A 144179-nucleotide genomic window follows, 5' to 3' on the forward strand; every position below is an offset into this window, starting at 1 on the left:
ATTAAGATTGCCTATCTATTCACCCACTGCTGAAAGAAACTCTCATCTTGTCACCTTTCGGCTTGAATAATCCGTTATCAATCTATTTCATCCTGTTCTTATCCATAATTATGCTGCCTCTACCTGAACTCTCTCCAGGCCTAATTCACCCACTACATCTGTGCTTGGCAACCCACAACCTCACAACTTGCTTCCTGGCTCCTGCATGTTCCTCCCATCACAATCCATCACGATTTCAGAGCCTTTTCATTCCTTCCACTCTGACTTCATGAGTTTCCCTGATTTTATCGGCCCATTCTTGAAGTCTTGCCATTACCCTGTCTGCCTGTTTGTTGCCCTTCAATTAACAATGGCTATTGCAAATTTCTAATCGGCATCTGACTGGTTGCTTCACCGCCTGGTATGAGGGCTCCAAATCATAGGATCAGCGGAGACTTCAGAAGGTCATAAACTCAGTCAGCTCCAAGGACACAACCCTCCCCACCATAAGGTCTCCTTCAACAGGCGATGTCTCAAGGTGGTGGCATCCATCCTTAAGGACCCTCACCACCCTGGACATGCCCCCTTCTCATCGCTACCATCGGAGAGGTGGTGCAGCAGCCGGAAGATCCACACCCAAGAAACAGATTCTTTCCCTCCGCCATCACATTTCTGAACGGTCCATGAACGCATGAACTCTGTTATTTGTCTTTTGCTCTATTTATTTATTTTTGTAACTTACAGTCATTTTTCTGCTCTGCATTGTACCGTTGCCACAAAAACAACAAATTTCATGCCATATGTCAGTGATAATAGACCTGATTCTCATCTTAAATCTGTTCCTTTAATTAGGCCCTTAGCCATTTGCCCTTATGTATGTTTTTTTGCAGATTGGTGTTAATTTTTTCCTTTAGTAGCTTGTGACCTTTTAGTGTGTTGGGGAACACCATTTAATAGCAGGCTGCTGCTATTGTTATGAATATGTAAGCTAACAACGTGAGGTGGGACAGAGCTCTGTAATGGACTGAGTTCAGAGCAAACACAGGATTAATAATGACAATGTTACTTATTGGTGCTGGATGATAACCTCTACTGACAAGCTCGGTATTTGGATCTCAGCCACTTTAAACAGTCCCTATCCGGTCACATGACCAGGCTACATTCCAAGGAAAAGCTCTAGGCAATGGAATGTTTCTGCGTTCATGTGTGGGGAAGCACGTGGAACATTTTCTGAGCAGGATCGTGTGAATGCTATCTGGGCTATGTGTGAATTAACTCTTTTAGAACCACGTCAGCAAGTTTAGCAGACCCTGCCAGGTCTCTGCACTTTTCCTGTGTGACAGATTATCAGGGAGAGGGCATCGTACTGTTTCAGTTCTTCACCTCAATTTAACTTACAGAGATACATTTTCCAGCAAGAGCATTAATGAAGTCACAGAGTCATAGAACACTAGAACACAGAAGCAGCCTTTCAGCCCATCTAGTCTCTGCAAAACTAGTACTCAGCTCAGTCCCATCGAAAAGTGCACCCGGACCGTAGCTCTTCACACCCCTCCATCCATGTACCTATCCAGGTTTCTCTTAAATATTGAAATCGAACCTTCATCCACAGGCAGCTCGTTCCACACTCCCACCGCCCTCTGAGCAAAAGTGGTTCTCTCTCATGTTCTCCTTGAGCTTTTCACCTTCCACCCTTAACCTATGACCTCTAGTTCTCGTCTCACCCAACCTCAGTGGAAAAAGCCTGCTTGCATTTACTCCATCTATGCCCCTCATAACTTTGTGTACCTCTATCAAATCTCCCCTCATTCTCCTACACTCCAGGGAATAAAGTCCAAACCAACTCAACCTCTCCCTCTAACTCAGGTCCTCAATTCCTGGCATGTTCCTCTGAAACGCTTCAGTTATCAAGGTCCATTACAATTTTATGTCTTATCTTCTAATGATGCAGAAAGAGACCATTAGTCCATTGGTTCCAGGCCAGCTCCCTGCAGAGCAGAATTCCATCAGTCCCGGTCTCCCCAGTCCTTTTCCTCTACAACTTATTCTCTCTCATTTGTCCATCAGCAGCCCCTTTGTTCTTCTTGCCATTAACCTACACGAAGGGGTAGTAAACCTACAAGCACACCTTTGGGATGTGGAAGGAACCTGGAAAATCCAGAGGAAACCCAAGGGGTCAAAGAGAGCATGTAGAACACCTGAAGTCAAGACTCAATGTGCATCCTTAAGACCAAAAGACATAGGAACAGCATTAGGCCATTTGGCCCATCAAGTCCGCTCCGCCATTTGACCATGGGTGAGGTATTCTATCGCCCAGCCCTATTCTCCTGCCTTCTACCCACAGCCTTTGACACCCTGACTAATCGAGAACTTACCAACCTCCAACTTAAGAATACCCAAAGACTTGACCTCCATAGCCATCTGTGGCAATGAATTCCAAAGGTTCAACAACCTCTGGCTATAGAAGATCTTCCTCATCTCTGCTCTAAGGAGATGTCCTTGTATTCTGAGGCTGTGCTTCTGGTCATAAACTCCCCCACTATAGGAAACATCCTCTCCACCTCCAGGAACTGTGAGGCACTCTCAGTGTTTCACCAGCTTGCTCTGAGTAACTTTTCCTCTAAAAATCTTTACTACATTGAGAAATGCAAGTTGTTAAGTCTTCGGACAGGTAAAAACCAGCAGTTATGTTTCCCACTTCCTTGATGCGGATATATTTTTCCCAGAGTGAATCATAACTGAACATAAACAATGTTTGAAGATTCTTGTGTGTTTTCTGTCTCACTGTTTCTGTGGAATCTGTCAGTGCAGGCACCCTCGGGCAGTTTTGCAGAATCTCTTCTTGAAATAAAGCTGCAACAGACAAAGGACAAGTAGAGGGAAACAAAAACAAAGAAACAGCAGTAGCCGAAAGAACTTGGAGCAATAGAAAAATGACAGAAGTCACATGGGTCCAAAAAATTAGCAAACAATTCGTGTGCAAGATTCATTTCTGCAGTTGTCTTCTGTGGGTATTTTAAGAACCAGGAAAAATTCATAGGAGAGTCAGTAAGCAGCATGTATTCTTCACTAGATGGTCTGGACAGTGTCCTGATATCACAGACATTCAGCTGAAGTGTTTACATGTGGTAGGTCATTTGAGAACTTTCCAGAGTTTATGTACCGGAGGACAGGGGCCTTTTTACATGCTCAGCTGCACATTTTCTGCTGGGAAGCAGATAAGACTGCCAGAAAGGACCACACTGGTTGTGCCCCTGATGCTACAGGCTTCGGTCGACAACTGAGTTTTTATTTAGCTCTCACCGGATAATTGACGTTTAATTTAATACACTGTAATGCTTTTAAACCAGCTGACCTCCCTGAGATAGCTTTGCTGATAGGGCATTTAAACGCTTCGACATGAAGGACTGTTGAAATGAGAAAGTCTGCTGAGCCCCAAGTTAAACACACGCAGCTTTAGCGCAGAAGGGGGCGATTAGAAATTGGCCAGTTGTGCCTACCAGCAAAGCTATTTCGGGGAGGCCAGCTAGTGTGCGCGACCAGTTTGGTCCTTTCTGGCAGTCATATCTGTAAACATTGGCACCTCTGTATGTGTCCTCTCATATTCATTAAACATAATCTTCTCTTTACTCAGCACGACACTCTGCTCCACTTCACTAACACTAAGTGCGGGCAACTTTAAACTGAGGGCCCTAACATGGCCTCCTCTGTAAACACACAGAGGATTGGTGGATGTTCAATATTGCACCTGTACGTAACAATAAATTCAGGCCCATCTTTACCTGTTATTTAACGCTTGTTCCTTTGTACTAAACATTAACCATCCATCTCTACGTGGTATTCAGACCATAAGAAAGGAAGAGGATTAAGCGATTTGGTCAATCAAGAGTGCTGCACATGGCTAATTCTTTTTTCAACCCTATTTTCCCAACTTTGTACCAATCAATCCTTCATCCATCTACTAGACAAGAACCTATCAATCTCTGCTTTAAACACACTTGGTTTGGACAGCCCTCCGTGGCATCGAATTCACCACCCACTGGCTGAGGAAGTACCTCACCTCAGTTTTAAAAGGACATTCCTTTATTCTGTGAACCCTCGACACTCCCACTAATGAAGAATTTTCTCCACAACCACCCTCTTCTTATGTTGCATTATTTATTTATTTTTGCAACTTGCACTGTACTCCTACCACAAAAGAATAAATTTCGTGGCATTTTTTTGTCGGTATAACAAATCTGATTCAGACTCTAAAGACCTCCAGACTTTCTAGTGCAAATGAACAACACTGTGACAGACGTGGGAAAGAGAACAACTCAGCCAGAGATTTACAAGGGCAATAGATAACCCTGTGTACAGGAAAAGCTACAGAATGGTTGGTACTTGTTGATTTAGGCTGAAATGAAACACCTTGTAATGCATTAGTCTTATTTTATTCCTATTTTTAACCTAATCAATACGCATTCATTAAAACACTAATGAAATCAGTTATTAGATGATAGGTTTGATCAATAAGCCAGAATGGTACTTTCTTCATTTAGAAACCACCTCTGTGATACGAGTCCCATAACCACTGCCGCATACTCCAACATTACTCTGCCTTTCTTCTACTAATCTAGTCAGGAATAGTTTGGGTGGATGGAGTAGTGTTCCTGATCGAAGCACAGCGACAACGCTCCCTGCTTTACCTGCGGTCCCCATTCAGGAAAGAAGATTAGTGACTTAGATAGGTGCGGTTAAGGGAACGGTATCAAGTTACTTCCAGGTTACCGCTTTCAAGCCACTGCATCACCGTTAGTTTTTAAGTGGTCGCCTCTACTTCCTGAGGAAACTGAGGCCCTTTGGAGTATGCAGGCCTCTCCTTCACATGTTCCGCCAGTCTGTGGTTGCCAATACCATCTTCGATGCGGTGGTGTGCTGGGGCAACGGCATCAACACGGGTGACGCCAACAGGCTCAATAAACTGACTAGAAAGGCTGGCTCTGTTATAGGAGTCAAACAGGACAAACTGGAGGCTGTGGGAGAACAAAGGACCCTACGGAAAATCCTTGCAATTCTGGACAATGTTCCTCACCTCCTGCATGCCACCTTGGCTGAACAGAGGAATTTGAATTGAATTGAATGATCTTTATTGTCATTATACATAGGTACAATGAAACTCTGTTTGGCAATTAAATAAAGCGGTAGATAAAAACAAGACAGTAATAGAAAAACAGTATTAAATAGATAAGTAGTAAAAAAATAAGTTGCAGCAGCACCAGAATATCACAGTAATGCACAAAGTGCCGTTAGTACAAGTATTTGAGTCCTTGTATGTTCACGTGTGTGCTCACAGTTTCAGTCATTGTTCTGTGGGAGTGGTGTGATGGAGGCCACTGCTCTAGGATAGAAGCTGTTCCTCAGTCTATTTGTTGTGGTTTTTAGTGTCCTGAACCTTTTGCTGGATGGCAGCAGGTCAAACAGGGAGTGGCCGGGGAGTGTGGTGTCTCTGGTTATGCTGATTGCTTTCCTCCTGAGTTTGCTGGAACAGATGGTGTCCAGTCCTGGGAGCTCCATCCTGACAAGTCGCTGGGCCGCCTTCACCACGCGATGCAGGTCTTGTCGCTCAGCGGCTGTGCAGCTGGCATACCCCACTGTGGCGCTGTTGGTCAGGATGGTTTCAATTGTGCTTCTCCAGAAGTTAAGCAACAGCTTTTGTGGGAGTTTGGCCTGTTTCAGCTTTCTGAGGAAGAAGAGTCTTTGTTGTGTCTTTTTTACAAGCAGCAAGGTGTTGGAGTACCTTTAGTAATAGATTAAGACAACTGCACTGCTCCAAAGAGCGCTATATGAGGTCATCCTTACCCTCGTCCATCAGGCTCTAGAATGAGTCAATCTATAGCCAGGAAGTGATGACCCCCTTCCTGTTTGAGGTAACTTATTTTTTATTCTTTCTTACTTCCCTCCTAATATTTGTATATACTTTATACTTTATTGTCGCCAAACAATTGATACTACAACGTACAATCATCACAGCGATATTTGATTCTGCGCTTCCCACTCCCTGAATTACAAATCGATAGTAAATATTAAAAATTTAAATTATAAATTATAAATACAAAATAGAAAAATGGAAAGTAAGGTAATGCAAAAAAACCGAGAGGCAGGTCCGGATATTTGGAGGGTGCGGCCCAGATCTGGGTCAGAATCCATTCAGCGGTCTTATCACAGTTGGAAAGAAGCTGTTCCAACTTCTGTAATGCTACTGCGTTACTGTAGTTTCCTTTGGGATCAATAAAGTACCTATCTATCAGGTTAGTTTGAGAGATTTTAGTTAATGGCCCTGCTGGCCATTTATTATTCTCATTTGTTCTGAATAGTTCTTATTGAAACTCAGTGAACTGTTCATTCCATGTCTGTGACACTCCCTCTGCTTCTGCGCCATCACAGAATTCTTGTCATAATCAACGGTGTTCAGAATATCCTACCTGCAGGAGTCAACGGGTTGCAGCAGTGAGCCGACGGATCGGGGGCTGAGGCAATCTAAAGATTAAACATAGTCAGAAGCTCGAAAGAGAAAATGGATGCTTGCATTTACCTTGTTTCCCTGATGACATCAAAACGCTCAAAGTGCTTTACAGGCAGCTGAACACCGGTAATAACTAGTCCCTGTCAGATGGCTTCAATAGGTGGTAGTTTGTGGTGTTGGAAATAGATGTGGTGGGTGAATGGGAGCGGGGGGAGTGTTGGCAAGTCAGCTCGGGGGCAGTGACAGTGCTCTGTATTGGGTGAGGAGGTATCAGATGGACAGCGGGCGCTCTCTCTTATGGGAGTTAGTTCAATTGATGGTAACGGGTGCCGAACCTGGTCAGTGAGAGTGATGATCTTAACTGAGTGAAGTTCGATAACATAAGCGGGAGTTGGTGGCAGCGGCCTGGAGGAAAGTTAGCACAATAGTAACTTAACAGAAACCCAAACGAGATGGTTTCCTGGAAGTGTCTCCTACTCATGCAACACTTTGGCCCAGTTTATCCATGACAACCAAGATGCCCATTGAAGACAAACGTATTTGTCTGTATTTGATCCATATCACTCAAAACTTTTCCTATCCATGTGTCTAAATGTCTCTTAAATGTTGTTACTGTACCTGCCTCAACTACTTCCTCGGGCAGCTTATTCCAGATATGGAAAACTCTCTGGGTGAAAATGTTCCTCCTGGGGTTCCTATTAAATCTGACCCCTCTCATCTTAAACTTGTGCCCTTATGCCCATCATGACTTTATGCAGCTCTATAAAACAGGGCCAGAACTGATCATAAAGACCTCCTGTAGGTCCCCTTCATGACTGTATACACCTCTACAGAATGAGGTTAGGAGTTCATCATAAAGACCTTCTGTAGGTCCCCTTCATGACTTTATACACCGCTATAGAATGAGGTTAGGAGCTGGTCCAAGAGACCCGCCTGTAGATCCCCTTCATGACTTGATACACCTCTATAGAATGAGGTTAGGAGCTGGTCATGAAGACCACCTGTAGGACTGCTTTATGACTTTATACACCTCTATAGAATGAGGTTAGGTACTGGTCACAGAGACACCAAGCCAAGCTAGAAAACCTGGTTGGCTAGTGAGTGATCAATAACGGATGTGCTTTCGATCAATATGACCTCATTTCTCCATGCTGTGCTCTAATCATGCGGTGCCCTCGCAGCGGTGCAATTATATGTACATCTGCTCTGGAAAATTTCTCATCCATGTGGCATGAATTACGACAAGAAGTGCATGGTATAAGTTCTGGAGTGGTGCGAGTTGACCTAGAAATTCATTTGATGTTGATTGTGGAGGGAAAGACACTGCTTTACCAGTGAATTCCCATCAGTTTGAAACGCTGCCTGAAGAATAAATATAACCCAGATCCTATAGAATCACACAGCACTGAACCAGGCCCTTCGACCCAACAGGGATACTAACCGATCCCCCCCACCCCCATTGCCAGTCCCGGCCTCTGACCGTCACCCTGGGTCCTGGACACTGCCTGGTCCCACCTAAGCTAGTCCCACTGGCCAGCACTTGGCCCAAATCCCTTGAATCCTTTGCTGTCCATGTATGTCTGTGACTCCCGCCCCCGCCCAGCTCATGCCCCTCATGGTTTTATACATCCCTATAAGATCACCCTCTCACTCTCCCACATTCAAAGGAATAAAGTCCTAGACTGCTCATACTCTCCCTATAGCTCAAGTCATTGAGTCCTGGCAACTTCCTCATAAATCTTCAGGAGAATTTAAAATCAAAATTAAAAATGACTCAACATCTTAAATCAGTGACTTTTCATCCATCCCTGCCTTCCTTCCAGTGAGCAGACTGGGCTTCAGTCTGATAACTCCTCCAACAGCACAACACTCCCTCAGTGCTGCACTCAAGTGCAGGGCCAGTCTGACAATTCATTGCTTTAGTGAAATGTATTGGGTCGGTAGGATGGAGGCGCACTCAGTGGCCTCTACGGGTCCAGAAAAGATGTGTAGGTGTTGGTCCTTTGCATCTTTTGTGCGATCGCGAGATGCTACTGGATATTGAGAACGTCAGGTGCTGCTGGTCCAAACAGCTCCAACTACAGCTTGTTGACTACAGCTCTGACTTTGATATTACAATTGAAAGCACACTCCTTACCAGACTCCACGAACAGTCGAGTCAACGTCTCCCCCTGCAACTGGTTCCTGCACTTGCTGACCAACAGATCACAATCACACTTTTGCCACAGTTTTTCTAAAGACGGGTGCTTCACAAAGTTGCATCCCCGGCCCCTACTCTACACCCTGGACACTCGTAGCTACCGGGAGGAAGCTGCAGCAACCCGATCACTGTCGCTGCGTGGCTCAGAAGGGGGGTGGGGGAGGGCGTGGAACAGGAGAAGAGCAGTAGTGATAGGAGATTGCATAATTAGAGGAGCGGACAGCAGATTCTGTGGCCACGAAAGAGACACCCAGATGGTATGTTGCCTCCCAGATGCCAGGGTCGGGGATGTCTTGGATCAGGTCAACAGCATTTTAAAACAGGAAAGGTGAGGAGGACCTGAAGAGAGATCTTAGGGAGCTAGAAATCTGAAAAGCAGAACACCCAGAGTAGTAATCTCTGGATTGCCACCTGTGCCATGCACCAGAGGGCAAGATAGGATGACTTGGCAAATGAATGAGTGGCTGAAGAGTTGGTGCAGAAGGCAGGGCTTCAGATGTCGGGATCATTGGGATCGCTTCTGGGGAAGGTACAACTTGTACAAAAGGGATGGAATACACCTGAACCCCAGGGGTACCTTGCAGGCAGATTTGCTAGAGCTATCAGGGAGGGTTTAAGCTGATTTGCCAGCGGGATGGGTACCCCAGTGATAGAGCTGAGGATGGGGCAGTTGGTATACAACTATATGCCGTGTGTCGTCAGACTGTGAGGAAGGACAGGCCAATAATAGGACAAAGTTGCAGTCAGTGGAATGAGTTAAAGTGTGACAGGGAGCCAAAATTGAAAAGGGTGATGAGTATAGGACTAAAGGTATTACATTTGGATGCAGACAGTACATAGAATAAGATGCAGTAGATGATCTTGTAGTAGGGTTAGAGATTGGCAGGTATGATGGTGTGGGCATTGCTGAGTCGTGGCTGAAAGAAGATCATAGTTGGGTGCTTAACATCCCGGTATAGACATTGCATTGAAAGGATAAGCAGGTAATCAGAGGGGGTGGGATGGCTCTGTTGGTAAAAAATGAAATCAAACCCTTAGAAAAAGGTGACATTGGATCGTAGATGTTGAATTCTTGTGTGTAGAGTTAAGAAACTCCAAGGGTAAAAAGACTCTGATAAGAGTTAGATACAGGCCTCCAAACAGTGGCTAGGGTGTAAGCTACAATGAGAGATAGAAAAATCATGTCAAAAAGGCCATGTTGTCATGGGAGATTTCAATTTGCAAGGAGATTGGGAAAATTAGGCTGGTGCTGGATCCCAAAGCAGGGAATTTGTAGAATTTTCAGAGCAGCTGGGTGGTTAAGTCTGGATCAGGTATTATGTAATGTCTTAGATTTGGGTAGGGAGCTTAATGTAAAGGAACCCTTAGGAGACAGTATTCATAATATGATAAAATTCATCCTGCATTTTGAGAAGGAGAAGCTAAAATCAGATGTATCAGTATTACAGTGGAGTGAAGGGAATTACGGAGCATTGAGAGAGGAGCTGGCCAAAGTTGCTTGGAATGGGACACTGGCAAGATTAATGGCAGGACAGCAATGGCTGGAGTTTCTGGGAGCAATTCCAAAGGTGCAAGAAAGATGCATCCCAAAAATGAATTCTAAAGGGAGGAAGAGGCATATAATTTGACAAAAATTAATGGGAAGGTAAAGGATTGGGAAGCTTTCAAAAACCAACAGAAGGCAACTAAAAAGTCATAAAGAGAGAAAAGATGAAATATGAATGTAAGCTAGCCAATAATTTAAAAGATACAAGAAGATTTTTCGGGTTTATAAAGAGTAAAGGAGATGCGAGAGTGGATATCCATTGGAAAACTATGTCGGAGAGGTAGTAATGGGTGACCAGGAAATGGCACACAAATTAGTAAGTGTTTTGTGTCAGTCTTCACTGTGAAAGACACTAGCAAAATGCCAGAAATGTGAGCGTGTCAGGGGGCAGAGGTGACTGCCATTGATATTATTAAGGAGAACGTGCCTGCAAAGCTGAAAAGTCTGAAGGTAGATAAATCACTTGGACCAGATGTTCTACACCCCAGGGCTCTGAAAGAGATAGCTGAAGAAATTGTGGAGGCATTAGTAATGATCTTTCAAGAGTCACCAAATTCTGGAATGGTTCCGGAGGACTGGAAAATTGCAAATGTCACTCCACTCCTTAAGAGGGGAGGGAAGCAGAAGAAAGGAAATTATAGGCCAGTTTGTCCGACCTTAGTGCTTAGAAAGATGTTGGAGTCTATTACCAAGGATGAGATCATTTGGAGGCACATGGCAAATTGGGCCAAAGTCAGCACTTTCCTTAAGTGGAAATCTTGCGTGACAAATCTGTTGGAATTCTTTGAGGAAATAACAGGCAGGACAAGCAAAGGAGAGTCAGTGGATGTTGTTATCTGGATTTTCAGAAGACCTTGACAAGGTGCTGCACATGAGGCTGCTTAACAAGTAATGAGCCCATGGTATTACAAAAAGATACCATCGTGGGTAGAAAGAAGATTGGCTGACCGGCAGGAGGGAAAGATTGGGAATAAGGGGGGGTCCTTTTCTGGTTGGCTGCTAGTGACTAGTGGTGTACCTCAGGGGTCTGTGTTGGGACTGCTTCTTTTTACATTATATGTCAACGATTTGGATAATAGAATTGAAAGCCTTGTTACAAAGTTCGTGGAGGATACAAAACTAGATGGACGGACAGGTAGTGTTGAGGTAGCAGGGTATCTACAGAAGGATTTAGGCAGATTGGGAGAATGTGCAAAGAAGTGCCAGATGGAATATAGTGTAGGGAAGCGTATAGTCATGCATTTTGGTAGAAGGAACAAAGGTTTGAAATATTTTATAAATGAGGTTGAAATTCACAAATCAGAGGTACAATGGGACTTGGGAGTCCATATGTAGGATTCCCTAAAGGTTAACTTGCAAGTTCAGTCATGTTAAGGAAGGCAGATGCAATCATTTCCAGAGGACTAGAATACAAGAGGCAGGGATGTAATGTTGAGGCTTTATAAGGCATTGGCAGACCACACTTTGAGTATTGTGAGCAGTTTTGGGCCCCTTGTCCTAGAAAAGATGTGCTGGCTGTGGAGAGGGTCCAGAAGACATTCACAAGAATGATCCCAGGAATGAAAGAGTTTGCTGGCTCTGGGCCCATACTTGCTAGAGTTTAGCAGAATGAGAGTGGATCTCATTGAATATTGAAAGACCTAGATATGGGGAGGATGTTTCATTTTGTTGGAGAGTCTAGGACTAGAGGGCACAGCTTCAGAAAAGAGTGACATCCATTCAGCCAAACAGTGGTGAATCTGTGGAATTCATTGCCACAGACATCGTGCAGCCCAAGTCAATAGGTATATTTAAGGTAGAGGCTGACTGGTTCTTGATTAGTCCAGGTGACAAAGGTGACAGGGAGAAGGCAGGAGAGTGGGATTGAGAGAGATGATAAATCAGCCATGATGGAATGGCAGTGAACACTCAATGGGTCATATGAGTAATTTTTACACCTATGTCCTTTGGTCTTATGGACCGTGTAGTCAGACTCTGCTCTGATTACATCCACAAGCTTGCAGATGATACTATTGAACCATCTTTGAAACTTCTTAATGTGGTGACATTTTATCCTGATAGTTCCTTTCATTTTCTTTCTTTCTTCCCCGTTTTGATTGCTACATTTTTATGGAGCACCTCTCCTCCATACAATGAAAGACATTGTACCTTCAAAATTTTTACCGGAAGGAGAAATTGACGTTCACTCAATTTTTTTCACCCCTCCTTCCCTCTTCTTCTATTCCCCACTCTGACCTCATCAAAGATCCTCACCACCCAGGCCATGCTCTTTTCTCTCTGTTGCCATCAGGTAGAAGGTACAGGAGCCTCGGGACTCGCTCCACCAGGTTCAAGAACAGTTACTAACCATAAGACCATAAGACAAAGGAGCAGAAGTCGGCCATTCGGCCCATCGAGTCTGCTCCGCCATTTTATCATGAGCTGATCCATTCTCCCATTTAGTCCCACTCCCCCGCCTTCTCACCATAACCTTTGATGCCCTGGCTACTCAGATACCTATCAATCTCTGCCTTAAATACACCCAATGACTTGGCCTCCACTGCTGCCCATGGCAACAAATTCCATAGATTCACCACCCTCTAACTAAAAAAAAATTCTTCGCATTTCTGTTCTGAATGGGCGCCCTTCAATCCTTAAATCATGCCTTCTCGTACTAGGCTCCCCCATCATGGGAAACAACTTTGCCACATCCACTCTGTCCATGCCTTTCAATATTTGAAGTGTTTCTGAGGTCTCCCCTCATTCCTCTAAACTCCAAAGAATACAGTCCAAGAGCAGACAAACGGTCCTCGTATGTTAACCCTCTCATTCCCGGAATCATTCTAGTGATTCTTCTCTGTACCCTCTCCAACATCAGCACATCCTTTCTTAAATAAGGAGACCAAAACTGCCCACAGTACTCCAAGTGAGGTCTCACCAGCGCCTTATAGAGCCTCAACATCACATCCCTGCTCCTATACTCTATTCCTCTAGAAATGAATGCCAACATTGCATTCACCTTCTTCACCACCGACTCAACCTGGAGGTTAACCTTAAGGGTATCCTGTATAAGGACTCCCAAGTCCCGTTGCATCTCAGAACTTTGAATTCTTTCCCCATTTAAATAATAGTCTGCCCATTTATTTCTTCTGCCAAAGTGCATAACCATACACTTTCAAACATTGTATCTCATTTGTCACTTCTTTGCCCATTCTTCCAATCTATCCAAGTCTCTCTGCAGACTCTCCATTTCCTCAGCACTACCGGCCCCTCCACCTATCTTCGTATCGTCAGCAAATTTAGCCACAAAGCCATCTATTCCATAATCCAAATCGTTGATGTACAATGTAAAAAGAAGCAGCCCCAAGACGAACCCCTCGACCATCAGGTTCATGAACTACACTCATTTAAGCACTCTGTCACATTGTTATTTCATGCTCGTTATTTATTGCTGTTTATTTATATATGCATTAGCACAGTTTGTTTACAGATCCTGTTCTATAGGTTTGCTAAATATGCTGGCAGAAAAATAATCTCAGGTTTGTATGTGGTGATATGTATGTACTCTGATAATAAATTTTATATTGAACTTTTAAACTTTTGGCCTCTTACTACTTCTCCACACTTGTCTATCACCTTGTGTTCCTCCTTCTTCTCTTTCTCCTGTGGCCCACTCTCTCCTCCTATCAGATTCCTTCTTCTCCAAGCCTTTACCTTTCACACCCACCTGGCTTCACCTATCACCTCCTAGCTAGTCCTCCTTCCCCTCTCCCCACCTTTATATTCTGCCCCCTCCACCCCTCCCTTTCCAGTCCTGATAAAGTAATCTCGGCCTAAAATGTCGATTGCTTATTCATTTTCATAGATATTGCCTGACCTGCTGAGTTCCCTCAGTAATCTTAAAGTTAGCTTCGTGATTAGAGCTATTGAAACTATAATTATTGATGCCTTTTTGTTTAAGATGTATAAAACATTATATCAGGAGAATGAGATTACTTTGGACTCTCTCTCCCAAAGGTTTGCTGTGTGAATAAAGAGTTTTGTATTATCCAGTTGTGGTGATCCACTTTCCAGCGCACTTGAACCAGCTCACAAAACGGTGCGCGCTGGCAGAGAGGGCCGGCCCCAAAAAGGGCGCCAGGCCATCTTCACCAGCAGGGGAAAAACCCGCATGCGAGAAGGGTCTGCGAATATGCGTTCCCCACAGCAGTCCCGCCCGGGGAGGGTGGGAACAGGAAGGCTTTAAAGGAGGCCGTGAAGTTTGAATAAACCTCTTTTTTGCAACTACAACTCACTGACTACGTGTCGTTATTCTAGCGCTGTGTGTAGCGCACCGCTACATTTGGTGACCCCGACGGCCCAAACGATATTTGGACCAGAGATGACCGACGCCACATCTGTTCATGCAGTTTCGTTAAAACTGCCAAGCTTCTGGACGCTGCGACCTCGCCTACGGTTCGAACAGGCAGAAGCACAATTCCACACTCGGCAGATAACCTCGGAGTCCACTCGCTACTACTACGTGGTGAGCTCCCTCGACCAGGAGACAGCTGCATAAGTTGAGGAGATTATACAGTCGCCCCCAGAGGACGGCAAATACACAGCATTCAAAGCCCTGCTCATAAGGACTTTTGGGCTCTCACGGCGCGAACGAGCACGCCGCTTAATGCACCTGGATGGTTTGGGAAACAGGCCGCCGTCAGCATTAATGAATGAGATGCTGGCCCTGGCTGAAGGACACAAACCCTGCCTCATGTTTGAGCAGGCGTTCCTAGAGCAACTGCCCGAGGACATATGCCTGCTGCTGTCCGACGCAGATTTCAGTGACCCCTGGAAGGTGGCGGCCCAGGCAGATGTGCTGTGGAATGCCAAGGAGAGGGGCATCCGTCGCACAGATCACCAAGCCGCGTGCCCAACGACAGACCAGACCAGGCCCGGCAGCAGAGCCTACAAAACCCGGCGATGGGAGTGAGGAGCCCAATGAACAATGGTGTTTCTACCACCAGCGGTGGGGCACAGAGGCCCGCCGCTGCAGACCACCCTGCAAATTCCCGGGAAACACCAGGGCCAGCCGCCGCTGATGGCTACGGCGGCTGGCCATCAGGACAGCCTCCTGTACGTCTGGGACAAGCAGTCGGGACGCCGCTTTTTGGTCGACACCGGAGCAGAGATCAGCGTTTTACCTCCAACGAGTTACGACACCTGCAGCAGAGAACTGGGACCCACCCTGAGGGCCGCTAATGGCAACACGATACGAACCTACGGCACCCGCACGGTGCGGCTACAGTTCAGCTCCAGCCGGTTCACGTGGGACTTCACACTGGCCGCCGTTGCCCAACCACTGCTGGGGGCAGATTTTCTATGAGCCCACAGTCTGCTGGTCGACTTGCAAGGGAAGTGACTAGTCCACGCCAAGACTTTTCAAACGTTCTCCCTGGGTGAAGCACAGTTGCCAGCCCCACACCTGGACTCCATCACGCTGTCCGACGACAAATTCACCAGGGTCCTGGCGGATTTCCCATCAGTTCTGACACTGCAGTTCACGGCAGCCATGCCCAGACACGGAGTACAGCACCACATCCTGACCCAGGGACCACCCCTCCACGCCCGTGCTCAAAGGCTTCCCCCGGACAAGCTCTGACTGGCGAAGGATGATTTCAAGAAGATGGAGGAATTGGGGATCATATGACAGTTCGACAGCCCATGGGCCTCCCCGCTGCACATGGTGCCCAAGGCAACGGGGGGCTGGAGACCATGCGGTGACTACTGCAGACTGAACGAGGCTACAACGCCAGACCGCTACCCTGTGCCGCACATTCAAGACTTTGCAGCAAACCTACACGGCGCAAGGATCTTTTCCAAGGTAGACCTCGTCCAGGGATACTATCAAATCCCGGTACGTCTGGACAACATCCCCAAAACAGCACTCATCATCCCGTTCGGCCTTTTCGAATTCTTCCGAATGCCGTTTGGTCTAAAGAATGCCGCACTGACGTTCCAGCGGCTAATGGACGCGGTGGGACGCGACCTGGACTTTGCATTCATCTATTTGGACGACATCCTCATAGCCAGCAGTAGTCGTCAGGAGCATCTGTCCCACCTCCGTCAACTCTACGCCCGACTGAGCGAATTCGGCCTTACAATCAACCTGACCAAATGCCAGTTTGGACTCGACACCATCGACTTCCTGGGCCACAGGATTACTAAAGACGGGGCAACCCCTCTGCCCGCCAAGGTAGACGCGGTCCGCCACTTCCCCCGACCCAACACAATCAAAGGCCTGCAGGAATTCGTGGGTATGGTGAATTTCTACCACTGTTTCCTCCCCTCAGCAGCCCGAATCATGCGCCCCCTGTTCACCCTGATGTCGGGTAAGGGCAAGAACATTAACTGGGACGAACACAGCTACACCACACAACTGCCTACACCCACAGTCGAACGGACTAGTGGAGTGTTTCCACCGTCACCTGAAGTCAGCTCTCATGGCCCGCCTGGAGGGGCCTAACTGGGTGGACGAGCTTCCCTGGGTCCTGCTCGGAATCCGCACAGCACCCAAGGGGGATCTGCACACCTCGTCGGCCGAGTTGGTGTACGGCACACCCCTGGTAGTCCCAGGAGAGTTCATACCAGCCCCAAGGGGGCAAGAGGAAGAACCCACAGCAGTCCTGGACAGATTACGTGAGAGGCTCGGTAACCTGGCCCCCATACCCACTTCACAGCACGGACAGAGCCCGACCTGCGTACCCAAAGACCTGCAGAACTGTAAGTTTCTTTTTGTACGACAGGAAGGACACCGGGCACCGCTACAGCGGCCCTAGGAGGGGCCGTTTAAGGTGATCAGGAACAACGGGTCCACGTTCGTGCTGGACACTGGGGGGGAGAGAGGAGGTATTCACGGTGGACCGACTCAAACCGGCCCATGTGGACTTGGCGCAACCGGTCCAGGCTCAGGCACCGCGGCGCAGGGGCAGACCTCCCAAACAGAGGCCGATCCAGACTGTGGACATTGGGGGAGGTATCGCCGGTTCTGGGGGGGGGGGTGGTTTATGTGGCCACCCACTTTCTAGCACACACAAACCGGCTCCCGAAACAGCGCGCACAGGCAGAGAGGCCAGCCCCAAGAAGGGCGCCAGGCCATCTTCACCAGCAGGGGGAAAATCCCGCACGCGGGAAGGGTCTGCGAATATGCATTCCCCACAGCAGTCCCACCCGGAGAGGGCGGGAACGGGAAGGCTCTAAAGGAGGCCGCGAAGCTTGAATAAACCTCTTTTTTCGCAACGACAACTCACCAACTACGTGTCGTTATTCTAGCGCTGTGTGTAGCACACCGCTGCACAGTTTGTATTATCAGCCACTGCAGATTACAAGGTATTTACAAGCGTAGTCTGAAGGGCTTGCTCCTGTGATGTATTTTTCTTTGTTCTGGGTTCTATTCAGTAGCTCCAGCTCTTAATAATTTTTACTTCAGTTTTCAAGCATCTATGTTTATTTTTCGCTGATCAATTCATGGATTACTAGGTCTCGTCAGGTACCTTCTGGGAATCTCTCTGTATTATGATGAGCCTGTGATTTAAAACTGAGTGGCTTTGCATACGATGACTTGTGAATCTCCTCTAATGTAATCAAGCAAACTGCATCGAGATTTCAGATACTGCCGTGCTCCAGTCTCATTGACTGTCATAGAAATCCTTCATTGATTACTATAAACCCTTCATAGAAATCAGATGGGTTCCTCAATTTGCCAGAGTACTTATAATAAAGCCCTTCAGATAAATAGTCGCATTCAGCAGCTGGTAAAACAAACCTGATGCTGTGTTTGCTGACAACTTGAAAGCAGCAGTCACATCACAGTGTAGCAATGAGAGGCTGATGATAGGGAAAAATTGCCGTCAGTGGGACGAGTTGCAATGTAAGAGGGAGACAGAATCGAAAAGGCTGGTGAATACAGGGCTGAATGTGTTATATTTGAATGCATATAGTATACAGAATAAGGTAGATGAACTTGTAGTGCAGTTACAGCTTGGCAAGTATGATGTGTGGGCATCAGTGAAAGAAGATTATAGCTGGGAGCTTAACATCCAGGAATACACATTATATCAAAAGGACAGGCAGGTAGAGGGTCTGCTGGTTCTGCTGATAAAAAATGAAATCGAATCATTGGAAAGAGGTGACATGGAATTAGAAGATGTAGAATCCTGGGGGGCAGAGCTAAGAAACTGCAAGGGTAAAAAGATCCTGATGGGAATTATATACAGACCTCCAAACAGTAGCAAAGATGTGGGCTTCAAATTACAGCAGGAGACGGAAAATGCACGTCAAAAGCGCAACGTTGTGATAGTGATGGAGGATTTCAACGTGCAGGTAGATCAGGAAAATAGGCTTGGTGCTGATTTTGGATCCCAAGAGGGAGAATTTGTAGAATGCCTATGATGTGGCTTCTCACAGCAGCTTGTAGCTGAACCCACTAGGGGATCGGCTATTCAGCACTGGGTGTTGTTCAATGAACCAGAATTGATTAGAGAGCTTATGGTAAAGGACAATTAGGGGCCAGTGATGATAATATGATAGGATTCACCCTGCGGTTTAAAAGGAGAAGCTAAAGTCAGATGTGTCAGTGTTACAGAGGCATGAGAGTGGAGCTGGCTGGAAATACATTGACAGGAATACTAACAGAGATGATGGCAGAGCGTCAATGACTGGAGTTTCTGGCAGCAATTCGGAAGGCACAGGATAGATACACCCCAGAGAAGGAGAACTATTCTAAAAGTAGGGTGACACAACAATAGCTGACAAGAGATGTCAAACCCAACATAAAGTGAAAGAGAGGGCATACAATAGAGCAAAAATTAGTGGAAATTTAGAGACTTGGGAAGCTTTTAAAAACCAACAGAAGACAAATGAAAAAAGTCATAAAGATAGATAGATACTTTATTGACCCCAAACAGTGTCACAGTAGCATTATAAGTAAACAGATAAACAAATAATAGAAAAGAAATAAGAAAGAATAAAAATAAGTTACCTTAAAAGTTAGATATACAAGATTTAAAAGTCAAAGATTGCAAGATCATTTCCCTGGCTATAGGGCCTGATGACCAAGGGTAAGAATGCCCTCATACAGCACTTTTTGGATCAGTGCAGTCGTCATTGTTTGTTACTAAAAGTACTCCTCTGTTCAGCCAAGGTGACATGCAGAGGGTGAGAAACATTGTCCAGAATTGCCGGGATTTTCCATAGGGTCTTTTGATCTACCACATCCTCCAGCGTGTCCAGTTTGACTCCTATAACAGAGCCCAGTCTTTCTAATCAGTTTATTGAGCCTGTTGGCGTTACCCATGTTGATGCCATTGCCACAGCACACCACTGCATCGAACATCGTACTAGCGACAACAGACTGGTAGAACATGGGAAGGAGAGGACTGCATACTCCAAAGGACATCAGTCTCCTCAGGAAGTAGAGGTAACTCTGGCCCTTCTTGTACACAGCCTCTGTGTTGGTGCTCCACTCAAGTCCGTCATCCAGGTGCACCTCCAGGTACTTTTAGGTCCTCGCCATATCCACAAAAATCTGAAAAAGAAGGAAAAGCTGGAATAGCCAATAATATTAAAGAAGAAACCAGAGGTTTCTTCAGTTATATAACTTATACTTTATACTTTATTGTCGCCAAACAAATGATACTGGAATGTACAATCATCACAGCGATATTTGATTCTGCGCTTCCCGCTCCCTGGAGTACAAATCAATAGTAAATATTAAAAATTTAAATTATAAATCATAAATAGAAAATGGAAAGTAAGGTAGTGCAAAAAAACCGAGAGGCAGGTCCGGATATTTGGGGGGTTACACTTTATATTTATAAAGTGTAAAAGAGAGGCATGAGTAGACATTGGACCGCTGGAAAATGATGCCGGAGAGGTAGTAATAGAGGACAAGGAAATAGCAGATGAACTGAATAAGTATTTTGCATCAGTCTTCGCTGTGGAAGAAACTAGCTGTGGCCAAAAGTTCGAGAGTGTCAGGGGGCAAAAGTGAATGAAGTTGCCATTGCAAGGGAGAAGATTCTTGGCAAACTGAAAGGTCTGAAGATAAATAAGTCACCTGGACACCCCTGGATTCTGAAAGAGATGGCTAAAGAGATTGTGGAGGCATTGGTATTGATTCTTCACGAATCAATAGATTCTGGCATGGTTTCAGTGGACTGGAAAATTGCAACTGACATTGCATTCTTCAAGAAGTGGGGGAGGTAGAAGAAAGGAAATTATAGGCCAGTTAGTCTAACCTCAGTAGTCGGGAAGATGTTGGAGTCAATTGCTAAGGATGTGGTTTCAGAGTACATGAAGTCAGCATGGTTTCCTTAAGAGAAACTCTTGTCCACAGATCTGTTGGAATTCCTTGAAGAAATAACAAGCAGGATAGACAAAGGAGAATCAGTGGATGCTGTGCACGTGGATTTTCAGAGGACTTTGACAAGGTGCCACACACAATGCTGTTAACAAGATAAGAGCCCAAGGTATTACAGGAAAGATACTAGCATGGATAAAGTCAGTGGCTGATTGGCAGGAGGCAGAGAGTGGGAATAAAGGGAGCCTTTTCTGGCTGGCTGCCGTTGAGTAGTGGTGTTTTACAGGGGTCTATGTTGGGACTGATGCTTTTTACGTCTGAAGCCCTTTGGTTTCCTTGGCTGCGTAAGACAACTTCCGGCCCCGTCAAACTCATGAGATTAAGGCGCTCTCCCACCTCAATCCTGTTTGTGTAGATGCTGCGTAATTTGCTGCCCTGTTACAAATTAGTGCTACGAAATAACGGGCAGTACACTACATATGATTAAAGATTATCTTTATGATTCTTAATTTGACTAACGGGTTAGTAAAGAAAAGAACAAAAAAAGAAAAAGGCCCATTTTAATGAAGTAGTCTAATGTGCACAAGTTGGAGCTCACGGTTTCTCCATAGTCTCCGATCCTCAGTCGATCTCACCCCTGGCTTCGTCGAATCACGGTCCCACTCTGGATCGAATCCTACGACCTCTTCTGTCCTGCGTCTTCCCTCTTCATCTCCACTTGAACCAAGGCCCCAAGCCCAACCTTAGTGTCCCTCACCAGAGAAACCTCCCCTTAATTCGACCATCCTACCCGGATGGCACACATTTCTCCTCATCTCTTACCTTCAACAATAACCCAAACAAGCTGAAAACAGAACAGATTGCTCTTACAGAACTGCCAAAAATGAAATACATACAGCATAACAGTAAAAATATGAACCAGGGCATTACATGTTATATGTCAAAGATTTGCATGGTGGAATTGATGGCTTTGTGGCCATGCTTGTGGGGGATATGATGATAGGTGGAGGGGCAGGTGGCATTGAGGAACCAAAGAGGCTACCAAAGGACTTACGAAATTGGGCAAAGAAGTAACACATAGAATACAATGTCAGGAAGTGTTTGGTCATGCACTTTGGTAGAAGAAAAGCACAGAAAATTTTCTAAATGGAGAGAAATTTTTTTTAAAACTGAGCCGCAAAGGGACTTGGGATTCCCTAAAGGTTAATTTTCAGGTTGAGTCGGTGGTGAGGAAGGCAAATGCAATGTTAGCATTCATCTCAAGAGGACTAGAATACAAAAACAAGGATGTAATGCTGAGGCTTTATAAAGCATTGTTGAGGCCTCATTGGAGTACTGTGAGCAGGTTTGGGCACTCTATTTAAGAAGGGATATGCTGACATTGGAGCGGGTTCAAAGGAGGTTCACGAAAATTATTCAGGGATTGAAAGTCTTATCATAAGAAGAGTGTTTGATAGCTCTGGGCCTCTACTCACTGGAATTCATTGTATATCTCATTGAAATCTATCTAATGATGAAAGGCCTTGATAGAGTGGATGTGGAGAGGATGCTCCATGTGGCAGGATTATCTAAGACCAGAGAGCAGAGCCTCAGAATAGAGGGCTGTCCATTTAGAATGGAGGTAAGGAGGAATTTCTTTAGCCAGAGAATGGTGAATCTGTGGAATTTGTTGCCACAGGCGGCCATGAAGGCTGAGTCTTCATGTATATTAAAGGCAGAGGCTGATAGATTCTTGATGAATCAAAGCATGAAGGGATACGGGAGAAAGCAGGAGAGTGGGATTGAGAGGGAAACGGATCAGTCATAACAAAATGGCAGATTAGATTTGAAGGGCCAAATGGCCTAGCTCTGCTCCTATATCTTACGGTTTTATATACAGACCAGATCCTGGGACCGCCTGTAAATACTGATCAACCCTCAGAGGTCTCAGTGGGGAGAGATGTAGAGATGACATTTTGTGTCTGAACTAATAAGCTGTGATGATAAGTACATTTTAAGTTGCAGAGTGGTGGAGAAACATCTGTGAATGCCTGTGAAAGATGTTAAATTAACAATTACTTCAAAAGCAGCAGTTTGTATATTCATAGAATCATACAACTGGGAAATAGGCCATTCAGCCCAATTCCTCCATGCTGACCAGGAAGCTTACATCTGTATTAATCCCAGCTCCTCACACATAGTCCATAGTCCTACATGCCTAAGAGGTTCAAGTGCTACCTAGACACTTCTTAAATCCAGTCAGAGACCTATATTCAACTATTCTCTCTAGCAACTCTTTCCAGATATTCACCAATCTCTTCTCCCTTACTCTAAATCTGTCTGCTTCACCTCTGATTCCGGGGAAACGTTTCCTGCAGTTTACATCCCTCCTACTTTAATACAGTCATGTCTTCCTGAACCTCCTCTCCTCCAAAAATGATAGAGGGAGCATGCCACTTTATGTTCCGATGTTTCAATGCGCATGCTACAAACAAGTGTGATGCCCTGATTCATTTTTTTTACTGTTATGCTGTATGTATTTCATTTCTGTGCTGTTCTGTGTGAGCTGCTTGTTGAAGGTAAGAGATGAAGAGGATTGTCTGCCATACAATTAGGATGGTTGAAGTTAAGGGGAGGTTTCTCTGGTGAGGGACACCAAGGCTGGGCATGGGGTTATTTTTTGTGGTTTGAGAGAGATGAAGGGAGAAGACGCCGGAGAGAAGAGGTCGGAGACTTCGACCCGGAGCAGGACCCTGATTCGGCGAAGCCTGGGGTGAGATCGATTGAGGATCAGTCACTTGGGGAAACCGTGAGCTCCAACTTGTGCACATTAGACTGTTTCATTAAACTAGGCCTTTTTCTTTTTTTGTTGTTCTTTTCTATGCTAACCCTCACTCAAATTAAGAATTATAAAGCTAAATTTTTTAATTGTATGTGTTGTACTGTCTGTTATTTTGTAGCACTCATTTGTAACAGGGTAATGAATTACATAGCATCCACACAAACGGGGTTTTGGGGTGGGCTCGCGGCTCAATTTCACACGTTTGGCGTAAGCCTTCCCCAGACTTACGCAGCCGAGGAAACCAGAGTGTTTCATAAAGCTAACCAGTTTTTTTAAACTTTGAAACAGACCTAGCCACTCCAGTTCCTCCTCATAACTGACCTTCTCCATCCCAGGCAGCGTCCTGGTGTATCTCCACTGCACCCTCTCCAGCGCTATCACCTCCTTCCTGTATCTCAGTAATCAGAACTGCACACAACACTCCTGTTGGGATCTGACCAAGGTTTTGTGGGGCTCTTGCGTTCAATGTCCCGACTAGCGAGGACCCAGTAGCCCACATGCCACCTAAGTCTTGTCACCTACCTGCATAACCAACTGCTTGGATCGATACACTTGTCCTTCTGGGCAACATTCCCACTATTTTTTTTACAGCTGCGCGGACCAACCATTGCTCTGAGCAGGAAATTTTTACACGGCCTGAAAACTGTGCAGCACTTTTATTGTGTTGGTGCGTGGCCAAGTGGTTAAGGCGTTCATCTAGCGATCTGAAGGTCGCTAGTTCGAGCCTTGGCTGAGGCAGCGTGTTGTGTCCTTGAGCAAGGCACTTAACCACACATTGCTCTGCGACAACACCGGTGCCAAGCTGTATGGGTCCTAATGCCCTTCCCTTGGACAACATCGGTGGCATGGAGAGGGGAGACTTGCAGCATGGGCAACTGCTGGTCTTCCATACAACCTTGCCCAGGCCTGCATCCTGGAAACCTTCCAAGGCGCAAATCCATGGTCTCAGGAGACTAACGGATGCCTATTATTACTTTAAATAGATTTTGTGTGATATTCATACTATAAATTCAGAATGAAAATTGAAAAATTGCATGCTTCTTATTTATTAATTGAAGTATTTAATGAAATGCAGTACAACAAAGAAATTCTTCCACCTTTCGTAAACATGTTCTTGTTTGCCCTTATTGCAAATCCATTGTCCATAAACACTATCCAGATTAATTTTGCATCTGGATGAAAGATACATCTAAAACCTCTTTAGATCTTCCAAATGTCCCAAATACGGGAGAGTGAACCCATGCAAGGCAGCAAGCCCTGATGGAGTACCCGGTAAGGCTCTGAAAGTTTGTGCCAACCAGCTGGAGGGAGTGCTCGAAGGCATTTTCAATCTCTCACTGTTACAGTCGGAAGTTCCCATCTGCTTCTAAAGGGTGACAATTATACCAGTGCCCAGGAAGAGCAGTGTGAGCTACCTCAGTAACTATTGCTTAGCAGCATTCAGATCTACGGTGATGAAGTGCTTTGAGAGGCTGGTCATGGCTAGAATCAACTCTTGCCTCAGCAAGAACCTGGACCCACTGCAATTGGCTTATCACAGCGGACACAATCTCATTGACTCTCCACGCAGCCTTGGATCACCTGGACAATACAAATACCTATGTCAGGATCATATTGGCTATAGCTCAGTGTTTAAAACAGTCATTCCTACAGTTCAAATTGTGAAGCTCCAGAACCTGGGCCTCTGGACTTCCCTCTGCAACTGGATGGTCGACTTCCCATCTGGAAAACCATAGTCTGTGCAGATTGGTACAGGACATAGGGCCGGGACTCATGACCCCCCGCGGGGCAACGGCAAGATGGCCAGACTTACCCCACGGAGGTGAGGACAAGACAGAACAAGACATGATCCCCCGCGGGGCAATGGCAAGATGGCCTGACTTACCCCATGGAGGCGAGGACAAGACAAGACAAGACAGGACCCCCCGCGGGGCAACGGCAAGACGACCTGACTTACCCCACGGAGGCGAGGACAAGACAGAACAAGACATGATCCCCCGCGGGGCAACGGCAAGATGGCCAGACTTACCCCACGGAGGCGAGGACAAGACAGAACAAGACATGACCCCCCGCGGGACAACGGCAAGATGGCCAGACTTACCCCACGGAGGCGAGGACAAGACAGAACAAGACATGATCCCCCGCGGGGCAATGGCAAGATGACCTGACTTACCCCACGGAGGTGAGGACAAGACAAGACAAGACAGGACCCCCTGCGGGGCAACGGCAAGATGGCCTGACTTACCCCACAGAGGCGAGGACAATACAAGACCAACACGAAAGAACACCAGACAGTACCTATCTAGCTCCGGCGATAGAACTAGACCGAGGTGCAGGCGAGGGCTGCAGACGAGGGCTAGAGGCAAGAGGGGCAGAGAAGGGATTCAGACAGGGGGGTAGGACAGGAATCACAGACCGCCAGGGCCGGGACTCGACTCGGAACTTGGATGCCGCCAGGGCCAGGTCTTGACTTGGAGCCTCCGGGTGGTGGTGAGCTCTCGACTCACCCCGGGAACAGTAGACAGCAGTTCTTGATTCCCTCTGGCAGGTTAACTGACGGACCCACCTTGGTGAGGACACTTTGCAGGCTCGCTTTGGCGAGGTAACTTGACAGGGTTGCTCCGGTGAGGAAGGGTGAATTACCGGCACTCGCTTCGGGCGGAGAGTAGGCTTGCTCCGGCCAGATGACATCGGCACACCATACCTTGGTGACTTTGCAAATGCTCTCGCGCCGAACAGCTGAAAGCCGGAGACTATAAACTACCGGTTCAGTCGAGAGTAAATTGCCTCTAATCACCAAAGCTGAGGGGCACAGGAAAACAGGGAACCAAAGGGAAACAGGGAGTCAACGGTCCAGATCGTAACATAAACAAAGTAAATTTAAAGCGACCCCAATCCGGACCATGACAGGTTCTGATTTGGAAATCATTTCTGATGATATTGTGGGATATTTCTAAAACCTAACAAAGCTTCCACTTAATCTTTTCAGCAACCTAACTTTGTTTTGTCAATGCGCTGAAACAAGAGAGGCCATTTTAGTTATACTGGAAGGAGTTGGCACCATTTTATACACCCTGCGTGATTCTCCTTCCCAGTGACTTCAATGAACTAAAACCAGATAAGATGTATGTGTGATCCAGTCCTGCCACTTTTCTGTCAGCCGTTTAGGCGAAAATTCTTCCGAAGTGTAAATACTGTCAAAGAACAGCAATAAGCTGCCATAGCAACAGTTGACTTTGATCATTGGCAGTGTGATTGGAAGGAGACAGCCACTCCTGGTGGTGTAGTGGCACAGCAGATACCCTGACCAGTCAATCACTTTCTTATTGTCATAGCAACTGCTCAAGCACTTTGGTCACTGGTGCCCTCCTGATGGTTTTATTCCAAGTGATCTAAGTCAGGCTATGTCCATAGAGATTCAGTCCTTGTACGAGGGGCTGAGAGGAAAATTGGAAACAGCGGACAGACACGACAGACCAAATGGCCTAATTCTGCTCCTATGTCTTAGGGTCTTTTGATGCTTTTTCTGTAGCAATATGAGTTACCTAACAATGATCTCTTGTGGACTATGTTTCCCTATCATGACTACAGGTAAACCTACTGTATGACTATGCTATGCACAGTATGGTACTAGAGGCAAGCCAACAGGAATTCACTGGACGAATTTCTGGAATGCGAGGGTTCTCTTGTCACAAGCTGCCGAAGAAATGAGATCTATACTCTCAGGAAGAAACATACAGTATTGTGCAAAATTCTGAGGCATATATAGATAGCCAGGGTGCAGAAGAATTTTGCACAGTACTGCGGTGATTTTATCTATCGCTCAGTACTGCGGTGATTTTATCTATCACACTGTACTGCGGTGATTTTACCTATCGCACTGTACTGCAGTGATTTCATCTATCACACTATCGCACTGTGCTGTGGTGATTTTATCTATCGCACTGTACTGCGGTGATTTCATCTATCGCACTATCACACTGTACTGTGGTGATTTTATCTATCGCTCAGTACTGCGGTGATTTTATCCATCGTACTGTACTGCGGTGATTTCATCTATCGCTCAGTACTGCGGTGATTTTATCTATCACACTGTACTGCGGTGATTTTACCTATCGCACTGTACTGCAGTGATTTCATCTATCACACTATCGCACTGTACTGTGGTGATTTTATCTATTATACAGTACTGCAGTGATTTTATCTATCGCACTGTACTGTGGTGATTTTATCTATCGCTCAGTACTGCGGTGATTTTATCCATCGTACTGTACTGCGGTGATTTCATCTATCGCTCAGTACTGCGGTGATTTTATCTATCACGCTGTGCTGTGGTGATTTTATCTATCGCGCTGTGCTGTGGTGATTTTATCTATCGCACTGTACTGCGGTGATTTCATCTATCGCACTATCACACTGTACTGTGGTGATTTTATCTATCGCTCAGTACTGCAGTGATTTTATCCATCGTACTGTACTGCGGTGATTTCATCTATCGCTCAGTACTGCGGTGATTTTATCTATCACGCTGTGCTGTGGTGATTTTATCTATCGCGCTGTGCTGTGGTGATTTTATCTATCGCACTGTACTGCGGTGATTTCATCTATCGCACTATCACACTGTACTGTGGTGATTTTATCTATCGCTCAGTACTGCGGTGATTTTATCCATCGTACTGTACTGCGGTGATTTCATCTATCGCTCAGTACTGCGGTGATTTTATCTATCACACTGTACTGCGGTGATTTTACCTATCGCACTGTACTGCAGTGATTTCATCTATCACACTATCGCACTGTACTGTGGTGATTTTATCTATTATACAGTACTGCAGTGATTTTATCTATCGCACTGTACTGTGGTGATTTTATCTATCGCTCAGTACTGCGGTGATTTTATCCATCGTACTGTACTGCGGTGATTTCATCTATCGCTCAGTACTGCGGTGATTTTATCTATCACGCTGTGCTGTGGTGATTTTATCTATCGCGCTGTGCTGTGGTGATTTTATCTATCGCACTGTACTGCGGTGATTTCATCTATCGCACTATCACACTGTACTGTGGTGATTTTATCTATCGTACGGTACTGTGGTGATTTTATCTATCGCGCTGTGCTGCGGTGATTTCATCTATCGCTCAGTACTGCGGTGATTTTATCTATCGCACTGTACTGCGGTGATTTCATCTATCATACTGTACTGTGGTGATTTTATCTATCACGCTGTGCTGCAGTGATTTCATCTATCGCACTATCACACTGTACTGTGGTGATTTTATCTATCGTACTGTACTGTGATGATTTTATCTATCGCGCTGTGCTGCAGTGATTTCATCTATCGCACTATCACACTGTACTGTGGTGATTTTATCTATCGTACTGTACTGTGGTGATTTTATCTATCGCGCTGTGCTGCAGTGATTTCATCTATCGCACTATCACACTGTATTGTGGTGATTTTATCTATCGCTCAGTACTGCGGTGATTTTATCCATTGTACTGTACTGCGGTGATTTTATCTATCACACTGTACTGCGGTGATTTTATCTATCACACTGTACTGCGGTGATTTTATCCATCGTACTGTACTGCAGTGATTTTATCTCTCGCACTGTCACACTGTACTGTGGTGATTTTATCTATCACTCAGTACTGCAGTGATTTTATCCATCGTACTGTACTGCGGTGATTTTACCTATCGCACTGTACTGTGGTGATTTTATCTATTGCTCAGTACTGCGGTGATTTTATCTATCGTACTGTACTGCTGCTGCAAAGGAAAACAAATTTCATCGCATATGTGATTGATGATAAAGCTGATTCTGATATGGGTCTTGATTGTGGACTGAGAGTGGGAACGGGGCAGGGAAGGAGACAGGGAAAGGAAGGGAGTGGGAAGCGGATAGGGAAGGGGAGGGAGTGGAAAAAGACAGGGAAGGAGAGGGAGTGGGAAGGGGCAGGGAAGGTGAGGGAGGGAAGCATTCTTTAATGACCAATAATCTAATTGTTTAGAATCAAATGACCTTGCCTTGTGTCTCAGGGCTGGGTGTGTCTGCAGCTGTACCACCCCCTGCCCTTGGTACTCGTTCTCTGCCACCTGCCCCACACCCCTCCTGTGGCGCTCCACCCTCACCATTCCCAACATCTTTCGCTCCCGCCAGATTTACAAACTCACTTACTGCTCCACATTAACAAATACAGCACTGTGCAAAAGGCTTTGACACCCTGGCCATATATCTGTGCCTGACTTTTGCATAGTACTGTAAAAGATCCTTGGATAGATATCAAAACATTCCCTCCAATGGCAGAATCCCAAATGAGGGGACATAGTTACAAGATCAGGGGATGGTCACCTACAACTGAGAAGTGTAGAAACAACTTCTTACGGAGGGAGGTTAATCTCCAGGATCCCTAGCCCAGAGGGTTGTGGAGGCTGGATCATTAAGGATATTTAATGAGATGGTAGAAATATTTCTGAAAGAGTTGAGGGTGGCAGGGAACTGTCACAGAAAAGGAGATGAGGCCTGCAGCAAGTCAGCCAGGATACTGAATGTCAAGAGAGGTTAAGTGCCTGAGCGGCCTACTCCTGTTCTTATTATGATGACTATGTATACGGGACCATCAGCATTTTGTTGTTTATTTCCGTAGTGTCCAGGACATCTTCCAGGAGCGAAGTCTCAGAAAGGACCTCCAGCACCCAGGGCATGCCCTTTTCTCACTGTTACCATCAGGAAGGAGGTACAGAAGCCTGAAGGCACCCACTCAGCGATTCAGGAACAGCTTCTTCCCCTCTGCCGTCCGATTTCTGAATAGACATTGAACCTGTGAATACTACCTGCTTTCCTTATTTCTGTTCTCGCACTATTTTTAATTTAACTATTTAATGTACATACATACATTTACTGTAATTGATTTACTTTATTTATTTTTCCTGAATCATAGTGGATTGCACTGTAATGCTGCTGCTGCTAAGTTAACAAATTTCACGACATACGCCGGTGATATTAAACCTGATTTGGAGTAGGCCCTTCGGCCCATTGAAGCACACTGCCCACAATCGCCACCAACCCCAATTGAACCCCAGCCTAATCGCGAGACACTTTACAATAACCAACCAACCTACCCAGTACACCTTTGGACTGTGGGAGCAATCTGGAGGATTTGGGCTAAAAGCCAACACATTCCACAGGGAGGACTCCTTACAGGGGAGGCTGGGATTGAACTCTGAACCCTGATGCCCCGAGCCCTAACCGGTACGCTACCGAGGCGCCCATGATATTACTAAGAAACTATGTGGAATCCGTGCCGATTTAACCTGCTGAGAGTGAGCATGGATCAATTCCGAATAAACATTTACAAATTTCGGATTTATAGGAAGAATTTTTTTAAGAAGTACTAAATCTACTTGGAATTGCATCATGCATTGTGCCTATCCCACAAGCCTGAGAGCACTGCTGGGGGAGAATCCCATCTCCCACGCACCAGTGCTTCTATCCCTTGACACAGGACAGGGTTAAACAGGCACCATAGGATGAAATGCAACAGCAAGAAACACTGAGTTCTGACTGGGAAAGTACGTGACAACAGCCTTTGCAGTAAACACTTGAGTTTACTAAAGCTCCCACAAGCTCCTCATTTCACTCACTAACTCTGCTGACCCCGTGAGAGCAACTGAGCTTGGGACTGGATAGTGAGCAGGGTAGGTTTTCCCTGCCAATTTATTATTAAAGATTGTTATTAAAGCCAAGAGTCTCTTTCCACCTCCTCACTCCTCACTCTGCCCGGTGATGAGAACCTTGCTAATTTGGGAAAGCAATGTTGTCCGAGTGGCTTGGAAATAATGTAGCAGATTATGTCCTTGACCCTTATCTTTCCAGGCTCCAACTTCATTTTTGTTCTGTCACAGTAGTTACTCGGCCCTGAGGATTGACATTGATTGTAAAACCATTCCGAGGAGCTCATTTGAACTATTTTTTTAAACTGGCCACAAACAAGCAAAGTCTTTTGTTTACTGACACTAAAGGAGAAGCCATCAGCTGCATCCACTTTTTCACTTTCCCCTCGGAAGGGGCCTTTTTTTTTTGTGCGTGTATCATCTACGACTGTACTCAGTGTGCAATAATCGCGTATGTTTTCAAAATATAAACCTCCTTCAGAGTGCAAGCAATCAACCCATCAATGCTGCTTCACTAATGAGCTGCTTCATGTTATCACCCGGTGGCAGCCTCTTCACGCTCCGAAGGAACTGAATCAGGAACAATGGATGACGACTTGAGTGGGCTGAGAACACATTACAACAATGTTGCTGATGTGCTCCCCTGTATCTTCCCCAGCGCTAGCACAGTTCCCAGGCTGGTCTGAAGCGGCGGCCTGGGGTGAACCAAGCTACATAACCCAGAAAATCGGCTTCGAAAATCGGTCTTTTAAAGACGCAAGCCGTCACCGTTAAAAGACCATAATGAGGAATAACTTTGAGGACCAGGGACACCCCTGGGGGTTTATCCTTCTGAAGAAACCCTGCGTCAACCAATGAAATATGCAAGCGAATCCACATCAATTTTTATTGAGAAGTTTAGAAAGAAATGCCTTCACAGAATTCAATCATTCAAGATGCCTCTGGAAACAAATTGCAAAGTCTGGCAGAATAGAATTCTTTGTCGTCCCTCTGATTGGCTTAATGCTGTCATATTCCCTGATTCTGTTGAAAGTTCCCAGTAACTGCAGTGTTACACATTTTGATTGAGTGTTTCAGGTATATTAATCCTTTTGGGTCTGGTCTAACATTCAGTGCCAACCAACCTGATCTTCTTTCGCATATTATTGTTCTGTCTTATTTTTACATCTATTTTTTGATGTCTTGTGATTCTAGAATGTACCTCTGCCTGTCGCCATCTGAAATATTGGGTCAAAGAGAAGTAATTGCTCTTCCTCTTCCCTGGTAGAGAATTCCCCTCAGGGTTTAGAAGAATAAAAGGAGAACTCATTGAAGACTCCAAAATTCTGATGGGGTTTGACAAGGAGGATATTACCCCTGGCTGGGGAGGTGTGGAACCAGGAGTCTCAGGATACAGGATTAAGCATTTAGGGCTGAGATGAGGAGGAATTATTTTTCTCTAACCCAATTTTATCCTCATACAACATTCCTTCCATCTCAGTCTGGTGAACTCTCATTGCTTTCCCTCTATGGGTAACCAAAGCTGAAACTACTCCACCTGTGGTCTCACCAAGGCACTGTATAAGCTTTCTTCTTGTACCAATGCAGATCTTGTGGTGAAGGTAGTGTCACCATGTCGATAAGAAGGGCCACCATGTGATGCAGAGAAACAGCATGGAAACAGGACTGTCAGTCCATTGACTGATAGTCAACCATCCATTTTGCCATCTCTACATTAATCCTGTTTTTATCCTCCCCACGTTCTCATCAGTTCTCACTATATTCTACACACTTTAAGCTAATAACTGTCTCACCAAGTTAAGCAGAAATGACCTCTTTCATGCAGAAATATTGAAGAGGCTGCAACACTGCCAGCCTGGCTGCTTGAGATATCTATTCCTCCTGCCTGTTTTCTGAATTCGCCTTACTACAATGAAGTGTGGCTCTGAGGTTTTTTTAATTTTTCATCTTCATCGTGCAGCCACTGCGCCCTGTTGCTGTCACTACGTACTAACTGAGGTATATTCGAAAGGATCAAGTGACCCGTCTCCATATCCATAACCACAGAGCTGAAATAAATAAGGAGCTGCAATCTCACTCAAAGTAATGCGTCAGCTTCCAGCTGCATGTTGTTAGAACGTGCAGAAAGCCTAGTCATTTGCAGTTAGTGGCCACTTTATTAGGTACACTTATACATCTGCTCAGTAATGCAGACATCCAATCAGCCAATCACGTGGCAGCAACTCCGTGCATAAAAGCATGCAGACATGGTCAAGAGGTTCGGTTGTTATGCAGACCAGACATCAAGATGGAGAAGAAATGTGATCGAAGTCAATTTGACCGTGGAATGACTGTTGGTGCTAGATGGGATGGTTTGAGTATCTCCTGGGATCTTCATTCAAGGTTCACAGAGAATGGTGTGAAAAACGAAATAAAAACATCCAGATCTATGGGAGAAAATGCCTTGTTAATGAGAGAAATCAGAGGAGAATAGCCAGACTGGTTCAAGCTGACAGGAAGGTGGCGGTAAATCAAATAACCACACTTTACAACAGTGGTGTGCAGAAGAGCACCTCTGAACACACAACATGTCGAACCCTGAAATGGATGGGCTACAGTAGCAGAAGACCACAATCGTACACTCAGTGTTATGTTCATGTACAGGAGATAACTGATAAACTGGCCACTGAGTGTATGCCCAGCACAATTAAATCGTTTCAAATGTATCATACCTTTCAGAAGTGTCTGCTTACTAACTTGGGAAAGTGACAATCAACAGAGCAGGGTAATGCTATATTTAGACCTGTTGGAACTGGTTACTGATAAACAGATGAATATTTTGTCAATCCATCTTCTGATTGGCAGTGTCTTTCTGGCAAGGCATGTAAAAAGTGATAAAGGTTTGATCTGAAATCTGTTCATTGCAGTATTAATTAGACACAAAAATCTTACTAAAGTAATGCATGCAACTGAAAGGAAACTGCTGGAGGAGCTCAGTAGGTCAGATAGCATCTGCGGAGGCGAAAGGGACTTTTTCCTGATGTTTCAGATTGCAACTCTGCGATGGGGAAGGGAGGGGAAAGGTAGCCAGTAAATGGAAGTGTAGGGGAGCGGGGGGGGGGGTTAAGATGAGAGCTGGGAGGTGATTGGTGGAACGAGATGAGGAGGAGAATGATGGGCAGGTGAAAGTGGGGTGGACAGGTGGAAACAAAGTGAGAAAGGACAGGGTTGGACAGGTTGGAGTCCTTTTCCTGCCCAGTCCTGATGAAGGGTGTCAGCCCAAACTGTTGACTCATCTCTTTTGCTTCCACAGAGGCCAGCTGAACCGTTGAGTTCTTCCAGCTCTTTGCTTTCATAATCCGGATTCCAGCATCTTGCTTTCCCATTACATGCATCTATTCATAAAAATAGCAATGTCATTTTGTATCAGTTATTAAGTGCAACTCTGGTTAAAATAAATTTACTATTTACAGCAGTCTGAGTCATTTAACCACGGACAGATAGAGCTGTGACAGAACCGTGAATGAAAACAAAAAATAACCATTATCAGTTCTATGCATCATTCACTTCATGTATCAGAATTAGAATCAGAATCAGAATCTGGTTGAATATCACTGGCAATATGTCGTGAAACTTGTGGTTTTGCAGCAGCAATACATTGCAATATATAATAATAAAAACTATAAATTTCAATAAGATACATGTAAAGAGTAATAGAGTAGAGTCATAGAAAAGTACAGCACAGAAACAGGCCCTTCAGCCCATCTAGTCCATGCCAAACTACTTAAACTGCCTACTCCCACTAACATGCACAGGGATCATACCCCCTACCATCCATGTACCAAAATCGAGCTCACATCCACCACTTGTGCTGGCAGCTCGTTCCACACTCTCACGGCCCTCTGAGTGAAGAAGCTTCCCCTCATGTTCCCCTTAAACTTTTCACCTTTCGCCCTTAACCTCCAGTTGTGGTCCCATCCAACCTCAGTGGAAAAAGCCCGTTGGCATTTATCCTATCTTTACCCCTCATAGTATTGTATACCTCTATCGAATCTCCCATATATAACTATAGATAAAGGTAAATAAGTAGCACAAAGAGAGGGAAGAAGAAAGAAGAAATAGTGAGGTAGTGTACATGGGTTCATTGTCCATTCAGAAATGTGGTAGCAGTGAAGAAGAAGTTGCTCCTGAAATGTTGAGTGTGTGCGATCATGTTGCATATTGGTTATTTGTCTGTCTGTGTTGCGTGCGGATTTTTATTGACTCTATTGTGTTTCCTTGTATTTACTGTGAATGCCCACAAGAAAACGAATCTCAGGTATATACGGTGACATGTATGTAACTTGATAATAAGTTTACTTCAAACTTTGACTCATACAGCCACATCCGTGAAGGAAGGAATAATAAAATAAACGCAGGGTTATCTGAAATTGTTCAGTTCCGATGGCTGTAAATTGCTCTGAAGGAAGAAGATGCCCTGTTCCTTGCGGTAAATTCCCGACACACTGAAGCTGGTTAGAGGCCAGAGACAGAGAGGTTTGGAGAATTAAACTGACATGAGTTTTAAAGCTCAAGGTCCCCCAAAGGATTTTGGTTCTCTCGTTGTGAGGGAGCACAAGTACCAAGTGGAATGGAGTTAAACCATAAAGGGGACAGGACACGGAAACTGGGTGGGGTAGATTGGCCGTGACTTTGAGGGGTTGGAAGAGCTACCCCTTTCCTTTACTTCCCACGTTCTTGTACTGCCCGTGTTGGGGAACCAGGAACTAGAGGGCCTAAGTTTAAGATGTGAAGGAAGAGATTTCGTTGTCGTCGTGGCTATCCCTTGAGGTCGAGGATGATGGTTTTCATTCTGAAGAAGCGGCCCACAGAGTGAAGATGCCTGTGCGTGTATTTGTTTAACGTGTACTTGATGTTGCACTACAAGAAGCACACGATACTTCACAAATCAACCAACTGATTCCAGTAGCATGGAAACCACGATGATTGGAGCTGATGGATTTGTTGCAGCCTTCATCTGCCTTCACAGCCGTTGAGTTCGAAGTAACTTCATCCAACTGTTCCAACGTTGAGGAGAGATTTAATAGGAACCTAAACAGGAATGTTTTTGCACACAGTTTATTCTGTATGCGGTGCTGTCAGGTGTAGTTTTATTCTCCCTCCCATTCATATGGTGAGTTTGTTTGTTTGTTTGTTTGTTTATTTATTTATTAAGCTACTCCGTGGAATAGGAATTTAGTTGTCTTACCTTTAGTAGTCATGTCACTGAGTTCCACGGTCAGGAAGTAATATTGCAGCTTTATAAAAGTCTAGGTCGGCCATACCTGGAAGTACTGCAATCATTTCTGGTCAACTCATTACAGGAAGGAAAGACTGGACAAACTTGCATTGGAGTGATGGACACTGAGGGAAGTCCTGATAGAAGTTTATAAGATTATGAGAGGCATAGATAGAGCAGAGACAGTGGTATCAATTTTGCAGGGTCAAAACTTCGGCTACTAGAGGGCACGCGCTTAAGGTGAGGGGTTAAATTCACAGGAGCTGTGTGTGGGGCAGGTTTTTTTTTTACAGAGAGAGTGGTGGGTGCCTGGTGGAGGCAGATTTGATGGAGGTATGCAGAAAACGGAGGATGTGGATATTTCATAACCAGAAAGGATAGCTTAGTTTGACATTTAATTACTTGTTTAATTAGTTCATGGCCAAAAGGCCTGATCCTGTGCTGTACTCTTCTATGCAAGCATGCAGGCTGCCTTGCTTTGCTGATATTAGTGCAATGTTAAATTGACTGCTAAATATCTTTTTCCACACTAGTTGGTCATTTCAAATCTACTGTGCAAATATATTTCCATCTTAAACAGCCTTAGAATGGGAGCAAAGACCCTGCATTGGCTACAAAAACATGAACAGACTCATTCTGATCCCAGAAAATACTATTGCCTGTAAAGCACTGCGTGTGTTTCTGGAGCGAAAAGAAAACTGCAGAAGGAACTGAGCAGCTTGAACGGCGTCTGCAGAGACAAGGGAGTGAATAATGCTTTGGGTCCCTTCACAAAACCCCAGCCGTCCCTTTGCCTCCACAGGTGCAGCCTGTCCCACTGAGAACCTCCAGAACTTTGCCTATTCTGCTCCAGATTCCAGCATCTGTCGTCTCTTGTGTCTCAGTGTTATAGAAAATGGGACCTGTTGTTGCGTGAATGAAGCCACCGGAGAAGAGTACTGGTAGATGCAAAGCAGCTTCTTTATTCGACAAGACAAAGCATCATATGGAGATGCTTTCAGTGGAAAGGTCTGCTGGCTCAATGTGGGGCTCGATAACTTACGGGCCAAACGTCAAAGGACAACTCCATATTTACAATGTATGGACAGTGCTTTCTTTGAAACTACACACAACCTTCACACCTCCCCATTCACACCCATACCACAGGCATCCAAATGAACTTTAATCAGCATTGTCTGGTCTGAGATTCACGGCTTTTAGCAATCCATTGTTCAGAGCAGAACTGCTCAAAAAATGATTTGTCCTGTTAAACATCAAATCTCAAAGAGCTAATAAACTGCATTTAAAGCATGGTATTATATTGAAGGAAAGACATAATCATATATGGATTTTTTTTTCTTTTCACAACCCAAGGGAATTCTTTGACATTCTCGTTTTTATTGAAGAAAGTAATTCTGTGGCTAATTCTGCAATAAAAATCTGTTTTGTCGCAGATGAGAACTACACTGCAGCAGAAGTGCCTAAATGAGATCCACTTCAGAAAATGACATGACCATTGATTCTTCCTTTGCTTGGATGTAAATATAATTTACTGAGAAAAATTATATTGCACTGGTTCTGAAGGTCTTAAACAGAACTGATGTGTGATTCTATCAGTCTGAATTCAACAGAAACCAGAACAGACATCGTTAGGAGAGAAATTCCCAGAAACTGGTTTAGTGTGAGAGATGAACTGATCTGGGAGTCTATTATTCTTGGGCCTATTGTGTCAAATGGATAAGACATAAATTTTATATTTTATTAAAGCTGGCTTTTTCACTGGCTCAGTGCGCAACGCTCGCTGTGTTTGCCTGCATCAGCCTGATTTGAGTGAAGGTTGGTGTCAGTATCCTTCAGGCCAAGAACTAAGAATTGTAATCCACAGGGTTCTTTGCGTAACTTGTGGGTTAGGTACCGAACAGGAATCAACAACAGCAAGACTGTTTATTTCAAAGATTGGCTTGGCAAGCTATACTTCATCTGGTTGTGTACTTAACAAAGTTGCAGCCTTAAAACTACAAACACCCTTTAACAGCTGGAACTATGTAAACTGCAGGGATAAACTAGGATTCTCTCATCTGACCTCCAAGAACCGTATGCATCGGAAACTATTCGGTATAATACTGGAGAACCACATCTTCTGGCTGGTTGTGGTTCACACCACAGAGGAATAGCCCTATAGAATTCATTAGATGCTAGAAGCAGAAGGGCAGTCAGGGAAAGAACTGATCTCAGGAAAAGAAGGGGTGTGGGGGGAGAGGATTTAAAAAAAAGGAAGGAAGGGAGAAAGAAAGGAAGAGAGGAAGGAGGAAAAGAGTAAAGGAAAGCAAGATTACAGATTGATAACTTACAGTAAGGTTGTACCAGATTCACAAAAAGAGTGAGAAATTTAATAAAAGGACTGTACTCTGTGAGCTTCGTGCGGACAAAAAATTTCATCGCACCCTGGTGTATACGACAATAAACTATACTGAAGTAATATTAATGATGATTTGCCTTAGCTGCTGGAACACTTTAGGCAGAGGTGTTAATAATTAACATCTCACCATGCACAGAGAAAAATCATGAATGCTTAACACAGGAGCTCTGGAAATGTAAAACGGATCTTACTTTTTCTGAATCCCGTAGACACTACCTTACTAATCCTTTTTACGCCATTTATTCCTTTTTGTAGTGTAGAGTAATTTCATGGCCTTGCACTGCGTTGCTGCCACAAAACAACAGATTTTATCTCGTGCAGGTCAGTGATAACAAATCTGTTTCAAATTCTGATATCTTTCATGGCACCTGAGTATCACCAGCACTGGGTAACGGAGATTGAATCCACTTGAACTGATGCAGTAAGGAGTGATGGCTTTGCCACAGGGTTGTTCATTCCGACCTACAAGAAAGGTATCAATAAGGTTGAAAGAGTACAGAGGAATTTTACAAGGATGTAGTCAGGACTTAAGGACCTGAGTTAGGTGAAAGGCTGAAGAGATTAGGACTTTGTTCTCGGGAGCGTAGGAAGATTTGATAGAGGTATACAAAAATTGCAAGGGGTATATGGAAAGGGTAAATCCGACTGAAGCTGGGTGAAACTAGACCTAGAAATCATGGGTTAAGGGTGAAATACTTAAGGAAAACGTGAGGGGGAACTTCACTTAGAGGGTGGTGAGAGCGTGGAACAAGCTGCCAGAGGAAGTTATAGATGTGTGTTCCATCTCAACATTCAAGAGAGAAGTTTAGATAGGTACATGGATGGGAAAGGTATAGAGGGCTATGATCCCGGTGTAGGTCGATGGGAATAGGCAGAATAATAGTTTGGCAGGGACTAGATGGACTGAGGGGCCCTGTAGTGCTCTATGGCTACAGAGAATTCCAGGATTGGATGAAGAGGAAATTAAAAATATATTTCCACGTCAGGATGGTGTTTGATTGAAGGGGAATTGCAGATGGGAGCTTTGCCATCTGGCTGCCTTCATTGTCTCTGGGCTGTAGAAGTGGTGGGTTTGGGAGGTGTTGCCAAAGAAGCATAGGCACATTACTGCACTGTATTTTAAAAATCCATAGGATGCATCCTTGGTGTAGATAGTGTACAGTATGCTTTGTGTTTCTGTATGGGCCACTTCAATCTGGATGGTTTTCCGTAGTGCCCTCATCTAGGCAAGTGACGAATATTCCATAGTCTTGCCACAAACAAGAGAAAACCTGCAGATGCTGGAAATCCAAGCAACACACACACAAAATGCTGGAGGAACTCAGCAGGCCAGGCAGCATCTATGGAAAAAAAGGACCCAAAGGGGTTTCGGCCCGAAACACCGACTGTACTTTTTTCCATAGATGCTGCCTGGCCTGCTGAGTTCCTCCAGCATCTTGTGTGTATTGATTCCCCTATTCTTGGCATGGCTTGTAAATGATTAATGACCAATGATTAGATTAGTTTAGTTTACTGTTCTGCACACGACTGGAAGAAACTACTGAGAGTTGTGGACACAGCCCAGACCATCATGGGAACCAGCCTCATCTCGCTGATCTCTGTACATCTCTTGCTGCCTCAGTAAGACAACCAGCATAATCAAAGACCCCAGGCAATCTCTCTTCTCCCTCTCCCATCAGGCACAAGATACACCAGGTTCAAGAACAGCTTCTATCCCATTCTTATCATGATCGGACCTCTTATATGATAAGGCCACTCTTGAGCTTACCATCTGCCCCATTATGATCTTGTACTTTATCGTTTAACTTATCTTACTGCCCATTATACCACTGCTGTATAGGGCAGCAATCTCCGACAGCGTTCAGGGTTTCCTTCGTCATTCCAATAGCTTCCTCTCACTTTTCACTACTGTCAGTCATGCAAGTCCCGGGTGCCATACTGTCACACTCAATGTAGATGGATCACTGCTTCCGTAACAATTTTAATTTACCAGTTAAGGTTGTTCGCCCTGAGCCGAACCCCCTGAACCTGGAGAACCGGTGGACCACCCTTAGTCTGGCCTCTACCCTTTGACCTGTCTGGTTTGGGTGACCCTACCAGGAGCCAAAGCATAAAGCCCTGACTCCAGCCAGCACAGCTCCCCAGGTCACTGAGGTTCGCAAGCCTCCAAACCCAGTGATAAGATTCTGGTCCACTTGGAGGGTCGTTTAGCCGCACTGCACTTTTTCAGTACTTTTTACACTTCATTCTGCATTGTTATTGTTTTACCCTGTTCTAGCTCAATGCACTGCATAATGAGCTTAGCTATATTAGCAAAATGCAATACAAGCTTTTTCCCCGTATCTTGGTACATATGACAATAATAAACCAATATCAATACCAATATACACCAGGGTGCACAAAGTAAACATGGTAAATAATACATACAAATACAATGAACACAGTGTGGAATGGTGCAAGGACTGTAATATGGTCTGAAGTCATACAAAAAGAAATGATAGGGCAGCAAGGTCAGGAAATGTGGCAGCACCACTGGGATGGGTGACAGAAGGGACTGGGGAGGAGCTGTTCCCGGGTCTGGCCATCTGGGCTTTCAAGCTCCTGTATCTTCTCCCAGAAGGCAGGGGATGGCCAGGGTGGTGGGCATCCTTGACGATGCAACCAGCCTTTCTGGAGAAGAACTGGATGAAAGCGTTGAAGCAGACGGACTGGCCAGTGCTTACCGCTCCCTGGAAGTTCAGTCGGTCAAGAACAGAGCAGATGTCAAAACCAGACTGAGAGACAACCCACCAAAGTCTTTCTAAAGTGTAAGACACGCACAAAATACTGGAGGAACTCAGAAGGTCAGGCAGTATCAACGGAAAAGAACAATTGGCGTTTTGGGCTGAGACCCTTCATCAGGACTGGCCGTGCGGCTGTGAGTATCCAAGGTGTAAAGGAGGGGACTGGGCACTCAACCCCGGATGATCGTGGGTTGTTATTAATCAAATAACCAGTGTCTGATCTGCCGTCTAGCACACCGGTGAGGAAGATACACTGTCACTCAGTTTTACTCTCACTCCCACTAACACCGGCTAATTGAGAGGACAGTATTGAGGTGGACGTGTGGTGAGACAATGGATGTGAGCTGCCTGCAGCCAGGCCAGGGGCACAGAAGCCGCAGGTGCCAGCTTGTTGGAGAGTGAATGTGTGCATGAGGTCTGGTGCTGGGTACTCTGAGGACTTTGATGGGGTAGTGCAATGAAGGACGGTGTGGCCAAAGTGAGATGGAAGACTCTCAGATAACCTGCTTTCATTGTTAAGGAGCATGAAGGTATCATAGACTCATACAGCACAGAAACAAGCCCTTTGGCCCATCTAGGCCACACTAGCCTGGTGCTCTGACTAGTCCCATCTACCCATCCCTGACAATAGCCCTGCATACCTTTTTTATCAATGTGCCTAAAGAACCTCACCAACTTAGCACATAGTATTGAGCAGAGATGAGAGCCTATTGTTTCTCCCGTGGAAGTGGGGGCAACTCCATTCACTTGGATCTGACCATGAGGCAGAGTCTAATTATCCATCTTCCATTCCAGTCAAGGAGCATCCACGCACTGCAGTGAAACCTCTGGCAGCTGTCGGTCGGTCTCACAGTCCTATCGTCACTACGACGTACAAAGGGACGGCAGTGCGACCCAGCACTCTTTCCACGGGGCAGATTTGCTGGAACTCCCGAGGTGGCACTTGGGGTCATTGCACGGAGCGCTGTTCTGTCGGATCCTGCTAGAAAGGCAGGATCCATTATCACAGCCCTCTATTCTCCCAGTGCTTGGACTTGCTGCTACCCATCATGAGAGCTAATAATGTTCAACCTCTCTCACTAACACCCTCAGCCTCCCACCAGCCAAACCACAGGCACAGGAGACCTACTACTGAGCAGCACTTCAAAGGCTATATAAAGCAGGCACCAAAGTGGTCGGGAAACCATTGCATGCATTGCACGATCATTCCGTTATTAAATATTTGGTTCAGAATGTTTATTTTTGTCCTGGTTGATGTTTTTCCCAGCTGGACGCCATGGCAGACATTGGTGGGGGAGTGCTAGTAGTCAGTGTGGAATTTAATAGTGGAGCCTGTCCCCCGAGTTCTCAGAGGGGGAGGCAGCCAGAATACTTTGCTGAAATCAGAAGTGAAGACTAAAAAGTTTATTTCACTATTATTCGCCCTGCACTGAAATCAGGAAGTTGAGTTTATTCACTCAGGTATCTACCAGCGTGCACTCTGTAATTGAAGATTGTAATCTTCGCCTTGGACTCAGTTTTGTCTCAGCTTCCTTCCCGTGCATGCATTTGAGGTCAGGTATCTGAGGAACAGCGAGTAATAGCCTTAACGAATAGTTGCACTCTTAGCAGAAGAATGTTTGCTTTATTATAATGACCTCAACACATGTCATTTCACAGTGCATTGGAGTCTCTGAGGAGATTTGATTTGTCACCTAAGACCTGGAAAATTTCTACAGGTCTACCATGGAGAGCATTCTAACTTGGCTGCATCACTGTCTGGTATGGAGTTGGGGGCGGGGGTCTACTGGTTGGAATCTTAAGAAGCTACAAAATTGTAAAATTAGTCAGCTCGATCCTGGGTACTAGCCTCCATAGTATCCAAAACATCTCCAAGGATGCTCCAGGAGGGTGGCATCCATCATTAAGGACCCTCATCACCCAACACATGCCCTCTTCTCATTGTTACCATCAGGAAGGAGGTACAGAAGCCTGAAGGCACACACTCAGTGATTCAGGAACAGCTTCTCCCCCTCTGCCATCCGATTCCTGAATGGACATTGAATCCATGAACACTACCTCAAGTTTTTATTATTACTGCTTCTGCGCTATTTCTAATTTAACTATTTAATACTTTTTTCCCCATATTATATTGCATTGTCCTGCTGCTGCTAAGTTAACAAATTTCACGACACATGCCGGTGATAATAAACTTGATTCTGATTCTGATTCTAGTTACTGCTGAAGAGTGTTGTTTGCAACTGAATATATCAGGAAATTACCGCACAGCAGTACCTTAGTCTTTCACACTCTACTCCAACCAGTTGCTCCATTCCTGCTGTCGATGACTCCTCATCACCTGACAGAGACACCCTGATGGCGAGTTGCCTCCCTGTTGCCAGGATCAGCAACATCTCAATCGCGTCCATGGTATCCTCAAGGGTGAGGGTGAGCAGCCAGAAGTCCTGGTACACATTGGCACCAATGACATGGGTAGACAAGGTGAGGAGGTCCTGAAGAGAGATTTTAGGGAGCTAGGTAGAAAGCTGAGAAACAGGGCCTCCGGGATAGTAATCTCTGGGTTGCTGCCTGTGCCGTGTGCAAGCGAGGATAAGAATAGGAATAATAATCAAAATCAGGTTTATTATCACCAGCATGTATTGTGAAATTTGTTAACTTAGCAGTAGCAGTTCAATGCAATACAAAATGTAGAAGAAGAAAATAAATAAATGAATTACAGTACATGTATAATGAATAGATTAAAAAATCATGCAAAATCAGAAATAATATATATTTAAAAAGTGAGGTAGTGTTCACAGATTCAATGTCCATTTGGGAATCAGAGGGGGAGAAGCTGTTCCTGAATCGCTGAGTGTGTGCCTTCAGGCTTCTGTACCTCCTACCTGATGGTAACAGTGAGAAAAGGGCATGTCCTGGGTGCTGGAGGTCCTTAATAATGGACGCTGCCTTTCTGAGACACAGCTCCTTGAAGATGTCCTGGGTACCTTGTAGGCTAGTACCCAAGATGGAGCTGACTAAATTTACAACCCTCTGCAGCTTCTTTTGGTCCTGTGCAGTAGCCCCTCCATACCAGACAGTGATGCAGCCTGTCAGAATGCTCCCCACAGTACAACTATAGGATGACACTGCCTCACTTTTTTAATATACAGTATTTCTGTTTTTGCACATTTTTAAAATCTATTCAATATACATACTTGTTTATTTATTATTATGTTTTATTTTATTTATTATTATTTTTTATCTCTGCTAGATTATGTATTGCATTGAACTGCTGCTAAGTTAACAAATTTCACATCACACGCCAGTGATAATAAGCCTGATTCTGATTCTGATTCTGAGCTGAATGCGTGGCTGAGGAACTGGGGCAGAGGGCAGGCGTTCAGATTTTTGGATCATTGGGATCTATTCTGAGGAAGGCATGACCTGTAGAAAATGGACGGTTACACCTGAACCTGCAGGGGTCCAATATAAGACCATGAGACCATAATATACAGGAGCAGAATTAGGCCATTTGGCCCATCAAGTCTGCTCTGCCATTTCATCGTGGCTAATCCAATTTTCTTCTCAGCCCCAATCTCCTGCCATCTTCCTATATCCCTTCATGCTGTGACCAATCAAGAATGTATCAACCTCTGCCTTAAATATACACACAGACTTGGCCTTCACAGCTGCCTGTGGCAAAGAATTCCACAGATTCACTACTTTCTGGCTAAAGAAACTCCTCCTCATTTCCATTCTAAAAGGAAACCTCTCTATTCTGAGGCTGTGTCCTCTGGTCTTAGACTCTCTCACCATAGGAAATATCCTCTCCACATCCACTCAATCAAGCCCTTTCACTATTCGATAGGTTTCAATGAGATCACTCCTCATTCTTCAGAATTCTAGTGAATACAGGCCCAGAGCCATCAGATGTTCTTCATATGACAAGCCATTCAATCCTGAAATCTTTTTCGTGAACCTCCTTTGAACCCTCTCCAGTTTCAGCACGTCCTTTCTAAGATAAGGGGCCCAAAACCTGCTTACAATACTCCAAGTGAGGCCTCACCAGGGCTTTATAAAATTTCAACATTATATATGCTTGCTTTTATTTTCTAGTCCTCTTGAAATGAATACTAACACTGCATTCACCTTCCTCACCACAGACTCAACCTACAAATTAACCTTTAGGGAGATGAGGAGGAATTTTTTTTTTAGCCAGAGAGTGGTGAATCTGTGGAATTCATTGCCACAGGCAGCTATGGAGGTCAAGTCTTTATGTATATTTAAGACAGAGGTTGATATATTCTTGATTGGTCAAGGCATGAAGTGATACAGTGGGATTGGGAGGCAGGAGATTGGGGCTGAGAGGGAAAACGGATCAGCCATGATGAAATGGCGGAGCAGACTCGATGGGCCAAATGGCCTAACTCTGCTCCTATATCTATGGTCTTATAAACATTGACATCTATAATTACCACTATCGCATGCTCCCAATCTTGGAGAAAGTCTTTAGGATGGAAGCGGGCATTCCATAGGAAAGCCCTGGATTGGATGTCCTGGGATCTGGTGCTGATTTTGAAATTAGCAATAAACCAAACCCCAAACATTGAGACACCTGGCATACAGGTTATCCTCTGATTATGGGCACTAACTTATATACAATTGAGCTTCCACAATATTATTAAATTCCAAAGTCTGATGTGCATTGATATGTTGGTTCTGACAAACATCAGAGCTGGTTCCTTCTCTCTCTCTCCACTTTTAGTAATTAACCTTTCGTATGGCTTACCTACTTCTGATGTCATTTATTGCGACTCTGGAGGTACGGTTGACATAATGAGTGATTTTTGTGTACTTTCCGACTTATAAACAAAGTTGGCTTTCACTAAAACAGAATCCTTTCATTACCTTTTGGCCTTTTTTCCTTGGAGTGACAGAGGATGAGAGAGGTGCATAAGATGATGGGAGGCATTGATCGTGTGGATAGCCAGAAGCTTTTTCCCAGGACTGAAATGGCTAACACGAGTGGGCATAGTTTTAAGGTGCTTGGAAGTAGGTACAAGGGGGATATTAGAGGTAAGTTTATCACACAGAGAGTGGTGGTGTGTGGAATGCACTGCCAGCGACGGTGGTGGAGGTGGATACAATAGGGTCTTTTAAGAGGCTCTTAGATAGGTACATGGAGCTCAGAAAAATAGAGGGCTATGCACTAGGGAAATGCTAGGCAGTTTCTAGAGTAGGTTACATGGTCAGCACAACATTGTGGGCCGAAGGGCCTGTAATGTGCTATAGATTTCTATGTTCACTGTTCTACCCAGGGATGGTCTGTATACTTTCAACTTGAGGGACGAAAAGGTATGTTTGAGGGATATTGTTTGTCATGTAAAACCTATAGCTATAAGGTATAAAGTAAAAGAGGTACATCTAATAAAAGTTGCTGGTGAACGCAGCAGGCCAGGCAGCATCTCTAGAAAGAGGTACAGTCGACGTTTCGGGCTGAGACCCTTCGTCAGGACTAACTGAAAGAAGAGCTAGTAAGAGATTTGAAAGTGGGAGGGGGAGGGGGAGATCCGAGATGATAGAAGAAGACAGGAGGGGGAGGGATGGAGCCAAGAGCTGGACAATTGATTGGCAAAGGGGATATGAGAGGATCCCGACGACGTGTAAGTGTCTGGGATAGGGACGCCAAGTACCTCCTCATGGTGGAGAGGGTCGCCTTCAGAGCTTGATGGGAGAAGCGACAAGAGACAGAGTCAATAAAATGTGAGTACCTGGTTTTATCCCTTATTTATTGATAATGTTGCCCCCATCTTTCTGGCGTGCAGTGAAGTCCAAGTTATAATCACTCTCTTTTCAAGAGGGTGATCTGACATTTGTGTAAATACAGTCTGTTTTTGCGAGCTGATCTTTTCATGATTGGAGAAGTATGGATAAAGTTAAAAAAGAGAAGTGTGGATAGAGATAAAAAAAAAGAGGAGTGGAGTGAAGAATAGTCAAGTGCAAAAGAGTAAAAGATTACAAGATTTTAAAACCACTGCGGAGACTTCTCTCCACCTTCTTTGCTCTAGTTTCTTCGTTCTTACAGATTTTATCTCATCTGATTTTTACAAGTACAAAGTAAATTTATTAGCAAAGAACATATATGTCACCTTATTCAACCCTGAGATTCATTTTCTTGTGGACATTGTCAGTAAATCTAAGAACCATTATAGAATTAACTCTAAATCTCTCTGTTCTACAGCAGCACAGCAGGACAGGCAAACAAGAAAAGCGCAAAAGACAACAAACTGTGTGAACACAGAAGAAAAAAAAATAATAATAAATTAATCAACAATAAATATCAAGAACATAAGATGAAGAGTCCTTGAAAGTGTGGGAACAGTTTGGGAATGGGGCAAGTGAAGTTGGGTGATGTTAACCCCTCTGGTTCAAGAGCCTGATGGTTGAGGGGTAATAACTGATCCTGAACCTGTACCTTCCTCCTGATGGTAGCAGTAAGAAGAGAGCATGGCCAGGCTGGTGTGTGTCCCTGATGATGGATGCTGCTTTCCTGAGACAGTGCTCCACGTAAATGTGCTCAGTGGTGGGCAGGCCTTTACTTTACTTTATTTTCGCCAAACAATTGATACTAGAGCGTACAATCATCACAGCGATATTTGATTCTGCGCTTCGCGCTCCCTGGAGTACAAATCGAGAGTAAATATAGTAAAAATGTAAATTATAAATCATAAATAGAAAATAGAAAAGGGAAAGTAAGGTAGTGCAAAAAGAAACAGATATTTGGAGGGTAAACTTCCCTCAGCTTTTGTTCTTTCACACTTTGCTTTAAGATTAATGAGAAGATTAATGTGCAGTATTCAAATTGCAGGCTGCCTTGATTCCTAATTGCACATTATCTGCTGTTATGTAGTAATCCCAAAATCTTACCTGCTTTACCATCTCAACGTGCTCTGTTCTTGCGGACTAATTAGAACACTGCATTTTATCTGCAATCTTAGTTTACTGTATTGCTGGAGAACAGAGAGATTGAGAGTGCCGGTCCGTGGTTCCCTGACAGTGGGGACACAGGTAGGCAGAGAAGTGAGGAAAGCATTCGACATGCTGGTCTTCATCGGTCAGGGCACCGAATCAGGAGTTGGGGCATCATGTTACAACAGTGCGAGATGTTGGTGAGACTACATCTCGGAGTACTGTGGGCAGTGCAGGTCACCCAACTGCAAGAAAGATATCATTAAGCTGGAAAGGATGCAACGGAAGAGTGACTTCCTCACGCAGCAAGTGGTGAGTATATGGAATATGGAGTATATGGAGAGGATTCAAAGGAGGTTCACAAAAATGATTCTAGGATTGAAAGGCTTGTCATTTGTAGAGCCTTTGATGGCTGTGGGCCTGTATTCACTGGAGTTCAGAAGAATGAGGGGTGACCTCATTGAAACCTACTGAACGGTGAAAGGCCTTGATAGAGTGGATGAGGAGAGGATGTTTCCTATGGTGGGAGATCCTAAGACCAGAGGACACAGCCTCAGAATAGAGGGGCGTCCTTTTAGAACAAAGATGAGGAGGAATTTCTGTAGCCAGAGAGTGGTGAATCTGTGGAATTCTTTGCCAGAGCCAAGTCTTTATGTATATATAAAGCAGAGGTTGATCGATTCTTGATTGGTCAGGGCATGAAGGGATACGAGGAGAAGGCAGGAGGTTGGGCTGAGAGGAAAATTGGAACAGCCATGATAAAATGGTGGAGCAGACTCAATGGGCTAAATATAGCTTATTGACTTATGGTCTTATGGAATGAGTTGCCAGAGGAAGTAGTTGAGGTAGGTACAACAGCATCATTTAAGTAGCACTCAGAATGATCTGCATCTGAATAAGTAGTAGGATCTTCTTCCATCAAGGGGATCACTCAACCTATTCGCAAAGGACATGCTCTCTAATCCAGACAGCACCCTTCTAAATCTCCTCTGCACCCTCTTTAAAGCTTCCACATCCTTCCTATAAAAAGGCAACCAGAGTTGAACATAATACAAGATACACCTTCTTATCTACCATATCAACTTGCACATCAACTTTGAAAGTTCTATGGACATAGATCCCAAAGTCTCTCTGTTCTTCCATACTGTTAAGTCGAGGTTGGATGTGTCGGGACTGTTCTCCCTGGAGCAGAGGAGGCAGAGGGGTAACTTTGTAGAAGTATATAAAATCATAAAGGGCACAGATAAGGTAGCTCGTAGCAGTCATTTTCACAGGGTAGGGGAGTCTAAAACTAGGGAACACAGGTTTAAAGTAAGAGGGGCAAGATTTAACGGGGACCTGTGACACAAGTTTTTCACAGAGGGTCAGAATCAAAACAGGATCAGGTTTAATATCACTGGAATATGTCATGAAATTTGTTGTTTTGTGGCAGCAGTGAAATGCAATACGTAATTTTAAAAACTATAAATTGCAATAAGAATATATATTTACAGTGGCTGTAAAAAAAATAATCACTCCCATTGGAAGTTTTCATGTTTTATTGTTTTACAACACAGAATTGCAGTGGAGCTAGTCTGGCTTTTTTTGACACTGATCAACAGAAAAAGACTTTTTCGTGTCTAAGTGAAAACAAATCTCTACAAAATGATCTAAATTAATTACGAATATAAAACACAAAATGATTGATTGCCTAAGTATTCACCCCCTTCAAGTCAGTATTTAGTAGATGCACCTTTGCCAGCAAATACAGCCTTGAGTCTGTGTGGATAGGTCTCTATAAGCTTTGCACCTCTGGACACTGCAATTTCCCCCATTCTTCTTTACAAAACTGCTCAAGCTCTGTCAGACGGCTGGGGATTGTGAGTGAACAGCACTTTTCAAGTCCAGCCACAAATTCTCAATTGGACTGAGATCTGGACTCTGACTTGGCCACTCCAGGACACTAACTTTGCTGTTTTTAAGCCATTCCTGTGTAGCTTTGACTTTATGCTTGGGGTCATTGTCTTGGTGGAAAACAAATCTTCTCCCAAGTCACAGTTCTCTTGCAGACTGCGTCATGTTTTCCTCCAGGATTTCCTTGTATTTTGCTGTATTCATTTTACCCTCTACCTTCAAAAGCCTTCCAGGGCCTGCTGCAGGGAAGCATCACCACAGCATGATGCAGCCACCACCATGCTTCACGGTGGGGATGGTGTGTCTTTGATGATGTGTGATATTTGGATTGAATCAAACATAGCGTTTAGTCTGATGGCCAAGGAGCTCAGTTTTGGTTTCATCTGACCATAGAATCTTCTTCTAGCTGACTTCAAAGTCTCCCATGTGCCTTCTGGCAAACTCTAGCCAAGATTTCATGTGAGTTTTTTTTCCCAGCAGTGGCTTTCTCTTCGCCGCTCTCCCATAAAGCTGTGACTGGTGAAGCACCCGGACAACAGTTGTTGTATGCGCAGTCTCTCCCATCTCAGCTACTGAAGCTTGTAACTCCTCCAGAGTTGTCATAGGTCTCTTGGTGGCCTCCCTCACTAGACCTTTCTTGCACAGTCACTCAGACGGCCTTCTCTAGGCAGATTTGCACCTGTGCCATATTCTTTCTATTTTTCAATGATTAACTTAACTGTGCTCTGAGGAATATTCAGTGACTTGGAAATGTTCTTGTATCCATCACCAGACTTGTGCTTTTCAATAACCCTTTTGCGGAGTTGCTTGGGGTGTTCTTTTGTCTTCATGAAGTAGTTTTTCCCAGGATACTGACTCGCCAGCATTTAGACCTTCCAGATACAGGTGTATTTTTACTACAATCAATTGAAACAACTTGACTGCACCCTGTGATCTTCATTTAACCAATTATGTGGCTTCTAAACCCAATTGACTGCACCAGTGATGATTTGATGTGCCATATTAAAGGGGGTTGAATGCTTATCACCCTTTGAAGATGTCCTCGATGCTAGGGAGACTAGTGTCAATGATGAAGCTGGTTGGGTTTCCAACTTTCTGCAGCTTTTTCCGATCATATGCATCAGTTCCTCCACATCAGATGGTGATGCAACCAGTTACAGTCCTGTGCAAAACTTATATATAGCTAGGGTTCCTAAGACTTTTGCATAGACCTGCATGATAGGAAGTTGGTTGGGAAATAAAAATAAGAGTACTTAGCTTTGTATTAGCTCAGAAATATTAAGTGTTATTGGGTAACTGGAAAGACATAATATACAGTACTGTGCAAAAGACTTAGACACCCTAGCAATGTATATGTGATTAAAACATTTGTACAGTACTGTAAAATGCTCTCCACAATACATCTGTAGAAATTTGCTAGGAGCCTCTGGTGACATGCCAAGTTGCTGAAACTCCAAATGAAATATAGTTGCTGTCATGTCTTCTTTGTAATGGCAGCAATATGTTGGAGCATGAATAGATCTTTGGAGATGTTGGCACCCAGGAGCTTGAAACTGCCCTCCCTTCCACTGCTGATTCCTCGATGAGGACTGGAGTGGGTTCCTCGGCTTCCCCTTCCTGAAGATCACAATCAGTTCCTTGTCTTACTGACACTGAGTGCAAGGCTGTTGCTGTGATACCACTCAACCAGCTGACCTCCAGTACGCCCCCTCATCACCATCTGGAATTCTGCCAACAATAGTTCTATCATCGGCAAACTCATAGGTGGTGTTTGAGCTAGATTTTGCCATGCAGTCATGGGTGTAGAGAGTGTAGAGCAGTGAGCTAAGCAGGCATCTTTGAGGTGTGCCAGTGTTGATAGTCACAAGGAGGAGATGTTATTTCTGATCCATATTGACTGTGATCTCCCAGTGAGGATATCGAGGATCCAGTTGCAGACAGAGGTAAAGAAGCCCAGATTTTGAAGCTTCTTGATTAGTACTGAGGGTATGATTGTACTTTACGCTGAGCTGTTAGGCCAACCGAGGCTGAGTGGAGAGCCAGTGAGATTGCTTCCACCGTAGACCTGCAGTGGTTTTAGACAAATTGCAGTGGGTCCTGGAGATGAGTCTGTCCATGACCAACCTGTCAAAGGACTTCATCACAATAGACAGTGTGATGATTGAAAATTGTTGAGGCAATTCAACCTGCTCTTCTTGGGCACTGGCATGATTGTCATCCTTTTGAAGCAGGTGGAGCAGTGAGAGAATGAACTCATCCATGAACACTCCCACCAGTTAGGTGGCGCAGGTTTTCAGGGCTCTACCAGGTACACAGTTGGGGCCTGACACCTTTGGCCTTTGAGACAGATATCACAGGATCAGCAGGTGCTGCAGGGATTGGTGCAGAGACTGGCACAGGGATAATTTTATTCTTCCTTTCAAAGCGTGCATAAAAGGTGTTGAGCTCATCAGGGAGTAAAGCATCACAGCCGTTCATGATGTTAGGTTTCACCTGGTAGGAAGTAATGGCCTGCAAACCCTATCAGAGCTGATATCTAATCTCAATCGGAATTGTTTTATCACTCTTAAAATAGCCGTCCATCGGTTTCTTGTATAGTTCTGGATCACTGGCCTTGAATGCCACAGATCTAGCCCTCAGCAGACTACAAATCTCCTGGTTCATCCATGGCTTTTGATCTGGGTTTGTCCAGTTTGTTCTTGAAGGCACACACTCATCCACATGGGTCTTGATGAAGTCTGTAACTGTGGTGTATTCATTCAGACTCAAAAATAAATCCCTGGATATTGTCCAGTCCACCAGCTCAAAGCAGTCCTGTAAGTGCTTCTCCACCTCCCCTGACCTTCATGGTCCTCACCACTGGGCTGTGGTCTTGAACCTCTGCCTGTGCGCTGGGAGTAGAAATACAGCCAGATGATAGGACTTACCAAAGTGTTCTTGATGGTGATGTAACAGTGGTCAAGTGTGCTGGCTCTTCTGGTTCCACAGGTGATATGTTGGTGGTAGATGTCAGAGACTTCTTCAAGCTGGCCTGGTTGAAGTCCCCCACAATGAAAGGGGAGGCATCAGGGAGCACTGTTTTGTGACTAGTGGTCACAGTGCCTGCCTGTTGTTGGCCAGAGGTGGAAGGTACATTGCTACCAGAAGGACAATGGAAAACTGCTTCAGCAGATGCAATAGATAACACTTGACCACAGGATGCTACAGGTCGGGTAAGCAGGATGAGACAACCACTGAGTCTCTGCACACGATAGATTAATCATAAAGCACACTACGCCTCCTCTACCTCTAACGTACTCAGCTATCCTGTCTTTGCAGTGGATGGTGAAGTCCTCGGACTGCAGTGCTGTGTCCAAAATGGTAGGATTGAGCCATATTTCTGTGGAGCAAAGTACACGGCAGTCCTTGATGTCCTTCTGGTACTGTAATCTTGCTCTGACTTTATTTTCCAGAGGCTGCACGTTCCCTAGTAGGATAGTTGGGAGTGGGATTCTAAGGGCTCTGTGTTTCTATCGTACTTACAGCCAGCACACCATCCTCGCTCCCTTTATCTTAAAGAAAAATTGCACTGGCGACCCAAGTCTGCAGTCTGGCGTCCACCAATTTTGAGGAGCGGTAGATTTTTTTAAACATCTTAGAACAATGTTGCTTACTTAAGTACTGCACCCATGGCTGCGACTGCAGATTTCAGCTGTAGTAGGAATATTGGACGATTCCCTTCGGAGCAGCAAGCAGAGTCACCACTTATCGGTGCCATCTTTAACTTTAACTTTAAGGGTGGTGGGTGTATGGAGTGAGCTGTCAAAGGGAATAATGGAATTGGATACAATTCCAACATTTAATTAGCATTTGGATAGATAAATAGGTAGGAAAGATTTAGTGGGATATGGGACAACTGCAGGTAAATGTGAAGTTATCATACGAGGAATGTTTGATAGCTCTGGGTCTGTACTCGCTGGAATTTAGAAGGATGAGGAGGGAACTCATTGAAACCCCTCGAATGTTGAAAGGTCTAAATAGAGTAGATGTGGAAAGGATGCTTCCCATGGTCGGGGAGTCCAGGGCAAGAGGGCACAGCCTCCGGATAGAGGGGCAGCCATTTAAAACAGAGATGTGGAGAAATTTCTTTAACCAGAGGGTGATGGATTTGTGGAATTTGTTACCATAGGCAGCTGTGGAGGCCAGGTCATTAGGTGTATTTAAGCCAGAGGTTGATAGGTTCTTGATTGGACACGGCATCAAAGGTTACGGGGAGAAGGCCGGGGAGTGAGGCTGAGAAGGGGAAAGAAAGGTCAGCCATGATTGAATGGCAGAGCAGACTCGATGGGCCAAATGGTCTAATTCTGCTCCCATGTCTTATGGTCTTATAGTCTAAATGGGTCTAGTTTGGGCAGACATGGTGGTTAGTATGGGCAAGCTGGGCTGAAGGGCCTGTTTCCATGCAGTAAAAAAATCTCTGACTCTCTGACCCTATTTTGAAGGGATATGAGCCAGATGCAGGTAAATGAACAACAGGCAACAACACGCTGGAGGAACTCAGCAGGTCGGGCAGCATCCGTGGAAACAATCAGTCAACGTTTCCGGCTGGAACCCTTCGTCAGGACTGAAGAGGGAAGGGGCAGGGGCCCTATAAAGAAGGTGGGGGGAGGGTGGGATGCAGAAGGCTAATAGATTCCAGGTGAAAAACCAGTAAGGGGAAAGGTAAAGGGGTGGGGAAGGGAGGCAGGGAGGTGATAGGTAGGAAAGGTGAAGAAGGAATAGGGGAAAGCACAATGGGTAGTAGAAGGAGGCAGAACCATGAGGGAGGTGATAGTCAGCTGGAGGAGGGGGCAGAGTGAAACTGGGATAGGGGAAGAGAGGGGGAGGGAATTACCGGAAGTTGGAGAATTCAATGTTAATGCCAAGGGGCTGGTGACTACCCAGACGGTATATGAGGTATTGCTCCTCCAACCTGAGTTTGGCCTCATCATGGCAGTAAAGGAGGCCACGTATGGACATATCCGAATGGGAATGTGAAGCAGAGTTGAAGTGGGTGGCAACCGGGAGATATCCGAATGGGAATGTGTAAATGAGACTAGTCCAGATAGACATCTTGGTCAGATGGATGAGTTGGGGCAAATGATGTTGTTCCATTCTGTATGGCTCTATGACTCTACGTCAACACAATGGCAAAGATTCAGAGAGAGAGAGAGGGTTGAGTTTGTGGATACTTTATGGTACCGCAAGGCTCAGTGCTGGGACCCCAGTTGTTTACAATATATATTAATGACTTGTATGAGGGAATTAAATGCAGCATCTCTAAGTTTGCGGATGACACGAAGCTGGGTGGCAGTGTTAGCAGTGAGGAGGATGCTAAGAGGATGCAGGGTGACTTGGATAGGTTGGGGGAGTGGGCAAACTCATGGCAGATGCAATTTAATGTGGATAAATGTGAAGTTATCCACTTTGGTGGCAAAAATAGGAAAACAGATTATTATCTGAATGGTGGCCGATTAGGAAAGGGGGAGGTGCAACGAGACCTGGGTGTCATTATACACCAGTCATTGAAAGTGGGCATGCAGGTACAGCAGGCGGTGAAAAAGGCGAATGGTATGCTGGCATTTATAGCGAGAGGATTCGAGTACAGGAGCAGGGAGGTACTACTGCAGTTGTACAAGGCCTTGGTGAGACCACACCTGGAGTATTGTGTGCAGTTTTGGTCCCCTAATCTGAGGAAAGACATCTTTGCCATAGAGGGAGTACAAAGAAGGTTCACCAGATTGATTCCTGGGATGGCAGGTCTTTCATATGAAGAAAGACTGGATGAACTGGGCTTGTACTCGTTGGAATTTAGAAGATTGAGGGGGGATCTGATTGAAACGTATAAGATCCTAAAGGGATTGGACAGGCTAGATGCGGGAAGATTGTTCCCGATGTTGGGGAGGTCCAGAACGAGGGGTCACAGTTTGAGGATAGAGGGGAAGCCTTTTAGGACCGAGATTAGGAAAAACTTCTTCACACAGAGAGTGGTGAATCTGTGGAATTCTCTGCCACAGCAAACTGTTGAGGCCAGTTCATTGGCTATATTTAAGAGGGAGTTAGATATGGCCCCTGTGGCTACAGGGGTCAGGGGGTATGGAGGGAAGGCTGGGTTCTGAGTTGGATGATCAGCCATGATCATAATAAATGGCGGTGCAGGCTCGAAGGGCCGAATGGCCTACTCCTGCACCTATTTTCTATGTTTCTATGTTTCTAAACTGATGGATTGGCTTCAGTCATCTCACCATTTAAATGGAGGAAATTTCAATTCACTTGATAATGTTAGGTAAGTAATTAACTTATTCTGAGATTCAGTTGAGCTTATCAGCAGTCCTTTATTAGTGGGTGCAAGGTAACATGATCTGACCAAGTTGTGGTTCTGTGTTGAAGAGTATGCTCAAAGTAGCTATCCGACCCTGAAGTGAAGAGTAGACACTATGTGAATCGCAGTGGCCACTGCACGCACAGTGCTGGAGCAACTCTACAAGCCGGGCAGTACCTATGGAGGGGAATAAGCAGTCAGTGTTTCAGGCCGAGACCCTTCGTCAGGACTGGAAAGGAAGGGGGCAGAAGTCAGAATGAGAAGGTGGGGGAAGCCCTTCAGACCTTATCCTTTTCCACTTATCACCTTCCAGCTTCTTACTTCATCCTGTCACCCAGCCCACCCACCCACCCTCATCCAAACTGGGTCTCACCTCTCACCAGCCAGCTTGTGCTCCTTCCCTTCCCCACCTTCTTATTCTGGCTTCTGCCCCCTTCTTTTCCAGTCCTGATGAAGGGTCTCGGCACAAAACGTCGGCTGTTCATTCCCCTCTACGGGTGCTGAGTTCCTCCAGCATTTTTGCATTTTCCCTGTTTAGTGTGGTTCACTTTAATGTGATGTTTAGAATAAAAAGCAAGACTTCCATGCTGCGAGATTATCAGAGGTTCAGCCCTTCCAGGTAAAGGACAAGAATGCCTTCAAAGGATTCCCCTCCCCATTCTCATATCATAGTCATCATAGTCTCAACTCAACAGTTGAGACGTTTCAGCTGTCTTCTCACCTGCTCAGCTGTGAAGCCCACCGTGGTGGTTTTGTGTGGGGAAGGGGTATAGTCATGAGAGCAGGGTGGGGGACTGTGAGGAGGGGTAGGAGGGGAGAGTGGAATATGTGTTGGCTGGGGGCTGACAACAGATGAATCGTGGGGGATGGGCAGGGGCCACAGTGTCAAATCTGTTAAAGAACTGGTTAAGTTCGTTGGCCCTGTCCACACTGCCTTCAGCTCCTCTGTTGCTAGTTTGCCGGAACCCAGTGATGGTCCTCATCCCACTCCAGACCTCTCTCATGTTGTTCTGCTGGAGTTTCCACTCAAGCTTCCTCCTGTACCTGTCTTTAGCCTCCCTGATCCTGGCTTTCAGGTCCCTCTGTATTGCCCTCAGCTCCTCCCTATTTCCAACTCTAAACACCCTCTTTTTAGCATTCAGGATGTCCTTTGTTACCCATGGCTTGTTATTTAAATAACAAAGGACAGTTCTTGCCGGAACATTGTAGTCCACACAGAAGTTGATGTAACCAGTGATGCACTTTGTGAGCCCATCAATATCCTCTCCATGTGGCTCCTATCGTGACAGTCCTAGCTGTAAGTCACTTCATTGTAGATCAGACCCATGCAGACTTGAGTGAAGATATCCAGACTGACAGTCCAATGCAATACTGAGGGTCTGCTGCATTGCTGGCAACCCTGACTTTGTTGCAATATTAAATCACCCGCTCTCCTAGCTGGCCTGCAAAGATGTCATTATGTTATTTTGAAGAGGGTTGGGGAGTTACTCCTGGCAGTGTGGCCAGTCTTAATAGCCTTTACTCAACATTAGCAGGACAAATAACCTGGTGCTATCACACTGCTCTTTGCGGGGAGATGCTGTGCAAGACTGGTCATTGTATCCTTACATATTCAGGAATGAAAAGTGTGTCATTAACTGTGAAGTGCTTTGCTACAATGGAAGTCTTCCCTTAAACCACCCCTGCTGAAGTGAGTACTTGTGGATGTCTGGGGTAGTCTACAGCTTGGCCACGGTGCCCATTCACCATCAGATGGCCCGGTGATACGCGCACATACAGTACCTAGCTTCTTTTGTGAGGAACTGAAGAATGGCCAATTAAATCATATAGAAACATAGAAACATAGAAACATAGAAAATAGGTGCAGGAGTAGGCCATTTGGCCCTTCGAGCCTGCACCGCCATTTATTATGATCATGGCTGATCATCCAACTCAGAACCCAGCCTTCCCTCCATACCCCCTGACCCCTGTAGCCACAAGGGCCATATCTAACTTCCTTTTAAACATAGCTAATGAACTGGCCTCAACAGTTTGCTGTGGCAGAGAATTCCACAGATTCACCACTCTCTGTGTGAAGAAGTTTTTCCTAACCTCGGTCCTAAAAGGCTTCCCCTCTATCCTCAAACTGTGACCCCTCGTTCTAGACCTCCCCAACATCGGGAACAATCTTCCTGCATCTAGCCTGTCCAATCCCTTTAGGATCTTATACGTTTCAATCAGATCCCCCCTCAATCTTCTAAATTCCAACGAGTACAAGCCCAGTTCATCCAGTCTTTCTTCATATGAAAGACCTGCCATCCCAGGAATCAATCTGGTGAACCTTCTTTGTACTCCCTCTATGGCAAAGATGTCTTTCCTCAGATTAGGGGACCAAAACTGCACACAATACTCCAGGTGTGGTCTCACCAAGGCCTTGTACAACTGCAGTAGTACCTCCCTGCTCCTGTACTCGAATCCTCTCGCTATAAATGCCAGCATACCGTTCGCCTTTTTCACCGCCTGCTGTACCTGCATGCCCACTTTCAATGACTGGTGTATAATGACACCCAGGTCTCGTTGCACCTCCCCTTTTCCTAATCGGCCACCATTCAGATAATAATCTGTTTTCCTATTTTTGCCACCAAAGTGGATAACTTCACATTTATCCACATTAAATTGCTCAGTGAATATCTCAGTGAAGAATGAACGTCTGCCGAAACAAGGAAATGACAAAGGGAACAAGGGGACAGAGGCATAAGATAGAAACAGATGAGCATTTGCTGGGGCTAGAGGCACAACGATTGGGTTATTTTCTCATTATATCCAACCAGGCTTTTAATGTGAACCTTCATGCTCAGTTAGCAATTTGTCAACTGTCACAATTTAACATAAATTACCCACGCATTCCACAAAGTATGTTCAGTTGTGTGTCTGCCAAATGTACTATGGTAATGTAGCAGAGAGCGAATAAGCACTGTGCAAAGTATTGCAGGAACAGGGCTGGCAATCCCTCCGGATGGTTGGAGTGGACTTCAGGCACGTTGTGGACACAGGAGATCTATAGATGCTGGAAATTGGGAGCGACACGCAGAAAATGCTGGAGGAACTTAGCAGGTCAGGCAGCATGCAAGGAGCTGAATAAACGGTCAGCTTTTGGGACTGGGAGGGAAGGCGTAAAAAGCCAGAATAAGAGGTTGGAATGAGGGAAAGGAGTACAAGCTAGAAGGAGATCGGTGAAGCCGGGGGAGCGGGGGAGGGCGGGGTGATGAAGTGAGAAGCTGGGAGGTGATAGGTGGAAGATGTAAAGGGCTGAATAAGAGGGAATTTGATAGGAGGGGAGAATGGGCCATGGGAGAAAAGGAAGGAGGAGGGGCACCATGGGAAGTGATGGGCAGGAGAGGAGAAGAGGTAAGAGGGGGTCCAAAGTGGGGAAATGAAGAAGGGGGGGAAAAAGAATGACTGGAAGTTGGAGAAATCAGAGTTCACGCCATCAGATAGGAGGCTACCCAGATGGGAATAATGTTGCTGCAGTGTAATCAAGTCTGCATCCCTTTCACTGAGATGGTTGCTCTGTGAAAATATAGGTCTATGAATCAACCATCGGGGAGAGTGATCTGATATATGTCAGGCAATCGTATGATCTGCTTGTTCCAAAATGGCTGAGTAACGGCAGAACACAGTACAGCCATGACCCCTATCTATCTTACCTGTCTTGGGGCTAACACCAGTACTACAGGATCATAGACTGTAGATGGACACATTGACACATCATCAGGAAAATATGAAATTAGCTTTTAATCAGATCGCAGTTATTTACAGAGTTCCATGAGCTTCTCATTTCTACACAGCCTGTTGTCAAATGCCTTTTGGAAATCTGAATATACCACATCTACAGGCTCCCCTCTATATAGGTTCCCTGTGACATCCTCAAAAAAAGTTTGAGAAAACTTGTCTCACATGATTTACATTTCATAAGGCAATGTTGCTAAGGATCACCTGCATGAATGATTATCTGTTTCTGTGGCAGGAGAGAGGGATTCATGAACCAGCGGAATCTCTCCTGAGGAACAGAAGACCTCTACAAGAATGAATACTTCTCAACTGCGGAGGAGGTCTTGGTAACGAAGGAACTCATGGCAAAGAACAGTGATGCCCTGAAAAGTATCCACGTTATAAAAGAGCAGGTGCTTGTCACCTTAAAGCACATCCTGGAACATTGTGGGAAGCAAGGGAAGAAGTAGCTGGGACCCAGGGAGAGACATTTCTTTATTTTTAGTCATGGGAAGGAACTGAAAGACTGAGGGGTGGAGGGTAGCAAATGTCATGCTTTATTTAAGAAAGCAGTAAGTACAAGCCAGGGAACAATAGGCCCATGAGCCTAACATCAGTGGTGGGAATATTGAGAGACAGGGTCCAACTGCATGTGAGAAGGCAAAAACTGATTATGAATACCCTGCATAGCTTTTTGCAGGGTAAATTATGCTTCACAAAGTTGACTGAGTCTTTTCAGGAAGTGATCAAGTGGATTGTTGAGGAGAGGGCCATAGACATTCTCTACATGGACTTTAGCAAGGTGCTTGACTACATCGCACATGACAGGCTGGCTTGGAAGGCTGGATCACACAAGACACCAGCACAGTTGTGTAGCAGTTGGCATAACAATATTACGGTGCCGAAGACCCAGGTTCAGTTCCACCGTTGTTTGTAAGCAGCTTTTTCTCCCCGTGACATTGTGGGTTTCCTGTAGATGCTCTGTTTTCTTCCCAAGTTCCAAATACATACAGGTTATTAAGTTAATTGATTACATGGTTGTAATTGGGCGCTGTAGGCTCAATGGGCCGAAAGGGCCTGTTACTGTACCTCTAAATATATATAAAAAGGATCCAGGGTGAGCTAGCCAGTTGGATCCAAAATTGGTTTGGTGGAAGGAGTCAGAAGGTGATAGTGGAGGGCGGCAGTCAACAGGTTAGAGGTATATAAGCAGAGGTGTGGCCAAGTGACAAGGTGATTGAAGGTGGTAGTCAGAGGGTGGCACACTGGAGGCCTGTGACCAGTGGCATGCCCAGGGTCTGGTTTCTCTGTGGTTTGTCATGTGTCTCAGGTGACTTGGATGAGAATGCAATTGGCATGGTTTGTAACTTTGCAGATGAGACCAAAGTTGTGCGGTACAGTTAACTGTGAAAAGATATCTAATATTATAACAGGATCTAAATCAGCATGCAGAATGAACAAAGAAATGGCAGCTGGAACTTAACTTGAACAAAAGTGAGGCCTTACATTTTGGGAAGTTAAAATCTGACACAGTACTGTGCGAGGACTAAACGCAGTCAACGGCAGAGCCTCCAGGAGGGTTGTACAACAGAAAGACCTAGCGGTACAAGTACAATGTTCCCTTTAAGACAACAAGCATCTGCTCTTTTATAATGTAGATACATTTCAGTACATCACTGTTCTTTGCCCTGAGGTCCTTAGCAACCAAGACCTTCTCCGCAGGTGGAAAGACGGTGGTGGAGAAAGCATTGGGTACACTTGCTTCCGTTAGTATTCGATGCAAGAGTTGAAATGTCATGTTACAGCTGTACAAGACTGCACTTGGTGTATTTAGTGCGGTTCTGGCCACCCAGCTAGAGAAAAGATGTCCGTGTGTTGGTTAAAATGCAGAAAAGATTCACAAGGTTGTTAGCAGGATGGGAGCACTCGCGTAATAAGGAAAGACAATTGTCTCTGGCTTTTTTCCCTGGAGCACAGGAGGCACAGGAGTAATTTTGTAGAGGATTATAAATTCATGAAGGGCATAGAAAAGGTGAATGGTTACAGTCATTTTCCTTCCAAGGTAGGGGAATGTAGATGCCATGGGTGTACGGTGAGAGGGGAAGAGTTAAAAGGAGCCTGAGGGGACAACATTTTCACACAGCAGGTGGTTGGTATCTGGAACAAGCTTCCAGAGAAAGGAATAGAGGCAGATTCACTGACAATATTTGAGATAGTTAGAAAGATACATGAATAGGAAAGGTTTAGAGCGGGGGTGCCAGCCATTTTTATGCTGGACCACTGGTTGGGAACCCATGGTTTAGAGGGATGTGGGGTAATTGCAGGGTGATGAGGCTAGCTGAGGTATCATTCTTGGCCAACATGGACAAGTTTGGCCAAACGGCATAATTCCATGCTTTATGACTCCATGACTCTGTCTCCAACTTCTCTTTGATTATTGACTGCAGCATTTGCCAGCAATGGCTAATAAACTAAATGGCCTGTAGTTTCCTGCCTTCTGACTTCCTTCGTTTTGAACAAGAGAGTCGCATTGGCTGTTTCACAATCTCACGCTCTCTTCCCAGAGTTTAATGAGATATGAAAACTTTCAGCCAATGGGTCCATTATCTCAGAAACTATTTTCTTTAAACACTCAGTTCCTGGTGACTTCAGCCCCTGACTTCACTCCCTGCAATTGGGATGTTTTGTAAACTCTGCCATGTAACTTGAAATTCACCCACCTAGTATCCTAGGATATTAGCAATGTCTTCCATGGTGCAAAGTATTTATTTAACATATCTGCCATTTGTTTGCTTGCTGTTATTAATTCACTAGCCTCATTCACTAGTGGACTGACCCTTACCTTAGCTGCCCTCGTCCACAGGAATCTTCTCTCTTTACTTTTATACCACAGGCCAGTTTGCTCTCAAAATTCACTTTATCCTTTGTGAGATTTTTGTCTTCTGTTGCTGGATCCCAAAAACTTCCCATTCCTCTGGTTCACCACCAGCCTTGGCTAGTTTGTAGAAACTAGTTTTCAATTTAGTATTACCGTTTACATCCTTTATTAAGCACTGATTGTGTCTTTCTCATGGAATTCATCTTTTTGATTGGAATAAACTCTTGCTTCATACTTGAAAACAGCTGTCTTCTATCCATCATTCTTCTACTAACTAGTATCTGAGATTTTTCATTCAGTCTACAGTAGACATTTCCACTCCCAGACCATTATAATTGTGCCTATATAACCCACTGATTATGGACCTATGGTATCATTCCTGAAACTACATTTGGAATTCTATCATACTGCGATCACTACTCCCAAGAGGATCTTTAACCACAAGATCACTTATCAATCCTTCCTCATTCTGGACTAGTTCCTGAGGATTGGAGGGTGGCTAATGTAACCCCACTTTTTAAAAAAAGGAGGGAGAGAGAAACCGGGGAATTATAGACCGGTTAGCCTAACGTCGGTGGTGGGGAAACTGCTGGAGTCAGTTATCAAGGATGTGATAACAGCACATTTGGAAAGCGGTGAAATGATTGGACAAAGTCAGCATGGATTTGTGAAAGGAAAATCATGTCTGACGAATCTCATAGAATTTTTTGAGGATGTAACTAGTAGAGTGGATAGGGGAGAACCAGTGGATGTGGTATATTTGGATTTTCAAAAGGCTTTCGACAAGGTCCCACACAGGAGATTAGTGTGCAAACTTAAAGCACACGGTATTGGGGGTAAGGTATTGGTGTGGGTGGAGAATTGGTTAGCAGACAGGAAGTAAAGAGTGGGAATAAACGGGACCTTTTCAGAATGGCAGGCGGTGACTAGTGGGGTACCGCAAGGCTCCGTGCTGGGACCCCAGTTGTTTACAATATATATTAATGACTTGGATGAGGGAATTAAATGCAGCATCTCCAAGTTTGCGGATGACACGAAGCTGGGTGGCAGTGTTAGCAGTGAGGAGGATGCTAAGAGGATGCAGGGTGACTTGGATAGGTTGGGTGAGTGGGCAAATTCATGGCAGATGCAATTTAATGTGGATAAATGTGAAGTTATCCACTTTGGTGGCAAAAATAGGAAAACAGATTATTATCTGAATGGTGGCCGATTAGGAAAAGGGAAGGTGCAACGAGACCTGGGTGTCATTATACACCAGTCATTGAAAGTGGGCATGCAGGTACAGCAGGCGGTGAAAAAGGCGAATGGTATGCTGGCATTTATAGCGAGAGGATTTGAGTACAGGAGCAGGGAGGTACTACTGCAGTTGTACAAGGCCTTGGTGAGACCACACCTGGAGTATTGTGTGCAGTTTTGGTCCCCTAATCTGAGGAAAGACATCTTTGCCATAGAGGGAGTACAAAGAAGGTTCACCAGATTGATTCCTGGGATGGCGGGACTTTCATATGAAGAAAGACTGGATGAATTGGGCTTGTACTCATTGGAATTTAGAAGATTGAGGGGAGATCTGATTGAAACGTATAAGATCCTAAAGGGATTGGACAGGCTAGATGCAGGAAGATTGTTCCCGATGTTGGGGAAGTCCAGAACGAGGGGTCACAGTTTGAGGATAGAGGGGAAGCCTTTTAGGACCGAGATTAGGAAAAACTTCTTCACACAGAGAGTGGTGAATCTGTGGAATTCTCTGCCACAGGAAACAGTTGAGGCCAGTTCATTGGCTATGTTTAAGAGGGAGTTAGATATGGCCCTTGTGGCTACGGGGATCAGGGGGTATGGAGGGAAGGCTGGGGCAGGGTTCTGAGTTGGATGATCAGCCATGATCATAATAAATGGCGGTGCAGGCTCAAAGGGCCGAATGGCCTACTCCTGCACCTATTTTCTATGTTTCTATGTTTCTATTACGCAAGACCAGATCTAAAATAGCCTGATCTTGGGTAGATTCCACAATGTGCTGCTCCAAACATGAATGCCTGATGCGCTCCACAAATTCTTTCTCTACAATACCCATTGTCAGTTTGGTTGCTCCAATCAACATGAGAGTCAAACTCTTCTGAGATCATTACAGTTGCCTTTAAACATGCTCTTGACATTCCCCCAAGTACGCTCTGACCTCCTGGAATCTTGGCAGCAAAGTTTCAGATGAAAGTAAACATCATTCAGGAGAACTTTGTGACACAGAAAATGTCTTAAGGGGATTATTTCTTATTCTAAAAGTAACTCTGGGATCTTCCTTTGACCAGGATAACTTTCCGGTGTAACCCTCACTTGGTAACCCATAGAGTGATACAGCACTGGGCCTTCCAGACCTTCAAATCTACACTGACCCATTTTCACTAATCTCACTTTAACCCATTTTTTTCTCTCCACATTCCTAACTCCCTGGCACCCTCCTCTCTCCCCCACCCCACCAGATCCTACCCCTCACTTGCAGATTAGGGACAAGTCATGGTGGCCTACTAACCAGCACCTCTTTGTGATATGGTTGTAAACCAGAGCTGGAAGAGGAAACCTGCAGCCAAAGGGAGAATGGATAAACCCCACACAGATTACACCCGGTCGGGATGAATCCTAGGTCACTGGTGCAGCTCATCCCAGCTACACCTCCCCAAGTCTCAGATTTGCTTTGTGGAGAAAGTGACCAAGTTTGTTCCTTCTGTCAGCTTGAGAATAAACCATACCACATTCTCACCATGGTACCTTATCGAACTTACCTAATGATGACAGTAGACAGCAAAAATTATTTCCTTAGCTCTGCGGGACAGTTTATATCATGAACAAAAGCTCTAAATAGAAGATAATGAGAATATTTTCATTCAGGATTATGTAGATCTGAAAATTTATGACTGACCAGGCATCAGGAACTACTTTTATCAATAACTTTACAAAATAAGGTTACCAATAACCTTACCATCAATACCATGGACTAAATAACGTAGACCTGAGCCGTACTGCACACTGCCCTCCTTCCCTACTGTTTCAATTGTTTTGCATTAAAGTCAGCATCTCTCTCTCTGCTCCAGGATAAAATCAAAAGAAATGCAGACTTGTGGAAGGGGGGCATTTAGTTCCAAGGCTGGGAATGAAGTGTGTGTGTGTGTGTGTGTGTGTCTATTGTCTCAAGTTTACTGCTTTCATCCCAGTCGCAGAAAAACAGTGCAACTTCAGATTTATAGTGTCGCAGGGCAATGCAACTCGGACACGGGCCCTATTGTCCCATCAGTCCACGCCATCACAGTGTCCACATGGTCCATTTTCCTGCGTTTGGTCCATATCCCCTAATCCCTCCCCTCCATGTTCAAACGCTTCTTGAAGGATAATATTGTCCCTGCCTCAGTCACTAGCAGCTCATTTCATATACTCCCGTCCCCGCCCCCCGTGTGTGGAGAAAGCTGCCCTTCGGCCGCCCTTAAAACCTTTCTGCTCTCGCCCCAAGCCTATGCCCCCTGGCCTTGGACACCCCTACCCTGGTTAGGAGATTAAAATCTAGTAAACTGCACCATGTATCTGGTCCACTGCTTTTGAAGGATTGTGGCCCTGGGGCTGGCCTGACTGCTCCGCGCTGCTGAAACTTGCCGCTTTATTAACTGTTCAGAATTCCTCGAGATTATATTTCAGCTTCACAGTCGCAGCTGCATCACAACCTTTAAATCTAGTTAATAGATTTAAACCTAGTTAATAGGTCTACCGGGGTTGCAAGGCTGGGGCTGAAACTAAATGGCAATTCCTATTTATTTTGCCTTTTGAACAGCTTCGGGCGCAATGGCAACCCTGCAGTAGCTAATCATGCTGCAAATTCTATAAGAGTGTGGCTTTAACGGCGGTGGGTGAGAGCCTTCCTCACTCCCTTCTCTACTCACCACCGTCAGATTTCTGAATGGACAATGAGCCCATGTTCATTACCTCAGACTTTATCTCCCTTTTGCACTATTCATTTAACATCTTTTAAATATACTTCTTACTGTAATTTATAGATGATATTATTTATTCCAATGCACTACTGCCATAAAATTAACACATTTCACGACGTACGCCAGAGATATTAAACCTGATTCAGGGTTCTAATATCGAATTTTATTCGTCTGTTTTTCCTAATATCTCTCCTGCACTGAAGCGGGTAAAGATAATACTCACAACACGCTGGAGACGTGACGAAGGGTTCCGGCCCGAAACGTTGACTGATCGTTTCCACGGATGCTGCCCGACCTGCTGAGTTCCTCCAGCGTGTTGTGAGTGTTGCTTTGACCCCAGCATCTGCAGAGTATTTTGTGGTAAAGCAAATACGCTTGAACCGATGGAGGTGTTGAAAAGTCAGGGTCAGTAATTTTACTACGAGGTCTCGGTCCACCTGCGAGAGGCCGGGCCACAACTCACTCCTCCTGCATCCTCGAAAGTCCTAGGCGAGTTTCGAGCTCGCGTCTCTCCGAGGACCGCCGGGTTTTCCTCTCCGGATTCACCGTCGGGTCCGGCTCTTCAGCCAGAGCGGACGGTGCAATCCCGTTATCAACCAAGTGGCGTCTTACTCGATGCCGCCTTCTTTTCCTCAAAAGCCCGTTTATTTGAAAAGAACATCAGCTTACTAAGATATCAGTAGAGTCACATGCCGTTCATTTATTTGGAAAACTTTGGTTTGTATTTGCGCTCTCGTTTGCCGTGCGGCTTTCCCCCCACCACCCCACCACCCCCACTCTGACCCCACCCAACCCCACTCTGACCCCCTCACCCCCACTCTGACCCCTGCTGTCTAGACTCTGTAGGGAGACCTTTTCTGTTCTCGACAAAGGATCTTCCTGAACGCCCTCCTGAAGTCCTGGTTGAAGATAGTATAGATGACGGGGTTAAGGGAACTATTGCAATATCCAATCCAGAAGAAGAACTTGAAGACGACGGGCGGAATGGAGCAGGTCTTCGGGCAGATGGCCGTCAGACTATAGGAGAAGAAGAAAGGGAACCAGCAGAAAACGAACGCGCCAATGACGACGGATAGGACAAAGGTAAATCTTTTCTCCCGGTTCTGGACTGCTTTCTTCCTGAGAGCGTTGGGCGTTAAGAGACTCTGCCGCTTTATGGAGTGACCCTGGCTTTGGAAATTCCAGTTCTCCGCACTCTGCCCGGGGTTGTGACGCTCCTGCGGCTCAGACCTTCTTCGCGGCTTCTCCTTGACAGAGCACTCCTCGGGCTCCGAGGATGAGGAATCTTCCTTGCCCTTGTTCTTGAGCTGAGCGCTCTTCTCCTGCCCATTGGACGCGGAAGGCGCGGTTGGCTCGGCGGGCTTCTTGGAGCTGTTGGGGTTGACTCCCTCGTCTTTCCTGCTGCCCGGCGACTGCCTCGCCCTCTGCTTGGCCACCTGGTAGATCCTCACGTATACCAGAATCATGATAACACACGGGGCAAAGAAAGAGCCAATGCAGGAGGATAAGATGTACCATTTCTCCTCGTTCAGTCGGCACACGGGGATCTCCTCTTCACTCAGGTTCTTGTTCATGGAGAGGAGAGGCGGGAAGGAGATGACCGCAGCGATGAGCCAGACGGTCAGGATCACACAGCGGATTCTCCTCGGTGTCCTCTTGGAGTTGTACTGAATGGCCTGGGTCACTGACCAGTATCTGTCCAGACTTATAGCACAGAGGTGCACGATGGAGGAAGTGCAGAACAAAACGTCCAAGGCCAGGTAAATTTCGCACCAAACCCTCTTAAAGTACCAATAGCCCATCAGCTCGTTGGCCAGAGAGAAGGGCATCACCAAAGTAGCCACCAAGATGTCCGCGGCGGCGAGGGAGACGAGGAAGAGGTTCTGGGGAGCTTGCAGTGACCTGCTGGTCAGGACGGCAATGATGACCAGCACGTTCCCGATGATGGTGAAGACGATGATGAAGGTGATGACCGTGGCGATACCCGCGGTGCTTCGGGGCGTGTACGGCACCGCCAGTCGCTCCCCCCAAAGGACCTGCTGGCTGCCGTTGCACAGCGAGCTGGCGTTGCCGCGGAGCATCGGGCACTCCATCGCCGCCCGTCCAGCCGACTGGCTCGGTCAGTCAGAGAGTTCCAACGAAGCCGTTGATAGTTCCCCGGCAACACGGTTCGGAGCGGAGCTCATCGCCAAGTGCAGTCCTCCTTGTTCCGTTCCATCAGAGTGTCTACTCAGATCGACAGTTTACGGGAGCCAACTTTATTCCAGAGCAGCTGGAGTTGGCTGCTGTGAGTATCAGCCTTTATCAGCTGAAGATAGTGTGGACTGACTGATGACAAACTCTATTTGCATTTAAATCTTTGCCTCCACTGCCCGGACACTCCGCATTTAAAGGGGAGCGTCGCGCCACACACACACACACACACACACACACACACACACAGTCCCCCACACAGACGTAAGAGATCACGTTGCCGTCATCGTCACCTCCCCACCGTTACCAAATTATTTTGCCCCCCCCCCCATGCAGTCCAGCGCGACCCTTTCAAAACTATCAGCGACTTGAAGAGAGGTTTCAGATCTGCGCACACCGTTTGCCCTAACGCTCTTTGGCTGCGCAAAACGGTAACGGACCTGCATCAATGAGCCCGATTAATGTGACGTTCCTGGAGGTGCGGAGGGAAGGGAGGGAGCCAGGACCACTTCCATGGCTTTTACCCACATTAAAAGTTCCAAATGTAACATTTCAGGATACGACATTATCCACAATGTTCGATATGAAAGGATAGTGGTTGTAGATTTTTTTTAATTCACTAATTTTAAGAAGCAGAGCCGCATAATTAATGATTTATATCAGGAGTTTTATCAAAGAAGTAAGTAAAACATTTGATTGAGACTTTCACTGAAGTCTGAAAGTCATTAATAAACGCAACAATATTATTTCAGTGTTTTGAGTCTAAATGTTCTCAAAATACTACCGGGAAACTTCGGATTAAGGAGCGGGTATAAGTGAGACTGGATATGTGTACATATTGCCTATTGTACGAGACATTTAGCAGCGCGGATCCTCGAAATCGCAGCAGAGGTTCACATTATCGCTTTCTCGGTAGGGCAAGTAGCGGAGGCAATAGCGACATATGCAAAAGGAAATATAACCCTCTCTCTGTGGAGAAAGGCTTATCTGTATACACGGGACCATTTCTTTGTAAATGCCGGACAAAGCACCTTCCATACCACCGAACGTTTCCATCCGCTTTTCCTTGCTGTTTTTTTTACATGGATTCACGTCTGCATTAATATCGTCCGCTGAGGAGCATTCCAAAAAAAAAACCTTTTTATAAAACTTAACGGAATGAAGTTTGAAAAGTGGTGGCAGATGCTGCCATCAGTACCCTGGAGAGAGGCAGGGAAAACTGGGTCCACAGTGACTCCTGTCGTTGGTTGCCAACTCAGCAAATAGATCTTTATTACACAACATGATTCCTTGAACCATTGTTACAGATTTCTGACTGCGGTGCTATGATGTTAAGCGACGGGATGTGTTGAAGTCCTGATGAGGGGTCGACTGCTTATTAATTTCCGCTGCCTGGCCTGCTGAGTTCCTCCAGCATTTTGTGTGTGTTGAAGTCTTGTAAAACTCATTTGTGGGAGGTAGATGAAGATAGCCGATTGTTTCCCATTGCAATCACCCCTTGAAGAGCCTGTTGTGCTAGGCTGCTCCACAGCCTAGATAGTTAAGAGATAACCCCATTGCTGTGGGTTTGCAGTCGTCGATAAGGCTGACTGGAGGAAAATGGTGAACTAGATTGTGACAATCTCCGCAATTGTTATTTTTTTTTAATTTCAGATTTAAAGCAATTAACTAAATTTAAATTCTCCAGCTGGTGTGGTGGGAACTGAATTTATCCCACTGTCTCATTAATTCTGACCTCAGGATTGCTGCTTCAGTAATTAAGCCATCATTTTGTTATTGCTACTATCTACATGAATAGTAACAAATTATTATCATGAATTGGTAAGGTATGGACCAAACTACCTTGGATGAACATCCTGGTTGATACAGTATGTCTTGGTTGGTATCCATCTGTCTCAAAGGACAATGGGTGATGATGATCACCATCGCAAGCCTGGGTGGAAGGTATGGAGATCCTGAGATGCCCAGTCATCAAGATCCCCCTCTCGGCCTCACCAGTGTAGTCCAAAGGAAAGCTTATGAAGCAGTACGTTTGACACCAGCTTGGCTGCAGGAGCTGCTGGTAGGACGTTCAATGACATCCAGCCGTCTTAGGGGCTCCACTCCTAAGGAGACTTTGTCTCTCCCAAAGCTGCTCACAAGGCGGTGGGGCTATTTACCCATCGCTGAAGATCTGATTCACAAGCACCAGGGCCTGTCCACATGCCGGTGGGCCTGCGTGCTACATGTGCAGGGGCCAGACCTCCTCCCCGTCCTCTGTAGTTCAGCCCGAGTCCGAAAAGAGTTCAGTTTCCGTGTGTCGCCAGCGAGGAGGCACCACATGAAGCTTGCTGTTGGAGAGGCTATGTATTGGCGGGGAGAGACTCACACATTCAGCTCTCCTTTTCCCAAGACTGCTGGCCAATGAAAGTGTGAGTGCTTATCACACCACACACTACACTACCACACTAGACACGTCATAACAACCATATCACTGACCTTACAGATTGTAGGTATATTTTTCAAATCCCAATATGATATAAACCTAAAAATTAGAAATCAAAATTTCTGGAAATTCCTGATTATACACAAGCTGCAACTACTTGTTAATGTTTGCCTTATAGATTGACATACAGAACTTTGTACGACATTAATGTACAGAAGGATCTTAAGTTAGATGACATGCTTGCCTTCATCACTAAGGGAAGAGAGCATCAGGGTCAGGAAGTCATGATGCAATCGTACAAAACTTTGGGCTACAACTGAAGTATGGCATATGGTTTTAGTTGCTCCATTATTATTCAAGAATCAAGATTGTTTAATGTCATTTCTGGTACGCAAGTGTAAAGGAGAATGAAATAATTCTTGAATAAACTCTTCCCGGTCTTCCAACCAGGTACAGGTATCAATTATTAGATTAGATTATGAGGACACTCAGTCCTCGTTTATTGTCAGTTAGAAATGCATGCATTAAAAAATGATACAATGTTCCTCCAGAAAGATATCACAGAAACACGGGACAAACCAAGACTAACTGACAAAACACATAATTATAACATATAGTTACAATAGTGCAAAGCAATACCGTAATTTGATAAAGAGCAGACCATGGGCACTGTAAAAAAAAAGTCTCAAGTCCCGATAGCCCCATCATCTCAGGCAGACGGTAGAAGGGAGAAACTCTCCCCGCCATGAACCTCCAAGCGCCGCAAACTTGCCGATGCATTGGAGCACCCGACTGCAGCGGACTCTGAGTCCGTCCGAAAACTTCGAGCCTCCGACCAGCCCTCCGACACCGAGCACCGAGCACCATCTCTGCCGAGCACTTCGACCCCGCCCCGGCTGCCGAGCAACAAGCAAAGCCGAGGACTCAGGGCCTTTCCCTCCGGAGATTCTGGATCACACAGTAGCAGCGGCAGCGAAACAGGCATTTCAGAAGTTTCACCAGATGTTCCTCCGTGCTCTCACGTCTGTCTCCATCAAATCAGGATTGTGCACGGTCCCCTACTTGACAATAACAGACATCACCACAGGAGTGGCCGCTGCGAGCTGCGTCGCACCGCCATCTTCTCCTCCCTTCTCATTGAAACATTATAACCAATGTTTCAATGACAAATTCTGCCATCTTCTTCAGGGATGATGCCTGGGCATGTCTAGTCCAGTGGTATTTTTACCCCTATATTCTGACCCTCCTGATTGGTTAGTCCTCATCCAATCAGGTTTCTGCTCTCCTACCTTGTTTGCAATCGAATTCTAGTTCTTACTTGGAAAGAGCCCTTCGTCTTTGTTAAAATTCTACCGGACTAGACATGCTCTGGCAACATCCTTGAAAAAGATAGCAGAGTTCGCCATCGAAACAATCGGTTATCGTTGATATCTGTACCCAACTGGAAGCCCGAGAAGAGTTTATTCATCATATACATCATGAAAGCACTAGAAGTAATTGTTACTTCAGATTCAATGCAGCACAAAAAAAACATAATTAGACAAGGAACACAATAATATTTTAGAAAAGCACAATAAATATATACATAAGATAGCCTACATACATAGATTGATCCTACATCCATAAAGTGACGCAAGGCACAGGAGTGTCTGTACTTAAGGTGACTCTGACAAGAAATGACAAAGTTGTTGGTATCCCCCACATGAAGGATGTGGAGGTTATGGGGAGAGTGCAGAAGAGGTTCACCAGGTCTATGTCTCAATTAGAGGGTATGAGCTTTAAGGAGAAGTTGGACAAACTTGGATTGTTTTCTGTGGAGTGTCAAAGACTGACAAGGTTAAAAAATTATGAGAGACGTAGAGATGGGAGACAGTCAGAATCATTTTCCCAAGGTAGAAATGTTGCCAGCTAGAGAGCATAGATTTGTTTAAAAGGGATATTCAGGGCAAGTATTTTTTTTTAACACAGATATAGCAGGTGCTTGGAAAGTGGGTTTATAGTGGAGTTCGATATGCTAATGGTGTTTAACAGGATTTAAGAGAGCCACGTGGATATGTAGGGAGTGGAGGGATTTGGCCATGTGCAGCCAAAAGGGATTAGCTTAACTTGGTGTCAAGGTCAGCACAGAGGTCATAGGCCAAAGGGCTTGTTCCTGTGCTTCACTATGTTCCATGTTCTGTGTTCTTTATTAATCTTGCTAAAATGCATAGAATAACTTGTTCCTTCCTCATTTATTTCCTGAACATTCAACCATTTTGTTCTTTTTTAATTTACTAAGATTCTGTTTATCAGCAATGTGTCAGATACTGATTCACGTAAACCTACAATGAGATCAAAACTACACTTCCTGCTGATCCTGTTGGTCGATTCAGAAACAGCTTCTTCCCCTCTGCCATCCGATTCCTGAATGGACATGGGAGCTTTGGACACTACCTCACTTTTTTAAAATATACTCTATTTCTGTTTTTTGAACATCTTTTATTAATCTATTCAATATATGTAATTGATTTACTTGCTTATTTATTATTATGTTTTTTTCTCTCTCTGCTCGATTATGTATTGTATTGAACTGCTGCTGCTAAGTTAACAAATTTCACGTCACATGCCGGTGATAATAAAGATTCTGATTCTGATTCCTCAACATTAAATTCCTGAAAATAACTTCTATTGATACATGAATATTTTAATGCAGGGCATAGTTTACTGTAATTCCTGCTGATTCTGTACACAAAAAAAAATCTATATTAATTCATTGTGTTTAGATTATAGTATCTCTAAACTATTTAAACCCTGAGACCTGCTGGTACACCAGTAAAATAGGATGGCTCTGACAACCTATTTTTCAATTCCTTGTTTATAACATAACTAACTCCCTGTGAGTTGACAGCAAACCACCTCGACATTTTGGTCTGGAGAATGGAAATATCATAAAGTACCCAGTCATATTCAGTTTCCAGTCATTTTTATTGACAAGTTCACATTAGTTATCAGTGGAGGGTGGAATCAGGCACAAATTCAATTGTTCCACCCCACTGTCAAATTTATCATACAAAGTAAAAGTCTCAGATTATATTTGCAAATAGGCACTTTGTGCAGTGGCAATAACCTTTGCCCAGTGAGTCACAGTTGTTCTCATTATGTGATACAACACAGAAGCACGCCCTTCAGCCCATCATGCCCCATACTAGCCATTAAATACCCATTCATACGCAGCCTACTAAGCTCTGATGATCCAAGTGCCGCTAATCCTGAGGTTTGCTAAGTACTGTGAATTCTTCTATCTCCACCACCTCCCCGGCAGTGCATTCAGCCTCCATCCACTCTCTAGGCGGAAGAAAGATCCCTTCTAAATCTTTCACTCCTCCCCTTACAGCCGTGACCTCCAGACTTACACAGTTCTGCCATGGGAAGCAATTATTTTGCTAACTATTCTATCTATGACTCTCATAAGTTTGTTTGCCACTATCAGGTGCAACTCCCCACCCCACCACACTTCCCCACCCCAGTCTCCTCAAACAAGGCCAGTTGATCCAGTCTCTCATCACTTTGATCCTGGCGGATCTCCTCTGCATCCACTCCACTGCCTCACAGCCCTTGTGTAGCAAGTCTTTCCCAATGTGTGGGGGCCAGAGCCACACATCATGTTCTAGAGTTTTATTGAGTCGATAAAATTGTTTCAGTAGACAGCATCCAAATGCTTTCTTTATCATAGCTTCATAGAAAAGTACAGCAAAGAACAAGCCCTTCGGCCCATCTAGTCCATGAAGAAAGAACCATTTAAACTGCCTATTCCCATCGACCTGCACCTGAACCATAGCCATCCACATCCCTACCATCCATGTGCAAATCCAATGCTGAAATCGGGCTTGTGTGTACCACTTGTGCTGGCAGCTCGTTTCACAGTCACACAAATGTCTGAGTGAAGACGTTTCCTCTCATGTTCCCCTTAAACTTTTCACGTTTCATCCTTAACCCATCATCTCTAGTTGTACCCCCATCCAACCTCAGTGAAAAAAGCCTGCTTGCATTTACCCTGTCTATACCCCTCATAATATTGTATACCTTTATCAAATCTCCTCTCAATCTTCTACATTCCAAAGAGTAAAGTCTTAACTTATTCAATCTTTCTTGTGCTTTCTCCTGAATTTCTACAAAGAAGAAATGGACCTGGGTTACTTGTGGTCCTAAACTTTGTTTTGTGACTGTGGTTATCACCATGATAACCATAAGACCATAAGGCATAGGCCATTCGGCCCATCGAGTCTATTCTGCCATCTTATCATGGCCGATCCATTTCCCTCTAAATTCCAGTCTTCTGCCTTCTCCCTGTAATCTTTCATGCCCTGACTAATCAAGAACCCCCTCCTCGCTGACAATTAACACAGGCACACCTCATGGATGCGTGCTTAGCCCTACTCTCTGCACACCCATGACTGTGTGGCCAAGTACAACACAAACACCATCTATAAATTCGCCAATGGCATAACCGTTCTTAGCAGAGCCTCAGATGTAACGAGTAGGTGTACAGGAGTGAGACAAATCAGCTGGTTGAGTGCTGTTGCAACAACTTTGCACTGAACGTCAATTGTGGAGTACAGGAAGGGAAAGTCGAGGGAAAGCATATCAGTTCTCATGGAGGGATCTGCAGTGGAAAGGATGAGCAGTTTCAAGTTCCTGGGCCCAACATGTTGACGCAATTACAAATAAAACATGTCAGTGGCTTTCTTTACGAATTTGAGGGGATTTTTAGCATTTGTCACCAAAGACTCTTGCAGATTTCTACAGTTGTACCTTGGAGTTATACCTTGGTTCTCAATTGTGATTCATACCACCAGCAGCTGACTCTAAACAAGCACTTGAGATACTGCATGATACCATCTCCAAACAAGAAACATGCATTTCAAATCATAGTCAAGGATCCCTGCCAAATGACTGTCAGAATATAACCTGTAACACCAGAGGTCCTAAAACACAAGAGCACTGTTATACTAAGATAAGGAATGCCTACCATTCCTTGGCCGGACCACATTTTGGGAAATCTGATTACAGTACTTGTCTGTCCTCCTACCTGCATGCAGGTGGAGGCTAAAGACCGAGGCTCCAGACATTGGGACAACACAGAGGTGGTCGCAGGAGGCAGAGGAGCAGCTACACAATTGCTTTGAGTTGGTGGACTGGGCCACGTTCAAGGACTCATCAGTGGATCTGAATGAATACACCACGGTTGTCACAGACTTCATTAAAACAGTTGTAGACAAGAGTATCCCCACAAAATCATTCAGGCTCTCCCCCAACCAGAAGCCCTGGATGAACAATGAGATCTGCGATCTGCTGAGGGCCAGATCAGAGGCATTCAGGTCTGGTGACCAAGGAAGTTACAGAATGTCCAGGTATGATCTCCAGAAAGCCACTTCACAGACAAAGTGGCAATTCCATAAGACCATAAGATATGGTCACCACATTCTAGCTAACGAAATTCCTCCTCATCTCCGTTCTAAAAGGATGCCCCTCTATTCTGAGGTTGTGTCCTCTGGTCTTAGAATCTCCCACCATAGGAAACATCCTCTCCACATCCACTGTTTCACCATTCAATAGGTTTCAAAGAGGTCATCCCTTATTCTTCAGAATTCTAGTGAATACAGACCCAGAGCCATCAAACACTCTTCATATGACAAGCCACTCAATCCTGGGATCATTTTCGTGAACCTCTTTTGAACCCTCTCCAGTTTCAACACACCCTTTCTGAGATAAGGAGCCCAAAACAGCTCACAATATTTCATGTGAGATCTTACCAGTGCTTTATAAAGTCTCAACATTAGATCCTTGCTTTTCTATTCTAGTGCTCTTGAAATGAATGCTAACATTGCATTTGCCTTCCTCACCACAGACTCAACTTGCAAATTAACCTTTAACGAGTCCTGCACAAGTTCTTCTGTAGCCTTTCTACTTCTTCAAAACTATCTGCCCCTCCACCTTTCTTCACATTGTCCACAAACTTTGCAACAAATCTATCAATTCCATCATCTAAGTCATTGACATATAATGTAAAAAGAATCGATCCCGACACAGATCCCTGTGGAACACCACTAGTCACCAGCAGCTGGTCAGAAAAGGCTCCTTTTATTCCCATTCTTTGCCTCCTGCCAATCAGCCACTGCCTTATCCATGCTACAATCTTTCTTGTAATACCATGGGCTTGTAGCTTGTTAGGCAATCTCATGTGTGGCACCTTGTCAAAGGCAATCTGAAAATCCAAGTACTCAATATCCATAGATTCTCCTTTATCTACCCTGCTTGTTATTTCTTCAAGGAATTCCAACAAGTTTGTCCGGCAAGAATTTCTCTTGAGGAAACCATGCTGACCACAGCCTATTTTATCATGTGCCTCCAAGTACCCTGAGACCTTATCCTTAATAATCAATTCCAACATCTTCCCAACCACTGAGGTCAGACTAACTGACCTACAGTTTCCTTTCTTCTATCTCTCTCCCTTCTTGAAGAGTGGAGTGATATTTCCAATTTTCCAATTTTCCGGAACCATTCCAGAATCCAATGATTCTTGAAAGATCATTACTAATGCTTCTATAATCTTTTCAGGCACTACTTTTAGAACCCAGGATGTATACCATCTGGTCAAGGTTAATTATCTCAAACAACAGGAATTCTGCAGATGCTGGAAATTCAAGCAACATACATCAAAGTTGCTGGTGAACGCAGCAGGCCAAGCAGCATCTATAGGAAGAGGCGCAGTCGACGTTTCAGGCCGAGACCCTTCGTCAGGACTAACTGAAGGAAGATTAGTTATCTACCTTCAGATCTTTCAATTTCCCAAGAACCTTCTCTCTAGTTATGGTAACTTCACACACTTCATGAGCCTTGACACCTGGAACTTCCAGCATACTGCTAGTGTCTTCCACAGTGAAGATTGATGCAAAATACTTGTTCAGTTCATCCATCATTTCCTTGTCCCCCCATTACTACCTCTCCAGCAGTCCAATATCCACTGTCACCTCTCTGTTGCACTTCATATATCTGAAGAATCTTTTGGTATTCTTCGGACTAAACTTGAATCAACTTGACAGTTGTGGAAGGGCTTGAATGCTGTCACCTCTTAAATGTAAAATCAGCTGGCACAGGTGACAACAGGGCATTGCTTCCAGATGAGCTCTGTGCTCGCTTTGGCCATCAAAACATGAAGGAACCATCACGAACTGTCACAACCCCCGACGGTCCTGTGGTATCAGTTTCCAAGGTTGACGTGTGAGCATCCTTCAGGAGGATGTACCCATGGAAATCATCCGGCCCAGACGGAGTACCTGGCCAAGTGCTAAAGACCTGTGCTGATCAACTGGCTGGAGCGTTCACTGAGATTTTTAACTTCTCACTTCAGCAGTCTGAGGTACCCACCTGCGTCAGGCAGGCCTCACTTAAACCAGCGCCCAAGAAGAACTTGGTGATCTGCCTCAATAACTATCATCCAGAAGCACTTACATCCACAGTGATGAAGTGTTTTGAGAGGTTGGTGATGAACGATATCAACTCCTGCCTGAGAAGCGACTTGATTCCCCTTCAATTTACCCACTAGAGTAACAAGTCCACAGCAGGTGCCATCCCATTGGCTCTTCACTCAACCCTGGAACATCTGGACACCAAAGATGCATACATCAGGATGCTCTTTATTGACTACAGCTCAGCATTCAATACCATCATCCCCTCAAAACTAATCAATAAGCTTCAAAAGCTTGGCCTCAGCACCTCCCTGTGCAATTGGGTCATCAATTTCCTCAATTGCAGACCTACGTCAGTCTGGAATGGCAAAAGACATCTCTTCCACCATCTCCATCAGCACAGGTGCACCACAAGACTGGGTGCTTCGCCCCCCTGCTCTACTCGCTCTACACTTACGACTGTGTGGCTAAGCACAGCTCCAATGCCGCTTTCAAGTTTGCTGACAACACCACTGTCATAGGCCAGGTCAAAGGTGGTGACGAATCAGCATATAGGAGGGAGATTGAGAATCTGGCTGAGTTGTGCCACGACAGCAACCTCTCACTCATTGTCAGCAAGACCAAGGAGCTGATTATTGACTTCAGGAGGAGGAAACCAGAGGTCCATGAGCCAGTCCTCATTAGAGAATCAGAGGTGAAGAAGGTCAGCATCTTTAAATTCTACGGTGTTACCATTTCAGAGGACCTGTCCTGGGTCCAACAATAAAGTGTAATTGCAAAGAAAGCACAGCAATGCCTCTACTTCCTTAAGGGTTTGCAAATAGTCAGCATGACTTCTAAAACTTTAACAAACTTCTATTGATGCGCAGTGGAGAGTAAATTGACTGGCTGCATCAAAGACTAGTATGGAAACACCAATACCTTTGAACAGCTTATCCTACAAAAGTAGTAGATGTGGCCCAGTCTATCACAGGTAAAGCCCTCCCAGCATTCTCGCAGGAAAGCAGCATCCATCATCAGAGACCCCCACCACCCAGGTCATTCTCTCTTCTCGCTACTACCATCAGGAAGAAGGTACAGGAGCCTCAGGACTCATACCACCAGGGGTTCGTGAACTGTTACTACCCCTCAGCCATCAGGCTCTTGAACCAAAGGGGATAATTTCACTCAACCTCACTTGCCCCGTTATTGAAACATTTCCACAACCCATGGACTCACTTTCAAGGACTCTTCATCTCACGTTCTCAATATTTTATTATTTACTTATTTACAATTATTATTTCTTTCTTTTTGTATTTGTACAGTTGTTGTCTTTTGCAAACTGGTTGGGCACCCAGTTGGCGCGGTCTTCCATCGATTCTATTATGTTTCTTAGACTTACTGAGTGGGCCCGCAAGAAAATAAATCTTAGAATTGTATATGGTGGCATATGTGTACTGTGATAATAAATTTACTTTGGAAGTTGGAGAACATTCCAACTGGTTGTGTCGTCACCTGGTGTGGAGGGTCCAATGCACAGGATGGGAAAACGCTGCGGAGGGCTATAAGCTCAGCCAGCTCCATGGTGGGCATTATCCTCCCCACCACCAAGGTCGCCTTCAAAAGAAGATTCCTGAAGAAGGGGGCTGCCACCCAGAATATGTTTTCTTCTGAATACTTCCGTAAGAGAGGAGGTCCAGGAGCCTGATGACCAGCACTCAGTGATTCAAGAACAACTTCTTCCCCTCGGCCATCAGATTTTTGAATGGTCCATGAACCCATGAACACTACCTCACTATTTTTGCTCTCTTTTTGCACGACTCAAATGTATTCGCTTTCTTATTGTAACAGTATTATTTATGTATTGCACAGCACTGCCGCCATAAAACAACAAATTTCATGGTATATGTCAGTAATTCTGAACTTGATTCTTGCATTACCTATTGAAATAAGATCCTACTGCAGATGTGGAGAGGATGTTTCCTTTGGTGGGGGACCCTAAGACCAGAGGACAAAGCCTCAGAATAGAGGGACGTCCATTTAGAATGGAGATGAGGAGGAATTTCTTGAGCCAGAGAGTGGTGAATCTGTGGAATTCGTTGCCACAGATGGCTGTGGAGACCAAGTCATTGGATATACTTAAGGCAGACGTTGATAGATTCTTAATTGGTTAGGGCTTGAAGTGATATGGGGAGAAGGCAGGAGATTGGGCCTGAGAGGGAAATGGATCAGCCATGATGAAATGGTGGAGCAGACTCGATGGGCCAAATGGCCTAATTCTGCTCCTATATCTTATGGTCATATGGTTGTCATGGTGAGTCCAAAACAAAAGATATCATGCATATGGTAGAGGAACAAATAGAAGAGGGCTAGTTAACAGGGAGATCTAAAATAAGGAGAAGACTCACACAAAGCAAACACTTGTATAGATTATTTGGGTCAAACAGCCCGATTCTATGTTATTAATACCCCATAATTCTGAAAGTCCAGTGCAAATTCCTCCTGTGCACACAGGAACTCCATTAAAAGATGATGAGATATAGACATGGAATGAATAAGTATAAACAACTTTTATTAGGAAAATATTTATTTGTTTTATAGATTTGATTCGAGGCAAGAGGAGACACAAGGAGAAGAGTGATTGTGTCTTTGCATCAATGAAAAAAAATAACAGGATTTGTTTCCATTCTACTGTTACCTCAATATAGCATCAACTGCAGAGTGACATCCTCAGCTGCCTTACAGTGTGACACGACGGTAAAGATGCTTTATTTTCTGTTTTTAACAACTGTATTCCCAGAGTTTACGGCTGAGACTGTGATGAGCATCTGGGCCACATAATAGGTGGCTACAATCATTTCCGAGTTATACACAGGAAAGCAGAACGCACTGACAGCATAGGTGAAATCAGAAACGAGAAGAAGCATTCCTCCGATAGTGGCAAACAGCTTGACCCAGGACCAGTGCTGATGGAAGAGTGTCTCGGCACTGGCACGCCAGGCCACAGTGCTTATTAGACTGATGTGGATGCAGGCTGCCCACTGAAGGGGCTGGAGGTTTTCATCCCAGAGACACCTGCTAAGGAACAGCAAATACATGGTGCCTATAATCACCAGAAAAAAGGCTGCCAGCAAGTTGAAAGGCTTCAAACCAAACATCCAGATGTAACAGACGTGTGCGAGGCCAAACAAGGAGTCACCTGAAACAACAGCAGAGTTAACAATCTTTTCAGTTTCTTCATTGTCAGTCTGATTTGTGCTTTTCACATGATACCTTAGCATATTACCTTTTCCTGATACTCCTACTGAACAACAGCTTTTAGATAAAATTATGATTAATATGCAGTACTGTGCAAAAGTCTTAGGCAGGGCCGGCTGATGGCGTAATGACATCGGCGCCAGACCCGGGAGCGGAGGTTCCCGGGTTCGAAACCAGTCAGGTCCACTCCCCAGTACGCTTTCCATCCGTGCCGGGTTGAGTGTCGAGATCACAACTCAACCTCGTAAAATAAAGGGAAAATACTGCGGAAATGTCTGTGTGAGGAGAGGCCACACAGTCTCTCTCTCCCTCTCTCTCGCTCCGTGCCTTGTAAAAGCCATGAAATCATCGCAGACTCACATGCACAGACGCACACACACAGGTTCGCACGCACGCAGGCACACGCCAAAAAAGAAACAGAAGTCTTAGGCACATATACATAGCGAGGGCGCCTAAAGCTATTGCACAGTACTGTATTTGTTGACGTGGAGCGGGGAGCGAGTTTGTAAATCTGGCAGGAGCAAAGGATTCTGGGAATGGAGAGGGCGGGGTGTGGCAGAGAAGGAGTGTCAGGGACAGGGTGGGGGTGGGGAAGGAGAGTCAGGGACAGGGTGGGGGTGGGGAAGGAGAGCCAGGGACAGGGTGGGGGTGGGGAAGGAGTGTCAGGGACAGGGTGGGGGTGGGGAAGGAGAGCCAGGGACAGGGTGGGGGTGGGGAAGGAGAGTCAGGGACAGGGTGGGGGGGGTTAGATGCATACTCTCCCATCCCTGAGGCATCATTTGATTCCAAGCAATTGGTTTATTGATCATTACAGAATGTCTCCCTGGTGCTTCCCGCTCCCTCCTTTCTCCCTTCCCTTTTTCCCACCATGATATTCCTCTCCCTGCCCCCTTCCCACTCTCAGTCCACAATAGAGACCCACATCAGAATCAGGTTTATCATCTCTCACATATGTTATGAAATTTGTTTTTATTTAAGTAGCGGCAGTACAGTGCAATACATAAATTTACTACAGTGCTGAGCAAGTCTCAGGCTTTCACGCTACATATATGTGCCTAAAACTTCTGTACAGTACTGTATCATTTTATACTAGAGACACAGCAGGCTGCATGCTGGATTCTGGAGCAAAAACAAAAGGGCTGTTGCGTCAGGCAGCGTCTGTGGAGGGAAATGGACTCGACATTCATCTGGACTGAAAGAGTAGAGGGGAGACAGCCAGTGTAAAGAAGTAAGGGGAAGGGATGGGGTAGGACCTCTCCCTTTCATCCCTTTATACTGGCTATCCCTACTTTATTTTTTCAGTCCAGATGTAGAGTCCCGACCTAAAACATCAGCTGTCCATTTCCCTCTACAGATGCTGCCGGACCTGCAGAGTTCCGCTAGCAGCTTGCTTCTTTGCAATTCAGTTTGATATTTTCTGCAGTTTTCTATTTATTTTGCTTTTTCAGCTGAAGGTACTAGTGACTTTGAGACTTGATTTGTGGCTGTTCTTCAAGAGGAGTCATGTGGTGAATGCTATCACAGCAGAACCTAACAGCTTTCTCTCTGAGCATACTCACTTCATGTTTAGTGATCAGAATTGGGAATTCTCGATATCTAGATCCGACATTTCTTACTTTGTGCAATTTGTTGCAGCCAATTAATCTCACGTTTAAGACCAGCACAGAGTGTCCACCAATCACCAGACGTACCAGCATAGGAAACAAGCCCTTACTCATTGGAGAAATCTTTTATTTGTAATATATTTTTGTGCTCCCAAAAGTTACCTGATTCAGGCTACTTCACAGAAATATTAAAGCATACAAAATTCAACACACGTTGGTCAGAACCGAGAAGCCCAATTGATTTTTCTGCCTGGGAAAATGCTGAGATCGTCCATATTATTGATGCTGCCTAATCTGCCGAATATTCTCAGTGGTTCTGCTATTATTATGACCTATAGCTTACTGAGAAAGGCTTAATGAACAACTTCAAGGAGAGGTGGGGAGAAGGAAGAGATTCCGTCTGGTGGGCTGGAGGCACAACAACAATGGGTTATTTTTCATTTATTCTTTTTTCCGGCCGTGGACACTGCAAGGAAAAATCACGATTAATATTCGATCCCGAATTGCTCCTATTGTGATGAATGGGGCTGTTCCAGGATTCAAACCCAGTGGCAGCAGAAGAATGCTGATATAATTCCAGTCCGAATGGTGTGTGAGCTGGAGGGAAGCTACACGTTGTGGTGCTCCTCTACACCTCTTCTCGGGGAAGAGCAGTGCCATGTTTGATAGATTGGACCAGTAACTGCCTTGAGTTTCGTGGTGGGTAAATTTAGCAGTGCCAATCAAATGGCTGCTTTATCCTGTTGAGTTTCTTTGTTTAGTGTTTAGTTAGCCTGCTTTTGCAAAGCTCAGGTTTGAAGAAGGTGTTTCCTACTCATTTAGAGATACAACCCAGTGACACTCCCTTCGGCCCAACGAGCTCACGGCGCCCAATTACACCCATGTGACCAATTAACCATGTGACCCATGTGGGAGGAAACTGAAACACCCGGAGGAAACCCTTGTGGTCATGGGGAGAATGTACACACTCTTTACAGACAGTGACAGGACCTGAACCTGGGTCGTTGGCCCTGTAAAGCACAATGCTGACCGCTACACTACCATGGTGCCAAAATGGCTGTTGTGATGCATCTAGTGTGGTGGTGTAGTGGGTAGTGCTTGTCCCTCTCGCTTTCAGCTTCCACTGCTGGCTAGCAGTCTGGCGGAAAGGAGAACTCTCCCTGCCAGTACATAGCCTCTCCAACAGCAAGCCTCACGTAGTGACTCATTGCTGGCCACCCACAGAAGCTGAGCTCCTTTCGGACTCAGGATGCGACGGGGAAGAGGTCTGACCCCTGCACGACGTAGCACACAGGCCCACTGGCATGTGGACAGGCCCTGGTGCTCATGAACCAGATCCCCGGCTATGGGTAAGTAGCCCCACTGCCTTGCAGGCAGCCTCAGGAGAGACAAACGCTACGGGAGTAAACCCAGACGGCAAATCCGGAGTAGAGCCCCTCAGGCACCTGGGCGTCATTGAACGTCCTGGCAACTCCTGCAGCCAAGCTGGTGCCAAACATACTGCTTCATAAACTTTCCTTTGGACTACACTGGTGAGGCCGAGAGGGGGATCTTGATGACTGGGCATCTCAGGATCTCCATACCTTCCACCCAGGCTTGTGTTAGTGATCATCATCACCCACTGTCCTTCAAGACAGATGGAAGCCAACCAACCAATTACACTACCATGAAGCCTGTGTCATTAAATGTTAATTAAATGTTAATTATGTAGTTTATGTTTATACTGTGCTGCTTTAAGTATCAAATTTTCATGCCACTTGTGCCCTGGGTGTGTATGGCGATGACAGTAAACTTGAACTTGGTGCTGGAGCAGCGTTGAAGTAGGAATTATAGATGTTTTTGGGTGGGTGAGGGGTGGAGGGGCCGGTCTGAGGGTGAAGGAAAAGAATTGTCAGAGGGGCTTGTCTGCCGAGATGAAACTTTCATCAGGGTATTACAGTCTGGGCAAAATCAGGGTCCATCAGCAGAAAGCAGGCGTGCAAGTTAGGATGTAGCCAGCGTGGTTTTGGATAAGTTCATGGAGTGCGTTATTTAGAAACAGGGTGCAGTAAAAGGCACTTCTGGTTCAACGAGCCCACGCAGCCTAAGTAGACCCGTGTGACCAATTAACTTGCATCTTTGGAATGTGGAAGAAACCCACGCAGTCACGGAGAGGATGTACAAACTCCTCACGGGCATGGCAAGGGTTAGGTAGGAGGCTGGTTGACAACACAGTGGCTGGGAGAGCTCAGGGGTAACGTTGGCATGAAGGAGGATTCCGGTAAAGGGCAGACGGAGGCTAACCTTATGCAAGAGGAAGTAAGAAATCGAGAGAAAATAATGACAGAATTGCAACTTGGGCGGCATGGTAGCTTAGAGGTTAGTGTAGTGCTTCACCGTGCCAGCGGGTTTCCTCCGGGCACTCCGGTGTCCTCCCGCATTCCAAAGACGTACTGTTAGGCCTCGTATCTGTGGGTATGCTAGGTTGGCACTGGAAGCATGGCAAAGCTTGTGGGCTGGCCCCCACAGAGTATTCTCAGTGGAAAAGAGGCCTGTCAGTGTACGTTTCAACGTTTTGATATACATGAGACAAATAAAACTCATCTTTCAGTCGTTCAGTCTGAGGTTTAAATAGAGTCCTAAGGTAGCAACTGATCTTTCCGTGGCCCAGGCCATTGGCAGGGCAGAGCAGTAGTGAATGGTTAGGGTGCAGAGGTGATGTGGTGGGGCCAGTGACATTGACTGCAGAAGCCTGAAGGCACACACTCAACGATTCAGCAACAGCTTCTTCCCCTCTCTCGTCCGATTTCTAAATGGCCATTGAACCCTTGAATGCTGCCTCACTACTTTTTTTTATCTATTTCTGTTTCTGCACTGCTTACTTCAACTTAACTCTTTTAATATGCATGTACATTTACTGTAATTCAGTTTTCTTTTCTATATTTATCTTGCATTCTACTGCTGCCGCAAAGACAACAAATTTCACACATATGCCAGTGATATCAAACCCGATTCTAATTCTACCGTCCTTGTGATCAATTAGTACGGTCTACCTTTTATAATAATAATCGATCCACTATTACAGATAGGATAATCCATAATAACTGTCCGGATATAATAATATAGGATAAACAAGCAAGAACAACTTATTTAATAGATATAGCCATTCCAAACACACATAACATACAGAAATCAATAAGTGAAAACACCAGAAGTATTCTGAATTAAAAGAGAAATCCAGGATGATCTCCAACTTTATGTGCACATTTGGACTGGTTTAACAATAATGGGTCCTTTTATTTCTTTTTTTTTTCTTTTTCCTACTAACTGCTCAATGAAGCTGAAATTTGTAAATATACTTCCTTTATAATTCATGCAGTGTACAATCTGTAATTTCTTGCCAAAGGACAATTGTGTACGGGCGGTATTTACTTTGCATTCGCTCAAGTCGAAGTTCCTGTTTGGTTGAACCACAAATCATACTGACCCTAGATGTATATTGTTTATGAAAGGTGGCCTTCCCACTGCTAAGTCCCATGGCTGTTAGCAGGGCTGGCTACCGGGGCCAAGTTTGCATGCAAGCCCAGTGAGGGGGTTACATTTGTGGGGGCCATTATCCGGGGATTCGCTGAATGCTGTGTAATTGCTGTTAAGAATTGATAAGCGGTTCGTACATTTAAACCTGTGTTTAATCACAGAACGTGACTAAGGTACTTTATTATGGATGCCATAGGGATTAAGGTTTGATGCGCATCAAAGTGATTATCCACAAATAATGCTTGTGTTTTGTGTAGGGTTTGATGTCCGAATTCCCGATGAACTGTTATTCAGAGTTCCAAGCTCTGTAAAAGTTTTGGGGAAAATCATACTGATTGAAGGGTGTTTTGACCAATTGGCTGGTAAATATGTTGTGTCAGTTGAGAAGGGGAGCACGTAGCTGAGGGTGAAGACTTCAAATACGAGTTGATCTCGTCTCTGTGAAGTAAGGGAAAAGAGTTGTCTGGTGTGAAAGTTCTAATGGTTCCTTCAGCAGCTGATTTAAATTCCGAGCTGGTTTTGGCTGTTAATCACTGGTTGATAAATGCAGAAGTGTACCTGCGGAAAGCCAAAGTTATTGTAGGCTGGGAGTATTCTCTGGGGTCAAGTCCACACCCGATGATGAAGAAGAATACGAGGTTTGGACTGAGCAGACACCTCAGTTACTGGATGAACAGCAGTGCTCATATAATAAGAAAAGACAGAGATTGATAAAGAGTTTAAAGGCTCTGGCAGCTGATATAGTGAGGTTCCTAAAGGCAGAAACTCTATTAGCCACATCTGCTATTTACCTGCAGGCTCTGGAAGATGCTTTTGGCGCTGTGAAACTGCAGTTGATCTGATGATGAAGTTTAAGCACACATTCCAGGAGGAAGGAGGGAAGCCGTCTGCCTGCTCTTTCAGGCTGGAGAAACTGCCTCACAGACGTGGGTGCTGATCGCCCCTCTTCTCGCTGTGACGGTAGTGTCTAGTTTTCTGGGGGAAACGGAAGAGGAACGGTCCCCTGGACCAAGGCAGTATCGAAGTCCTGCAACTTTGGTGACTCACTGATGCTTGAGCAATGGAAAAGGGGATTAACTGAGAAGGTGATGGAACACGCAGATGCCATTTCCACTGAGTTGCTCCAAAAGTACTTGGTGTGCTATTAGAGTGACCGAGGACACCCCTTTCTGAGAGAGGTCTCGCCGGTTAGCTCCAGCAGCGGTTGAAGATGTTCAGCACTACCTGCTTAATCTGAGGGAAACTAAGTTCGGTCATGGACCAGGGTGACCCGAGCTGCCGGAAAGTATGAGTGATAGACAGGGTGGGGGTGGGGTGGGGAGGATCCTCTGCTAGACAGGAAAGTTCACATGGGGTAGTTGAAGCTGGAGAAGCTGAAGATGAGATAAGGAGGAATTATAGATCCAGGAAACCTCCTAGCCAGACTGGCAGAGGATGCACATGGGGATGGTTACATCCTGCCCCATGACTTCCATTTACAAATGGATTGGAGGCCCTGAAATCATGAAATTCATTTGAATATGGTGTTGCATGGGTATGTGATTGTATGGGCAGCATTTACACAGCATTCGCTCAAATCAAGGTTTCTTTAATCGGAACGTCGCGACTTTTCTGTTTGGTTGAACTCCGAATCATATCAATCCTAGACGTATATTGCTTATGAAAGCTGGCCTTCTCACTGCAGAGTCCCGTGGCTGTTAGCAGAGTCGGCTCACACAAACAATGTAGCTCTAACTGCTATTCAGTGGGATAAAGTGCAAAATGAAAATAAAACACAAAAGTATGTCAGTAGAGGCCAGGTTAAATAAATGGGCTTTGAGCTGGTGTTAACAATTGTCACCTGAGCCTGCATCCCTTACAGTTTTAGGTATTGAATTCCACAGTTTGGGCGCATAATTAAAAAAGAAAGAATCTGCCAATTATTTTTCTTATGTGAAGAATCCCATTATAAATCCTCCTTTGCAAAGTAAGTTTTAGATTTTTAAATTGTTTGAATTGTTATATTCATGTCCTACTGCTTCCGTTTTGACCAACTCTCAGCTAACCCAGTCTTTCAGTCTTAAAGGCGGCACTCGCCAAGGTTGCCCTTTAAGTCCCTTTAAGAGTAACTTCGATTTGGCTGTAGAGCGACTTGCCATTGCGTTTCATAGCTGTGCTGAATTAATGGGGATTTGGAGGGGAGGTGTTGAGCACAAAGTTTCCCTTTATGCTGACAATCTTTTACTTTTTATATCAAACCCGACTACCTCTTTACCCTCAATGTTTTCACTTCTTAATATATTTAGTCAACTCTCTGGTTTAAACTTAATTTACATCAGAGTGAACTCTTTCCAGTCAACAGAGAAGCACAAACTTTAGTATTTCAGGACCTCCCTTTTAAAGTTGTTAATAATCAATTCACTTATCTTGGCATTACAGTAACAAGGAACTTTAAGAACCTTTTTCAAGAAAATTTTACCAATCTCCTAAACTCTACAAAACAGAGTTTGACTTTTCTTGAAAAAGATTCAGGTTTGGTCACCCTTGTCTATGTGTAGGTCGTATTAGTGTTATTAAAATGTATATCCTTCCTAAATTTTTGTATTTATTTCAGTCTCTACCAATTTTTATTTCTAAAGCTTTTTTCGATGGGTTAGATTCTATTATTTCCTCTTATCTATGGCAGGGGAAATGCCCTAGACTTAATAAAGCTCATCTTCAAAAATCTAAAAAGGAAGGTGGTATGGCCTTGCCTAATTTTCGTTTATATTATTGGGCAGCCAATATTCGTTGTCTTATTTTTTGGTCTTTCTTCCATAATAAGTCTGACTGCCTAAAATGGGTGGCAATGGAGTTGAACTCTACTAAGGATCTTCCAATTCCTGCACTCCTTGGTTCTGCACGTCCTTGTCATTTACCTGGACTTATTGTTAATCCTCTTATTAGACACACTTTAAGAATCTGGGCTCAGTTCAGAAAATTTGATGGTCTTCATGGTTTTTCTCTTTCTAGCCCTATTTTATCTTTTCCTACCTTCTATGCGGGATTCAACATTTTATGATTGGTATAGAAAGGGTATTAGGCACTTTGAAGATCTTTTCATAGCTAATCGTTTTGCAACTTTTCAACAACTGTCTGTAAAGTTTAATCTACCTCATACCCATTTCTTTAGATATCTTCAAATTCGACACTTCATTAACCCTTTGATATCAAACTTTCCTGAGATGTCTGAGAGAAATGTTCTGGATTTGTTTCTTTGTATCAACTCATTGGGTAAAGGTTTAGTATCGGCCATTCAGGATATGTTAGTGATTTTGAGGCGTGCCCCTTTTGATAAAATCAGAACTGCCTGGGAACAAGATCTAAATATCTCCTTATCCGTTGCGGTTTAGGATTTAATTCTTAAGTCAGTCAACTCAACCTCTCTATGTGCTGGCCACTGCCTTTTGCAGTTTAAGGTTGTATACAGGGCCCACATGTCTAAAACAAGGTTATCGCGGTTTTATCCAGACATTAGTCCTGTTTGTGGTAAGTATAAAGGGGCTGAGGCTTCCCTTATTCATATGTATTGGACCTGTCCTAGTCTTGAGAAATTCTGGAGAAAGAAGTTTTTTTAACCCTATCTCATATTCTTAACTGTCATTTTGAACCTAACCCTCTGGCTGCTCTTTTTGGCACCTTGGGTGAAGTAACTATGCACTTGAGTCTGACTAAATGCCGAACATTATCTTTTGCTTCTCTTTTGGCTAGACGGTTGGTTCTTCTTAGGTGGAAAGATGCTGCCCCACCCACTCATGCTCAATGGCTTAGTGATATTATGGCCTGTTTAGACCTTGAAAAGATTAATTATTCACTTCTTAATTCGGACGTAAAGTTTCATAAGGTGTGGGGATCTTTTCCTGAATAATTTCATAACTCTTCTTTAGGATAAGTTTATCCATTTTTTTTTAGTATGCTACAATCCCCTACTTTCAGCTTTTTTTTCTTGAAAGTTATATAGTTTTTTGTTATGAATTATATTATACTTTTGGTAGTCGGCATTATATTTTTTTTCCTATATATATTTACAGTTCTCTGGGGTTGAGTGTTCTGATTGATTTTTTTTAATATGTAAAGTGGTTAGCCTGGGTTTTCCTTTTTCAGTGGGAGGTTGGAGTGAATATTAACTTTACATAATTCTCTTTTGGGTGCTTTTTTTTCTTACTGTTATGAATTATATTGGATTTGTTTGTTTTGCACTGTATAAATCTCCATCTTGTTGTTGGGTTCTTCTTTGTAGCTTCACTGTAGAATTTTTTTAAAAAAAGAAATTTTAAAAAATCAATAAAATAAAATCGTACAATTGCTGTCATTGTTTTCAGCACCTCATACCATCAGTTCACATTTGTAGATGAAGAGTTGTCTATGTGGGTTTCCTATGAGAATGATGCCATTTGCCTCTTGTCCTGCTGCAACTTTTCCATTGCACCTGTGGGTACATGTACTTAGGCATATGACAAATCCCTTGACCTTGGCTCTGACTATCAAAGCTGACTTCTTCCATCCCTGTTACTAGCAAGGCCAGCTAACACTTTACTTACCCTCTTTGGAGATCTGGTATCAAAAGCAACGGCGTTGCAAACGCTTAAATATCTATCAGTATTCTTTACATCCACAGGCCTTTCGGCAGCTTGCCACACTTACCGTGAACGTGGTACTGGTGTGCAGACAGTGTGCGGAAAATATCTCCAGCTGCTGAAAGTAGGAGGCCAGCAAGGAGCTTTGGAGCCTTGGAGTGTGTGGACACATGTTTTCCAAGGGTCAATATATACATGCACAGGAACAGGATTGGCGAGCATTTCAGAAAAGCTTTCAGCCATATCGGACAGGACGATTGTGGCACCAGCACGAAGTAAATGCAGACACTCAGCAAGAAGGGCACCAACTTGAATAACTCCTTTAGGACCTTCAGTGAGGAAAAGGAATTGTTAGATTTAGAGGTAATTATTTTGTCAGTTTCTGATATTTTGATACATGGGTCCAATTAGTCATAGAGTCACAGAGCCACCCAGCACTGAAACAGGGACCTTTGTCCATCTAGTCCATGTCAATCTATAGCTATTATTCTATACAATAGCTATTGCTTTGCCTAGTCCCATTGACCCACTCCAGGACTCTCCATATCCCTCTGTCCATGTACTTATCCAAACTTCTCTTCAATGTTATAATTGAACGTGCATCCACCATTAGTGCTGGCAGCTCGCTCCACACTCTCATCACACTCTGAGTGAAGAGATTCCACCTCGGGTGCCCCTTAAATGTTTCACCTTTTACCCTTAACCTATGACCTCTAGTTGTAGTCTCACCCAACCTAAGTGGAAAAAGACTGCTTGCATTAGCCCTATCCACACCCCTCATAATTATGTAAACATCTATCAAAACTCCCCCTCATTCTCTTACACGACAGGGAATAAACAGATTAGGACCCATTCAAGCTTTCCCTATAACTCACGTCCTCAAGACCCGGCATATTGTATAAACAACATTCACATTCTGAGATTTACTGAAGAATAGAACTGTTGGATGTTACAATCGTCCATTTGCTTTAATACCAATAATGTCAATGGTTCTTCATCTTTCCATTGTTCACCACTTTAGTTCATCTTGTTGTGACTAAGCTTCACTCCCACTCCTTTCCACTTTAGTGCTCAGTTCGTGATAGACAAGTTTAGCATAGTGCCATCTTGTTGATCCAGCGCAGGGGCCTGGCTGCCCATGATCCAGCCCACTCTCACATATTTGTTTCATTTAGAGAAACAGCATGGAGCTGGCTCTTCACGAGCCTCGCCATGCAGCAGCCCACCTATTTAGCGCTAGCCTAATCACAAGCCAAATTACAACGACCAATTAACAGACAGCGCGTCTTTGGACTGTAGGAGGAAACCAGAGCTCCCAGAGGAAACCCACGCGGTCACGGAGAGAATGGACAAGCTCCTTACAGAACGGCGCTGTAATCGAACCATGAATTCTGGACCACCCCAAGCTGTAATTGTATCCCGATAACCGCTACACCTCCATGGCATTGTTTCATTACTAAGTTGGAGTTACTGAGATCAAACCAGGACCAATGATCTGTGTCTCACTAAGATACTTACTCCAGGATACTGGAATTTATTACATTTGAAACAGCGAGAGTGAGTTTAGCTGATCAAAGCAACAAACTAGGACCTAATTTTGAGCTAAGGTACAAAATGGGATTTGTGATGGACCCCATATCACCATTTAAAGTGTACAGTGAGCATCCAGCTGGTGCAGAACAACTTAAAGGTCGCAGGGCCAACCGAGTGAATCTATAGAACTCCTTGGGGAACATCAGTGAACAGTTTGAGGCATTTCATAATCTCTCAGGGAACAACTCTGTCAAACCTCACAGTCGTTCTGCCAGTGATTCACCCAAATCATTGTTATCATCATCCGTGATTTTGTCACCGGCATCAAGCTGCTGCTCGACGCTCAGCTCTGATGCAATCACACTGCCATCATACTCCCTGACTATGTTATGCCTGCAGTGAACATTGAATTGACTTTATTACTTATATCCTTCATATACATGAGGAGTAAAAATCTTTCCGTTACGTCTCCGTCTAAATGTGCAATTATAGTAATTTATAATAAATAGTATGTACAACAGAACAGTCAATATAACATAGAAATACAGTTGTGTCAGCGTGAGTTAATCAGTTTGATGGCCTGGTGGAAGAAGCTGGTCCTGGCTTTTATGCTGTGGTACCATTTCCCAGATGATAGCAGCTGAAACAGTTTGTGGTTGGGGTGACGTGGGTCCCCAATGATCCCTTGGGCCCTTTTTACACACCTGTCTCTGTAAACGTCCTGAATAGTGAGAAGTTCACATCTATAGATGCACTGGGCTCTCCGCATCACTCTCTGCAGAGTCCTGCGATTAAGGGAGGTACAGTTCCCATACCAGGCAGTGATGTAGCCAGTCAGGATGATCTCAATTGTGCCCCTGTAGAAAGTTTTTAGGATCTGGGGGCCCATGCCAAACTTCTTCAACCACCTGAGGTGAAAGAGCTGCTGTTGTGCATTTTTCATCACACAGCCGGTATGTACAGACCATGTGAGATCCTCGGTGATGTGTATGCAGAGGAACTTAAAGCCGTAACTACACAGTGCCAAATGCCAGGTAGAGTGTGGTACAGGTTTGATGCCTAGACTCCATCTCCAAGTTCAACTCAACCTGCCCTTAAGCTGCACATGACTGAGCACACATTTAGCACAAAAGTGACCCCAGTCTGCCCTATTTGAAGGAATAAGAAGAAAGCACACAGCATCTCTTCCACCTCAGGTGACTGAAGAAGTTCGACATGGGCCCCCAAATCCTCAAGACCTTCTACAGGGGCACCATTGAGAGCATCCTGACTGGCCGTATCACTGCCTGGTACGGGAACTGTACCAGCCTTGATCACTGGGCACTGCAGAGAGTGGTACGGACAGCCCAGAGCATCTGTGGATGTGAACTTCCCTCCGCTGAGGACATTTACAGCAGCAGGTGCAGAAAGAAGGCCTGGAAGATCACCGGGGACACCAGTCACCCTAACCAGGAACTGTTTCAGCTGCTTCCGTCTGGCTAACACTACTGCAGCACTAAAGCCAGGACCAACAGGCTACAGACGACTTCTTTCTACAAGCCATTAGACTTTTAAATTCACACGTCTGTACATTGCAACAGTCATAACGCAAAGATTTTTACTCCCTCACGTAGTGGGACGGACAGATTCTCAACTCTAATTGTCAACTGAGGAGGGGAAGAGAAAAAGAAGTGGTGCATATATGGACCCCTCAACTCAAGCACATGGGATTTCCCCGTTCATCAGATTTACCATAGGTTCCCTCTTCCATCGACCTTCGCTCTGTCACTAATCATCACTGCATCGGCAAAATACATTAACCATCACAACAATGTGATGGGACTCCTGTAAATGGAGTGGTGTCTGTGGCTAGAGGTGCAGCTGGTAGAACATGAAAATTGAAGATCCCTCTCCTTGACCACCCACAGGTCAGCAAAAGGACCTCGTGCAAATATGGGAGATCTCTCCCCCCTTTTCAGCTTTCCCATCAAAGCTTCAGTGTAGTTATTCAGCAGATACTGAGCCTACTTCCTGAAGGATCACTCGTTACAGATCCCCATGCGTGGTCCACTTCCTGCACAAATTCCCGGTAATTACTTCTGCTTCTTAATCAACTCCTTGGGCCGCTGGCTGCTGCTCACCCATTTTGGAATATCTGAAACCAAGTGCTGTCCACGCGACCTGCCACGGGAGTTCGCTGGCACTATCCTGACAGCAGTTCACATCCCACCTCAAATGGACATGAAGCGGATTATATCCTGTGGTCACTGCCTTGAAGCAGGATAGCCAGAGGACATGATCATCAACCAGACCAACTTCAAGAGTGTGTTACCAAAACACCACCAGCGTGATCCCTGTCCCACCAGGGGCCTAAACACCCTCAATTGCTATAAAACCATCAAAGATGCCTACCGAGCCATCCTCCATCCACACTTTGGTAAATCAGACCACCATGTTGTGCTCCTTCTCCCTGCAAACAGAAACTGAAGTGGGAGAACCCAGTACTGAAGGTCGTTACAGTGCTGGTCTGGGGACACGGGTGAACTTCTGCGTGACTGCTTAGAGCCAACAGGCTAGTCATAGACTTGGCGGCCAGGCTAGATCACCGCCATCACAGACTTTATTAGCGAGTGCATCCTAAAGAAGGCCTGGTGTTCCCAAACCAAATATCATGGATGAATGGAGGGAATCCACCCCCAACTGCAGCACTCAAATCAGGTGTCCTTGACCTCTACACAAAATCAAGGTATGACGTGCATAAGGCTCTCAGAGATGCCAAGGGAGAGGACTAGTCATTGGCTGCTTGGCTGAACAGAGGAGCACTTTTAGTAACAGACGAGGTGGCATGCAGAGGGTGAGAAACATTGTCCAGAATTGCCAGTAGGGTCCTTTGTTCTGCCACAGTCTCCAGTGTGGCCAGTTTGACTCCTATAACAGACAACCTTTCTAATCAGTTTATTGAGCCTGTTGGCATTACCCATGTGGATGCCATTGCACCAGCACACCACTACATAAAAGATTATACTGGTAATAATAGACGGGTAAAACATGTGAAGGAGAGGCCTCTATACTCCAAATGGCCCTTCTTGTACACAGCCTCTGTGTCGGTGCTCCACTCAAGTCTGTCATCCAGGTGTACCCCCAGGTACTAGTAGGTCCTCACTACATCTATGTCCTCACCATCAATAGTAACAGGGAACAGTGCAGGCTTCATCTTCCTGAAGTCCATCACCATCTCCTTTGTCTTACTGATGTTGAGCTGCAGATGATTCAGCTTGCACCATTTGACAAAGTCCTCCACCAGGGCCCTGTATTCATCCTCCCGTCCTCCCTTTTTATACCCAACTACTGCTGAGTCATCAGAGAATTTCTGCAGATGACGTGACTCAGTGCTGTATCTAAAGTAAAGTCAACATTAAGAACCCTCACCATCTGAGACATGCCCTGTTCTCATTACTACCATCAGGGAAGTACAGGACCCACACTCAGCATTTCAGGAACAGCTTCTTCCCCCTCCACTGTTAGATTTCTAAGCAGTCTCTGAACCCATAGAATCTCAGACGGTGACGAGAGGGTGTACAGGAGTGAGATATGCCAACTAGTGGAGTGGTGTCACAGCAACAACCTGGCACTCGACGTCAGTGAGACGAAAGAGCTGATTGTGGACTTCAGGAAGGGCAAGACGAGGGAACACATACCAATCCTCATAGAGGGATCAGAAGTGGAGAGAGTGAGCAGCTTCAAGTCCCTGGGTGTCAAAATCTCTGAAGATCTAACCTGGTCCCAACATATCGATGTAGTTATAAAGAAGGCAAGACAGCGGCTATTCTTCATTAGGAGTTTGAAGAGATTTGGCATGTCAACAAATACACTCAAAAACTTCTATAGACGTACCGTGGAGAGCATTCTGACAGGCTGCATCACTGTCTGGTATGGAGGGGCTACTGCACAGGAGCGAACGAAGCTGCAGAAGGTTGTAAATCTAGTCAGCTCCATCTCGGGTACTAGCCTACAAAGTACCCAGGACATCTTCAGGGAGCGGTGTCTCAGAAAGACAGCATCCATTACTAAGGACCTCCAGCACCCAGGACATGCCCTTTTCTCACTGTTACCATCAGGTAGCAGGTACAGAAGCCTGAAGGCACACACTCAGCGATTCAGGAACAGCTTCTTCCCCTCTGCCATCCGATTCCTAAATGGACATTGAACCCATGAACACTACCTCACTTTTTTAATATACAGTATTTCTGTTTTTTGCATTTTTTAAAAATCTATTCAATATACGTGTACTGTAATTGATTTACTTATTTATTAAATATTATTTTTATTTTGTTTATTATTTTTTTCTCATCTGTGTTACGTATTGTATTGAACTGCTGCTGCTAAGCTAACAAATTTCATGTCACACGCCGGTGATAATAAACCTGATTCTGAACTATCTCGTTACCCCCCTTTTAAAGCATTTATTTATCTTGATTTTTGTTGCAACTTACAGTAATTGTTTTGGTGTTGCACAAACAAATTTCATAGCATATATCACTGATAAGAAGCCAGCACTTGGCTCTGGTGCGGATCCTGACAGCGGGTGCCTCCAGGCTCTAGGAAGGACTGCTCTTCCCCATTGTTACAAGCCCCCAGTATGATAAGGGGGGCTCTTGACATCACAATTTATTGATTTGCTTAGTGATACAGCGCGGAGTCGGCCTTCCTAGTCCTGTGAGCCGCATTGCTCCAGCAACCCCGCATCCCTGATTAACCCTAACCTACAATGACCAGTTAAGAACGTCTTTGGACTGCGGTAGGAAACTGGAGTGCCCGGGGAAAACACACGCATCCCACGGGCAGGATGGACAAAGACTCCTTACAGACGGCGCTGGAGTTGAACTCTGAACTCCAGAACCACTACGCTACCCTGGCACCCTATGTATCTCCACGTAACCTACCTCATTTGTGATCTTGGGCTTTCTTGTCTACCTGCACTGCACTTTCTCTGCAGCTGTTACACTTTTTTCTGCATTTTGTGGTGGTTTCACCTCATTGTACATCAACGCACTGCGCATGATTTGATCTAAACGGTATGCAAGGCAAGCTTTTCACTGCGCCTTGGTACGTGATGATATTCAACCAATTCCGATTGCCCTAGCACGGTGCACCTCCCCTTTAAGAGACAAGGTGAACTTCAAGCTGTGAAGTCGGCTGGTGGTCATTCATAATTTTTGACAATGCCGAAGTGCCGAGCCGATGAGCAGTCTGGTCGGTAATGACTTAACAGAGAAATCACTCAAATGCAAAGACCACGCAAAGATGTCACCCTGCCTGCTTCACAGCCTGCTGTCACAATTCCTGTGCTCATTTCGATTCCCCCTCTCTGTTCTAGCCCTTATTGATCATGTGCCGTGCCCCGCAGTTATCAGACGTTGTCACCCTTCACTTGACAGGACTAAATTGAACAAGACAAGGCAGCTTCAGGGAGATCATCAGACAAGGGGACGAAAAGTATGTGTCAAGTTGTGTTGTTCAAGAATCTCATGAATAAAGGCTTGGAATGGTTCAGATAGAACATATAAAGAATAATGAACTGGGAAAATAATCCCATCCATCCAGTCCAATTTCTTCTTTTGTATTTTAGATCTGTATTTTTGGGACACAGAGGTGGCTACAAAAGCTAAAAAACTAAAGGTGAGACACCACAGTAGCATAGTGGTTAGCACGTCATTATTACAGCTCGATGCATTGGAGTTCAGCCTTCAATCCTGATGTCATAAGAACATAAGAAATAGGAGCAGGAGTCGGCCATCTGGCCCGTCGAGCCTGCCCCACCATTCAATAAGATCACGGCTGATCTGACCATGGACTCATCTCCACCTACCTGCCTTTTCCCCATAACCCTTAATTCCCCTACTATGCAAAAAATCTATCCAACCTTGCCCTAAGTATATTTCCTGAGGTAGCCTCCACTGCTTCATTGGGCAGAGAATTCCACAAATTCACCACTCTCTGGGAAAAGCAGTTCCTCCTCATCTCCGTTAAATCTACTCCCCAGAAGCCTGAGGCTATGTCCTTTAGTTCTAGTCTCACCTACTTTCCTGCCTCTGTAAGGAGTTTTTTTTTAAGCATGTTGTACCAGACATTCAGCCATTCTTGGCTGGCACATGATGTCAGGATTAACCGGGTCACGTTATGAACGTTCCTGACTCGACCTTTGTATTTTTTACGAGGCCGAGTGGCTAGCTCGACACTCAACCCGGCACGGATGGAAAGTGTGCTCGGGGGTGGCCCGACCTGGATTCGAACTCGGGAACCTTCACTCCGGAGTCCGGCGCTGATCTCACTGCGCCACCAGCCAGCGGTGTTACTCTTCGTCTTCCCCGTGGGTTTCTTCCAGGTGCTCCGCTTTCCCCCCCACGGTCCAAAGGCATACCAGGCAAGTTAAATGGTCATTGTAAAATTGTCCTGTGATTGGGTTAGGATTAAATTGGGGTTGTCAAGGGTTGCTGGATGGGCCAGGATGCAAAACACAATACACAGAGTCACACGCAGCACAAAGAGTTACGATCACAGAATAATATCGGCACGAGTCCCCAAATGGCACAGCCTGGAGATCGACAGGTTGACGTAAAGAGCGAGGTGCATGTTTGTGAGAGACAGTATAATGTTACTGGCACTATTATAATAAGAGCAGGAATCATATTATGTGTGAGACAGCGGCAATAAAAGATGAAAAAGTGACAGAGTGTGTCTGTGATTTGGGAAGTGGAGTTGGGGGTGGTGGTGGCAGCAGGCTGCTAAGAAATCTAACGGCCTGAGGGAAAGAGCTGCTACCCAGCCTGCAAGTTCTGGTTCATGTTCTGTGGTGTCTCCTGCCCGGTGGCAGGAGGCCAAAGAGCTGGTAGGAAGGATGGTGGCAACTGCGTATGAAGTGCTTCTGCTATACGTCCTGAACAGTGGGGAGGGGAAGGGAGACCCCAGTGATGTTTTCAGTGGTCCTCACTATCTTGCGATCTGATGCGCTGCAATTCCCGTACCAGGCAGTGACGCTCTTGATGAAGCATCAGTAGAATGCGGCGAGAGAGGGGGGGGGACACTCATTTGCCACAGTTTCCTCTGGAAGTGGACATGCTGCTGTTCTCTCCGGGCTAAAGAGGTTGTGTGGAGAGACCAGGTAAGACTGTCAGTAGTGTGCATGCCTGACTCACTGATTCCCTCCATGGAGAAGCCATTGATATGCAGTAGGGAGTGGTCAGCCTGTGCGTCTTCCTGAAGTCCGCAGCCGCCTCTTTAGCCCTGACCACATTAAGACTCGTGTCGTTGTGTTTACACCAGTCCACAAACTGCTCTACCTCCTCCCTGGAAGCTGTTTCGTCATTGCTGCTGATGAGGCCAACCACTGTTCTGTCGTCTGCAAACTTAATGATGTGGTTAGGATTGTACAGTCCTGCACTAGTAATGTCAAAAGCGGGGGGCTGAGCATCCAGCCCTAGGGGGCGCCAGTGCTCAGCGTGATCTGCCTGCTGGGCTGCACTCTGAGAGACTCCGAGCTCACGCCAGGTCCTGCAGCTTTGCGTGGGTTAACCCTGGCTTCGGCCTTCCTCACCTCAGCAGTTCACAGTGCCTGCTCCTCGGGGGAGGAGGGGCCTTTCTCTCCAGCACATCATTTAGTGCATCAAAACGTGCACAGAAGACATTCAGCCCGTCAGGAAGAAAGGCATCACTGTCATTGACTTTCAGGGTAATCTAGCAGTCCGTCATGGCCTGAATTCCCTGCCACATGCACCATATGGCCCTGGGGTCACAGAAGTAGCTATAGATTTTCTGGGTGTGGTCCCGTTTTGTCAGAGTGGCTTCTGATTGGCCTGAATAGTAATGGGCTTAATGACATTGATGTCATCGATGTCTTTCACCATGCAACAGATCACAGATCCTGTGTGTTCTTCAATGGCGATATGATGACCATAGGTAGCTGCTTCCACGAGTCAGTGTGTTCAAAACAGCCCTGTAATGCCAAGGTGGCTCCTTCTGGCCGAAGTCTGATCTCATTGCAAACTGGTGTGGCGCGTTTTAGCAGAGATGAGCATAACAGATATGTGTTGCCATTTATTTCAAGGGGAATAGAATACAAAAACAAGGAGATAAAGCTGAGGCTTTATAAGACACTATCAGACTGCACCTGAAGTATTGTGGGCCCTTTATCTCTGAAAGGATGTGCTGTCGTTGGAGAGGGTCCAGAGGAGTTTCATGAGGATGATTCTGGGAATGAAGGGGTTAACATACAAGGAGCATTTGGCAGTTTTGAGCCTGTACTCATAGGAATTTAGAAGAATGTGTGCGGATCTCATTGAAACCTACCGAATGTTGAAAGGACTAGATAAGGTGAATGTGGAGAGGATAGGGGTATCCAGAACTAGAGGGCACAGCCTCAAAAATTGAGGGATGACCTTTTAGAACAGAGGTAAGGAGGATTTTTTTTTTAGCCAGAGAGTAGTGAATTTATGGAATACTCTGCCACTGACTGCTCCGGAGGCCAAGACTGTGGGTGTATTTAAAGCAAAAATTGATACTTTCCTGATTGGTCAGGGCACCGAAGGTTATGGAGAGAAGGCAGGTGTATGGGGTTGAGTGGGATCTGGGATTAACCATGACGGAATGGCAGAGCAAACTCGATGGGCTGAATGGCCTAATTCTGCTCCAATGTATTATGGACTTATGGTGATCAGCGTATCCAGGCTGGGGGAGAGGTCTAGTCTTGTATGCCCCATGGATGTTGGTATATGCTAAGTCCAATGTGTTTTCTCCTCTAGCACCAAAGTCAACACATTGATAGAATTTGCTGTAAGTCCAATGTGTTTTCTCCTCTGGTACCAAAGACAACGCATTGATAAGGTTTACTGTAAGTGGAACTGTTTTTAGGTTTGTGTGGTTGAAATCCTCGGTAACAACTGAAAAAAGCCCGTTAGGCTGTGAAGTTTGAAGGCCGATGATGGCAGCAGGTATTTGAGCTTACTTTGGGTTCAGAAAGCTGCAGGTGGCTGTAGACTCAACCAGCTCCATCACCAGTACTAACCCCCACCATTGAGGACATCTTCAAAAGGCAATGTCCATCAATGAGGACCCCCACCACCCAGGACATACCCTCTTCCTATGACTACCATCAGGGAAGAGGTACAGGAGCCTGAAGAAGCACACTCAGTGCTTCAGGAACAATTTGACATCAGATTTATGAATGGTCCGTGAGCATTACCTCATTATTTGGCTCTCTTTTTGCATAATTAATTTCTATCATATTTCTTAATGTAACAGAGTAATTTTCTATATACTGCACTATACAGCTGCCATGAAACAACAAATTTCATAACGTACCTCAGTGATCATAAACCTGATTCTGGATCTGATTTCAATTCATTGGGAAAGTGCAGGAGGTCAAAGGTCGAGAAGTCAACGTGTTGTGTGAACTGGAGAACTAAAGTGACAAGAAGCCCCAGGTTAACCTTGATGGAATGGGGGTGATCTGCAGGTACCGGACCTACTCAATATAATTTGTAAAGAAGATCACATTGTGACCAGCAGGTGCAGGTCCACTCATTTGAAAGAGGATTCCTGGGTGGAGGGAAAGGAAGAGTTGAAAAGATGGTGTTGAATCTCCTGTAGTTTTGGGGAAACTACATAGTTAGGTGAGATAGAAGAAGGAATGATCACCAAGCAAAGCACTGGAGGAACTCAGCGGATCAGGCAGAACTTTGGAGGGAAATGGGATGTCAACATTTTGGGTCGAGACCCTTCATCTGGAAAAATAGACAATAAGACCAAAAGACATGGGAACAGAATGAGGCTATTCAGCCCATCTAGTCTGCTCCACCATTCCCTCATGGCTAATTTATTATCACTCTCAACCCCATTCTCCTGACTTCTCGCCATAACCTTAGATGCCCTGACTACTCAAGAACATATCAACCTCCGCTTTAAATATACTCAATGACTTAGCCTCCACAGCTATCTGTAACATTGAATTCCACAGATTCACCACCCTCTGCCTAAGGAAATTCCTCCTCAGCTGCGTTCTAAAGTGACATCCTTGACAGAGGCTTCTGGTCATAGACTCTCCCACAATAGGAAGCGTCCTCTCCATGTCCATGAGGTGCTTATGGAGTTTAAAAAATGCAAGAGAATACTAAGAAGGAAATCAGGAAGGCTAAAAGAAGGCATGAGGTTGCCCTAGCGGATAAGGTGAGGGAGAATCCTAAGGGATTCTACAGATATGTTAAGACTAAGATTATTGCAAGGAACAAAATTGGTCCTCTGGAAGATCAGAATTGTTAACTATGGTGGAGCCAAAAGAGGTTAGGGAGATTTTAAGTGGATTTTTTTGCATCTGTATTCACTCAGGAGATGGACATGGAATGGAGGCAAAGCAGCAGTAAGGTCACGGGCCCTATATAGATTACAGAGAAGGAGGAATTTTCAGTCTTGAAGCAAATTAGAGTGGATAAACCCCAGCGCCTGTCAAAATGTCCCTTGGACCCTGTGGGAGGCAAGTGCTGAATTTGCAGGGACTCTAGCAGAGATTTCATAGAGTTTTGCAAGGAAGTTACCATGAAGGCAAGGCAGTGGATGTTGCCTACGTGGACTTTAGCAAGGCATTTGACAAGGTCCTTGTGGGAAGTTAGTCAAGAAGGTTTAGTCACTTGGCATTCAAGATAAGGTAGTAATTTGGATTGGACATTGTTTTTGTGGGAGAAGTCAGAGAGTGGTGGTAGATGGTTGTCTCTCTGATTTGAGGTCTGTGATTAGAGGGGTGCTGCAGGGATCGCTGCTGGGTCCATTTATGTTTGTCATCCATATCAATGATCTGAATGATAATGTGGTAAGAAGTTTGAGAATTCAGTGCTCATGCCATCAGATTGGAGACTGCCCATGTGGAATATAAGGTGCTGTTCCTGTAATTTTCATTTAATCTCGACTTGACAGTGGAGGAGTTTGAGGACAGTCATGTGACAGTGGGAATGGGAAGTTGAATTAAAATGCCTGGAAATTGGGAAGTCCTGGTGGAGCACAGCATATGGAGCTTGGCAAAGTGGTTCCCTTTGCAGAGCCATTTGGAATGTCGAAAGGAGAGGTCTGGCAGAGAAATCTCCTCAAGGGTGGCAAAAAGGGCAGAGGATAACCTATCAAATGTAGAGACTGGGGGAAGAGTTGAAGATGAGGACAAGAAAATCCATCCTTGATCTGGATGGGAGCAGAAATGAAAGAATCAGAGAAGACATTGTTAGAGACAATGGTGATGGAATGGGTCAGCACATGCAAACTGCTGGAAGAACTCAGAGTGTCAGGCAACATTTATAGAGGGGAATAAACAGTCCCTACTTTGGGCTGAGACCTTTCATCGTGACTCTAATAGAAAGGAAGCAGGAAGATACGGCAGAAGTGCTGGTGTGGAAAATCTTATCATCAGAACGAATATAATGGAGACCGAGAAACTGGGAGAACTGAGGGGAAATGAGTCCTTAGCTGAAGTTGGGTGGGAGGACTCTCGATGAGACAGCTGCGGGATGGTGTTCACTGATAAGAGACATAAGTCTCTGATGGAAGTCAGGAAAGAGAAGAGGCTGGTACAGATCACATGACAGTGAGTTCAGGGTGGATGCAGGTAGTAAAGGTCATGAAAAGTTCAAATTTCAAATTATGTACCAGTGCAGAAATCAGCAACAGTAAATTGGAATGAGTAAGGGTGTTGACATAGAGCCGAAACAAGGATGCTTTCCTTGTTTTACAAGAATGTTGCCTGGATTGGAGAGTGTGCCTTATGAGAATAGGTTGAGTGAACTTGGCCTTTTCTCCTTGGAGTGACAGAGGATGAGAGGTGATCTGATAGAGGTGTATAAGATGATGAGAGGCATTGATCGTGTGGATAGTCAGAGGCTTTTTCCCAGGGCTGAAATGGCTAACATGAGGGGACATAGTTTTAAGGTGCTTGGAAGTAGGTACAGATGGGATGTCAGAGGTAAGTCTTTCACACAGAGAGTGGTGGGTGTGTGGAATGCACTGCCAGCGACGGTGGTGGAGGCGGATACAATAGGGTCTTTTAAGAGACTTTTAGATAGGTACATGGAGCTTAGAAAAATAGAGGGCTGTGCGGTAGGGTAATTCTAGACAGTTTCTAGAGTAGGTTACATGGTCAACACAACATTGTGGGCCAAAGGGCCTGTAATGTGCTGTAGATTTCTACGGTCTATGTTCTTTCATTTACCCCACAAAAAGGCAGTCATAGTCTGGGCTCCTTTAGATACACCCTTGACTTGGAGAGTCATAGAGCAATACAATGTAAATACAGGCCCTTCGGCCCAACCAGACCATGCCAACCACTGTGTCCGCTCAGCTCATCTCCAATCCCTTCCGCTCCATGCTTCTATTTAATCTGCCTCAACCACTTCCTCTCCTCCTTACCCTCCATGAGAAAATCTTGTCCCTCAAGTCCCCTTTAAATCATTCCATTCTCACCCTATGACCCCTAGTTTTTGACTTCCCTACCCTCGGGAGAAGACTATTACTTTCCACCTTATCTATGTCTCTTGTGGTTTTAAACACCTCTCTAACTCTGAACTGGCAACTGAAGCTGCCTAGAACGGCTGGAAGACCAAGATTTTCCATGTAGAAGTGGGATTCAGGGGATTCGTTGCTACAACTACGACCAGTCTATTGAAGAAGATGGAGGTAAGGGGTCACTCCCTTCAACAAGCAATCAAGTCCTTGTCAAACGCAGCAGAAGAAAGCAGCAATTGGATTTGGATTAAAAGGAAAGACAACAACCGGGCTGCAAAATGAAGACAGGAGGGTATGGATCTGAGGGGGGTGTATCTGGGATGCCAGGTAGCACCGTTGAGCCCTCTGGAGACGTCGTGGGCTTATCAATGAAACGTCAAAGAAGGAGGGTGCCCACCTGATGACCCCGATGACGCACCTACCCTCCCTCCTTGTCACCACTCCAAACCCGCTGCCAACATCGAGAGTGCCGACTTACCATAGGGGTTGAAACATCAAGTCCTAGTAGCTCTACTGATCCACTAAGGTCAGCCCTCAGTCTCCTCTGTTCCAAGGAATAAAAAAAACTAGCCTGGCCAAGCTCTCCCTATAAGTCATGCCCTCTAGTCCTGGCAACATTCTCATAAATCTTTTCTGCATTCTTTCCAGTTTAACCATGTCTTTCCTGTAACAAAGTAATCAAAACTCTGCATGGTTCTGCAAGTGTGACCTCAGCAACATCATATAAACCTGCCCTAGCTCCTATGCTCAGTTTGCTGACAGATGAAGGCCAGCTGGAGGAACTCAGCAGGTCAGGTATCATCTCTGGGGAGGAATAAACAATTGGCAGTTCAGGCGGTGACCCCTCACCAGGACTGGAAAGGAAGGGGGAAGAAGCTGGAATAAGAAGGAGGGGGAAAGTGTGAAGTGAGAAGCTGGGAGTGATAGGTAGAAAAGATAAAAGCTCAGGAAGAAGGAATATGTTAGAAGAGAGTGGACCGTAGGAGAAAGGGAAGGAGGACGGGCACCAGTGGGAGGTGATAGGCAGGTGAGGAAAAGAGAAGGGCCAAGAGGGGAGCCAAAATGAGGAATGGGAAATGAGAGAAGGGCTGGGGGGGAATAAATTGATGTTCATGCCATCATGTTGGAGACTACCCAGACAGAATATGAGGTGTCGCTCCTCCAACCTGAGAGTGGCCTCATCGTGGCGGACAAGGAGGCCATGGGCTAACATGTTGGAATGGGAATGGGGAGTAGAATTAAATTGCTGGGCAATGGGAAATCCTCCCTGTTACAGATGGGGTGAAGGTCCCCCACAATCCGGACCCCCAATCTATGTTGGGTTTCACCTGTGTACAGGAGGCCCCACTAGTAGATGAATTCGAAATATTGCCTCACCTGGAAGAACTGTTTGGGGCGCTGAATGGTGGTCAGGGGAGGAAGTGAACGGGCAGGTGTAGCATTTGTGTCGCTTGCAGAGATCAGTGGGAGGTCAGTGGGGAGGGACAAAGGGAAAAGGGAATCGTGGAGAGAGCAATCCCGACAGAAAACAGGCAGTGGTGGGGAGGGAGGGAAAGGTGTGTTTAGTGGTGAGATCTGATTAAGGATGGTGGAGCTTGCAGAGAATGACGAGCCAGATGCGGAGGCTCAAGTGGTAGACGGTAAGGTCAAGGGGAGCTAGATCCCTGTTACGGAGCAAGAAGATGTGGTAAGCGCAGATGTCTGGGGAATGGAGGGGATGCAGGCGAGGTCAGCACCCTGTTCTCTGAGAAAGGAGGACATCTCAGATATTCTGGAAAGGGAAGATTCATCACCAGAACAGATACAGGTGGAGGAGGTGGAGGAACTGAGAAGGGGGAATAGCATTTTTACAAGAGACTGTGTGTGAAAAGGTATTGTCAAGATAATTGTGGGAGTTTATAAAAGATATCAGTAAACAGTCCCTCTCCAAAGGTGGAGACAGAAAGATCAAGAAAGGGGAGAGAGACGTCAGAAATGGACCGAGTGAATTTAAGGACAGGTACGAAACTGGATATCCCCTTTATTATTTACACTATCCTCCCTCTCTGTAACTGAAAGCACACTTGTGTTGTCACTTTTCCAGTTCCAATGAAAGATTATTGATCTGGAAAGTTAACTTTGTTTCTCATTCCACAGGTGCTGACTTACCTACGAAGCAGCCCCAGCAAGCTCTTCTGTACAAACTCTATGCCTCACATGGAAGCTGTTATTGCCACAAAGAGCCACAAATCGGAGAATACTGAGTGACAGAAACGCTCTCTGACCTGTAAACTTGTCCAGGACACCAGAAAAATTCCATGTAATGTTATACAGTATCTGCCTTGTGTATTGGATGATTTGTACCCAGCCAGTGAGTGCCTGAAGGAACTTGGTAAATCAACATTCCCCGTGCCAGTATCCTGGGACGAAAAATTACTTCCATTCAGCCTTATATAGACGGAGATCGTGACCTGCTGGTACTTCCTACTGCACTCTGATCAGGTAAAGATGGGAACAGCCTGCTTCAGGTTGTAATCTATAGACTTCTCATTTCTAACCGTTAGCTACATATAGAAAATAAGTCACAGCTGTTGCAATTCTAAAACATAAACAGGAAATGCACAGCAGGTCAGGCAGCTTCTGTGAAAAGAGAAACAGAATTAATGAGTCTGGTTTCAGGATGAAGACTGTCAGAAATGAGGAAGAGAGTCAAAAAATCAGTTTTAAACTGTGGAGTGGGAGAGATGGGGGACAGATAGGACAAAAGAAATTGCTTTGGTAGGGTCAGGTGACAAGACCATAAGACGTTAAGGTATAGAAACAGAAATAAACCATTAGGTCTGCTACGCCATTTCATCATGGTTGATCCATTTTCCCTCCCAGCCCTAATCTCCTGCACCCCCCATCCCTTCATGCTCTGACAAATCAAGAAACTATCAACCTCTGCCTTAAATATACATAAACTCTTGGCTTCCACAGCTGCCTGTGGCAACGAATTCCAGAGATTTACCACTCTCTGGCTAAAGAAATCCCTTCTCATCTCCATTCTAAAAGGACACCTCTCTATTCTGAGGCTGTGTCCTCTGGTCTTAGACTCTCCCACCATAGGAAACATCCTCTCCACATCCACTCTATCAAAGCCTTTGATCATTCGATAGGTTTCAATTAGGTCACCCCTCATTCTTCTGAATCATAGTGAAGACAGCCCCAGAGCCATCAAACGCTTTGCATATGACAAGCCATTTAATCCTGGAATCATTTTTCCAAACCCTTTCCAGTGTCAGCACATCCTGTCTACGATAAGGGACCCAAAACTGCTCACAATACTCCAAGTGAGGCTTCACCAATGCTTTATAAAGTCTCAACATTACATCCTTGCTTTTATATTCTAGTCCTCTGGAAATGAATGCTAACATTTGTGACGAGAATACACATAAATTAAGATGTTTGCTGGCCTGGGCTTGCACCAGTGGCATCAGCAGTGGTCTGCCACCTGTCCTCAGGGGAGGGAGAGATAAGGCACACAATGAAGCAGCATTTGGAGGTGTTAATGAAGGAGCCATCAGTCTGGGTATTGTCAAGAGCGGCTCCCCCTTTGAACCCTGAACTGTTTGAAGTGATGGACAGGCGATACCCCAGCAGGGGGATAAAAAGGGACAGGTTCGCTAAGGCAGCACACACATGACACCCGAGGTAACGAGACCCTGGAAGTGGTGCGCCTCTCACGAGTCGGTGGGAAGTACCGGACCTTAAACGCACAGGGTGGAAAGGTACGATCAGTGGGAACCCGGTGCGTGTCCACCCTTGCTTGGGTGCCGGGTTCACTGCAGAGGATCGACCGCATCTAGAGGAGGGGTCACAGTCGGTGACCTCAGGTGACATCACAAAGGACCCGCCCGAAAGCTGCTTATGAGCAATATCGCCGGTCTGTGAGTGGAAGCCGTTCTGAATGATCAGTCGTTCTCGTTCTCTCTCTCCCTCCCCCCCACGTTGTCCATCGCCATGGCAACGATTACTGCGAACTGAACTAAATTGGACTGAACTTTGTGTCACTTTGAAATTGGTCATTTACCCCTAGACAACGATAGAGCTTGATTGATGCTGTTATCTTAATTCTGTGCACATGTGTGTTTATCATTGCTGAACTGTTGCATTTATTATCCTTTCGATTACTGTGTTGCTTGTTTCTTTAATAAAACTTTCTTAGTTCTAGTAATCCAGACTCCAACTGAGTGATCCATTCCTGCTGGTTTGGCAACCCAGTTACGGGGTACGTAACACATTGCATTTACCTTCCTCACCGCAGACTCAATCTACAAATTAACATTTAGGGATTCCTGCACAAGGACTCCCAAGTCCCTTTGCACCTCAGATTTTAGTACTTTCTCTTCATTTAGAAAATAACCTTTTCATTTCTTCTACTAAAGTGCATGACTATGGACTTCCCAACACTGTATTCCATCTGCCACTTATTTGTCTATTTTGCTAATCTGTCTAATTCCTTCTGTACTCCCTACTTCCTCAAAACTACCTATCCACCTATCCCCTCCACCTACCTTTGAATCGCCTGCAAACTTTGCAACAAAGCCATCAACTCCGTCTTTCAATCATTGACATACAGTATAATGTAAAAAGAATCAGACCCAACACAGACCCCCGAGAAACACCATTAGTCACTGGCAGCCAACCAGAAAAGGCTCCCTTTATTCCCACTCTTTGGCTTCTGCCAATCAGCCACTGCTTCATCCAGGCTAGAATCTTTCCTGTAATACCATGGGCTCATAGCTTGTTAAGCAGCCTCATGTGTGGCACCTTGTCAAAGGCCTTCTGAAAACCCAAGACCACATCAACCAATTATCTTTTATTTATCCTGCTTGTTATTTCTTCAAAGAATTCTAACAGATTCATCAGGCAAGATTTTCCCTTGAGGAAACCATGCTGACAATGGCCTATTTTATCATGTGCCTCCAAGTACCCCAAAACGACATCCTTAACCATCGATTCCAACATCTTCCCAATCACCGAGGTCAGACTTAGAGGCCTTTAATTTCCTTTCTTCTGCCTTTCTCCCTTCTTGAAGAGTGGAGAGACATTTACAATTTTCCAGTCTTCTGGAACCATTCCAGAATTCAGTGATTCTTGAAAGATAATTACTAATGCCTCCACAATCTCTTCAACTGCCTCTTTTAGAACCCTTGGGTGTAGTCCATCTGGTCTAGGTGACTTATCTATCTTCAGACATTTCAGTTTCCCAAGAACCTTCTCCCTAGTAATGATACCTTCATATACTTCATGACCACTGACATCTGGAACTTCCACCATACTTCTAGTGTCTTCCACAGTGAAGACTGATGCAAAGTACTTAACAGTTTATCTTCCATTTCCTTGTTCTCCATTACTACCTCTCCAGTATTGTTTTCCAGCGGTCTAATGTCCACTCTCGCCTTTCTTTTACACTTTATGTATCTGAAGAAACTTTTGGTATCCTCTTTAATATTATTGGCTAGCTTACTTTTGTATTCCATCTTTACCTTCTTAATTACTTTTTTAGTTGGTATTTAAAAGTTTTCCAATCCACTAACTTTCCATTAATTTTTGCTCTCTTGTATGCCGTCTCTTTGATTTCTCTTGTTACCCACGGTTGTGTCATCTTGTCTTTAAAATGCTTCTTCCTCTTTGGAATTATATATATCCTGTGCCTCCCAAATTGCTTACAGAAATTCCAGCCATTACTGCTCTGCCATCACCCTTGCCAGTGTCCTTTTGCAGTCAATTCTGACCAACTCCTTTTTCATGCCTCTGTAATTCCCTGTTAAGATGGAGGGAGGAGAAGATGGCGGCGCGACGCAGTTTGCATAGCCTCTCCGTGAAATGATATCGTATCTGTTAAATAGGGGCCGTGCACAATCCTGATTTGATGGAGACAGCCGTGAGAGTACGGAGGAACATCTGGAGTAACTTCTGAAATGCCCGGTTCACTGCCGCTGCTACTGTGCGATAGAGAATCTCCGGAGGGATTCTAATGTCACACCGGAGGAACATTGTATCATTTCTTAATGTATGCATTACTAAATGACAGTAAAAGAGGACTGCGTGTCCTCATAATCTAATCTAAAATGATTCTGGGAATGAAAGGATTATCATATGAGGAACGTTTGATGGCCCTGGGCCTGTACTCACTGGAATTTAGAAGAATGAGGGGGAATCTCATCGAAACCAATTGAATGTTCAAAGGCCTAGATAGACTGGATATGGAAAGGATGTTTCCTACAGTGGGGAAATCTAGGACAAGAGGGCACAACCTCAGATAGAGGAATGTACATTTAGAACAGAGATGATGAGGGATTTCTTCAACCAGAGGGTAGAGAATCTGTTACCACAGGTGGCTGTGAAGGCCAGGTCATTAGGTGTATTTAAGCAGAGATTGATAGGTTCTTGATTAGTCAGGCATGAGAGGTTACAGGGAGGAGGCAAGCGAATGGGGTTGAGAGGAAAATAGATCAGTGATGATCAAATGGAGGAGCAGACTCGATGGGCCAAATGGCCTAATTCTGCACCTATGTCTTAAGGTCTTAGGAATGGAACCCAATGAAACAGTCTGGCTATTCTCCTTTGATCTCTCTCATTAACAATATATTTTCACCCAAAGAACTGCCACTCACAGGATGTTTTTTGTTTTTTTGCACCATTCTCTGTAAACTCTAGAGACTGTTGTGCATGAAAATCCCAGCAGATCAGCAGTTTCTGAGATACTCCAATCCCCCAGTACGGCACCAACAATCATTCCCCATTCAGAGCCACTTACATCACATCTCTTCCCCATTCTGATGTTTGGTCTGAACAACAACTGAACCTCTTGACCTTGTCTGCATGCTCCTTTGCATTGAGTTGCTGCCACATGATTGGCTGATTAGATATTATACATGTACCTAATAAAGTGGCCACTGGGTGTATGGTTAGCTTAGGGCACTGCGTTCATTGTGCTTACTCATTGTGGTCAATTATGCCTTAATACTTGTTTAGAATATTTACACTATTTCAACATAGCGTTCAATTCTGAATCACAACCATTCAATCAGTGATTAGCTTGAGAGCACACAGGGCCACAGCCCTTCAGTGTACATTATTAGGAAAGCTCTGTACTGTCACGTTTCCCCACACACCCTGTGTGCCAGTATGCTCCTCAGCACAAACTTCTCTACTGGTCTCCAGCCCTTGGTTGCAAATAATGGCTTGCACAGGAAGACCAGCAAGTTTTGTGCAGACAGAAGTCTGTCCTTCCCCAAGCTGATCTCACTCAGAAAATGTTGGTGGAACACAGCAGGCCAGGCAGCATCTCTAGGAAGAAGTACAGTCGACGTTTCGGGCCGAGACCCTTTGTCAGGACTAACTGAAGGAAGAGATAGTAAGAGATTTGAAAGTGGGAGGGGGAGGGGGAGACCTGAAACGATAGGAGAAGATAGGAGGGGGAGGGATGGAGCCAAGAGCTGGACAGGTGATTGGCAAAAGGGATACGAGAGGATCATGGGACGGCAGGCCTTGGAAGAAAGAGAGGGGGAGAGGAGGACCAGAGGAAGGTGGAGAACAGCCAAGGAGTTATTGTGAGAGGGAAGGAGAGAAGAGAAATAAATAAAAAAGTAAATAAAAATTAGGGATGGGGTAAGGAGGGGAGGGGGGGCATTAACAGAAGTTAGAGAAATCAATGTTCATGCCATCAGGTTGGAGGCTACCCAGACGAAATATAAGGTGTTGTTCCTCCAACCTGTGTGTGGCTTCATCTCGCCATGGGTTGACCTTATTCCCCATCCCCTCACCCCATGCGAGGCCATTTCCAAGGACTGTTAAGAGTCACCTACGTTGCTGTGGGTCTGGAGTCACAAACCAGTTGAATTTTCAGTATAATCCAGTGATTTCACTACTGACATTAATGTTTGATTGAAACACCAATGGTTTAATTAATCGAAATTAAAACTCCCCAGTTGTTATAGTGGGATTTAGCACTTTGCATTATTAGTCCAAATTTCTAAATTGCTCCTCTAGTAATATAACCACCAGCTGGTTTCCTGTCACCAGATTTCATCCTGCTAACAGAATGAACTGGTTTGCATATATATTGAAGTTATTTTTTCACATTACAAGCCTGCCTCACATTTATTAATGTCACCTGGTCTACTCTTAGTCTTATCTTTTGACACTATTTCAAAGGAAGCATCTATAACATGTTTAGTACAACTCCCACACATCTTTAAAAGAGTGTCATTAAAAAGAAAGAAACCAAAAGACTAATATAAACTGGTGAAAGCTGAAAACACCAAGTGCTTAGATTCAGGATAACGTTTAGCGTCTGAATTCACATTGCCTTTGATCTTTGTGAATATGATCTAGTGTTTTGCCGCTCCCTAATATTGTCAATTAAAAGGAGAACGCAGAAGTGAAAGTAAAAAGACCTTGTAACAATTCTGTTTCTTGCAAGCCAGGCTTTTAGACTTTCTCTCCCGAAGTTGCTGTTGTATACCAGGCGTGACTCCACAGACAGGAAGTACTTCATCTCAGGGGCCATCTTCGCTTGCAACACCGCATATATTTATCAGGCTGCTACTTGGTCAAGAGGGCTGCATACGCAGGCCCAAGTCAATTCCATGGCCCTGCTCATTCCTGATTACAAACCTACGTGTGTTATAATCCAGCGATCCATTTGCTTGGAAGATTTTCCTGATCATTAAAAGTGTCCCTTCCAGCACTTCCTCGGCTCGTGAAATTGAAAAGATGGGTAAGACAATTATTTTTAAGTTTGAAAGGACTTACCATGAGGGTGGCTGAATTCAATGCCGATCCACTTTTTCCTTTTGCTTGTAATTGGACGAACTTAATAAGTCGAATTTAAACAAGTCGGACTGGTCTCTCTTCCACAGAATGGAATGTGGATGCACCCAACAAGTTAACACTAATTCTCCCTCAGGTTGCTTAGTTCAAACTTGTCAGAGACTTTCCAGTTCCAGAGAAGGTTTAACAGAAAGTGTTTGAATTGCTGCCTGTAATGGTGCTGGTCTAGTTTTCTCTGAAAGCCTCTGACTAACTCTGAGTTGGAGGTGTGACCTCGCCTCTAGGTTCCTGAGTGGTTAAAGAGTATTGGATACAAATACAACAGCATGCATTTGTTCAGTTGAGGTTGTTTCATATGTTTATATAAAAAAAGATAAGACTTCAGTCACATGATGCTGTGTTGGATAAGAAAATCTTACAAGCCCAGAAGCGGTAATCTGCCTTTGTGGTTTTATCTTTTTGGATGCTTTCAGTATCAAGGCTGACGTGTTACCAGTCCACCTCTGCAGGCCCTGGGCTGACCAGCGAAGACAATATGGGCATTTCAGGCTCTCCCACAGACTGGACATGAGGTGCCCAAGGGGTCAGCTGGGTGGGTAGTTTGTGAATTGGTGCACTTGTACAGGCGGCTTCGAGCTTCCTTGTCCTCCCAACTCACTGACTGCACGTTCCCAATGCCACTCCAAAGATTGCTTCTGTACCTCGAGTGATCATGGACCAGAGATGCCCTTAGGGAATTGATGGGGATGTTTCCTTTTCCTGCTAAACAAGGTGGTGGACAAAATGTCCATCAACTTCACTGTCTGCTGTAGCAGCCAGGATCTCCTGGTGGCAGCCCATTTCAAATCCCATTTCCCATTCCCACAGTGACACGTCTGTCCAAGGTCTCCTCTACTGCCCCAACTGGTTGGAGGAGCAGCACCTCATATTCTGGCTTGGTAGTCTCCAGCATGACAGCAACAACATTGAGTTCTCTAACTTCCAATAACCACTCCCTCTATTTATTTTGCTCTTATGCCTACTTTTGTCTTCATTCCATTCCAGTGAGCCTCTCACCCCTTGTCTTCCCCTCCCCTGCCTTCATAACCTCCTCACCATCGCCCTCTGGTTCTCTACCTCCTTCCCATTATTCCCAGTACACTGTACTCCACCTTTGTAGATCTAACTAAGGCGTTTGATATGGTAAACAGAAAGCACTCTGGACAATTCCCTCAGAATTGGGATGCCCACACAAATTCATCTACCTCATCTGCCTTTTTCATGACAATAATACTGGACATGCTCTTCTCCAGTGGCGACACCTCAGAATACTGGGGAGTATTCTAGGGAACAACTGGGGAGTTTTAATTCGATACTTCAAACAGGGAGAAGCAAGAGTACATTCTGGCCCCTGTGCTCTTCAGCCTGTTCTTCACATATGTACTGAACCTCGAATGAGGTGTCTACCTGAAGTACTGACTTGATGGATCACTCTTCAGCTTACGTGCCAGAACAAAGATAGTCAAGAAACTCATCCTTGAAACCCTCTACACTGATGTCTGTGTTCTGATGGCTCACGCTGAGTCTGACCTTCGGCTAATTGTCAACAAACTTGCTGAAGCCTCGCGTCTCTTTGGTCTTACCGTCAGCCTAAGCAAGACCAAAGCCCTATCTCAACCGGGATCAGCTGCTACCACCCCCTCTGTCACTATCGAGGGAACAGGACTGAGACCAGAGGAAGAATTCAAGCATCTCAGCACTGTCATTTGTAATGATGGCTGACTAGACAGAGAAATCAGCACCAGGATATGCAAGACCAGCCAATCCTTGGTCAACCAACCTTAGTGGACTGGGACTTGGTGGACCAGCACAACTTCTGCCTGTCCACAAAACTAAAAGTATATGAAACTGCAGTCTCCTGATTGGACGTTAAACCTGGACACCCCAAAATGCTAGAGGGATTCTGAATGCCTAGTCTGAGGACGATCCTTGGCATCCATTGGCAGGATCAAGTCGCAGACCTAAAGACCCTCGACAGGGCAGGGGCCCCGAATACTGAGGCCATGATGGTAAAAGCACAGCTTCGGTGGACAGGACATGTCAAACACATGCAGGATTCCTCAATCCCCAAGCAGCTACTGCATGGTGAGCTTTCGCTGGGCAAGAGGAATCGTGGCAGAGGTTCAGAGACTGCGTGAAAGCTAACATTGCGCACTCTGGAACAGAGAGCATAAACCCGCAGTGGCTGGCGAGCCTTGGTCAGAACCGTTCACGACAACCTGGAGGAGAGGCGCCGAGCAGGACTAATCGCTGCCTGACGAAGAAGGAAAACAATAGCAATGGCTCCACTTCCAGATCCAGCAAAGTTTTCAAGCCCTTACTGTGGCCATCTATGTCACCCACAACTTGGACTCAGCTGCCACCTCCGAACACACAACAGAACTGCACAAATCTAACCCTCGTTGTTGGAAACGACGGACAGCCAATCGCTGTTTCCTCCTTCTAGGCTCCTTTTTCCTTCAGCCCTTAACCTCTTCCACCTATCATCTTCTAACTTCTCACACCATTCCCTTTCAGAATCAGGTTCATTACCACAGACATGTGCCGTGAAATTTGTTTGGTGGCAGTAGCACAGTGCAGTGCAAGACACTATAAGTTAGAACGAGACTAAAGAAGTACATGATGCATAGGATGAATAGTGAGGTCATGCTCATGGGTTCATGGCCCATTCAGAACCCTGAATGGCTGAGAGGAAGAAACTATTCCTAAAATATTGAGTGTGGGTCCTCGGGCTCCTCTACTTCCTCCCTGATGGTATTAATGAGAAGAGCACATGTCCGGGAAGGTGAGGGTCTCGATAATGAATTTCACCTTCTTGAGGGACTGCCTTATGAAGATGTCCTCAATGGCGGAATGAATATCCCTCTTCCTAACCCTCTCTCACCTATCACCTGTCAACTTGTGCTCCTCTCATTCCACCCCCCCCCACACCTTTTATTCTGGCTTCTGTCCCCTTCCTCTCCAGTCCGTGCAGGGTCACAGCTCAAAATATCGGTTGTTCATTTCTCTCCATAAGGCTGCTTGACCCTGCTGTGTTCCTCCAGCATTGTGTGTGTGTGTGTGTGTGTGAGAGTGTGTGTGTGTGTGTGTGTGTGTGTGTGTGTGTGTGTGTGTGTGTGTGGCTCAAGATTCACAGCATTGGCAGTATCTTTTCTGTTTATAAGTGGCTAATTACAAGCACTTGTCTAAGAAGGGCTTTAGGGATGATCTTGGGAACCTCGTGTCAGTTGTCTGAAAATCAGTAGTGGGGAAGTTACTGCAAGGGAATCTGCGAGATAGGCCCCCTATACATATCATATATATTAACGACTTGGATGATAATATCAGTACTATAATTAATTAGTTTATGGATGACACCAAAATTGGAGGTGTGGGCAACAGTAGAAAGGGTTGACTAAGGTTACAACAGGATCTAGGTCAACTTGGGAATGTGGCCAAAGGAGACAAGTACAAAGTAGTGCATTTTGCAAAGTTAAACTAGGGCAGGACATACACAGTAAGTGATTGGGCTTTGGGGCATGTTGTAGAATGGAGAGGTGTAAGGCTACAGGTACAGTACTGTGCTAAAGTCTTAGGGACATGCAGTATATATAGCTAGGGTGCCCAAGACTTTTGCACAGTACTGTAGTAATTTTATGTATTGCAATGTGTTGCTGCCGCAAAAAAATTTCATGACATATGTGAGTGATGATAAACCTGATTCTGATATGGGTCTCTTTTTGTGAACTGAGAGTGGGAAGGAGGCAGGGAGAGGAGAATCATGCTTGGGAAAAGGGGAAGGGAGAGGGGAGGGATTGGGAAGCACTGGAGAGACATTCTATAATGATCAATAAACCAATTGTTTGGAATCAAATGACCTTGACTGGTGTCTCAAGGCTGGGTGTGCCTGCACCCATGCCACTCCCCTCCCCCACCCTGGCACTCCTCTGCCACCTGTCCCACATGCCTCCCACGGCACTCCACCCTCGCCATTCCCAACTCCCTTTGCTCCCGCTGGGTTTTCAAACTCTCTGTCCGCTCCACGTTGACAAATACAGTACCTCGCAAAAGCCCTAGGCACCCTAGCTATTTATGTGTACACAAGACAGTACATAGCTCCCTGAAAGAGGCAACACATGTGGACAGGGTGGTGAAAAAGGTCTATGGATCCCTTGCTGTCATCAGATGTAACAGTGAGTACAAGAGTTGCTACAGGTGTACAAGATGTTGGTGAGAAAACATCTGAAATATTATGTGTGGTTCCAGACGACATACCTTAGGAAGGATGTGATTAAACTAGGGAATGCGCAGCAAAGATCCACAGGGATTTTGCCAAGACTGGAGGACTCGAGCCATGATGAGAGCAATAACGTGTCAGAAGCACCAACTCCGCCGCAGAGTCTCGGCACCCTCCCAGGCGGGCAGTCGCTAGGGGTCAGCAATCGTGCTCATGAGAATGCACATTCCAGCCAATTAGGGCTTCCTTGTGGTTGTATTTAACTCTCTTCCTTGCATTTCAGTGACAAGGCACAGTGGCGTCAACGCTCCCTGCTTATTCCGGGAAAGAAGACTACAATTTAGATTGTCCTGCTGAAGGGTCTCGGCCCGAAACGTTGACTGGTTACTCCTTTCCATAGCTGCCGCCTGGCCTGTTGAGCTCCTCCAGCATTTTGTGTGTGTTGCTTGGTATTCCAGCATCTGCACATTTTCTCTTGTTTACAATTTAGAATAATGCTGTAATGAGCAGTTTTAATTTCGTATTAAGTTGCTGCCTCCGAGCTGTAAGGTCGGTGCTAGATTTTTAGTTTGAGAGTTTTAGTTACCTCAAGGTCGCTAGTTCGAGCCTCAGCTGTGGCAGCATGAATCACACATTGCTCTAGTGTCTGTGCGAGGAGTGGCGCCCCACACAGACTTCCAATCTGCGCCTTGTAAGGCATGAAAATGCCCGACACAGGCCTCTCACGGTCTGAGTCGATGTTCCCCCCTTTAGTTAGAGGCACTGTTGGCCTAGCGTTTATATTTTCCTTTAGTTCTATACAGTTCTTATTAAAATTCGGTGAGAAGTTCATTCCACTTCAGTGTGTCTCCCTCTGCACTTGGGTTATCACCGAACGTGGTGCCACAGAGGTCAAGTGCAGGCAACAGGAACCAGCTCAGGTAAGCACCTTGGTCGGCTAAAAAAAAAAGACGCGGAACTTAATTGGATCTGGAGAATGTGATATCGTGAAAAAAAAGGGCTTGATTCTTTTTAATTGAGGGGATTGAGCTGCCACCTTAATCCAGCTACACCAACACCCTAGAGCTATTGCTGCAACCAGATATCTTACTACTCTCTTTATATCTCCTGCCTTCTTGAAGGTGCAGAATTACAGTGAGGTCCACTTTCACAAATGCCCCTGTATACCTTGCCATTCTTCAAATACGTAGAGCACTGTGCAAACGACTTAGACACATGCAGTATATAGTCAGGGTGCCCAAGCCCGTTGCACAGTCTTGTATCTAGAATCACCAGGCTTGAGACCCACCACTGCATTTGTCATACAGCCGTACAGCACAAAAAGAAAGCAGACCCTTCGGCCCATTTAGGAACACTGACCATCCTGACTGCAATAGATGAAATGCCCAATGGGTTAGGCAGTATCTGTGGAGGGAAGTGCACAGTTGACATCTCCAGTCGAGACCCTTCACTTGGTCTACGCGACCAGTTTGACTGAGTGTTCTTCCATATCAACACTCAATCATTTTTCAAAAGGACACAGGCCCAGCCTGAGCCCAGGATCACTGGTACAAAACCAGGCTAATAAATCACATGTACTGTTCCCCTCCACTCAACCCTCTTGTCACTCATTTATAGTTTTTACCCGTCCACTCTTTCATCTATAACGTAACCCATAGCTCATTGATAAGGAAACTGTGCCATTGCAATGGCCATAGGATTGACTTTGATGGCACAAAACTACTATGCTGTACCAATGGCTCTTGGGACTGCCTGGTGAAGTAAATCAATTGGACCCTTAAAAGGGCCGATGGAAAAACCAGGAAACCTAACAACGAGGAGGAGCCTGTCACTACCTCCTGATTTCCCTATATTTCCACGGTTTCTGGGAAGATTGTCAGGATCCTGAAAAAATACCAGATTAATACCATCCACAAACCTGTAAGGAAGCTCAAGTCACAGCTTATGCAGCTCAAAGATGACCTGGGACAGGACAGCTGGCGTTTACAGGATTCCCTGTAAATGCAGAGCAGCATATATCGGCCAGACTGGACATACTGTGGAAACCCACATTAAGGAGCACAGGAGGTGTATCCTTACTTTATACTTTATTGTCGACAAACGATTGATACTAGAACGTACAATCATCACAGCGATATTTGATTCTGCGCTTCGTGTTCCCTGGATTACAAATCGATAGTAAATAGTAAAAATGTAAATTATAAATCATAAATAGAAGATAGAAAATGGAAAGTAAGGAAGTGCAAAACAAAACCGAGAGGCAGGTCCGGATATTTGGAGGGTACGGCCCAGATCCGGGTCGGGATCCGTTCAGCAGTCTTATCACAGTTGGAAAGAAGCTGTTCCAAAATCTGGCCGTACGAGTCTTCAAGCTTCTGAGCCTTCTCCCGGAGGGAAGAGGGACAAAAAATGTGTTGGCTGGGTGGGTCGTGTCCTTGATTATCCTGGCAGCAGTGCTCCGACAGCGTGCGGTGTAAAGTGAGTCCAAGGACGGAAGATTGGTTTGTGTGATGTGCTGCACCATGTTCACGATCTTCTGCAGCTTCTTCCGGTCTTGGACAGGACAACTTCCACACCAGGTTGTGATGCACCCTAGAAGAATGCTTTCTACGGTGCATCTATAAAAATTAGTGAGGGTTTTAGGGGACAGGCCAGTATCCGTTTTGGGTTACCTATAGAAATCGGCAGTAGCAGGACATTGCATTCGCAATGGCCATAGGATTGACTTCGACAGCATAAAACTACTGTGCCGCACCAATGGCTTTTGGGACCACCTGAAGGAAGTCATTGAAATAAAACTAGAGGAAAAGAGTTTTAACAAAGACGAAGGACTCGTTCTAAGTAAGAACTGGAATTCGATTGTAAACAAGGTGGGACAGTGGAAACCTGATTGGATGAAGACTAACCAATCAGGAAGGATGCACGACGGGGGTATAAATACCACCAGACTAGACATGCCCATGCATCACCCCTGATGAAGATGGCAGAGTTTGTCATCGAAACGTTAGTTAAAATTGATACTTGTACCTGGCTGGAAGCCCAAGAAGAGTTTATTCATCATATACGGCAAGAAAGCACTAGATCCTTTTTCCTTATCTTATTTTTTTAGCCATGTATCAGAATGTGAGATTTTTTACCTCACCTGGTTCTTTCTCAGTGGAATTTTCCTGGTGGTAGTCTGAAGATGGAAGTATTCAGTATTCATTGCAATGGAAGTTCTTCCTGCTGTGTCTTTAAAACAATCAAATTCTCCTCCTGGTGACTCTTGCTATCTTTATTTAATAGAAATCTATCCAGTGCAAAGCACAGCTAATAGAGGTAGCAACATAATGATCCCTACAACAATTTCTGCTTCTGGAACTTGGAGTGCTCTGTACAGTTATGGTCCTTCATATAGGCAAGCATTTACTGAAACAGGAAGAGGTTCACTAGACTAATTTCTGGTTGTTGCTGTTCAGTGCTGTCAAGTCATGGCGAGCCTATGTCCGTATGGTTTTTGTGGCAAGATACAGAAGTAGATTGCCAGGCCTTTCTTCTGCTCAGATTCTGCTGCTGCCCAAGTTGGGACCCGGCCGGATTCGAACTCAGGACCATCCACCTCGAAGTGCAGTGCTGATGCCACTACACCACCAGCCAGCCAGAATAACTTCTGGTTATTCCACCACAAATGGATAAAGATATTAGAGCGATATTGTTCAGAGTTCAAGGGAATGAAAGGGATCAAAATATATAAGACGTTGAGAAGACAAGACAGGGCACCATGGAAAAATTTCCAACAAGAAGATGTAATTATAAGATTAGGGGTGTTCATTTAAATATGATGTACATAGGAATATCTTCTCACAGAGACTGGTGAATCTCTGGACTGCTCTATCCCAGAATGTTGTGGGGATGGAATCGTTGGGGTACTTAAAGAAGTAGAAGAGCTCTTTGGAAGATCGGGGAGTTGAAGGTGGTGGAGAAATTGGACAGAGAGACGAGGCCTGGGTCAGGGCAGTCATGATCGCAGTGGGGGAGGCTTGAAGGACCTAGTGGTCCACGCCTTCCTCTATTTTCTTCCATTCTCATGTACTTATGCTCAAACTTGAATTTGTTAGCTTCAAGTAACTATTAGCTTCAGCATCTTATCAGCCTGTGCTATCACCTTCAGGGCTCCTTGGATATATACGTCAGGTTCCTCTGTTCATCAACACTTCCAGTGGGTCTATCATTCACTGTGCACACCCCACTCTTATTGATTACCACCAAGTGCATCACTTCAGTTGTTATGTCCATCTGACCCATCTTACAAAATAATCCACAGCGTCATGCAGCCTAGAACTATCTTCCTCAATACCAACTTCCAGATCTTTAGCAAACTTGTTACTCATACCTTTATTTATATATATATGTATATCCAAATCATTAATACATACATACAGCATACAGTAGAGACCCTGTGGTACACAAATAGCCACAAAAACTACCTTCCACCATCACCCTTTGCTTTCTGTTACCTTGATTATTTTGGATCCAGTTTACCAACTTATCCAGGTCGGTTCCACCAGTTTCCCATGTGGAATCTTGTCAAAGGCCTTACTGAAGCTGCAGTATGTAGACTATGTCAAATGTATTCCCTTATTCAATACATTTTTGGTATTAAACCCATGCAACATCAACTTCAAAACAAGTGGCATGATTTTATGAGTTGAGAGTTAAAGGGCAAAAGTTTAGGGGTAACATGAGGGGGAACTTCTTTACTAGCTGTGTGGAACGAGCTTCCAGCAGAAGTGGTTGCGGCGGGTTCAATATTGTCATTTAAAGTTAAATTGGATAGCTATATGGACAGGAAAGAAATGGAGGGTTATGGGCTGAGTGCAGGTCGGTGGGACTAGGTGAGAGTAAGTGTTCCGCACGGACTAGAAGGGCCGAGATGGCCTGTTTCCGTGCTGTAATTGTTATATGTTTATATGGCAAATCCTGCTTGACAAATTTGCTGCAGTTCTTAACCCTGATGTGCAAATCCTCCAATCTCTCATCCTAGCCCAACCCTCACCAAGGTGCAACGCTCATGCCTGATTTCCATTCCTCCAGTTCTTTTTTACCCCTGAAATTCCCCCATTTACAGTCTACTGTTTTTCTCCCTCCACCAGAGTTGCCTGCATATCCACCTCCCCTTTCTCCTATTCTACATGGCCCCTAATGGCTCAGTATAATGGATTCTCTGTTTGTGTATCTACCACACGACTTCCACCTACAACCAGTTATTCAACTGAATATATTTTTCATCTTATTCTGCTTCAAATCCCTGATGTGTATTTAAAACTAAATATCCATTATTTTAGGTAAAATGCTGTGATAAACGAGAGAGCTATAAACGGATTTGTAATGACTAGCTACATGTAAGATTTCTCTGAGATTGCTTTTCACTGATCCCTGTCACATGCTATATAAATTAGTATTTTCTGGCATTGTTTCTGTCTAGCACCATGAAATCTGCGGGATATCAGTATATAGTTGCTAAACTCCCACTGTTACATGTCCGTAATTTACATTTTAAGTGATTCAGCCAGATCGATTTAGGACCTAAGCACCCATATATCGTAGCTGCTTAAATGAATCAGTGTAAGTTCCTAATATGGAGAAAGTTTCCACTTCTGTCTCCCTCCCTTCAGGGTAATTATCCTAACTCTTCTTGCCTGTGATCCACCCAATCTCCTTGCAGTCACGTTTAAAATAACAAGCTCTTCTTTTAACAAGTGCTATACATGCCCTTACACTTCCTCCCTCACCACAATTCAGAGCCCCAAACAGTCCTTCCAGGTGAGGCAACACTTCACCTGTGAGAGGGCTGGGGAGATATACTGCGTCCGGTGCTCCCGATGTGGCCTTTTATATATTGGCGAGACCCAACGCAGACTGGGAGACCGCTTTGCTGAACACCTACGCTCTGTCCGCCAGAGAAAGCAGGATCTCCCAGTGGCCACACATTTTAATTCCACATCCCATTCCCATTCTGACATGTCTATCCACGGCCTCCTCTACTGTAAAGATGAAGCCACACTCAGGTTGGAGGAACAACATCTTATATTCCGTCTGGGTAGCCTCCAACCTGATGGCATGAACATCGACTTCTCTAACTTCCGCTAATGCCCCACCTCCCCCTCTTACCCCATCTGTTACTTATTTTTATACACACATTCTTTCTCTCACTCTCCTTTTTCTCCCTCTGTCCCTCTGAATATACCCCTTGCCCATCCTCTGGGTCCCCCCGCCCTTGTCTTTCTTCCTGGATCTCCTGTCCCATGATCCTCTCGTATCCCTTTTGCCTATCACCTGTCCAGCTCTTGGCTCCATCCCTCCCCCTCCTGTCTTCTCCTATCATTTTGGATCTCCCCCTCCCCCTCCAACTTTCAAATCTCTTACTAACTCTTCCTTCAGTTAGTCCTGACGAAGGGTCTTGGCCTGAAACGTCGACTGCACCTCTTCCTAGAGATGCTGCCTGGCCTGCTGCATTCACCAGCAACTTTTATGTGTGTTGCTTGAATTTCCAGCATCTGCAGAATTCCTGTTGTTTGAGCTCTTCTTTTTAATGTATTGACTTTTGAATTGATTCAAAAGATCCATATTCTTGTTTGTAGTCTCATTACACCACTAGAGATCCCCACTTGACTGTCCTCATGGATACAGGCCAGGTTTTTCTTTTATCTCTGCTGTGCCCCGTGTCTTACCTTTCTGCATTATTGCTCAGGAGGGACAAACTCAGACACAGTGGAAATGAAGGATCATAGCTGCTGAGGGGAGGAATGGATCAGATAGGGAGACTGATTGCAAAGAGGGTTCTTGACAGGAGACGGGCCAGATATCTGAGTGGGGTTCAAAAGCAGGCAGCACTCTTGGGTGGCAGGGTAGCATAGTAGTTAACGTAGCGGTATTACATTGCCAGTGATACGGGTTCAATTCTGCGACTGTTCTGGAAGGTGTTCATGCGTTCTTTCTGTAACCGTGTGGACTTCCTCCTGGTGCTCTGGTTTCCTCCCACATTTCAAAGAATTATGAGTTAGTAGGTTAATCACACACATGGGTGTAATTGGTTCATTGGGCTGTTAGCGCTTGCTACCGCCTGTACCTCTATATGAAAAGCTATCTACTGAATAGTAACATCGAACATAGAACAGTACTGGTCCTTCAGCCCACAATGTTGTGTCAACCCATTAATCTGATCACTGGAGATAGAATGAGGAAAGACCATAGGATCACCTTGGACCAATCATATTGTTGGCAATTATAGATTGAACAGACCAATCAAATGCCCAGAGAAGAAACAACAAAGTTCAATATATTCACCAAGGTTGATAGTTTATTTAGCAAAATTCATTTGCAAAGCATTTTTGCAATCTATCTTCACTGGGTATGAAACATGGTCTTCAGACAACTTAATATGTCGGTATAAAAATAAGATAATACAAAGTAATATTTTAGATTTACTAGGAAAAGAGAAATACAACCCATATCAAGTTTATGCCTGAGCATCTCTCAGGACAATGAAGATAAAGTAACCACACCCAAGTTATATTGTCCTGAACCAGGAGTGCCTCTAAAACCACTCACAAAATTAGTTTATATATTTCATTATGTATTCTGCACCTTATGTTGCTGGTACTATCATGCGGTTCTGATAACAGTGGTAAAAAAAAGTCTCTTTTAATTATATAGGGCAACAAAATTCAAAGAGAGCAAATTATAGAGTAGGAAATATACTTGTACAAATTGGCTAAGACCTTGCATTTGAAATCCAGCTTGTTAGATGAAGGCAGTTGTTGCACAGCAAGGAGCAAGTTGGGTAAAGAATAAAACAAGACCAAACATGCCAAAGTTGCACATCTTTAATCTTGAGTATTTCCACTTTTCCAGCCTTACAAAGGAAGAAGATTGATGGATGAGCATGATCTTGCGCACATTGGATGCACAATTCCCCATTTATCAAACTGAGTTTCCATGGACATAGGAGTTAAGAAAACAGGCGAGGTGCCAGAGGACTGGAATATAGCTGATGCGTGTCTTTATTTAAGGAGGGCACCAGGGAACCTTTCTTCAGAAAGCTATTGGAAGGGATTCTGAGAGACAGAATTTATTTGAATTCGGGAAGACCAGGACTGATCAGGAACAATCAGTTGGGCTTTGTGTGTGAGAAATCTTTCCTTATGAATCTGACTGAGCTGTTTGAAGAGGTGGCCAAGTGGAATAACATGGGCAGGGTGATAGACATTGGCTACGTGGACTTCAGCAAGGCCTCTGATGAGGTCGTGTACACGTAAGCTGGTCTGGATGGATCCCAGGTGAGCTAGCCTACTAAGATACTAAATAGGTTTGGTGCAAAGAGTCAGGGGGTGGTGGTGGAGAGGGGTTTCTCCGATTGGAGGCTTGTGACCACTGGTGTGCTGCAGGAATTGCCGCTGGGTCCACTGTTGCCATATCTATTAAGTTGGTGGCTTAGTGGACAACGAAGAAAGTTGTCAAAGGATGCAACAATGTAGAAAGTAGCAGATGGAATTTGTCAGACAAGTGCAAAGCAATGCATTTCCGGAAGGTTACCCAGGCTAGGATCTGCACAGTGAATGGCACGGCCCTGCAGAGCACAGTTGAACAGAGACTGAGGGGTACACACAATGACGATGATGTCTGGCATGCTTGCCTTCATTGATTGAGGCATTAAATACAAGAGTTGGTACATGGTGTTATGGCTAAACAAAACGTTGAAGAAGAAAGAAGAAGAAAGCCCTTAACTCAGAGTGGAGTCATTGGGACGCCATCATGACGGCGTTTTTTAGCAGGCTTTCTTATTTTTACAGCCGAGTTGCCAGCTCGACGCTCAACTCAGCGTGGATGGAAAGTGTGCAAGGGAGCCGGATGGATTCGAACTCAGGAGCCTTCGCTTCAAAGTTCGGCGCTGATGCCACTACACCACCAGCCGGCTAAACAAAACGTTGGCTAAGCCACATTGTGTGCACTTCCGGTTGCCGCGTTATAGGTGCGGTCAAGCTAGAGAGGACGCAGAAAATAGTCACAAGAGTGTTGCTTGGATTGAAGGACCTGAGTTATACTGAGAGCTTGGGTAGTATGTGATTGGACTACTACAATGCAAAGTCTCTTCCAAGGATGCCTACCCTGAAGAATTTAAATCAGCCTGATGAAGGGTCACGGCCCAAAATATCTTTCCATTGATGCTACCTGACCCACTGAGTTCCTCCAGCATGTGTTGCTTGGACAGCTTTTCCTGGAGCAAAGAAGGCTGAGAGGTAGCATGAAAGAGAGGCATATAAAATTGTGGGATACAAGTAAGGTAGGGCTGACTAAAAGTAGAGGGCATAGGTTTAGAGTGAGAGGGAAGAGGTTTAATAGGGACCTGAGGGGAAATATTTCACACAAAGAACAGTTGGCCTCTGGAATGAGCTGCCAGAGGAGGTGCTGCAGGCAGGGAACAGTCAGAAAATTTAAAGTCATCTGGGCAGATTCTTGAAAGAGCAGAACTCAGAGGGATACAGAATTAAAGCAGGCAAATAGGATTAGTATAGATAGGCACAACACGGTGGGCCAAAGTATCTGTATCTATGCTGTAGAACCCTATAGATCTATGACTCTATTACAATGAAGTACAAGCAAAACTAGAGGTTGGTTATGTATACAGGTAACAAGTGGGAGATCTGTATTAAAGATAATATTTATAATCCATTGGTGTTTGCTGAAAATATCAAATGCACTGTCAATTGTAATATTTAAAAAATCTCTATTGCATAACTAAACAGAGGCAACCTAGTCACTCTTGCTGTTGCTATCTTTTACAATAGCTATGGTAATAAGCATTTGTGCTGTATAGTAAGTGGCCATGACAATTGTGTTCTGAAATAGCACGGGAAAACACAGCAGGTTTATAGCCAATATCAGGTCCGATACCATAAAGAACCAGGCTCCTATTGCACCAAGCAGCTTCGCCAGGGACAGCTGGTGATGGAACAAGACCTCCGCGTTGGCTCGCCAGGCCATGACTCCAATCAGGCCGCAGTAGAGGGTGAGCAGCAGCAGGTCAAGTGCGGTGGAGCACCTGCCGAGAATGACCAAGGCCACAGCGACCACAGCAGCAACTAAACCTCCTGCTCGAAGATTCAGGGTCTCGAATCCAAAGGCCCACGTGTAGGTACAGTGGGCTAAAGCAAACATTGCCGCACCTGTAGATAAAAAGGGACCAAGTTAGTAACGGTGGCTCTCTTCTTGCTGATAACCAACTTAACTTAGTTGATCTTGAAGCATCCAGCCCATTTCCGTGACAGATGCAGTTTTCATTGACTTACTTGCTGGCTTAAACAGAAAAGAATAAAGCAAGGCAAAATGTAAGTTAATGTGGCCTGAAGGAAGGAAAAGGGAAGAGGCCCCAGTTCGCAATCAGTGTAATGTTTGGCTTGTTTCACTGCGTTGTCATAGACAGGGGGAGGAGTGGATGATACCCCAGAAGTATTCAGACTGCCTACTGCCTTTCACTGTGGGGACACACGTGGAAACGGTTGTTTGTATGAGGTACTGGATCTTCAAAGGACCTTTCTCTGGGCAGCCTGAGCAATGCTCTAGCCTGTGGGAAAAGTTACCCATGGGGAGCCAATCCAGATTTGTCACTATTCACACTTCCTTGTGATATGAATGGAGGGATTTTGGGTTAGTGCCATCTCTTAGCAATACTCCAGCAATCAGTCTCCTGCCCATGTCCCTGTAACTTGATCTCTTTTGCAGAATCACACTCTAAGCTGGTTCTTCCCGCACGCACATACACCGGTACCAAAATCCAGTTTCCATGAACCTATCAGCCAGCACATAGAGTCAAAGAAAAGTACAGCACAGAAAAAGGCACTTCAGTTCGTCTAGTCCATGCCAAACCATTTAAACTGCCTACTCCCGTCGATCTGCACCGGGACCGTAGCCCTCCATACCCCTACTATCTATGTACCTATCCAAACTTTTCTTAAAGGTTGGAATCGAGCTCTCGTGCTGGCAGCTCATTCCACATGCTCATGACCCTCTGAGTGAAGAAGTTTCCCCTCACGTTCCCCTTAAGCTTTTCACCTTTCACCCTTAACCCATGACCTCTGGTTGTAGTGCCACCCAACCTCAGTGGAAAAAGCCTGCTTTCATTTACCCTGTCAATACCCCTCATCATTTTGTATACCTCTATCAAATCTCCTCCCAATCTTCCATATTCAAAGGAATGAAGATTCAAAGATACAAAGAACATTTGTTGCATATACAACCTTGAGATTTGCTTGCTTACAGGCAGTTGCAAAGCAAGAAACCCAAAAAAACCCACTTAAAAAAAATAAAGACCAACCCCCAATGCACACAGAGAAAGAGAAAAAAAAACAAATCAAGCAAAGAATAGAAGCAAGCAACAACAACAACATTCCAAATGAAATGAGCCCTTAGATACAAATCCCCAGAGCAGCCTGGAGTAGGCCCAAAGATTCAGCATTCAGTCCGCCATATTAGCGGGGCAAATCGCTGCAAAGTTCACAGACAGGGAGCACAGCAGCCGGAGGCAGTATCATAGACTTAGCGTCGTGGAGAGAGAAGCTCCCAGACTATCTGTGCCAGCATTTAAATTGTCCGAACGGAGGATCATACTCACATTAGGATCCAAGCCCCACTGCACCGAATCGCTAGATTCCACTGCCAAAGAAGCCATTCTTGACCTCTCCAAGTTGGCCCAGCGCCCAGAGTGATCCAACCTCACCTGACTCTCAACACCGTGCCTTTCCAGTCTACCTGAGCTGGCGTTTAGATTGTCTAAACAGCAAATTGTACCTTGCATTCAGATCCAGGCCTAGAGCATGCTGCCCAACGATTCGCTTCAGGCCTAGATTTCACTGCCGAAGAAGCCATTCTCGACCTCTCCAAACTGGCTTGGCATTTAGAGCAATCCACCCTCGCACCTGGGTTAGCTGCATGGGCATTGGAATTCCTGTCTTGTCTTCTCCTCTCCAGATCGTTCACTCCAACCAACACGGATCCAACTCCAAGCGCGCCAGTTTTGCAGCGTACCAGCAGGGTACCTGCAAATTCATTGTGCCTTCGCTCACCTCTTCATTGTTTGCGGTGATAGGTTACCACAATTTACTTCAAAAAAATTTGTTATTAGTAATGTTTTTAATCAAATTCCTTTGCTTTCGAATGACCAGTAAGCTGTCACATGCCTTCTGTAGTAACATCTTAAACTAGAACCTGCTCAACCTTTCCTAATAACTCAGGTCCTCCAGTCCCGACAACATCCTTGTAATTTTCCTCTGTACTCTTTCAATCTTATTTACATCTTTCCCGAAGGTAGGTGACCAAAACTGCACACAGTACACCAAATTAGGCCTCATCAACACCTTATACAACTTCAACATAACTTCCCATCTCCTGTACTCAATACATTGATTTATGAAGGCCAGTGTGCCAAAAGCCTTCTTTACAACTATATCTACCTGTGATGCCACTTTCAACAAATTATAGACCTGCATTGACAGATCCCTTTGATCTACCGCACTCCTCAGTAACCTGCCATTCACTGAGTAAGACCTAACCTGGTTGGTCCTAATGAAGTGCAACACCTCACACTTGTCTGCATTGCATTCCATCTGCCATTTTTCAGACCATTTTTCCAGCTGATGCAGAGCTCGCTGCAAGATATGATAGCCCTTCTCGATGACCACTACACCCCCAATCTTGGTGTCATCTGCAAATCTGCTGACACACATTATCATCCAGATCATTGATATAGATGACAAACAACAATAGACCGGAACCGACCCCTGCGACACTCCACTAGTCACAGGCCTCCAGTCAGACAGGCAACCATCTATTACCTCTCTCTGGCTTCTCCCACAAAGCCGATTTCTAATCCAATTTATGACCTCATCTTGAACACCCAGTGACTGAACCTTCAGGGCACTGATCATGAGGATAGCCAGAGGCTTTTTCCCAGGGCCGAAACGGCTAACACAAGGGGGCATAGTTTTAAGGTGCTTGGAAGTAGGTACCGAGGGGATGTCAGGGGTGAATTTCTCATCCAGAGAGTGGTGGGTGCGTGGAATGCACTGCTGGAAGCGGTAGTGGAAGTGGACACAATATGGTCTTTTAAGAGCCTCTTAGAAAGGTACATGGAGCTTAGAAAAATAGAGGGCTCTACAGTAAGTTACATGGTCAGCAAAATATTGTGGGCTGAAGGCCCTGTAATGTGCTGTAAATTTCTATGTTCTATGTTCTTGACCAACCTCCCATGCGGGACCTCATCAAATAACTGGAGCGTCCATATAGACAACATCCACTGCCTTGTCTTCATCCACTCTGCTGGTAACTTCCTGAAAAAAACTCTGTAAGATTGTTAGACATGACTGACCACACTATCCTTAATCAGTCCATAGCTATCCATAATACATAATACATACACAAACCCTTATGTATCCGGTCTCTTCCAATAACTTTCCCACAACTGATGTCGGACTCACCAGCCTATAATTTCCTGGATTATGGTTAGAGCCTTTCTTAAACAGCGGAATAACATTGGGTATCCTCCAATACTCTGGTACCTCTCCTACCCTCGGGATGATTTAAATAACTCCTCTACGACCCTGGCAATTTCTGCACTTGCCTCCCACAGGGTTTGAGGGAACACCTTGTCGGGCCCTGGGGATTTATCCACCCTGATTTGCCTCTGGACAGCAAAAAACCTCCTCCTCTATAATCTGTGCAGGGTCCATGAAGTTGATGCCGTTTTGCCTCACTTCTATAGACTCTGTGTCCGTCACCTGAGTGTATACTGATGCAAAAAAGTTATTTAAGATCTCCCCCATCTATTTTGACTCCACACAAAGATTACCATTCTGATCTTCCAGAAGACCAATTTTGTCCCTTGCAATCCTTTTGCTCTTAACGTGTCTGTATAATCCCTTAGAATTTTCCTTCACCTTGTCTGCTAGAGCAACTTTATGCCTTCTTTTATCCCTCCTGATTTCCTTAAGTGTTCTCTTGCATTTTTTACACTCCACAAGGACCCTATTTGTTCCTATCTGCCTATAACTGCTATGCACCTCATTTTTTCCCTTAACCACGTCCTCAATATCAATTGAAACGAAGGTTCCCTACATTTGTTATCTTTACCCTTTATTCTGACAGGCACATACAAGCTTTGTACTCTCAAAATTTCACTTTTGAAGGCCCCCCCCCCGACTTGCCAGGTATACCTTTGCCAGAAAACAGCCTGTCCCAATCCACATTTGCCAGATCATTTCTGATACCATCAAAATTGGCCTTTCTCCAATTTAGAATCTCAACCTGCAGACCAGACCTATCTTTTTACATACTTACTTTAAAGCTAATGATGTTGTAGTCACTAGATACAGGGAGTTCCCTCACACAAATTTCTGTCACCTGCCCTGCCTTATTCCTTAATAGCAAAACAAGTATCGCACACTCTCTCGTTGGGACTTCTACGTACTGGTTAAGGAAACTTTTGGAACACATTTGACAAACTCTAACCCATCTAGTCCTTTGATAGTATGTCAATATGTGGAAAGTTAAAATCACCTCATGTTTCTTGCAACAGTCTGCGATCTCTCTACAAATTTGTTCCTCTGAATCCCTCACACTGTTGGGTGGTCTCTAATATAGCCCCATTACTTTTCTTATTTTTCAGTTCCAGCCATAATGCATCACTAGACGAGTTCTCCGGTGTGTCCTGATGGAGCACTGCTATGACATTTTCCCTGAGTAGTGACATCACCCCTCCTCCTGCCCTGTCACGTCTAAAACCATGGAACCCCGGAATACTGAGCTACCAGTCCTGACCCTCCTGAAACCAAGTCTCACTAATGGCTACAATATCACAATTCCAGGTGTTGATCCATGCCTTGAACTCAAATGCCTTTCCAACAATACTTCTTGCATTGAAATATACGCAGCTCAGGACCCTGGTTGCACCATGCTCAACCTTTTGATTCCCGACTTTGTCTGAGGTCTTACCAACACCTGTCTCCACAACCTCTCCCAGTAACTGTTCTGGCATTGTGGTTCCCCCAACCCACAACTCTAGTTTAAACCCCAGTATGCATCTTAGGGAAGTAGGAAGAAACCACAGCGTTTGAGGGAATCCCAGGCAGTCACAGGGAGAACGTGCAATCTCCACACTGTCAGAACTGGAGGTCATGACTGAATCTGGTGCCATAAATATTTGATGGGACACAACTCAAATAGAGTGGCATTGGTTCCAAGACAGAACATTATTCTATATTCTTCAGAGCTTTATTTTCAAATTGATTCCTGCTCCATGACAGATGGAGCTCATCCCGGAAAAGTGTGAAGTGATACACTTTGGAAGATCAAACTTGAAGGCAGAGTACAGAGTCAATGGCAGGATTCTTAGAAGAGTGGTGGAACAGAGTAATCTTGGTGTCTATGACCATAGATCTCCCAAAGTTGCTGCACAACCTGATAGTGTGTTGGCCTTCATAAGTCAGGGAGAGTGAGTTCAAAATCCATGAGGTAATATTGCAACTTTATAAAACTCCAGTTAGACCACAATTGGATTATTGTGTTCAATTCTGGTGGCCTCAATAGAGGAAGGATATGGAAGCTTTAGAAAGGGTGATTTGCCTGGATTAGAGAACATGTATATTGAGGGATGGCTGAGCAAGCTGGTGCTTTTCCTTCTGGAGCGAAGGACAATGAGAGGAACTCGAGATCTATAAAACGATAGAGGCATCAATAGAGTAGCCTGCCGGTACCTTTTTTTCCAGGGCAGAAATTGTGATAACAAAAGGGAATAATTTTAATGTGATTGAAGGGGATGTCAGAGGAAGTCTTTTTTTACATAGAGAGTAGTACATGCATGGAACACACTGCCTGGGATGGCAGAAACATTGGGATCATTTAAGACGAAAGAAAAATGAAGGGCTGTCTGGGAGGGGGGCATTAGATTGAACTTGGAGTAGGTTAAAAGGTCAGCACAACATCATAGCCGTGTTGTTTGTGTTCTGTGTTTATATCCTACTTTCAAGTGTAGCTGGAAGGATGGAGCAATCCCTCGACATGCAGCAAAATTTCCTGGTTAGCAGGGGTAGACACAAGCAGTTCATCACAAGCAAAGCCCACCCCACCATTGAATACACTTACACGGAGCAATGCCACAAGAAAGTAACATCGGACCCCCCCACCATCCAGGTCATTCCCTCTTCTGACTGCTACCATCCGGCAGGTTGAAGAACAGTTATCATCCTACAAGCATCAGGCTCCTGAACTGGTGTGGATAACTTCACTTGCTTCAACTCTGAACTGACTCCATGACCTACACACTCACTTTCAAGGACTCGTGTCCTCAGTATTATTTTTTATTTGCATAACTTGTCTTCCTTTGCATTTTGCTTTTTGTTTATGTTTTTTTTTTGAAAATTCTGTTGTATTTTTTCTTGTGAATGCCTGCAAGTAAATGAATCTCGTGTTAATAAATGGTAACAAATACAGTACTGTGCAAAAGTTTTAGGCACATATATGTAGCTACAGGTGCCTAAGACTTTTGCACAGTGCTGTATATGTTACGAAGGGTCTCGGCCTGAAACGTCGACTGCACCTCTTCCTAGAGATGCTGCCTGGCCTGCTGCGTTCACCAGCAACTTTTATGTGTGTTACCATTTATTACCATGAGATTCAGTACTGTATGTACTTTGATAATAAACTTACTTTCAACTTTTGCTCCCGATGTGAAGGCAAGTTGCCTGGGGTCCCAGGTCAAGTGTTGCCAATTAAGGACACACACGTATATACAACCACAATGTTACAATATTCACATTCCGTCCCCGGTCTGTGTGAGAATTTCAGAATATTACACTTACCTCCAATGAAAATCCAACGATTCTGCTCGACCAGAAGCAAGTCGCCCATTGTTGAAAAGAAGAGGCCCGCAAGTAGCTTCTGAACTCTGTGGTGATGATATATGAATTCTTTTCCGTAATTCAGAATAAGAACGCACAAACAGGTGATTGGCAAGACTTTGCTCAGTCCTTTCACCCAGAGAGGAATCGAAGAGTCCTGGCTGATGACTATGTAGATGCAGGCAGTTATGAAGAAAGGGACCAACATTCGCATCTCGTTGTTAATCTGCCAGCCAAGAAATCAGCAAATGACTAACTGCAATGTAATGCATTCTTCTCATAACACCACACAACCCCTAGAACCATTAACACTCATTTTAGTGCCTATTTGAAATCCTTGATGTTTCAAAATCAAGTACAAGCTTCCCCCGCTATCCAAAGGTAGAGCATTCCTATGAAACCATTCGTAAGCTGAAATGGCGTAAAGCGAAGAAGCAATTACCATTAATTTATATGGGAAAAATTTTTGAGCATTCCCAGACCCAAAAAATAACCTACCAAATAGCACATAAAACCTCAAATAACACTAACATATAGTAAAAGCAGGAATGATATGATAACTACACAGCTATATAAAGTAGAAATAATGTATGTACAGTGTAGTTTCACTTATCAGAATCAGGAAGATTGGGCCAAAACCAATTTGTAGAAAAAAATCGGCACGTACACGTATGCGCACACACCTGCCCGCGCAGGGCTTCATGGTCATGGTAGTCTTTCTCAGGGTAAACACAAGTTTAAAGCGAGCGTCTTTTTTCATAAAAGCAAAAATCCTCTTTCGGTTAGCGAAAACAGGTACTAATGTAAGTCTTTCGTAAGAGCGAAGTTGTATAAAGCGAACGTTCGGAAAGCAGAGAACACCTGTATATTTAGATAACATTGTTACCCCTGAAGCTGCCAAAAGCTTAATTTTCTGGGAAACCTGACACTTATTCTTGCATTTCACTTCTTTATTCTCTGAAATGTTTATTCACCCATCTCATTCCTTGTTATCAATAACACATAATATGCTAAAAAAAACTGATAAAATCACAGGTTTCCCTCTTTTGTCCCTAATTTACTACCTCTTACCCTAAATCTATAACCCCTAGTTTTGGATTCCACGAACCTGGAGAAAAGACTGTTACCATCTTACCTATGCTTCTCAGACTTTAAACCATGCTGTAAAACCACCTCTCATTCTCCTTTGTTCAGAGAATAAAGATCTAGCCTGGCTAACCTCTCCCTGTAACCCAGACCCTCTAATAACAATATCTATAGAACACTTATGATGTAGTTTAAAGAGCTTTACAATGGGATAAATGCACAAATATCAAAACATAAACATGAACATAAAAGACTTAAAGATGTTAGTTAAAAAGCAAGGTTAAATAAATAATTTTTGAGTTGGCCTAGAAGAGTCAACTGAGTCTGCATGCTTTATAGTTTTTCGGTGTTGAATTCCAGTTTAGGAGGATAGTTCAAAAAAAGGTGAATTGCCAATTATCTATTTAAATTTAGAAGACCTAAGAGCTTGAGCAGGAAAAAGATTCTGTTATGTACTCCGGTCCCAGACCATTGAGAGCTTGAAAGGCAAGTAAGAGAATTTTAAAATCAGTTCTAAAAGATACAGGAAGCCACTGCAAAGTAGCTACCACAGGAATGATAAATTCCCTCATCCTGGTTTTGATTAAAAGTCTATTAGCATTCTGAGTGAGTTGAAATTTGTCAATAGATTGCTTTGCAAGGCCAGTAAAAAGTGCATTGCAGTAATCTAGTCCATTTTATATAAAGGCGTGATTTAGTTTTTCAGCATCATTACATGACCGAAATGAACGTCCCTTTGCAATATTTCTCAAGTGTAGAAATGCTGCTCTAGTCACTTTCTTTATGAGGGATTTAAAAAGTCAAATCACCCAGACTAGTTACTTCTGATTTTATGAAGGGAGCCAAGCTCTTCAAGTTTATCAAGTTGACTCTAGTTCTGACAGCATCCTTACAATTTTTTTCTGCACTCTTACCAGTTTAACCATGTCTTACCTATAACAAGTAACCAAAACCGTACACAGTACTCCAGCGTTTGCAGAGAGGGAGATCACGCATTGAGTTAGGGGCAGTTCCCTGCGCGCCACTTTTAAAAAGTGAGCGAGCCCATCGCGACTTATTGAGCAAGTAGGAAATCATGCAATTCCTTGTGGGTCTTACACGCCAGTTTTAAAAAGCGAGCAGGACTGGTCGCTACTTGGAGACAGTTCCTCGTGAATTTTACGCACCAGTTTTAAAAAAGCAAGCGAGCCCATTACGACTTGTCTACGGAGCGGGAGATTACATGGGTCAGTAGTAAATTAGCAAGGACCAGTAAAAAGATGGGAGGTGTGAGCTGAGCGGCCATTGTGTGAGCGGACAGTGTTAGAGAGTTCAGGCTTTGGCTCAACAGACTTGGACCAGAACAGTCATAGGCTAGACTTAAAGTTTGAGAATTAATGGCACAACAAGGGTGGACAGGATGGTAGTTCAGGTTGGAGAATGCTCCTCCTATGAGATACGAGATTTCAGGCTACCTAAACGTAGTCAACAGGGAGATGACCTATCAGCACACAGCAACAACAGCCAGGCCAGTAGCACTGTGGGCAGGCCTTAGAACCAGCAGGGAAGGGTAAAGTCAGGCAGGACGACAGTGAGAGGAGATTCGATAGTTAGGGGTCGGACAGCAGATGATCTTGCAGTTAGATATTGGCAGGTATGACATTGTGGGCATCACTGAGTTGTGGCTGAAGGAAGATTATAGTTGGGAGCTTACTATCCTTGTATCAAAAGGACAGACAGGTAGGCAGAGAGAGCGGGGTGGCTCTGTTGGTAAAAAATGAAATCAAATCATTAGAAAAAGGAGACATAGGATCGGAAGATGGAGAACCCTTGTGGGTAGAGCTAAGAAACTGTAAGTGTAAAAAGACCCTGGTGGGAGCTATATACAGGCCTCCAAATAGTAGCCAGGATGAGGAATATAAATTACAACAGGAGGTAGAAAAGGCATGTAAAAAGGGCTAATGTTGTGATAGTCAAGGGGGATTTCAATATGCAGGTAGGTTGGGAAAATCAAGGGAAGATATAGAAGCTTCAGAGAGGGTGCAGAGGAGATTTACCAGAATGCTGCCTGGATTAGAGAACATGCCTTTTGCAGAAAGGTGAGTGAGCTAGGGTTTTTCTCTTTGGAGCGAAGGAGGGTGAGAAGTGACTTGATAGAGGTGTATATGATGACAAAACGCATAAACAAAGTGGACAGCCAATGTTTTTCCCAGGGCGGAAATGCTTAATACGAGAGGGAATAACTTTAAGGTGACTGGTAAGATGCACAGGGGAGATGTCAGAAGTAGTGTTTTTATACAGAGAGTGTGACACCCTGCCAGATGTGGTAGTAGAGGCAGATACATTAAAAAGATTTAAGAGACTCTTAGACTCTAGGAGACACAAGAATGAAAGAAAAATGGAGGGCTACATGGGAGGCAAGTGTTAGATTGATCTTGGAATAGATTAAAAGGCTGGCAGAACATTGTGGGCAGAAGGGCCTGTGTTGTATTGTTCTATGTTCTACTTTAAGGTAGCTGACCACCACCTTCTCAAGGGTAAACAAGGACATTCAGATCCTTAAAGTTAACATTAATGGTGGAAGTTCTCAGTAAATATCAAGGCTTGTCATGCGCAAACCCTCAACTTGTGACCCATTGCTGCTGTGGAGCTCAGGTTTGTGGCTACACACAGCCCAGGGCAGATCCTGGGAACACGGAGCCCCAGAAGATGGGCTCCCTTGGAGCCATCTCCCAAGAACTTGCTGTGGATCAAGGCGCAGGTCACATAGTACTTACAATCTAGCATTAGAAGACACTAGACACTAGAATACTACAGCACAGTACAGGCCCTTCGGCCCTCAATGTTGTGCCAACTCATATATTCCTTAAAAAAAGTACTAAACCCACACTACCCTGTAACACTCTATTTTCCTTTCATCCATGTGCCTATCCAAGAGGCTCTTAAATACCCCTAATGTTTTAGCCTCCACCACCATCCCTGGCAAGGCATTCCAGGCACCCACAACCCTCTGTGTAAAAAACTTACCCCCGATGTCTCCTCTAAACTTCCCTCCCTTAACTTTGTACATATGCTCTCTGGTGTTTGCTATTCGTGCCCTGGGAAACAGGTACTGGCTATCCACCCTATCTATGCCTCTCAAAATCTTGTAGACCTCTATCAAGACCCCTCTCATACTTCTACATGGCAAAGAGAAAAGTCCCAGCTCTGCTAGCCTTGCCTCTTAAGACTTGTTTTCCAATCCAGGCAACATCCTGGTAAATCTCCTCTGCACCCCCTCCATAGCTTCCACATCCTTCTTATAATGAGGAGACCAGAACTGAACACAATACCCTAAGTGTGGTCTCCCAGAGATTTGTAGAGTTGCAACATGACCTCTCTACTCTTGAACTCAATCCCCCCAATTAATGAAGCCTAGCATCCCACAGGTCTTCTTAACTATCCTATCAAGCTGTGCAGCGACCTTGCGGGATGTATGGATTTTGAACCTCAAGGTCCCTCTGTTCATCCACACTCGACCATTAACCCTGTACTCAGCCTTCTGGTTTGTCCTTCCAAACTGCATCACCTCATACTTAGCCTGATGTGAAGAGTACAGGAGGAGATTTAATGCTTTTACAATGCAGCAAACAGCACCCCCCCACAATGTTCTCTTAAAGCAAGGGGATCACAATTTTGTGATTTTGATGTGACTTCCAATCAGGAATTAGCACAATGCACAGCAGATGAACGTGTCACAAGTCCAATTAGTAAGCACTTGGCCTCACTGCCAATAATTCTGTGGCCAAGGGGAATGTCTGAACTCAAAAATTCCATTCTAAATATTATTTATATATATATATATACACACCTTGGCTTATACGTATATAGATCACCTACATAGGCACAACATGAAACAGAACGTTATAGGTGCATGCCATGCCAACACTCTGCACCAAATTACTAACGCATATAAATATATTTGATGAATAAAGTTGATCCTTGATCCTTGATCTGATGGATTGCAGTGCACAAATGCTATGCTCATTATGTAACGCAAGAGATTTTAAAATCCTTGCTCACCTCAGGTGAGGTGCCAGATGACTGGAAGACAGCAGGGCTAAGGGAGGATAATACAGGCCAGTGAGTCCGACAGCAGTGGTTGGGAATTTCATGGAAAAAGTGCCGAGCAACAGGATTAATGTGTGTTGTTTTGTGACTAGAAGCCTGGGCCCAGAGAGAGACCGTGGGGTTCAGTGCCAGGACCCTTACTCCTCATTACATACACCGGTGATTTGAATATGATTTGATATTCTCCAGTGCGTTCAACACCATCCGCCCTGCTCTGCTGGGGCAGAAGCTGACAGCGATGCAGGTGGATGCTTCCTTGGTGTCATGGATTCTTGATTACCTGACTGGCAGACCACAGTACATGTGCTTGCAACACTGTGTGTCCGACAGAGTGATCAGCAGCACTGGGGCTCCACAGGGGACTGTCTTGTCTCCCTTTCTCTTCACCATTTACACCTCAGACTTCAACTACTGCACAGAGTCTTGTCATCTTCAGAAGTTTTCGGATGACTCTGCCATAGTTGGATGCATCAGCAAGGGAGATGAGGCTGAGTACAGGGCTACGGTGGGAAACTTTGTCACATGATGTGAGCAGAATTATCTGCAGCTTAATGTGAAAAAGACCAAGGAGCTGGTGGTAGACCTGAGGAGAGCTAAGGTACCGGTGACCCCTATTTCCATCCAGGGGGTCAGTGTGGACATGGTGGGGGATTACAAATACCTGGGGATACAAATTGACAATAAACTGGACTGGTCAAAGAACACTGAGGCTGTCTACAAGAAGGGTCAGAGCCGTCTCTATTTCCTGAGGAGACTGAGGTCCTTTAACATCTGCCGGATGATGCTGAGGATGTTCTACGAGCCTGTGGTGGCCAGTGCTATCATGTTTGCTGTTGTGTGCTGGGGCAGCAGGCTGAGGGTAGCAGACACCAACAGAATCAACAAACTCATTCGTAAGGCCAGTGATGTTGTGGGGATGGAACTGGACTCTCTGACGGTGGTGTCTGAAAAGAGGATGCTGTATAAATTGCATGCCATCTTGGACAATGTCTCCCATCCACTACATAATGTACTGGGTGGGCACAGGAGTACATTCAGCCAGAGACTCATTCCACCGAGATGCAACATTGAGCGTCATAGGAAGTCATTCCTGCCTGTGGCCATCAAACTTTACAACTCCTCCCTTGGAGGGTCAGACACCCTGAGCCAATAGGCTGGTCCTGGACTTATTTCATAATTTACTGGCATAATTTACATATTACTATTTAACTATTTATGGTTCTATTTGTTCAAGAGTCTGATGGATGAGGTGTAGTAACTGTTCCTGAACCTGGTAGTGCAAGTCCTGAGGCTCCTGTAGCTTCTACCTGATGGCAGCAGTGAGAAAAGAGCATGCTTCAGGTGGTGAGCATCTTTGATGATGGATGCTGCTTTCTCTACGGTAACGTTTCATGTAGATGTGCTCAATGGTTGGGAGAGCTTTGCCCTTGATGTACTGGGCTGGATCCACTACCTTTTGTAGGATTTTCCACCCAAAGGTATTGGTGTTCCCATACCAGGCCATAATGCAGTCAGTCAGCACACTGTCCACCATGTATCTATCGAAGTTTGCCATTGTTTTTGATGACATGCTGAATCTCCACAGACTCCTGAGGCACTGACGTGCTTTCTTTGCAATTATATTTATATGATGGGCCCAGGACAGATCCTCCGAGATGGTAACACCCATGAATTTGAAGATACCGACCTTCTCCACCTCTGTTCCTCCAATGATTAATTATTGACATTGAGTGAGATGTTGTTGTTGTTACACCACTCAGCCAAATTTTCAACCTCCCTCCTGCATCATCCTCCTCCCTGATGTTAGTAATGAGAAGACGGCATGTCCCGATAGTGGACATCATTCTTAATGATGGATCCTGCCTTCTTGGGGCATCACCTTTTGAAGATGTGCCGGATGGCGGAGAGGCTTGTGCTCATGATGGAATGGCTGAGTATACAACCCTCTGCAGCCTCTTTTGATCAGTTGTTCAGATTAACAGAGGAATGGCAGATGAAAAGTGCAAAGTCATGCACCTTCAGCGTGACTAGTAAGGGTATTGCTTGCACAACGGATGGTAGGACCCGTGGGAGTATTGAGGAACAAAAGGACCTTGTTATACAAGTCGCAAACACGAGGAAATCTGCATAGAGATGCTGCCTGGCCTGCTGCGTTCACCAGCAACTTTTATGTGTGTTGCTTGAATTTCCAGCATCTGCAGAATTCCTGTCGTTTACATATAAAAGTTGCTGGTGAATGCAGCAGGCCAGGCAACATCTATAGGAAGAGGTAAAGTCTATTGTTCTCGAAAAGTGGCAGCATAGTTAGACAAGTTGGTGAAGACAATATTAGGGATACTTGTCACTATTACCTGGACCTTAGAATAAGTGAGCGAGAAGATTTACATAGAACACAGAACAGTATGGCAGGGTACCTGCCCTTCAGCCCGTGCTGGTGTGCTGAACTTTAACCTATTCCAAGATCAATCTAATGCTTCCTTCCAAGATTTTTCTTTCATTTTTCTTTCATCCATGTGCCTATCTGAGTCTCTTATTGTATCTGTCTCTACCACCACCCCTGCTAGTACATTCCATGCACCCATCACTCTGTGTAAAAATCCAACTCTGATATTCACCCTAAAATTTTCTCCAGTCCCATTAAAATTATGTCCCCTCATATTAGGTCCTTTCATTCTGGGGAAAAAGACGCTGGCTG

At 44.9% G+C, this 144179-nt stretch overlaps 3 protein-coding genes across 3 annotated transcripts in view; all 3 read right to left on the reverse strand.

The window, feature by feature from the left end:
• Positions 1–68073: 68073 nt before the first annotated feature.
• adra2b (adrenoceptor alpha 2B) lies at positions 68074–69659 on the reverse strand. The gene has a single exon (XM_063055291.1). It carries the CDS (start codon positions 69351–69353, stop codon positions 68094–68096), a length of 1260 nt encoding a protein of 419 aa, XP_062911361.1. The 5' UTR covers positions 69354–69659; the 3' UTR covers positions 68074–68093.
• Positions 69660–81896: 12237 nt separating this feature from the next.
• On the reverse strand, positions 81897–115409 carry LOC134350264 (lysoplasmalogenase TMEM86A-like). Its single transcript, XM_063055292.1, has 3 exons — positions 115109–115409; positions 92346–92607; positions 81897–82504 (listed from the first exon to the last, which is right to left on the reverse strand). Exons 1-3 carry the CDS (start codon positions 115109–115111, stop codon positions 82074–82076), a joined length of 696 nt encoding a protein of 231 aa, XP_062911362.1. The 5' UTR covers positions 115112–115409; the 3' UTR covers positions 81897–82073.
• An 11301-nt stretch (positions 115410–126710) lies between these two features.
• Positions 126711–144179, reverse strand: part of LOC134350962 (lysoplasmalogenase TMEM86A-like) — a 21775-nt gene continuing 4306 nt past the window's right edge. The window contains exons 2-3 of the mRNA XM_063056837.1: positions 136271–136535; positions 126711–129586 (exon numbers count right to left, since the gene is read on the reverse strand). Coding sequence (XP_062912907.1) covers positions 129174–129586; positions 136271–136535 — 678 coding nt within the window. The 3' untranslated portion in view covers positions 126711–129173. The remainder of the gene's footprint in view (positions 129587–136270; positions 136536–144179) is intronic.

The sequence above is a fragment of the Mobula hypostoma genome, chromosome 8, assembly GCF_963921235.1.
Source record: "Mobula hypostoma chromosome 8, sMobHyp1.1, whole genome shotgun sequence".
Lineage (NCBI taxonomy): Eukaryota > Metazoa > Chordata > Chondrichthyes > Myliobatiformes > Myliobatidae > Mobula > Mobula hypostoma.

Excerpts from the sequence above, each read along its gene's own strand:
- adra2b (XM_063055291.1), bottom strand. The coding sequence starts at position 69,353 with ATGGAGTGCCCGATGCTCCGCGGCAACGCCAGCTCGCTGTGCAACGGC.
- LOC134350264 (XM_063055292.1), bottom strand. Across the intron at positions 82,505-92,345 it reads ACACCAGTACCACGTTCACG|GTGACTCCTTGTTTGGCCTC; the intron begins GTAAGTGTGGCA and ends CTGTTGTTTCAG.